General features: G+C 41.0%; 11 protein-coding genes across 21 annotated transcripts in view; 6 read left to right on the top strand and 5 right to left on the bottom strand.

The window, feature by feature from the left end:
• dchs2 (dachsous cadherin-related 2) overlaps positions 1 to 4,611 on the bottom strand; it is a 26,811-nt gene extending 22,200 nt beyond the window's left edge. The window contains exons 1-2 of the mRNA XM_020101281.2: positions 2,567 to 4,611; positions 1 to 125 (exon numbers count right to left, since the gene is read on the bottom strand). The exon at positions 1 to 125 is cut by the window's left edge and continues 67 nt beyond it. Coding sequence (XP_019956840.2) covers positions 1 to 125; positions 2,567 to 4,312 — 1,871 coding nt within the window. The 5' untranslated portion in view covers positions 4,313 to 4,611. The remainder of the gene's footprint in view (positions 126 to 2,566) is intronic.
• A 126-nt stretch (positions 4,612 to 4,737) lies between these two features.
• On the top strand, positions 4,738 to 7,605 carry LOC109641906 (uncharacterized). 2 transcript variants are annotated; one of them, XM_069530194.1, is made up of 5 exons: positions 4,738 to 4,868; positions 6,034 to 6,140; positions 6,221 to 6,421; positions 6,613 to 6,815; positions 7,351 to 7,605. In XM_069530194.1, the coding sequence occupies exons 2-5, from the start codon at positions 6,100 to 6,102 to the stop codon at positions 7,497 to 7,499; spliced, it is 594 nt and encodes a 197-aa protein (XP_069386295.1). In that variant the 5' UTR covers positions 4,738 to 4,868; positions 6,034 to 6,099; the 3' UTR covers positions 7,500 to 7,605. The 2 variants fall into 2 exon arrangements, with proteins under 2 accessions (XP_069386295.1, XP_019962048.2); XM_020106489.2 differs by lacking the exon at positions 4,738 to 4,868 and having other exon boundaries at positions 5,870 to 6,140; positions 7,351 to 7,603.
• Positions 7,538 to 12,499, bottom strand: plrg1 (pleiotropic regulator 1). Its single transcript, XM_020106488.2, has 15 exons — positions 12,341 to 12,499; positions 12,027 to 12,133; positions 11,232 to 11,365; positions 10,888 to 10,938; positions 10,693 to 10,786; positions 10,484 to 10,571; positions 10,280 to 10,378; positions 10,065 to 10,157; positions 9,667 to 9,816; positions 9,471 to 9,572; positions 9,164 to 9,266; positions 8,925 to 9,033; positions 8,483 to 8,622; positions 8,207 to 8,400; positions 7,538 to 8,120 (listed from the first exon to the last, which is right to left on the bottom strand). The coding sequence occupies exons 1-15, from the start codon at positions 12,347 to 12,349 to the stop codon at positions 8,061 to 8,063; spliced, it is 1,533 nt and encodes a 510-aa protein (XP_019962047.1). The 5' UTR covers positions 12,350 to 12,499; the 3' UTR covers positions 7,538 to 8,060.
• Positions 12,500 to 14,495: 1,996 nt separating this feature from the next.
• Positions 14,496 to 18,278, bottom strand: fgg (fibrinogen gamma chain). Its single transcript, XM_020106476.2, has 9 exons — positions 18,122 to 18,278; positions 17,989 to 18,036; positions 17,684 to 17,870; positions 17,479 to 17,563; positions 16,656 to 16,786; positions 16,191 to 16,324; positions 15,527 to 15,711; positions 15,068 to 15,345; positions 14,496 to 14,890 (listed from the first exon to the last, which is right to left on the bottom strand). The coding sequence occupies exons 1-9, from the start codon at positions 18,182 to 18,184 to the stop codon at positions 14,712 to 14,714; spliced, it is 1,290 nt and encodes a 429-aa protein (XP_019962035.1). The 5' UTR covers positions 18,185 to 18,278; the 3' UTR covers positions 14,496 to 14,711.
• A 5,784-nt stretch (positions 18,279 to 24,062) lies between these two features.
• lrata (lecithin retinol acyltransferase a) lies at positions 24,063 to 25,904 on the top strand. The gene is made up of 2 exons (XM_020106480.2): positions 24,063 to 24,669; positions 25,350 to 25,904. Exons 1-2 carry the CDS (start codon positions 24,121 to 24,123, stop codon positions 25,500 to 25,502), a joined length of 702 nt encoding a protein of 233 aa, XP_019962039.1. The 5' UTR covers positions 24,063 to 24,120; the 3' UTR covers positions 25,503 to 25,904.
• A 1,249-nt stretch (positions 25,905 to 27,153) lies between these two features.
• On the top strand, positions 27,154 to 30,082 carry LOC109641901 (lecithin retinol acyltransferase). Its single transcript, XM_020106481.2, has 2 exons — positions 27,154 to 27,674; positions 29,354 to 30,082. Exons 1-2 carry the CDS (start codon positions 27,156 to 27,158, stop codon positions 29,507 to 29,509), a joined length of 675 nt encoding a protein of 224 aa, XP_019962040.2. The 5' UTR covers positions 27,154 to 27,155; the 3' UTR covers positions 29,510 to 30,082.
• Positions 30,083 to 34,012: 3,930 nt separating this feature from the next.
• Positions 34,013 to 39,114, top strand: npy2r (neuropeptide Y receptor Y2). 2 transcript variants are annotated; one of them, XM_069529913.1, is made up of 3 exons: positions 34,013 to 34,231; positions 34,707 to 35,904; positions 37,583 to 38,660. In XM_069529913.1, the coding sequence occupies exon 2, from the start codon at positions 34,730 to 34,732 to the stop codon at positions 35,828 to 35,830; it is 1,101 nt and encodes a 366-aa protein (XP_069386014.1). In that variant the 5' UTR covers positions 34,013 to 34,231; positions 34,707 to 34,729; the 3' UTR covers positions 35,831 to 35,904; positions 37,583 to 38,660. The 2 variants fall into 2 exon arrangements, with proteins under 2 accessions (XP_069386014.1, XP_069386013.1); XM_069529912.1 differs by lacking the exon at positions 37,583 to 38,660 and adding an exon at positions 38,667 to 39,114 and having other exon boundaries at positions 34,014 to 34,231.
• Positions 39,115 to 39,476: 362 nt separating this feature from the next.
• LOC109641899 (PDZ and LIM domain protein 3) lies at positions 39,477 to 49,153 on the bottom strand. 3 transcript variants are annotated; one of them, XR_011243768.1, is made up of 8 exons: positions 48,950 to 49,140; positions 44,837 to 44,988; positions 43,621 to 43,705; positions 43,339 to 43,526; positions 42,176 to 42,303; positions 40,976 to 41,087; positions 39,679 to 40,021; positions 39,477 to 39,638 (listed from the first exon to the last, which is right to left on the bottom strand). XR_011243768.1 is itself a non-coding variant. In XM_069529914.1 (8 exons), exons 1-7 carry the CDS (start codon positions 49,040 to 49,042, stop codon positions 39,832 to 39,834), a joined length of 948 nt encoding a protein of 315 aa, XP_069386015.1. In that variant the 5' UTR covers positions 49,043 to 49,140; the 3' UTR covers positions 39,477 to 39,798; positions 39,829 to 39,831. The 3 variants fall into 3 exon arrangements, 2 of the variants coding, with proteins under 2 accessions (XP_069386015.1, XP_019962036.1); XM_069529914.1 differs by having other exon boundaries at positions 39,477 to 39,798; positions 39,829 to 40,021; XM_020106477.2 differs by having other exon boundaries at positions 39,477 to 40,021; positions 48,950 to 49,153.
• Positions 49,154 to 51,431: 2,278 nt separating this feature from the next.
• On the bottom strand, positions 51,432 to 97,586 carry sorbs2a (sorbin and SH3 domain containing 2a). Of its 4 annotated transcripts, XM_069529907.1 has the most exons (29): positions 96,995 to 97,585; positions 91,060 to 91,210; positions 80,467 to 80,522; positions 78,828 to 78,917; positions 77,067 to 77,093; positions 76,833 to 76,957; positions 74,894 to 75,280; positions 73,113 to 73,239; positions 72,242 to 72,417; positions 70,857 to 70,923; positions 69,396 to 69,446; positions 69,063 to 69,279; positions 68,773 to 68,887; positions 65,374 to 65,445; positions 63,819 to 63,875; positions 63,024 to 63,073; positions 62,232 to 62,407; positions 60,130 to 61,965; positions 58,942 to 59,021; positions 58,576 to 58,673; positions 58,069 to 58,183; positions 57,801 to 57,929; positions 57,301 to 57,495; positions 55,967 to 57,013; positions 55,057 to 55,524; positions 54,519 to 54,602; positions 54,251 to 54,288; positions 53,971 to 54,077; positions 51,432 to 53,495 (listed from the first exon to the last, which is right to left on the bottom strand). In XM_069529907.1, exons 3-29 carry the CDS (start codon positions 80,474 to 80,476, stop codon positions 53,434 to 53,436), a joined length of 6,006 nt encoding a protein of 2,001 aa, XP_069386008.1. In that variant the 5' UTR covers positions 80,477 to 80,522; positions 91,060 to 91,210; positions 96,995 to 97,585; the 3' UTR covers positions 51,432 to 53,433. The 4 variants fall into 4 exon arrangements, with proteins under 4 accessions (XP_069386008.1, XP_069386010.1, XP_069386011.1 ...); XM_069529909.1 differs by lacking the exon at positions 74,894 to 75,280 and having other exon boundaries at positions 96,995 to 97,586; XM_069529910.1 differs by lacking the exons at positions 74,894 to 75,280; positions 78,828 to 78,917 and having other exon boundaries at positions 96,995 to 97,586.
• A 14,445-nt stretch (positions 97,587 to 112,031) lies between these two features.
• Positions 112,032 to 116,977, top strand: tlr3 (toll-like receptor 3). Of its 4 annotated transcripts, none has more exons than XM_069530634.1 (6): positions 112,219 to 112,372; positions 112,529 to 112,634; positions 112,954 to 113,421; positions 113,505 to 113,696; positions 113,851 to 115,706; positions 115,819 to 116,977. In XM_069530634.1, exons 3-6 carry the CDS (start codon positions 112,966 to 112,968, stop codon positions 116,048 to 116,050), a joined length of 2,736 nt encoding a protein of 911 aa, XP_069386735.1. In that variant the 5' UTR covers positions 112,219 to 112,372; positions 112,529 to 112,634; positions 112,954 to 112,965; the 3' UTR covers positions 116,051 to 116,977. The 4 variants fall into 4 exon arrangements, with proteins under 4 accessions (XP_019962050.2, XP_069386735.1, XP_069386736.1 ...); XM_069530635.1 differs by having other exon boundaries at positions 112,219 to 112,387; XM_020106491.2 differs by lacking the exon at positions 112,529 to 112,634 and having other exon boundaries at positions 112,032 to 112,372.
• A 667-nt stretch (positions 116,978 to 117,644) lies between these two features.
• On the top strand, positions 117,645 to 123,830 carry cyp4v2a (cytochrome P450, family 4, subfamily V, member 2a). Its single transcript, XM_020106490.2, has 11 exons — positions 117,645 to 118,112; positions 118,224 to 118,336; positions 118,978 to 119,063; positions 119,364 to 119,554; positions 119,708 to 119,777; positions 119,864 to 119,990; positions 120,081 to 120,254; positions 120,932 to 121,034; positions 121,864 to 121,998; positions 122,498 to 122,677; positions 123,309 to 123,830. The coding sequence occupies exons 1-11, from the start codon at positions 117,944 to 117,946 to the stop codon at positions 123,485 to 123,487; spliced, it is 1,527 nt and encodes a 508-aa protein (XP_019962049.2). The 5' UTR covers positions 117,645 to 117,943; the 3' UTR covers positions 123,488 to 123,830.
• The last annotated feature ends 18,269 nt before the right edge of the window (positions 123,831 to 142,099 follow it).

The raw sequence follows: 142,099 nt of genomic DNA, 5'->3' as shown, positions 1-142,099 counted from the left end.
ACACACAGCTCTCCAGTCTGAGGGTGGATTTGGAAGAGCGGGTGTTCGTCCTGTGTGTCGAAACCATCGCACAAAGAGTAGAGCACGGTGCCGAAGTCAGGGCTGTCTGCATCTGTGGCCACAACCTAATGAGAAAAAAAGACACAAATAAAACTACAGCTACAGATTCTACACAACAAAAACACCAGATATTTGAGAAAACATCATCTTTTAAATCTCTTCTCAAAACACATATTTTTAGGAAAAAGCTTTTTATTGATTCCAGTTCACCGTTGATCTTTTACTTTATCCTTTCTGTTTTATTTTACTATCAATCTTAAATTATTGTTGGGGCTCCTTATTGTTTTTCTTGTATTATTTGCCTCTGTCCTGTCATATTTCATCTTGTTTTAACTTTATAAAGCACTTTGTGTTGAAAAAGTGCTTTATAAGTAAAGTTTATTATTCATATCATTATTATAAAACAGCTCACCTTTTTTGAAAATGTTCATTAGAATGAATAAACATTTGTCATATATTCTTGTTGGAGGTGGTTTTTAGTTGTTTTAAACAAACAATTAAGTTGAAGAAGAAAATCTTAGTATGAATATTAGTGTTTAAGCCCTCTGATCTAAGATGCGACCATCAGATAGAAGACACAACTTTTACACTGTCTAGTTTTGTATAAGTGTATTCATTGATTATCTATAATAAACTCATTAGGTTTTGGTATTTTCCCAGTAAACCATGTTTCATATTTAAATAACTTTAGTTGTGTATCCCTTTTAGGTGTAAATCTTTTATTAACAATAGTGAAACACTGGTAACACCGGTGTGATCTGTCAGTGCTGAGATGTGTTTTATCCTTGGTAGTAACTGAGTCATGTTCAACATAATAAAATAAAAAAAATCCCAAACTGAATCACTGGTGGCAAACATGAGACACAGAGCTGCTTTCATGTTTCCGTGTGTCCGTGACAAGAGAAACACTTCCAGCCATAAAGATGATATCACCTCAGACTCTATGAAGTTGTAGATCCAGGTCAAGGTCCGATCGACGCGTAAACACATATACAGTACTTTCAGGTAACAACATTTCAGGGACGCTCCAGTGTGTTCTCATACATGGTTACTTGATTTATACATATCTAATACATGTTTGAATAGCCGTGAGTCGTCAGTTTATGAGTATTGTTTGTAATCCTGATCATATCCTGTGACTTGTTAATGATGGTTTTCATGTTCATTTGAAGATAAAAGGTGGATGAATCAATTCTAGGTTTTAATGTCAGCCAAGAGAAGCATCTTAAAATCCTGGATATCTTTTTATATCTGAATAAAATCCTCTAGAGCTGAGAACATAAAAGCAGAATTAGGAACAGCTTCTTCCCACAGACCGTAAGACTACTTAACTCACTTTGAATTTACACAGGGATGATAAACTACCTTGGCTTTTAAACTATTATTTATTATGCCAACGTTTATGTTTTTTCAGATGGAAGCCTCCTGCTTTTTACAGACATCATTGTGTTGCCTGCTGTTTTCAAATCCAGATTTGTGCATTATTCTGTTAACCTGTGTTACACTCTTAAAGAAAGTGAAACAAAAACATTCCTCTGCATCTGAATCCAAATGTAATCGTGTTAACAAATAAACCAAAGCAACAAGCAGAATGTAGCCCTTATTCAAATTCTATATATCATTATGTTTACAATAAGCTCATTGACAAACACAACTTCTTTTGTAATGTGCTTCAGCCTGTACCAGGCAGGAGGAGCGTGGTGCCAGGCATCACAACAGCCACAGCGCTGAACTGGACAGTGTGTGTGTGTGAGTGTGTGTGTGTGTGTATTCAATAGAACACTGTTGTCTTTTGTGTAAACACACTGAGGGCGACTTTTGTCTTATGAGACAACAGAAATGAGACAGTATGAGATGTTGAGTGTCCACAGCAGAGACTTGCACCTGAATATTCAGGGTCTATGATGAGCAGGTCAGTTGATTTACTGAAATAACTGACAGCAGGAACAAGTCGAAAAGCAAAACCTTCCAATGGACTGTGTGGAGCAGCAGTTCTCAGCCTCTCTGACATGTGACCCATGGCACAGGGCAAAGCCCGGGCCCTGAGCAGAGAGGGGCCCTGAGCAGAGAGGGGCCCTGAGCAGAGAAGGGCCCTGAGAATGGATGATAATTTAGTTTGTTTCAATGTAGGGCCCCCAGGTTATTTTCTACGAGTTTTTATGGTGACAGATATTAAGGCCTCTTCTTTGTCTGACCAGTTCTCACCTCCTCTGAATAACCTGTGTTATAGAGGATCCTCTAATTCACAGCCCAGATGAATAACCAGAAAACTTAAAGGGTCACTTCATCCAAAATTTGAGAAAATATTAACTTTAACACTTATTGTTCTAGTTTTGACAATGAATTGCCGTCTACACAAATGCTTTAAACAAATGTATTGTGGTGAAGGCAGAACTTTCTGATACCGATTTCTCAAAACATAGACAGACCAAAACTAACCTGACTTGGTGATGTGAGGTAATATGTTTTTTGTAATCTATGTGCACTGATGTTTCAAACAACATACTTGTAAGAAGCAGCTTCCGATGGCACCGTGCTCTGGTATGGACACGTTGTACAGCTGCTGCTGGAACACCGGCTCGTTGTCGTTGACGTCCTCCACCAGCACAGTGACCGTGGCCGTGGACGACAGAGCCGGCTCCCCTCCGTCCACTGCCACCACCAGGAACCACACCTCCATCTGTGTCTCCCTGTCCAGAGCTGCAGCCGTGGTGACCAGGCCTGACTCCGGGTGGACGCTGACCACACTGTCCTGGTTGGACTTGAGGATGGAGTATCTGACGTCCGAGTTGAGGCCTTCATCTGCATCTCGGGCCTGCATCTGGATCAGGGAGCTCCCCGGAGGAGCGTCCTCTGAGATGCTGATGACGTACACCTCCTTATCAAACGTCGGGGGGCTGTCGTTGGTGTCGGCCACCTTCAGGAGAAACACCCTCTCACTGCTCAGAGGTGGGCTCCCGAAATCTGATGCCTGAACTTTCAACTCATACAGGTCACGTTCCTCCCTGTCCAACTCTGCATTGACACACAAAGCATACAGGAAGTCATCTGTCTGCTTCAGGTCAAAGTTCCCATCACCTCCCTCCAGTGTGACAGTGACCCCCTCCTCCTCCAGGTCGGGGTCTGACACTGAAATCCGGGCGACGTAGTCCCCGACCACTGCTGCCTCTGACACCACAGCTTCCCCCGTCTCACTGAGGAACAAGATGCTGATGGTGGGACTGTTGTCGTTGATGTTGACCACTTTCACACCCACGAACGCGCTGCTGTACTCAGGCTGAGCCCCGTTGTCTGTGGCGCTGACGATCAACTCGTGGAACGCTTGAGTCTCAAAGTCGAGCGGCCTGTTGAGGTAAATCACCCCCGTCGTTTCGTTGATGGAGAAAACCTCACTCGGGTCACTCTGACGCCTGTTGATCTCGTAGGTGATCCTGCCATTGTCGCCCAGGTCGAGGTCAGTGGCGTGCACTTGACAAAGAGCCGACGTGACCTCAGCGTCCTCACGCACTGAGGCGTGGTATTCAGTCTGGTTGAACACGGGTGGGTTGTCGTTCTCATCCAGGACGTGGATGTTCACCTGCAGCGTCCCCGTCCTGGCTGGGATGCCTCCATCGAAGGCCTCGATGCTCAGGGAGTAGAAGTCCTGTGTTTCTCTGTCGAGTTTGCTGTTGAGGATGAGATCCAGGCTCATGTGCTTCACAGATCCGCTGCGATAATCCAGGTGGAACAACTCCCCCATCTCGCTCTCTGTGATCCGGTACCCCTGGGTGCCAAACTCACCCTCATCCCTGTCTGCGGCTCCCTCAAGATGAAACCGACTCCCCGGGGGGCTCAACTCTGATATCTCCAAGTCAACCTCCTCTTTGGGAAACACGGGTGTGTGGTCGTTCACATCTTTCACCTCAATCTTCACTCTTATCATCTCACCTGTGAGGGTGGCTGCAACAAAGTCATACCTGTCCCTGCTCTCTCTGTCCAGCACCACAGCCGTGGAGATGATCCCGGTGTCTGCGTCTATCTCCAAGTCTCGGAACACGTACGAGTCTCTGCTCTCTGAGATGAAGAACCCGGTGCTCGGCCTGGTTAATCCCGCTCCCAGATCTCCAACGATAGTTTTAGCGGGCAGGCCCTCTTTGACGGAGAGCGTCAGGTTGAACACCTGCCCGAGCGTCTGCGCGCAAAGCAGCCACAGGACGAGCGCACGGAGGAGCGACGTTGTGGCATTTTTGCGACCCATTCCCGCTTTGCACATGACTGAGACCTCTTCTTTAATGAGTCGAACCCCCCGCTACATGTTTTCGTATCAAACACACACCGATCACTCACGTTTTAGAGGACTTCTCCGAGCAGAAGCAGCTGAACGCACGGTGCATTTTTTGCGCGCAGGGAAGCGGCCAGCGGTCATGTCTCCATCGAGGAATTTCACCAGCTTGTTGCGTGATTTTTGGGAGATTTAACAATTCACACATGCAGGCGCGTAAATCCCTTTGGCTCCTTCTCACACCACGGAACAGAGTGGCCACAGAGCCAGGACCGTGCGCACTGGACACCCCTCCCTGCGGGCGGTGCGTCCCACGCTGATCAGCTCCATCTGTGGCACTGATTGCTTAAGTTTTTTTTTTTTTTTTTCTTAGGCCATGAGATTAGGTTCAGTGCCACGTGCTGTCAGGTGGCACAGTGAGTGTGACCTGTGCTGGATCATAAAGTGAAGAGGAGGGTACAGGAAGTAAAGATACGACTCATCAAACACGATTCTCTGAGGACTCAGAGGATTCAGTCTGTGGTTTCATTCGCCAGCTTGTGATGAAGTGAGAAATTAAATGACTGAACGTTTTAATTATGTTTTGCAAAAGCCCATATAATATTGCAGTGGCTCCCTCTACTGTTAGAGAGGAGAACTGTATCTCAAATGAACGTTAGAAAGATTTTGAGCTTCTGCAGTGAAACTCAGAAATCATTTAAAATCGTGTTCTTTGCAAAAATTGATCATGAATAAAACATTTGTTGTAAAATGAAAACTTAAACTCAAAACATTTTGGAAAAAAATGAGAGGTTACACAAAGGCAGAAAAATGCCTGATTTAAAAGTTAGTGAAGTTATACAGAACATTTACCTATTTCATTTCTCTGCCTAAAACCTAAAAACATTTCTAACTTTCTATTTTAATTCTTCTATTTTAACTTAATGCGTTTATTTTTGAAAGATGGGAATCTATCAATCAACCTTTTAATCAACATGACAAGACACAAGACTGTATGTTAAACAGAAAACTGTGATTGCTTTCTTACAATATATTTTACATTATTGCTGTTAAAAATGAATTCACAACAAAATCGAGAAACATAGTCTTGAATTTGATTTGATTTTTATTGAGAATATTCCATTTGTCTTACAAGTAAAATGAGCATCTGATTCACAAATTACAAACATTTCTTTAATATAAATCGATTGATCTGACTGATCTGGCTTTGGTACACTTTGCTATCAATGTAGTTTTATTTTATTTTGTGAAGCACCTTGTCACTCTGGTTTTAAAAAGTGCTGTAAAAGTAAAGTTTGTTATTTTTATCTTTACATATTTAGCTAAAAATAACACCAAACATTGAAAGTGTTCATTTCTTTATCAGTGAACTTTTCCCGGGGTAAAACATCAGACCTTTATGTCTCTGCAGTATAACTTCATTCTGTGGTAACAACACTCGATAATCGTTGTGAAGTCGTTGTTGCTGCTGCAGGTCACTGTAGCCATCCTGCGTCCTCCCTGTGGCGCTGTAACCTAGCAACAGATGTAACCTGAGCAGCAAGCCAGAGTAAACAAGCAGCATAACTACTGACGCTCCTTTTGTTTGGTCTTTTTCAGGAGACTGAAAACGTTTGCCTCAGCTGCTTTCACGCAGGATTGTTTTCAGATTGATTTGAATTAAAAGCAGTAAAAGAGATAAAATGCCGTCTCATATCATGCTCTCTTACCAGTGGGACGACCAGGCTCTGGTGAAGAAGATCTACAACCGCCTCAGAGATGATGGGCTGCCGGTGTGGATGGACATACAGGGAGGGGTGACAGGGAACATCAATGATGCGTAAGATTATATATCTTCTTATATCTTTGGGAGTGACATGGGTTAGGACGTACATGTATTCATTCTGTGAGTGTTTTCAGGATGGCTGCAGGAGTGGAGGAGGCCGTAGTGATTTGTCCCTTCATGACCCCGGAGTACCAGGCGTCCCGCAGCTGCAAGAAGGAGCTCAACTACGCAGAAACCAGGGAGGTCATCATGGTGCCCGTCATGCTCGCCAAGAACTGGGAGGCCAGTGAGTGGCTGGGGCTGATCACTGCAGGTCTGCTGTGGGTGGACTTCAGGTGAGGAGGCCTCTGAACGGAGCAGGTGGAACATTTTAAACCACTTCACAAGCTTGAGAGGATGAAAAGTGACATTTAAGTGAAGATCCTGCTGCAAAATTATATATAACCACAAATAAAACGTGTTTAATTATCATTCACCTCGATCAATATTCCACCCATACATCACTGTGAATGCTGTCATGTTGTAGAAATGCAGATAAGGATGAGGAGCACTTTGAGATGTGTCTCAGATCTCTGGAGGAGGAGATCATGTTTAACGCCGGTCACCTCCTGGCCGTGGAGGAAGCTCTTAGAGAGGAGGATGAACCAGAGTCGTTGAAACCCTGTCTGAAAAAGAAACCAGGCCGAGGCTTCCGTCACGCCCTCTCCAAGCTCTACATCCACGACTCAGGTACATAAAACAACGAACAACAGTCAACATCTACTAAAGGTCGGTTCAGTCAAAGAACAGATTAAGAAGGATAAAATGAAGCAACATTCTGTTCCAATGAAATCTGTGGATTATCAAGATTAATTGGAACAGAAACTAGAATTATCTGTTGGAACAATCGCTCCTGAAGAATAAGTTTTCCTGACTGGATGTTTCCAAAGCTTGTTTTTGGGCTTTTAAGTCATTGTTATTTATTTATGTCTGTTTTACAGATATATTATTTCAGAATACATTTTATTTATTTATTCTATTATTTAATTTGTTGGAACTGTTTTTACATTAATTAAAATGGAAAGTTTTTACTTTTGTCCTTTAAAGCACTTTGTGTTACCTTGTTTGTATGAAGTGTCTTTTATTGATTGATTAACACTAAAAGGAGGTGGGAATACATTTCTGTAATATCTGTAAACTCTTTAATCTTGGTGTCTCTCCTGAGATCTGACCATTAAAACTAAACAATAATACAAACCTACAAAAAGTCACGACTTGTTTTCAGGCGAGCAGATGATCCACCCGACCGCTGAGAGCAGAAACACAGTGGAGCTGAGTGAGACTGCAGGAGATCACTGCTACTGGGAGGAGAAGAAGGGTAACGGCTGTAAATACTACAGGAATGTCGTCACCAACAGATTCCTCGGTGAGTAGAGAAATTCATCTGCACCCAACAAAACAAACAACAAGAGTGTGAAAAATGTGATTTTTTTTATTAAATGAAGTTAAAGAAATGTGACAACGCAATCCAGAAAAAAGGGCAAGGTTATTTTTTCCACACGTCTGTACAACTGGTAATTCTTTCGAGTCAGGACAAAATGTTTCTACCATTTCTCAACAGTCTTTTCCCTCTGCAGGATTTGACTCCAGCAGGAACCAGGTCCACTCTGAGGTCAGTCCCTCTACGTCTGAGGAGTGGCTGCTGTTGGTTGACGAGACAGACCAGAGCCACAAGAGAGCCGTCATCATCAAGAACAAACGCTCAGGGAGTTTCCTGGCGGTTCGAGACGGCCACTTCATTGGACTGACGTCGTACGACGAAGACTGCAAGTGGTTTTTGGAGTAAAGCAGATATATCGCTTTCTTGAGGGGGATGTGATGAACAAATCTGCCTGACGATAAACTAGCAAAACTTGATGGGTGTATCTACAACAGGAGGTTTGGTAGAAATACATTTTAAGATTGTTACTGTGAGAAGAACAAATAAAAAAATCATTAGAATCTTTTCCTCTTGAGGATTTCTGGCTTCCAGTTGATCGGATGACTTTCTTCTGTCTGTAAGAGAGAAAACAGATTCCTCAAATTATGTGGAGACGAGCACAGAAATATAAAGCGACTGTGAATTTAGAGGTAAAACTTACAGCGGTGTCATCCTCTCTGTAAACTTTGATGGTCTTGTCGGCCTCTGCGGTGATCAGTCTGCTTTCTGAGTGGTCGAACATGCAGGCGAAGATGCCCGACTCGCTGTCCAGAGATCCAGGCTGCACAGCTGCGTGGATCCTCTGGAAGTTATAGCCTGTTCTCCAGTCCCACATGTGGATGGTTCCATTATCGGCTTGAGAGAAAAAACACAACGTGTTAAGACTCAAAACATATTCTACAGATGAAACAAGTACTTTAAGGGGGATAATAAATACCTCCAGACACCAAAACACCATCTGAGTTCACAGCCAGAGTGTTGATGATAGCGTTGTGTCCTGACAGGTTCTGGATGAAGTTGCCGTCTGGGAACATCCACTGCTTGATGTTGTCAGCAGAACCAGAAGCAAACGTGTATCTGTAACGAACAACAAATGAACACCTCTTTAGTTGCAGTTACCGTAATATCGACTGTAACCTGGAAACCATGTCCTTCACGTAGGACTTAAAACTAGTGACCACATTTCATTATTTGTTTGGATCAACATTGTTCACTGTAAGAGCTCATTGTGTCTAAACCTAAATCTCAAGTTTATTCTATTAAGAATAAGTCTGAGAACAGCAAACATTTAGTATTTGACAAATAAATTATAGCAATAAATCAAATGTCTGAAAAGACTGAAAGTTAATAGTCAGTGCTACACTCAACATCACACTTACTGTCTCGGGTGCATCACCAGAGTTCGGACAGACTTCTTGTGGTTGGTCAGGGTGGCTCTGGTTTTTCCAGCGATCAAATCCCACAGCCTGATCGTTGAATCGTGGCTGCCTGTAAGAAGTTACACAGTCTGGGATTAACAGTACAAACCGTCTGACCTACAGAGTTCACACAGCAGCGATAAAGACTTAAAATGAAGGTTATGGTTCAATATTCCTTGAGTTTGTAAAATGTAATTTACCAGTGATGATTTGCGGCTCCGCAGCTTGACATCTCACTGTGGCCACGGTGTTGGTGTGGCCGGTTAGCGTGTGCACGTTAGCTTTCGTCCTGATGTCCCACACCTGCGTGGACAGAGGGGAAATCCAATTAGTGAAGTTAATTAATCCTGCAGGGGCCGAATTTACTTGAACATCATATTGACTACAGATGGATTAACTACAGTGTTGTGATGGAAGTTTGATCGCTACAAGACTGTTTGAGACACTTGAACAAACGATGTCCCCATCTCATCACTTCATCCATTAAACACAGGACATGTAGTTTACCCTCGCTGTGGCATCTCTGCTGCACGTCACCAACACGTCAATGGTCGGATGCAGATCTACGTCATAGACAGCACTCAGGTGTCCGTGGTAGTGTCTGATGACCTAGAACAGATTTATATTGTCATGAGACGTCAACAAAAAAAAAAATCTCAGTTTTACAGTGACTCTCTCTGAGTGACTCATCACAGCAACATACTTTGTTGTACTCCAGATCCCAACATTTGACTTGCTTGTCTTCACCGCAGGAGAACAGGTAGGGGCTGCGGGTGCTCACGGCTACACCACGCACCGTGCTGATGTGTCCGGTCAGAGAGAGTTTCAGTTTCCCACTGGCCAGGTCCCAAATCTGTAATGACAAACAGCATTCCAGTCATATTAAGTTCCTATAAGAACATATCCAGACATAGTGTCTCCAGACTGTCTCCTGGGGCGACAGGAGGAAATAACAAGGTTAGCTTGATGTTGTATTTACTTTTTCCCAACTTATACGTCAAGATCATCACCTACCTTTCTGCAGAATATCAACATTTTATACACAGCATAGTTATTCAAAGACTACTGATACATAATGTTATTATTTCCCACTATATTCACCTTAATGGTTCTATCAGCAGACCCTGTGACAAACCACTGATTCCCAGGTTCCACAGCGATGGACCTCACCCAGCCAAGGTGACCACTGATGACCTATCAGATAAAACACACGGCTGTTACAAACACAGAATATAATTCAGAGCTGACTTAAACGTGTGTGAGTATAAACAAATGAAAGAAAATATTGCATTAAGTTAAAAATGATCTGCAGTTACCCGAAACAGTTTCCACGGTGGGTGCCACTGGGGCTTGGGCATGGTCGGTCCTTTTCTCATGAGCGCAGAAGTTCTGGTGCCACCTCCTTCCATGAGCGACTAAAATAAATACATTCTTCACATCAACTCTGAACTTCTTCTCACACCAAGGATAAACAATCCATCTTCCATATGAAGCGAACGCTGAGTTACAGTGTGACCTACCACAGCAGTGGAGTGAGGGTGAGATCTCTCTGCTCCTGCGTGTCGATGGATGTCACCGACACTGGCTGCAGTGCGGCTCAAGTCCTGCCTGAAACACAACAACAACCAAAATAAGTACTATTGGTGTTGTTGTGAAGTATTTATGATGAATTACTACCATCAACCTCCTCAACTTCTTCATTGTGGTCTGGGAAAAAAAAGGTGTGTACCTGGCTTGTGAGGGTGGCAACGCCAACGCCATGGAAAGGACTCCTCCCTCACTGGGATTCCTGTGCATCTTTGTGTCAGCGGTCAAAGCCACTCCTGTGGAGTGAAACACTGGTGTGATACTGGAAACACTGGAGCAGTTCAGTGAATTGATGTAGGAACAGTCGAGGTATGAAGCTTGCTTGTATTGTACTTACCAGGTCCAGAGGGGTAAGCATGTGTCCCGGTGATCAGGTATTCTGGGTCATCTATTGAAACACAATAAAAGAAAATATGTCAGTGTTCAAAAGAAGAACTGTGTTTTAGACGAGGAACTTACTTTAAAATTAATACAAAACAAAGTAGAACCGCATCGTTTCCTCAGACAGTACAGGATATACATAAATGGGATTTATTGACATTTTGTGCTGGTCGGCAAAAGAAGGCATCTGACGGGATCAACGTCCTCTCCTAACCTTAAATGAAACTGTTACTATCACTAGTTTTTAATCAATAGTATGATTATATCAAAGTTAGCGTGCAGTGTTGAATTCCTCCTCACCTGGCGTGTAGCTCTGGAGGCCTTGCATGCTGCCTGGAAGATGTGGGACTCTGTCTTTGCCTTCCTTCAGGACGGGCATGTGTAGAACTGCTCCATAGTCTGCTTTGAGTTTCACACCCAGCTTCACCTTCTGGCTACAAATGCGAGAAACCCAAATTACTTTGACAAGGAACGAGATAGATGCGTATTTATGTATGTACTTCCACATATCTGTCATACGATGATGCATAAATCAAAAGTATCCTAAATATTACAGTGATAATGAGCACTGGGGATACTGCAAGTCTTTACAAGCAGCTTTACAAACTGTTATCATTTGGTATTAAGATGTTCACAAGTAAATTAACTTAACACAGAAGGAGGTCTGATATTTTAAATCTTCCATCTGTTATTAAACAACATTTAAGATCCTAAAAATCGGTGAAACTTTCTTATAGATTAGAGAATTAAATCTCTGTACTGAACAAAAACGAGCAGATCGCCATCACACTAAGTAACCAGATCTCTTACTTCAGGAAAAGTGGAGAAATACTCATTACTGCGTTCAAAACTTGTATTAGAATAACAAAATATTACAAGAACCAAAAATAACACTATGAGCAGAATTTTCAGTACCATGTATTAGCTTGTGATTACTAAAAGCATTGACGTGATATATAACTTTAATGTCGCATCTGGTCAATCTCATTGTGTAAAATAAAAACAGTGGAGTTTTACATTCATCTAGAAACTCAATTCAAGATGTGAGACACTTTTAAGGGACGAGGACAAACAGGACATTTGTATTTCTGGTACCTCTCGTCGTCCTGTGCGATGGACTTCGCGTGGTCGGACACAAACATGTCGTGGGTCCTCTTGAGGGACCTGAAGACCAGAGTGTGGACCGAGTGCTTCTGGACGTCCTGCGGAACCAGACACGACTTTTAACGAAACACAGTTCAACTTCACTTCACTTCGCTTGAGACCGAATCGTTCGTGACCCGCACCAAGACAAGAAAACGTAACGCTGCCGCAACGAGCTCCAGCAATTAGCCGGGCCCGACTCTGCGGGGTTTAAAGCGGGAGCACAGACGACAACAGACACAGGATAACTCCAGACGCGGACTCACCTCCGTCATTGTTGCTGCTGAATAAACCGATGTGACGCCGAAGCTGCTTGAAACCGTGAATAAAGTCTGTTCACGTCGCTCCGCGGGTCTGAAAACCCGGAAACCACCGACACAGAGCGCACACGATGACCCGCTGCACCGGAAGTACACGGCACAAAGAAACTGTGGATGCGCGTGAAGCGCCCTCTACCGGCGAGGAGGGTAACATCTACACTATTTTTTTTAGATTTAAACCTTTTTTTCCCACTTCATTAGAATCAAAATGTACAGAGAGCTGAACATTTAAGAACTAATACATAATTAATAATTGCTCATTCTTATATTATAAATACCAAAGATAAATGTGGTTATTTATGTATACATTTACTTATTTTGTCAATAATTAAAAGGCTGAAACAGACAAGATATGTCCCTAATATCGTGATAGAATGCACATCTTGTCCTATGTTCTGAAATAGTGGCCACATGCAGCTTTCATGGTGCTGCCATACAAGCCAGTAGCCAGTCACATTTACCTTCAGCCTCAGTGTAGCCTCAGGTTCAGCCTGTGTTGTTGATCCCTCACATCTGCTGGTGGCTGCCAACACCTGCTGAACACTGTGAGACCTTTAAAGGATAATCACCTTCTGGTCCTTTATTCCAAAAATACTTATTTTGTCGAGATGTTGGTTAACATTTTTGCCACATTATGTTTTTCTTGTGTTGTGTTCTCATCGAGGTTATGGTCTTTCAGTGTTTGTTGTATAGACGTGTATATTGATGTGTATTTTAAAATGATGTATGTAAAGAAAAACTCATTTCCACCTTTGCACAAGAAAAATCAAAATGTCCTCATTATAAATTTTCCCTGTCAATAAACAGTAAATGTGGTTTGAATGAGTGTAATGTGCAGTGAGCTCGGGCCAAAGTTTGCTTTTCCAGTCTTTGTGTACTGGGCCATGTTTGCCTAACAAAGTACATGGATTTAAGGTTTTCCAATACTACCAACCCCCAATAGTTTACCTAGTAAGAGACATAGTATGATTTACCATGTCTAGACATAATAAGACCAGAAACAAACAATCACATATAGCAGTACAACTATCCTTGCAAATTTTATTTCAGTTGAATCTGATCTTCAGACTTCAGGCAGTGGTGAACTGCATAATATAACCAGGGTTAGACCTCAGCTATTTTGGCACAACCATCTGCAATGAGCGAGATGGAATTTGAACTTCACAGGTAGTGAGTAATACCATGCATGTGTACAAGTACAACCAAGGTAAATAAACTGTTCTTATGTGGATCAAAATACACAAGATAACATGTTCAAATAAGAAGTCACTACAACATGAGCACAGAGTGGCTTCTGTTTCCTGCATTACTAAAAAGATAACTGTGATTCCTTCTGTCGGATATACAAAGTTGTATTCCAGCTGAAATCATTATTAAACAAAACAGGACAATTTTATTAAAGTAAATAATTAGTATAGGCTGAGACATAATGTTTAACATTGGTCTTTTAGAGAGGAAAATAAATACCAATCCACTTCATGTGACTTTTCTTTAGTCAAATCTCTTCAGTTAAATTCATTTTATTATACACTTGCTGAATTTGTACTGGGACCTTTTTTAAGTACCCTTTAAGAAGTACTTTTGAGGTATTACTGTCCTGGCCAATATCTTTTATTTATTCATTTTGTGTAGACAAATCTGTATTCATGGATTGTGTTTTGCTGCTTCTAAAGCAAAAGGCCAGACTCTGTTCAAACCCTTTTTCAAAAGTTCCACGTGGAGCCTATTTTTATCTTTCCATTATAATTCCTATGCATGTTTGTGTGTTGTCTATAAGAACATGAGCCCTGAAACCTGCAGTAAAAACTACTTGTTGTTGATGGTATTATGCACAAGTGAAGAGGAAAAAATATTTACAGGTAATATGATTTTTATTTCAGTGCTGTTAAACTGCATCAAACAGTTTTCTGCACACACTTTGTGTAAAAATCATTTGGATCGCTCAGGATCGGTTCTAACACAGATCTTGTTGGTTTCATGTTCTCTTTCTCGGTTTGCACCTGATGTTTCCGTCTAAAATCTCCTGTTGTTTTATAAAACAGCTGTCACAGACTTTACCGGTTTGTGTTTAAAGTGTTTGGTGAATTAAGAACAAAACAGGTTTGGTAAAGAAACACATTTATTTCAAGCTCTAAACAACACTGAAGGTAGAAAGGAGAGTGTAAGCATCAGTGTCCGGCTGCATCAGATCACCACAACACGCACACATCACATGGAGAAACACCATGAAGTCAGACATTTCCCATGGAAACATTTTATTTGGGATGATTTCAGGGTTGTTGTGCTGAATATACTGAGTATGGAACACAATTATTTATTAAAGTCCTCCAAACTGTTTCACACCTGCCTGCTGTCCGTCGCCTGCTGCCAGGCGGCTCATGGGAATGATCTTCATGGTCGTCTCTTTCAGGGAGTACCAGCGGTTGTGCCATGTGACCCAAATGATGCCGTTGTCGAAGCCAAATTCACCTGCATCCTTTTCTGAGTATCTGCCACCTGGATGAAGGGAACACAGACAGTTTAGAGGAGACAACACATGATTTTGCTCTGTCTTATGTGCTTGGATGACATGTTTGTCTGTGTGTTTGTGGCAGGAAGTTGTAAATATATTCATGGTGCTTTAAACCCCTGCAGTTAAAGGGTTTAGCCCTGGTTGTAGCCACGTGCTCTTACCCTCGTAGTATTTGCCGTTCAAATGTGCAGCATGGCATCTGTTCATCCACCACCCGGAGCCGTCCTGTTGAGCACAGTTGCCGTCGTACTTGTCGTTGTCCTTGTCGAAGGTGCTGAACTGCATGCCGTTGTGTAACGTGTAGACCTTGTCACTGGGGTCGTCTCCAAAGTCGAAGCCATCGAAAGCATCTCCGGCGTCACCGCCCAAGTAGTAACCGTAGGTCAGACGATACATGTCGACCTCTGGCCCCACTCTGAACATGTTGTAGTCTGCATACCTGGAGAAAGAGGAGGCCGCGGGGAGGAGTGCAGGGTTTAGTATTTTTGGTCATTTCCATGGAGTCATATTTGTGTTCTTCAAAGCGAACCTCGTCAATCGGGGACATGTTTGCCTTGTGAGAGTGTCCCTTTGGTCGCCTCTTACATAATCTGTTATCGTGTGTGTGTGTGTGCACATACTTTTTGTTTCCCTCCCAGTCAACAAGCTCTATCCTCAGCACAGTGGGGACGGGGCTGGCGGTGGTCAGCAGATGCATCTTCTCGTTGCCGAGCCAGAACTCGGTGGTGTCGTCTGGGGAGAGGTAACCGAAGCCCTGCTTGTACTGGATCCAGTCCTTCTTGAAGTCCACTTTGCCGTTACGTCTCTGTGGACACGGGAAAAAATGTGATCAGTCAATATTTTTGTTATTGTTTCTATATTTGTTGAATTAAATAGTTTTCACATGAAATATCAAAGCGTAGTTCACTAAAGGACTGCGTAAAAATGATTATTTATCTCTAACTATAAGATAATCCTTTATTGATTCCCATTGGAGAAATTCAGGTATTAATATTATTATTATTATTATTATCATCATATATTGTAAATTTCTCTCATAATCAGTTTAATTGTGAAAAACAGCGAAATCTCTTCTGTCAAACATTCTTTTATTTATTACTTATGTTTTTTTTAATGGTTTCCAAGTTTTTACTTTATTTGTGAAGACCTTTGTAACTTTGTTTTTAGGAAGTGCTATTAAATAAATTTTATTATTGTTATTGGTAGTAGTAGTAGTAGAATACTACAACTTATTTTACAAAAATACATCTGAGTAGTTTTCTTTGTGGTTGAAGTGACACATACCCTCTGAATGACTGTGAAGCCGCGTCCATAGCTGTCAATCTCGCAATAGACCAGGAACTGCTCAGTGGCTTTCTCGGGCTTCACAAAGTAAAGACCGCTGGTGGTCCCACCCCTGTTTGCAATGTCCTGGCAATCTGCAGAAGAAGAAGAAGAAAAGCACGAGTCAATTTTACAGAATGACAAAAATATCGTTCTTAAACTTCCTTATTTCAGTTTATGATCAAATTAATTTACAGTTGTTGGTTCTGAATTATGTTTAAAAAGTTCTCTGAAATGAGGTCAAAACAAATGACATGTGGAATAAATCTGTTTACTCTGCGTTGATGCACCATATTGATTTTCTGACTAAACACTGAACAAGGACAAATGTTGTTCAGATGAGGAACGATTGAGAAACATCTTGTGAAATGGGAACGGCCTGAGGGTCAGAAAGGTTTGGTTAGATTTCTTTTTTTTTTTTTTTACCTTTTCCTGTGGTGGGTTGGATTTCAACCGTGTCTGTGCAAGGCTCATAGCATTTCTGCTGCAGCTGGATGGAGAGCTGCTTCAGGTCCACCATTCTCCTCTCGTTAGATGAGATCAGATTCTGAATTTCACTGAGGGGATAGAAACAAATATGAGAAGAATGAGGCGTTTTCAGAATCATGCCCGTGTTTCTTATTAGATAACAAGACATAAAATAGATCAAATAAGGAAATGAGAAGTAATTAGAAAAAGGCAAATCAAACTTGGGAATAGATGTAATTGAAGTGCATTTGTCATGAGTCTGAGTTCCGTTGTCTGGACGAGTCGTGTGGTGGAAAATCACCATCTAATCTGTTTTCACTTCAAACTGTGGACAAGCAGGTTGGCGTGCATTGACCCTGAGCAGAGGTTGTACTTTGTGAAAATACTCCATTACAAGGACAAAGTATAACATGATTTCTTTTAAAGTGTTATTCTTCAGTCTATATTTGACATATATCTAATAGTATTAAATCAGATAATTATCACTGCTTTTTTATTTTATTCATTTATTTCAAATAAAATGTTGGTGTTAATTTAAATACTATTTCTTGGCATCATAATTTATAAAATCAGATTTTGTAGGTCTGCCAAGTACTAATGTAGTAGAGTGAAAAGTATTTCATATCAGTACTAAATTACTTATAATAAATTGTATTGAGCTAAAAATTATACTAAATACAGTACTTGAGTAATTTAACTTTGTTACTGTTGTCTGTATAAAACATAACATCGTTGCTAACGAGCCATTAAAGGTTTTATTTGAGTTCTCATGGTAACTTACAATATTTGTTGTTCTTGTGCGATGATGGTCTTTTCAAAGTGAAGCACATCATCCAGCATACTCGACGACTTTTTTAAGTAAGTGTCTGAAAAGAAAAATCGAATCATTTGACCCAGTTTGATAAAACATCCAATATATTTACACCAAGTCAAATAAATCGCTATAACAGAGTGCAATGATCTTGTCATAGTTTGGTTTCAGGCACCTTGTGGGGAACTCTTTTGAGCAGCAGCAGTAGAATCTTTCATGTGGGTGATTTGTTCTTCGGCCCCCTGGGTCAGATTGGTGATGGTTTCCAGCTCTCTTTGCAAACTGCTCAAATCCCTGTCGACCCCTGGCCTGTAGCGCAGCAGGTAGTCAGCCACGCCGCATGTGGTGGGACAGTATTTTCCCTGAGTGCAGAGAGAGAAAGTGAGAAATGACAATCATGGTGTGACTCAGTGATAACAACAATCATGCAAGTCACACAGCAAAAACATGAAAGTTTAGTGTTCACTTCCGTTTACTCACAAAGCCGTCATTTAGGGTGCACGTCGGGGAGCTGTCTCCTCTGAGTTGCTGCAGAAAAAGAGCCAAAACGATTCAGATTGTTCTGCTGACGAAAACTGCAACATAGAAAATATCATTTGATTTGGTGGCTTACTGCAGAAGAGAAGGAGAAGAGTAACAGAAGAGCTCCTGCTGTTGTGAGAAGTGATGGCACCATGTTGCTCCAGCCACCAGTTGTGGTCTCGTCCTCTCGGAGAATGAGGAGCAGTTCGACTCAGTGGGATATTTATCTCAAACACGGTCGTCGGGTCAGTGTTTGATTAGAAGTTCATATGCAAACATTCCACTCACTGAGCTGGGACAAAGCTATGACTCAAACTTCTGACTGCGGTCATTTTCCAGAATTAACAGAGACAGTTACTGACAAATCAACCACATGTGATTTATCTGCATGTTTGTGTTCTAAAGATGACAAACAAGTCCAAAAACTGATGACTCAGCTTTCTATGTCCAGGTTAGTGTAATCCATATGTTACAGATATCTTATCTTATTCCTGCATATTCCGGTTGAGCTTGTAACTGAGTTTACTTACTTTTTACTCATATTTGTCTTGTGATAAAGATCAGCAACAACACAGAAAGAGTCATGTAATAAAAAAAACAAAAAAACATTATTATACTGGTGCGTTGTATTCAAATATATTTATGTTTGTGAGGAAAATATTAAATTTAGATCAGCCACTGTCACTTATGAACTTTTAATGGGAACAACATTCTCCTATACAAAAGCTTATTTCTGTCCTGTATAGAGATAATAAAATAAAGGATGGAATAAAAAAGAAAAGTTTTTCCTCATCACTGTTTTCCACTGAGCTTGTTCGTGTGGGTAATCACTATAAATCTCTGTAAATAATATTGTCATACTTATACCTAGATCCTCCATTTGACTGTTACAGCAAACTGTCACTGTTGAAACAAGCAACTTGTCGAACATTCTGTTGTTGATGTTTGAACTCTGCAGAAAAAGGTTAAATGGAACTGATGTCCTGAACTGGCTGCACTGGTCATTTAAACCACCAGTGGGAGTGGAACCCCAATAAACCAAACAATCTGTGAACTCACTTGTGTTAGAACACAGAGTCATGCAGTGAATTCAGTAGCTCGGAGTTCGATGGCATTTTCCAAAAAACAGTAAACTGGATACATCAGTGAGTCTCTGCCTGAGCCGACACACAAAGTAAAGACGCATAAATCAGGTTTCTCTTTTAACACGAACATTTGCTTCTAGAGGTGTAACGTAAAATCCTGGTGAATAATCTGATCATTCAACGTCAGGCAGTCAAAAGATTCAGACACAATCAAGGCTGGAAACTAAATGAACAATTAGTTTGAGTTCTTGCAGCGTGTCGTGCAACAAGTGTGACAAAGGTAAACAGGACGATCATATGACCACACACGCTGGTGGTCGCTGCTGTGCTGCAGAGGACAGAAATTTAAACTTACTAACGACCTGATGTATTTTATGTTCAAAGACATCGAACTTTATCGTATTTTCACATCTAACTTCACAACTCCAGGAAAATAAAATCAACCAATCACCTCACGACCTCCTTCCCACATGTCTCTGGTTTCATGCCTCTGTGTTTGTCTTGAGTCACAGTAAATGCAAATACTCGTCGTTGTCCTGTAACAGATGAGTTTGAAGCTTCTGCGTGTGTATGACAGCTCTTTTCCTTCTGAGATATTTCTGTTGTTCCAGTTCTGTCTCCGTCTCGCGCCATGAATCTTCCTGCTGTATTTTTTACAAGAGTTCAATTAAAGGTCAAGTGTGTATGATTTAGGTGAAAGGGAACTATTGGCAGAAATTTAATGTAGAATAAACCTCATGATGTTTTCACTAGTTTGTTTCATCTAAATTGTATGAATTGTAGTTTTCTTCACCCCAGAAAAGGCCGTATATATTTAAATACTTTATATTTACATTGAGGGGACCCTCTCTACAGAGGCCGCCATGTTTTTGACATTAGTCCAGACTGAACAAACTAAACACCTTTTGAGTTTTTATCACAATTAAAGGCTACCACAGGTTCTTTTTCATGTTTGGAAGGGGAGGGTGAGGTGAGGGGTGTTCAGCTGCAACATGCAATTTCAACACTATCACAAAATTCTACACACATAAATATGAAAACGGTTATACGGTTTATATTCTCCAGGTTGCAGGAGGCGAACACAAAACAAACAGTGAAGACACATGTGAGCAAACAGAGCAAACTAACGATTTATCCGTCCGCCCCATGTTGACGTTAGATGATAAATCTTACCTTAACCACCTCCCGGTGACCTGGATTTTATTATGTGGGAGAAACTGGCTCATGATGGATATAAAACCTCGCTGACCTGAGAGTGAACTGCCAGGGACATGAACCTAAACAGTGCTGAACTTTTGCTGAACTGGCCTCTTTGTGCAGAAACACCAGATGGAAAGTTTCTCTTTCTCTCTCTAAGTGCCATGAAGATGTGGAAACTCTCTCTGACCGCTGTGCTCTGGGTTTCTGTTCTTGTTCATGCTGGCAGAATACTCATTTTCAGCCGTCTTTTCATCAGAATACAAAAAAAAAACATATAATCTGTGCAATTTAATTAATCTGCAGTTGCAATCCCCCTCAATGTACCCTGTAAATCAAGTCATAGGAATATGCTGCTGAGTCATTGTTTTTCTTTGAAACCATCAGGCTTTAGGAAATGGCTCCACCGGTAATCAACTTAGGTTTTAAGAAATAAAGTCGACATAGTTCACAGGTTGTCTGACCAGGAATTAAATTTAAAGAGCCTTGTTCTGGTCCCGCATTCACCACAGCGATAAGTCTGGAGCCAGTTGACCATGGTGTAAATCTCCCCCTAACACAGGGCAAAGGTTTGTTGTGATGCCAACTTGGGGTTCAACCTCAGGTCAGCAACGGTAAGTCGACTCAGCTGAAGGTGGTGTGATCCCGGCTGGAACAGGCAACGAGGCTGACGCTCTGTTGTCCACACAACACACAGGATTTACGTTAATAAGTGATTCATATCACAGGAAACACGTTTTGTATGATGCAGTTTTCTAAAGTTTTCAATGAGTTGACCACAGCGTGTTACTGGTAATACTACAGCACCGTTGTATCAATTATACTTCGGTTTATAATTTGGTCTTTCAGCTGCTCTTCGATAAAAGACAGACACATAAACATTAGTACTGGCTCCAATAACCAATCAAACTTTATTGGTCTTGCCTCGTTCATGCATCTGTTGGCTCATTGCTCATTTTTCTATTTATTACTCAGACTGATTTATATGTATTGGTTTTGTCTTCTCTCCAAATCACATCATGTTGCATGTTACAGCTAAAGTCCTTGTTACCCTGACACTCACAGTGATGTCTATTTTTCTGACAACATATTGGTTAGTTGTCAGCTCGTTTTCTGATTTCAGATACTGTACATCAGACTTCTCTATGGTCATCTTCAGATATGAGCTTTGCCTTTCACGTGTGAAGAACGCAGCAGGAGATTGTCCAAGTCAGACACGTTCACAACAACAGGAGAATGTCTGTAACATTCAGGCCAAAGCAGAAATTCCAAAGCAGAAATCATGTGTTTTTGTTTTCAGCACATTGCTTTTTTTTTTTTTTTTCACCAAAAGCTCTGGAATCTCGTCGCCTTTCCAAGTTTAAATCTTCATCAGGTTCTTCTGTGTTTAACCCGCCTCTTTATCATCCTGAAATATTTGTGTTCATTTTGTTTTTATTCAGTTTTGAGTCCGTCTCGTGTTAGAAAAGTCAGCAACACTCCTACTTGCCTGCTGTGAATTCTCCGGACAATATCCTGCTGTATTCTCACACTCAGGTACTTTCTGGACATTTTACTTGGGCCTGGCAGGAAAAGTTATTTGGGGTGAATAACTCACCAATTATTCTTTTACAATTAGACAATTAGTTATAATTGATAACTTTACTTTGAAAAAAACTCAATTCATTGGTGTTTTACCAATTGAAGCAGTTGGTTAACATAAAGTACCAAAGTGCCAATCTATCAGAATATTTATTGATTATTAAAAATAAGCTCTGAACATAAAAGATTAAGCTCAAAATGTTGTTAATTTTTAGTTTACTATCATGAAGACAACATTATTAACCAAACATTTACAGATTGGAGCGGTGTAGGATTGTGTTGGCTGATGCACTTTGCAAACAGTGATAACCTGCTTTTGCTTATCATTAAGCTTATCCTCTTTCCAGGTTAAAATAATTTCAAATCTGAGTGGTATAGTGCTGCAGGCTCATTAATCACACTCACACACTTCCTCCAAATTATTAAAAGTAGGGTATATGTACACTTTGTGGGTCAAACTGGGTTTTCCACAGTTTGAAACACCAGCAAATATGTTCCTCTTAAAAGGATTTTACAGATCTGGGTCATGAAACAAAAACCGGCTGAAGTGTTTCTCAAGATATTTTGGGTTTAAAGATGAGAGTGAAACCGAAGCCAACGGGATTATGGTAATTGGGTCAGAGGAATGTTTTATCTCATCATAAAGTTCCTCTGAGATCCTGGATTGATGATGGGACAGAACAGAGCGGACTCTGTGAGTCAGTGAAGACTATTACTGACCGAAGTCAGTGTCTGGAGGTTAATACGTGAATAGTAAAAAGAATAACAACAAAACTAAGAGAATCAACTTTGAGTGAACTGAGATACACTATATGAGATACACTATATGAGATACACTATATGAGATACACTATATGAGATACACTATATGAGATACACTATATGAGATACACTATACACATACAAGAGCTTTTATGATGTGCCATGTTTTCTACAAGATTTTGGAAAGTGTCTGTTAGTGCCCATTCATCCAGAGGAGCATTGTGATGTCAGACACTGATGTTGGACGAGAAGGTCTGGCTCGAAATCTCTGTTCTAGTTCTTTCCAAAGGTGTTTGATGGGATTGGGGTCAGTGCTGTGTACGGGCAAGCCAAGTTCTTCCACACCACCTCACCCAACTATGTCTTTATGGACCTTTCTTTGTGGGCCTTCACCAAAACTGTTTCAACAAAGTTGGAAACATAGGATTGTCCTGGTAACCTAAGGTATATAGATTCCCTTCACTTGAACTAAGGGATTAGTCCAACCAATGGCAATGGAACTGAATGAAACACACAGTGTATATTTCTACTTTTATCTTCATTTCAGTTTGTTTCTCGTTTGGTAAAGCTGAACTAGAGAATGTTTTTTTCTGTTGTCGTGATGAACAAAGTCTCTTACATTGATGAATGTTGTTTATTTGTTTGTTTACCAAATTCAACAATGGACGTCCTTTGACCCTTAACAATACATGCTAAGTTTGAAGCCATTAAGATGAATGGTTCTCGAGATATGCATTCCACATACAGACAGACAGACAGACAGACAGACAGACAGAGAGTTTTAAATTTGTAAATAAGCTATATGATTAAATGACGTGTAATTCAAAATGCTCTATTTACGCGAGACTGGAGATGGTACATGTTATTATCAATATGACTTTCTTCTGTTTTAAATGACATGAGGACTGAACAATGGAGCCTCTTACCTCCAGTGGTTAATCTCTTTACAGCCTCCAGTGAGTTAATGAAGTGTTGTTGCTATAGAGTAAATCCTACAGGAAACGTGACTGAAAATATAAATACAAGTAGAAACACATGTGGAGGAAACAACCGGTGGAGACAGTGCTCCTCTTATACTTCACTAACTTTTCCAACAAACCTAACTTTTGAAAATAATGTTGGTTCCATGAGACCCCCTTTACAGATGTGTCATCGTGAGCTAGAAGAAGTCTCTTTTGGGTTGCCAGGTTGTGAGGAGGGTAGACACCATCAGAGGGGAGTTTTCTCTCATGAATGATTTATAATTATAAGGAATAAAAATGAATCTCCTGCTTCACAGCTAATTCTCCTCTCTGCTGCGTTAGGACAAAAAAAGATTAATGGAAAGCTGCTGCACATGTGTTGAAAAAACCCTCAAGAATGGAGTAATGCGCACGTGCAAGAGGTCACTCGTGTCCTCGTGCCACAGTGGATAAAAAGCCCGCTCCACTCACGCTCTTGCAGACATCCCCGTTACACGCTCACGATGCTGCAGCTGCTGACCTTCCTGGTGGAGAAGCTCTCCCTCCTCTCCAACTTCAAACTGTTTGAGGGCAGCTGGTTGGACGCAGAGGAGCAGCAGGAGCAGCAGGAGGAGCAGGAGCGTCCTGCGCAGCGCGGTGCGCCCCCGCGCCGAGGAGACCTGCTCGAGGTGCCGAGAACCATTTTTACGCACTTCGGTATTTACCTGGGTGACAACAAAGTGGCTCACCTGATCCCAGACATCCTCCCCGCGCTGACAAACGACCGGAAGCTCATCGACTCCGTCATCTCGAACAAGAGGCTCATCCTCGGCTGCATGTACAAGCGTGCCACGGTGCGCGTCGACACCCTGGAGGATTTTGCGTATGGCTGCAACATCCTGGTGAACCGCATGGATAAGACGATGAAGGCGCAGGCGTTCCACAACGAAGAGGTGGCCAAGAGGGCTGAGAAACACATCGGAGCGATCCCCTACAGTCTGCTGTGGAATAACTGTGAACACTTTGTGACATTCTGCAGATATGGACATGCAGCGAGCAGGCAGACAGAGAAGGTATGATCCACAGCAGAATCAAACAGCTATGAATAAACGCATGAATACAGTAAAAACCTAATAATCTTTAGGTGAGGCTCAGTGATTTCATAGGAAAAGCATAGAAACACAATGCCTCATTTAAACAACACATTAACTTGTTAGGCTCTTTTTGTAAACAGTGCCGGATTAACATCTTTGACGGCACATGGGCAAAATGTGTGGTTGCCCCCCCCCCCCCCCCCCCCATATTAGGTGTTCAAACCAGACACAGGATATCTCTGATAACACAGATCCTGCCTCTCTAGCTTGGTCGGTTGAAACATGACACCAACTTCAATTAATCTATCATCTGATGCTCCTTTTTCCCCCAAACAGCTCGATGCATAGTTTAAAAATGTGTCATTATTTTATGGTCAGCAGATACAGACTTAATCACCACTTCTGCTACAAACCCAGTCAACCCAGAGTTCACGTTGTCGTCCATTTAACTGGTGCACATTCCAAAACAAAGGTGAAAATCTAATTAAGCAACCGAGTGAACTGGCTGTAACCTCACAAACTGATTTACAGCAGCAGTTAAACAGTTGGAAGCACGTTTGAAGATTTTTTTTACACTTTCCAGGTGACGACTGAGCGGAAACAAATCCAATAATCCATCAAACATGTGAAGTTACTGAATTTCTTTCTTCTCCCTGTAGTTCTGCCAGTGTCTGAAATCAATCATCAGAGACCAGCGCAGCGTCATCATCTCGGGGCTGCTGGGAATTATCTCCATTGTGTGTTTTGGCATGGCGGCTTCAACTACATTACCCACAATTCTCATCCCCTTCACGCTGTGGATGGCTGGGTAAAGGGGCCCAGCACAAGGGGAAGAACTGAACTGAACTTTTGGCGAAGAAGGACTGGACACCTCTTCCAGACTCTTGTCATGTGACGCCTTTAAAGTCTGCCTCACAACAATATCTTCATTTTACTGAGTAGACTGTGTTGGATGTGATCTGCATTGATTTTGTCCCTTATGCCTTATACTTAAAAAGTGTGGTGAAATACATGAAATCTATGGTATAAGATTAAATTTAGTGATTCATTTTTAACATTTGCGTCACCACAGAAGTGAATATAAAGAGATACATGTAGCAATCTCAGAGTATCGTAATGTACTGTGTATATATATATATAGCTGCTTTTTTATCGTATTGTTCTTAATATAAACCTGTAAATATCACAAATGTTTAATAAACCATTTATTTTTATGTGTGTGTCTTGAGCCTTCATACATCTGCACTAACATGACCGTGGAAGCAGAGCTCTAAATTAACGATAACTAGCAGAGAGCTCGGAGAGTGTGCCAAAGCTAACGCTCTTATTTTGCCATGTTAAAGAAAGTGCAAAAAAGAATTGGTTACTACCCGGGGCCTCGGCAGCATCTCTTCCTCCGCTCTCTCCCCCCATTTCATGCGTATTATTTAATTTAGATTAAGATAAATAAAGATGCACAGAGATGACTACGTTACAGCCTACATTAATCCATCATTCAGTGGAAAAAATAAAGCTTTTGTTTGTATCGTAAGGGCGTTGATGTTTTTTTTCGGTCCGTGTGATGAAAGTTAAATATATATATATATAAAAAGATAAATAAAGATGAAATAAATTAGAATAACTAAAATAGACAATAGGCAATTTACGGTGTAGAAAAAAAAGCAGCATAAAAGAAATTACGATAGATTTACATAGAAATATCTGAATAATAATGATAATATAACAACAACAACAATAATAACAAGAAGAAGATCATCTATGAAATCCTGGATCTGCCCATCTATCTGCATGCCCCCCCCCCCCCTTATCAAACTGCTTCTGTAATTTCAGAGGACTCAAACAAACAGACAAACAAACAGAAATGAAAACATAACCATCATGCTGGAGGTAAAAAACAATCGCAGGTGGTCTGTTAGGTTGAGCTATAAAACTGGTTTGGGTTCAAATCACCTAAAACACAGTGTCGATATCACACACTGTAAAAAATGCTGAGGAATAAGTTGATGCCTGAAGCAGCGTCATCAAACATGAATTATATTTCTATATGACATTTATAAATCCTGGGTTTAGCCTGATGTGTGAAATATGACTCCCGAGTTTTGCTGTGGGTAAAATTACATCTTTCCCTTCTCGCATTCTTCAAATTTCTTTTATTTCCAGGAAAGTGCTGAATAATGATGAGTCAAATTGCAGACCCGTCTAATCCATGAATAAAAGGCTGTTTTATTTGTGATGGCTCAATATCTGTGACCTTTTTAAATGAGGATTTAACTTTCAGCCTTCTTAACGAGGACCCTCGACCTTAATACGCCACGAACAAGGGCCGGGTTTCAGAATCCCACCACACAGCAGAGTGATTAGCGAAAGCTCCTTTATTTCTGTCAAAATCAAACTGAAGCATTGACCAATATTTAATCCTACTAACCACGACGGCTCCTCCTTGTTCTGAAGTGAATAAAATGCTCATGTGTGACCCGTTGCCACACACTGCCACCATGTTTCTCTACCAGCTACTCAACTTCTTCTTCGTGGCGTCTGAAAAGGAGGAGGACGACTCTAAATATGACTTGTCCCTCTACAAGCGCGGTGACCTCTTACAGGTCCCCAGGACGTTATTCACACATTTCGGTATCTACCTGGGCGACAACCGCGTGGCTCATCTCATCCCGGACATCCTGCCCGTTATTTCCAGGAATAAATCAGCCATAGCCAAGACGGTGTCGAACAACCGGCTGCTGCTCGGGGTTATCACCAAGGTTGCCAGCGTCAGAGTGGACTCGGTGCTGGATTTCGCCTATGGTTCGGAGATTTTCATCAACCACATGGACAAAGTGTGCAGCCAGCCGCCACTAGATGGGGATGAGGTGGCCCGGAGGGCGGAGAAACTCTTGGGCTCGGTCACCTACAGTTTACTGTGGTACAACTGTGAGCACTACGTCATGTACTGCAGATATGGGATGGCCATCAGCTACCAGACGTACCAGGTACAGGCTCCAGCTTCCAGTCACCTTTTGCCATTCACCCATTCACACACATTCATATTGTGCATCAGCATTTCTCTATCATATCTCACTCACACACGCTCAGTACCTTGTCCGAGGACACTTGGGCACGTGGAGGGAGACAGGGATTGGACCGCGAACCTTCTGGTTGGTGGACGACCCGCTGTACCTCCTCTTGAGCCACAGCTGACCCCAGGAATGTCTGAAATAAGAGGAACGATTACAACTGCAACTATTTTAATGCATAGAAATGCCTTGCGGTGGGTTTTACTGAGGAACCTGGTTGAAGCTGCTGAAAATGAAAGTTTGTAAAATGCATTCAGAACTGGTTGGTGGACTTGAATTCTGCAGTTTTCTCAGTAGGAAGATGTTAATCTATCTTTTGAAGTAATCTCTATCAGCTTTGTTACACAGAGACGACCTGTTCTGGCTTTGATTTCATTTGTGTACTCTTGCTCAACATTTGCTGGGATTGTGTTAGAGTTAGTGGTTCGAGTTAATAAATAAAAGAATAAATAGTATATCTTAAAATACCACAAATGGGATTTGAAATATTACTTGAAAAGCTGATTTTCTTTTTTTTAATTCACGGTAATCTTTAATTCCTCCCAGAGTTTCTATTTGTATCCTGGAGAATGTTTCATTACAAAGGTCCTGGGCACACAAAGTCACAGCTGATCACACAAGCAGCATTTGAAATAGCTCTAGTTATTTCAAAGGGCTTGAGACAGAGACAGATTACTGGACAGTTTGTGCGTAAAGAAGGTGTGTGACTGAAGAAAAACACCTTCATGCTGATGTTTGGACTCATGAGGATATTTTCACAGCGGACGTCAGTTTGCTTCAGTCCACTGGAGTGAAACTTTATTCACCAGGCGAGTGGCTCCACCTAGAGTTTCACTGTCTTCGTGCCGGTAATGAGGACTGAGATTTCTCTCTCAGAGCAACACTGATGACTGACAAGACTCATGTCAGCTTTTTGAAACAGCAGATTTAAAACTTCTGGTCTCACGCGATCAATTTAGTTCAAGTTTCACAGTTATTTTAAAATCTTTACACTGATGTTATTTAAAAATTTAGTTAAAATGTAGGTAAAAATTTTGGACTTCAGCTCAGAGTCACAGAACTTCCAGAGCTGAACATTTAGATGTTAAAATAAAGACCCATCTATTTGGTCTGTCTTTGTAATGATATGGATAATTACTCAAGTTATTGTAAGTGCGTAAAAACGTAATGATATAGTTTCTTATAATTTTAAAGTTTTATTATTTATATTTATTTTTATTGTTATTATTTGGACTATATTATTCTACTGTTAAGGATTTTCTGGTGTTTATAATACTAATACTTATACTACTGCTACTACTACTACTACTACTACTAATAATAATATTAATACAAGGTAAACTAAGTGCTTTACAAAATACATGGAAATAAAACAACACAGAACAAAACAAGACAAAACAAGAATAGGAAACGTAACATGAAAAATACCAAATAGAAATATTATCAGTGTGCGAGTTAAAATCATTAACATTAAAAGTCTTTCCTATAAAAATCTGTTTAAGAAATGGATTAAAAACAGATCCAGTGCCGACAAGGCTAACCTCTAACTGCCTGGTCACCTGCCTCAACTCTCTGTCTCTTATCATTTCCCCCAGTTCTGCACAACAGTGAGGAAGATCGTGTGCAGCAGGATGAGCGCCTACCTGACTGCACTGTGTGGAGCGGGACTCGTGCTGTATCTGGGCTGTGTGACGCCGCTGACTGTTTTACCGACCGTGCTCGTCTCGTTCACCATCTGGATGGCGGCCTGAAGGCCTCACGAGTACAGACTCTATCCTAACTCACCAGTGGATGTTGAAATGAGGTCCTGTGGTTTGAATGTGTGATTCAAGGTAAAAGGTGCAGGGAAAGAAACTTGTTCACAGTAAAACAACATCTTTATTTCATGTTTTACATTATTTGGCCAGTTGTAGATTATTTTATATATATATTTTATCTTTGTCTAGACAGAATTAGCTTTTTATTTTTTTGTCGAATGTGTCTGTGATTCTTCAGCTCTGATATTCCACATTAATCTCATTTAGCAGCAGCAGCACAGGAAATCATGAGATGAGTCTGAGACATTAAAAAATAAGAAACTGACTCATGTTATAAACTTAAGTGAACATATATACACGATGTATGTTGCAAGAGCTTGCAGGAATATCACAGTGGATATTTTTCTATATAATTAACGATCATTAAAAACAAATTCCTCAATGTGATACGTTCCCATCATGCTCTATCTTAAAGGTTGGCTTGGACAAAGTGCAATAACCTTCTTATGTAATAGTACTTTGATAGATTCCATATGTTTTCCTCTGTCTATTAAACATGTATTTCTACCTGTGTCTAGTTTTTTCACATTTTCTCTGCTGCCATCAAAGTTAACTACATCCTGTGAGATGTCCAATGGAAAAACAGCATAGCTTCAGGGGAACACTGTGACCAACACAGGCGTGGGAAAAAACAAAATACTACTAAATGTAATACAGAGTTAAATGTTTTGCTCTTTGCTGCTGAGAATGTGATCATCTGTCCGTCATTTTACCAGAATAAGAATTGTGCAATCGGCAGCATTCCTGAATCTTCTTTTAGCTTTTTCCCAGAGAATTTCCAGGCAGGCAAATACAAGAAGAAACGACTGACTGGGGAGATACTCAGTGGCACAATGAGAAAACATATTATTCAAACTTCAGATTAATGATTTATTTCAAGAATTAGAGTAAATAAATAAATTATTGATGCTTCTGAATGGCTTCTTGACCCAGAGGAGACACTTAGTGTGCATGGACTATTTTTATAACAACTTAATAAACATTTATCATAGTTTAATGGTGGATCTACGATCAGGTGGATCCGCCTGCTAAGATTTTATCTTTATGTATCTCCATAATCATAATGAAAAATAAGAATGATTCATGGGCAAACAAGTGTAAATAAGTGAAAAAGGTGAGCAACAACTAGAATTTCTGCACTGCAGTTGTGTGCCTCCACCAACTAGTGCAGTTTCTATGTACATATTTCTATATATATATATATACGGTCACTGAAACCTTTATCTTTGAGTCCAAGTGAGAACTGATCAAATCTCCCTCATGCAGTCTAGAGATAAAACATCCAAGAGGCAAAAAAACACCTCAGTTCTGATATATCACATTCACGGTAACATGAGGTCGCTGTGATCTTGACCTTTGACCTCCAGGCACCAAAAGAATATCTCCGCCCTCAACGTTGTGTGTGTGTGTGTGTGTGTGTGTGTGTGTGTGTGTGTGTGTGTGTACCCAGGGCTTTTTCATAAAACACTCACAGCTGTAGCCTCTGATGACACCTATGATGAACAAACCATCAATGGCAGCAAAAGCACTTTGCACAAGATGTAGGTGGTTCGGATTCAAATTTAATTATCAGTTGTGTCTGAAGTCGCTTTTTTCAGTCATTAACGAAACACGATTTTAACTTTTAACTTTCACCAAGAGCTGTGAGTGCCTAAAGCTGTAATTAAGTAAGTTTAATGACGCTGGAGTCAGTAGATAAATATGTTGTCTATTCAGCCTCAACACTACTTGGACCAACACAATTAAAAGACATGTAATATGTTTCATACAAAACATATTTGCTGTTGCAGTTTAGTTGCAAAATCATTTCTCCTACATGAGCTATTTGGAGTTTATGTTGGAGAAATGGCTGCATATTGCTGAAAGAGTTGCTGTTGCTGTGCTCCACGTCTTTATTAAACACTAACTGGGTAAATATGGCAGAGCAGCAACTGTAGTAATTATGATGAATAGCAGAGGTAGAGGAGTAGGTAGAAAGACTATTTGCCGCATTGTGAGAGACCAGTGTGGTAATACTGGTCTAAATTAACTCTATACACACACTGGAATCTCAGAGCATGTGGAAAGGAAGGATGAGACATTTTTGTTATTTGACAGCAAATTTGCAGCAGCCGTGACTGAGGGCAGATCATGATCAACTCATTCTGATTCATAAAAGACGCTGGTGTGGCTGCAGATGAAGGGAGAAGGAAACAAGAGGTGAAACCTGCGCGGTCGTATGTGAGAAGAAAACACTTTAATTTTCACATTGCATCTGCATAAGTAAGATTACTATAACTATATATATATATATATATATATATATATATATATATATATACACACATATACATGATCGTCCACATTTGCATAAAGCATAACTAAAGCCTATACCTAGAGCTTTTCAGCCTCTGTCTGACTGTTTCAGACAGAGGCTGAAAAGAGGAGCTGCAGCAATGGACAGTACGAGTGAAGTGATGTGTTTACTGAACATTAGAATTCGTAAATACTTTCAAATAATAATCAAATTCAAAATGATGAACCTGAATATGAGTATAATATGTCCCCATTAAGTAGTTCACCTTCATGTATTTGGAGTATGGATCATGACTTAAAGCAGCGGTCCTGCAGCATTGTAAAGAACAGGTGACATTTGGTCAATAATCTCATTTAATAGGCCATGATGAAGTGTCCCTGACATCAGCGCCTGTGTAGCTTTGAATCTTAATGTTTCTGCTGCTCAGGATGATAAATGTGCCGCTGTCCTCCACAGACACAGTGTGAGCGCCATGAAGACTCCCGCAGGTATTTCGGTGGACTTCAGTCACGTCACATATCTCTGAAGCATGATTCTGTTCAGAGGGAGCTTATCATTAATGTGTCACTGTTCTCTGCTGTCATGTTCAGTTACCAGCTCAGCAACAAGATGTGGTTTAGTGCAGTGGAGAGTTCATACGTAATGAGCTGAGACAATGATCTCTGTAAATCTGCACTGAACAGGATCAATAAAGCATCAAAGACAAGGAAATGGATTCAGCCTCATTTACATTTCATCTTTCCAAAGATCCTGCTTTCATTAACCAGATTTTTAAATTTTTTTGACAGGCAGCTGTTATTTTCCTTAAAACGTTTTTTGCAACCCTTGCCACTGTGCTTTAGAATTCTTAAATGTGCTTATATTATTCTTGGCATCAACCCGATATCCATATATGCACTGATTGGATGAAGATATATTAGCAGACTCTTGTTAGTGTCTTGAGTTGTGCAGCCTGATCCATCACAGAGACATTAAGTAACTCTACTGTGGTGTGGTCCTGAATTAAAAAATAGTTGGAAGGGAAACAAGCAAAGTAAATAAATTCAAAAGAAAATGTTTAAATTGCGCAGAGAAGAGACGCTGCTCGACACTAACTCCATTTCTAATGGCCACATGGTGTCTTGTTTTACAGCAGTGGAAACCAACAGTCACATTTATCTGTAAACTCTCACTGTCATTGAACACAACATGAAAAGTCTGTCATTAAAGAAAACGAGGTCTCTGACGTTATAACATGTTGTGAAGTTTAGCTTTCGAGTTTTACCCATAGAACGTTTGGTTTTAATTACTTGACTGAAATGACAAAGCTTGGGTGAAATGTCATGATTGACAGCTTGGACTGACTTGTGATTGGTTTTGTGTGTGTATCGGCGGGACCTTGATATTGTGGCTCCATCCTTCATTCGCTTCTGCACAGGCTCTGGCTCCAAATGACGTCATCATGGTGGCATTCACGTGGCTTCATTTCTGGATAGTGGGAGAAAATGAAGAGATGTTAATTTACAGTTTTGACCATCTCAGTAAAGTGGTAGTTTGCTTTAAATGCTTAAAGTAATAAGATCATTACTGAAGGATGGATGGATGATGGAAGGCACTGCAGCCAAATCCATTTATGTTTGTATTGTCCACTGTTGAATGCTTTAAATATTATAAACTTGTATGAGAACAGTTCGGTGAACGACAGTGTCTTCAAATCGCTTCTGATTCCATTTCTAGAAATCTTGGTAGATTGGTTTAGTTTGTTTTTACTAGAAAGAGTCTTGATCCTTTTCAGATGTTCTGTAAACCTTAAATAAAGCTTGTGTCTCTCCTTACTGCGGGATTCTTCTGCAGAGGCTCATTATAAAACATCCATTAACATTAAGCTTAATATGATGACTTGTATTAATGTTCTGATCGTGGTTCTCACGCTCTCTGTTGGTTATTTACCAATATCTTAATAGAAAAAGCTGCATCTGCACTGCATTAGCTTCTCATTCTGTTTTTCATAAATTGGAGGAAATATGACATTTGCCATTCGAGCAGGAGAAGACTCGCTAAAACGACCCAGTGCAAAGCAATCATGCAGCAGACATGACCTCTGTGATTCCCGTCCGTGGAGGGTGGAGGACGTGTTTCCTCCCTGTGTATACTTCAGCCCGCCTCATGTGTGAGTCTCTCACAGTCTCTCAGGGCCGGTGACGCGCGCTCTGTGCCAAACTGGCTGCAACGCGCACTGGCTGATGATGCGCGCTTTTGCTGTTGCGCTTTCGATGGGAGAAGGTTGTTCCATCGGTGTTGGGAGGATTTCCATCGGTTTATTTATCTGGATGTCACAGAAACATGGAGGCATAAACATTTAAAAGAATCCGCAGGTTGAGGTGAGTGGAACAAAAATGCTTGTTGATCAGTTCTTTTTTTGGCTGGAAACAGAGAATCATGACTGGAGTTCATCAAGTGACACTTTGAGGAGCTTCTGATAGTGAGAGCTGTCAGTAAAGACTTCATTCTCCTGGGTCGGTGTCCTGAAGGCATCATATGCAGCCTGTGTCTGTGATGCTCACTCTTTACATTTACAACTAAAACTTGTCTGGGCAATGATTGTGCAATATAGTGGGAGACGTTGTTTATGGTGCATCTTTGAGTCTTATCTTGTGAATGGCTTGTGCGTCATCTGTAATGCCAGATACTGAAATTACCAGGCACCAGTGGAGTCCTAATTTAAATATCTGCATTTAAAATCCCTTTAAATTGATCCATATATTAAAGAAAATACTTCATGTGTCATTTTATAATTCAATTTCATTTTCTTTTTTTTAAATTTATTGCCTGTTAACTCGTTGAATCTTTCCACAGACAGACTAAAGGGACTGTCAGCCATGGATGCATCAGATCAACTGAACACGACTCAAGTGGAAGATTCACCACTTGAAGTAAAATCTTCCAACTGCTGCTCGACCGCAGTGAATGATATAAACTTCTTGCAGCTGGATGACAGCACAAAGCTGGTGGGAGTCCAAGTTATTCTCATCCTCGCTTACAGCACGATCATACTGTTTGGAGTCATTGGAAACTCCTTGGTGATTTACGTTGTCTACAAGTTCAAAAATCTCCGGACCGTGACCAATTTCTTCATCGTGAACTTGGCGGTGGCGGACCTGCTGGTCAACACGCTGTGCTTGCCTTTCACCCTCGTCTACACGTTGTTTGAGGAATGGAAGTTCGGCCAAGTGTTGTGCTTCATGCTGCCCTGCGCCCAAGGCATGGCCGTGCACGTGTCCACCATCACCTTGAACATCATCGCCCTGGACCGCCACAGGAGCATCGTCTACCACACGGAGACCAAGATGTCCAGAGACATGTGCACGTTGGTGATTGTCATGACGTGGACTGTCAGCGCCCTGTTGGCTAGTCCGCTTGCCATATTCAGGGAGTACGGGACATTGGATCTGATGCCGAACAAATCTATTTCGGTGTGTACGGAGAATTGGCCGGGAAGCAGCATGAACGGAACCATCTACAGTATATCAATGCTCCTGGTTCAATATGGCCTCCCTCTGGCCATTAACTCTGTGGCTTACATCCGCATCTGGAACAAACTGAAGAAAAGCCTGACCCACGGGGCCCGGAATGACCGCCATCAGCGCAGGAAGAAGACCACCAAGATGCTGCTAATCATGGTGGTTGTCTTTGCCGTCAGCTGGCTGCCCCTCAATGCGTTCCAGTTGGCGGTCGACATCGACAGCACTGTGCTGTACATGGAGGACTTCAAGCTGCTGTTCACCGTGTTCCATATCCTGGCCATGTGCTCCACGTTCGTCAATCCCATCCTGTACGGGTGGATGAACAGCAATTACAGGACGGCCTTCTTGTCAGTGTGCTACTGGCCCTTCACTTCGAGGTCGAGACGCTCCAAACGCAGAGACGCACGAAGAGAGGACGTCAGGGTTTGTGCACATAGCAAATCAACCAACCTGTGAAAGAAGTTCAGGTTTGCTAAACAGAGATGGGTCATAGCAGCTCTGATCCCAAACATCAGTGCTCGTCTACTCAGGTATTTGTGTGTCAGATTTTGATGGACGTTCCTGTTTGTTGATGCAGTTTGTCAGTGGGTTTTTTTTGTTGTTGTTGATGTGCTAAATGATTCGAATCTGAAATTTGAGCAGAGATGACGCAGCATTGGAAGCGTGGTCATTTACGCTCATGTAGATGCTTTTTTAGAGTTGTTATAATTATTTAGATGACGACTAATCAACGTATAAATAAGATTTGAGGCATATTGTGAAAATACATCTAGGAGGTTATGTTTTCACCTCTGTCCATTTGTTTGTCAGCAGGATTATGCAGAAATGACTGAAACCAAACCAAATCTAAAAGCTGTACAAAAAAACTTGGTGGATGTAAAATCGGCTGGAAAAAATTCCCATTGAAGTGTAGATCTGCACAAATTGGCAGATCCAGGATTTTTTTAAAACTTCCTTTAACCTCTTACCTATTTCCCACGGAATAACTGAATAAATGTTGGTATTTTTAGGGAACTGATATCTATGATATATTGTTTGCAAATTTCTTTCTTGGCCCAAGTTCCAATAAGTCCAACATGTTTTTGTGCAATGCTGCAGAAACAAACAAACAAATGGACACGAGTGAAAACATATTGGCTGAAGTAAATTTATCTGCTGATAAAATATACAAACAAGTGAAAAAAATCAATGTGAATTCATGTGAAAATGGGGGAAATTGCCCCCTTTGCCGCAGCCTTGATGTTTAATTGTGTCTTTGTTGTGTACATGTGTAGATTCTTGATTCTGTGTGTTTTCATTATTCTTATTTATGTATCAGACAGTTCCTTCCCCTCCCCCTCATGGCTTTGTATGCAGCGAGCGTCCTAATTACCACTGTTTGCTTTTACAATGATCACACCGGTGCTGCATGGGGTTCTGAAGAGCCCTTCCTGTTGACCGGGTCCTCTGCGTGTGCGTGAGGAGCCGGGGGACCGGGATATTAGCTCCACATCTCCATTTTTAGTAAAGCCATTCATGGGGTAAATCAATAACTGCTTCTTTAACCGTCCGACATTATCGAGCAGCTTCTGCTGTCACAAACTGTGCTCTCAGGAGGACACTTGCTAATCAAGTAAAATGAACAATAGTTTGGAAACTAATTGAATTCATCCTGGTTTACTGATGGTCCTGTCTTTTGGTTTTTAATAAGAGAAATACTTTCCCTGGACTCTCATTCTATTCAGCATGAAGTCATATTTGATCTCCTCCTTGGAGTAAATATCGATTTTGGCAATTACTTGTATCTCGATTGTGAAACAATTAAGTGCTGGAAGTGAAACAGTGAGGCAGCATATTCAGTCGGTGGTTCACATGCAGAACACTGAGCCTCTTCAATCGATGGTGCCTCGTGGTTTCTGTTTTCATTTAGTCACTGTGGTCCATTTAATGTGGATGTGGTTTTTATAAATTATATTTATTAGGATGCACTTACTCTGATAGAATAAAGACTCTGAAATATTAATGGACTTCAAACTCAAAGCTGCATTAATAAAAGGCCCAGTGTGTAAGATTTAGGTGAAAGGAACTATTGGCAGAAATTTAATGTAGAATAATCCTCATGTTTTCTTCACTAGTTTGTTTCATCTGAATTATATAAATTGTAGATTTCTTTACCCCAGAAAAGGTTCTTTATATTTAAATACTTTATATTTACAGCTTTTTCCACAGGTTCTTCTTCATGTTTGGACGGGGAGGTGAAGGGTGTTCGGCTGCAACATGACATTTCAACACTAGATATCACTACATTCTACACACTGTACCTTTAACTCCAGACACAAAGCACTGCAATAATAATGCTTTAGCATCTGTAGCTAACATGACAGCAGACAGTTGTTCTCGTCTCGTACATCCAGCAGACATGGAGCGACATGAGGATTCATTCATTGTCATTTGATGAAGCAAGAAAATGACCTTTGTCCTTTTCTGATTTTGTTTGTTTGGATAAATTGCTCCTAAATGTTTGTTGACTCAGAGAGCGTCTGTATGGAGTGTGTCTATAAAGATGGAGGACAAGACTGCTCCTTAAAAGTGAAGCCAAAATCAGCTGGATTTCCCCCTGGTGGCTGGCTGCAGCATAGGTCATAAATCCTGCTGCATCCATGTTAGCAGATTGGACAACCAACCCAAAATGTCAAAGTAAAGGACAGACGTTAAATAAAATGTTCCCATAGATGTTTCTGGGCCTTTTACTGTGTATGATGATCTGTTATATATGATGCATGTTTTCCAGTGAGGTAAAAGAATGAATACTGCGTACAACTGAGTCGACCATGTTTGAACCATTAAATCAAACGTTGTGCTAAAAACAACAGAAGCTTGATAAACTGTGCTGGTCGTTGATGTTTGTCAATATTAGCAGCTTGACTTGATTTTATGTTATTACTATTATTATATTTCATAAATGCCGTTCACGTTGGGTTCAGTTCTCCACTTATGGGACTGTGGGGAGTTTTTCTGTTTCCATGTTAAAGGCAGTAAAACAATATTTAAAATAACCTTTGTATTCAACACTGCAGTGATCAGATTAACATAGAACATATATAAACATAAACCTGGTAATATAAAATTCTTTCTGTTGTCATGGGAGCTGAAGAATGACACTACAGCGCCCCCCAGTGTCTCAGAGTCTCCACTCTTGTGTCAGTATAACACTGAACTGACTGAAGTTTTGTATTGATGCCTTAGAATCTAGTTATTTAAAATCAAACATAAAATAATTTTTTGTTTTCTCTGTTTCAATTCTTCATTGCAGAAACTTATTTATGAGCCTGATGCTGTAGTTTCAACTCAACACACTGAAAACTGGACTTGGATCTTGGAACTTGAATTTAAAATAATGTAATAAATTCTAAATGTATAATCTGAATAAAGTTGAATAAGTTGTGCAATTTTAAATGAGACAAGTGAGGAATGAAGGATCCATCAGCTTGTTTCAGTGTATGCTTCGCTCCACAGTGGTATCACAGACATTTTTATCCTTTCAGTTTATGACTTAATAAACGGAAATGATCTAATGGTGGATAATGACAAATAACAGGTAATTATTCTGCGACTGTACAGTTTATTATGAGCTGATTTATTTAACAGGGACAGTTCACATTAATAGAAATTGATTTAAATGCAGCAGAGTTTGCTAAGATGCTATTTTTTATCCTTAGTCCCGAGACAGATGTAGAACAGTCGTCCTGCTCCACCTGCCGCCATCTTCCTCTGTCATCAAGTTTAAATCTTATTTGATGCTGATCGATATGTTTTTAACAAGGAAAACACACGTCTGTCAGAGCCTAATATCAGCCCAACTGTTGTTCAGAATTTGTGCTGAGAAACTTTGATTGTTGATCACTCGTTGATTATCGAAGATGGTGAATATGTATCTGTCAGATATCTGAGGAGGAGCCTTGTGCTGGAAACGTCACGGCGACAAATCAATCCTTTGACAGGAGCTTGTAGGTGTGAAGATGTTCTACTCTTTTCTGATGAAGGACAAACGTGTGGACTGATGAATTATATACACACCTGCAGTTTGTGCTCTTCATGTCAGGACTCCACACACACACACATGTGTAGGAACAGTAGGAACAGAGGGTCTTTATTGAAAAGACATCAGACCTTGAGAAACCAGCAGGAAATACAAAGACAAGTTCTTTTGTCTCCTCGCGTGCGACCTTTACAAACCTGTGAAATGCTCCTACATATGGGAGTTACTTACAAGGACGTGTGTCTCCTCGCTGAAATGTGATTGCACACAGACAACTTCAAAGTGCAGAGGGCCACTTCGACGTATGACTGAGGAGTGTGTGTTGAAGTGTGTGTTGAAGTGTGTGTCTGCATGTGTAAGTGCTTGTGTCTGTGCTGACAGGAGGAGGAGGAGGAGGAGGAGGAGGAGGAGGAGGAGGAGGAGGAGGAGGAGGAGGGATCTAAGCAGATGGATAAGTCGTGACGAGGTCGTGTCCCTCTGGTGGTCTCATTCTGGCTCGAGCGTGGGTCTCACAGTACAACTGGCCCTCCACGAAGAAGTAGCCCTTCTGTTTGAGGTTGACGTCACAGTCGGAGCACACAAAGCAACCGGGGTGGCGATACTTGTCCCGCGCTTTCACCACTGTCCCCCTGCACCATCAGAAACACACAGAGGGACGTGTTTAATGCAAAGAACAGAATATGAATAATTACAGCATCATCATACAGAATGACACAGTAAACAATATTTTTGCTGCACTTTGTGTTACTGATACACCCCCGGAGCAGAAATCTTTTACTGCAGCAAAGTGAGAAAGTAATACTAAGGGACAATAAAACTAAAGTTGAAATGTCAATTTAAACTTGACTCCTCTGGTCCATCAGGTCCAGGAGCGACTGACAGCTGTGTGGGTGTTACATGCTTGGAGTGTGCGGTGGAACCATCGCTTGAACCGTCCGTATCCAATTGTTTAATACCCAGTTTTTCATTTTGCACAATTGCAACAACCCCCTCTAAGCAACAATGCTAATGCTGATTGTAACGCTGTGTTTATTCTGACAAATGGATAAATTGGAGAAATTCACGTGTCACATGTGCTTAGACTTAATATGAAATGTAAACAATCAATGTTTGAATGTTGAAAAAATTGTCTTACTTTTGGTAAGAATATTGTTCTATAGCTCACAGTATATATTCTGTATGCAATTTGAAAAAATATTAAAAGATCAATATGGCAACTGCATTTTATTATTATAACAAAAGTTGCTCAAATCACAAAAAGACCGAGAGATAGAAATGAACAGTAATAATATATATACATATTTAACAGTGAATTTCATGAATTATTTTATAAGGGTATTTGATGTAAAATGTGCTAACAATAGAAAAAGTAAATACTAACTAACCATGTATTGAAGGTCATAATGTACAGTTCACATTCTGAACAGTTTGTTCAGACAGAGCGGTGTGTTTACTCATCTGTCCAAGCTTCACATAGTTTGTGGTACTGTGTGGTTCCTGTACTTTTCTCTCAGCCTTTGTTCGGATTGATTCCTGGAGCAGCTGAATGCGAATCACAGATGATTCGTTCTATATTTACTCACACGATCCCATTCCCACACTTGTCGCAGACGGGCAGTTTCTGCAGGTTTCCTGTGGGAGGCGTCGGTTTGGTCATCGGGGCTTTTACTGTCCTGGTCACAATGGGACGAGTGCCTGCCCGAGTGCAAGAGAGAGAGACAGAGAGAGAGAGAGAGAGAGAGAGAGAGAGAGCACTCAACAAAACAACACTGGACATGATATGAACAACAATGAAAAACAAAACACTTGAGAGATGAGAGACAGGGACGCTCACGACCACTCGAATCACTTCAGTGACTCTTCTCATAATAAGGGGAACACATGGATTATGTCATGGTGACATATTGTGTAACTTTAATTGTGGATGTTACTGGTGACTCACTCATGAATCTAAATAAACCATCAGTGATTCAAGTTCTCATGTTGTACAGTTTATATCTGTCCCCTGTGTCATAATCACAGACTGTTCATAAAGATGGACGACATGACAGCTCCTCAAAAGTGAAGCCAAATCACCTCGATCGTCCCCCACCTCCTCCGTGTTAGTGGATGGGATGTGGACGAAACTAAAACTGTTTTCTAAAGTGTCGTTCTTCTCACACTGATGGTTGTTCACATGTTCATTATTTCTGTGAGGCTGAAACGTCATGGTTGACAGCTGAGACCGAGTCACGATTGGTCGAGTGCATGTATCTGAGGGACCTGGATCCACACCACAAGGTGGCAGCATCCAATTCTGCACAACGGGAGGAGGTGGAGATGTGTTGTCCATCTTTATACAAAGTTTATTGTCATAATGAACAGAATTTACTGAAACCATTGTTCATCCCACAGCTGGTAAGACATTAAATGAGCGAATTCAGCTGTGAGATAGAAGAAACTAGAGATTGCTCGTAAGGAATTTGGTGCAAATAGAGAAAAAATTGAAAACTTGGTATTATTTGTTAAGTTAATTATCAGTGACGGTGATTCTGTTTCATCCACAGTGTGAAGGTGGTCCTGCATTTTAAAGCTTGTATTGATGGCGCTAATTTGAAATACTTTATTAAATTCAGAGAAGCTTAAAGGTAAAGGAGTCAAACTGTGTCGAATCTGTAAGATGGAACAACCAAAACTCTTAACTGTTACTGTCACATAGGCCTCAGCTGATGATTGAGAAAATATCTCCGCAGGGCCTTTAAAACATCTGCATCGTTTGTCTGGAAGTGAGAGGAGGAGCTCACCATCACTGTCAATAAAATCCTGCAGCGCTCTGAAGGAGCCAGACTGTCGAGGCTCCTGAGGATCCTCCTGGTCCTTCTGCAACATCCGGTAAACGTCAGAATCCTCGATGCTGCTCAGAGTCCTGGGACTGAGCACACACACACACACACATGCACACACGCACACACACACACACACACACACACACACACACACACACACACACACACACACACACACACACACACACACACACACACACACACTTGAGTCATTTGACAGTGATAGATTCAACTTTTCGTCAGACCACCTAAAGTCCACTTCATGAAGATGGATGGTTTCATGCTCACAATGTTTTATAATCTTAACTTCGTTGCCCCTGTGTTTTTTTTTTATCAGGTGAGAAGCAGCTGGTCGACTTCACAGAGCTACAGCGTCGTGTTTCGTCCTTATAAGGAGAAAAAGAGGATGAGTAGAAAATAAATTTATGGACTCGACCTCAGAGAGCAGGACATGATGTCAAAGCTGCCGTCGTCCTGCACAGTGTGACAGTTTCTATCATTATATGAAATAATGCTTCCTCTCTTATGACAGCACTTATGAATACATCACGACGTCCGAATACATGAATCTAAACCATCAGAGCCAGTTGTATCAGCTGTCGTGACATACGTTTGCTGTGAGTCATGTTTCGCTCATAAATTGTGTGAAAGCGATGGAAAGATTCACTCCGGCGTGCCGTGGTCATATATCCTCATATATCGGGTGGCGTCCTGAAATCCACATGGCTGGATGTGAGGACTGAGGCGCTGACAAGCTGTGACACCTTCAGAACAACTGTCACACTGAGGCACATTGATTTAACTGGTGAGTCATGTAAAGAGCAGGTGGATTCAAGTGAATGGAACATTACTGCAGAAACGTACTGAGGAGAAATCACAGCAGGAGCTGCAGAGATTCTGTCCCAGGCTTTTATCGTTTTTACCCAATGAGGGAAAATGAAGAGTGATGCAATCATGGATGGATGGATAGAAAAATAGATGGATGGATTTTTTAAATTCCCCTTGCTGTCCACACTTGTGTAAATTGTTTTTCTTAATTACTTATTATCATGTTTTTACATTATTCTGAATTTAATTTGCATATTGTAAAATATAAGCTCAGAACTATGATTATCTGTCACCTCTCAGGCTTCGTGGGGACAATCCCTCGGATCTGACCCTCCATGGCGTCCTGGATGTTACCCGAGGAGTAAAGGCCTATGGGGGTGTTGTAGGCCGTACTGACCACCTGACGCTTGTCATCGATGTTTGCCGCCGCAACAAACGGCTGAGCTTTCCGGTTGTGAGCGGCGCCAATCGGTTTGTACTCCTGAGCGGAGGAGAAGGAAACAGGAAGAGGCGATATGAGAGGGAGATGTAGATGCAGGCTGTCGTGAATGAGCTTTTCTGGCAAGTTTACAAACCTGCTGCTCTGCTTCGAGGTTGATTTTATATGGATGAGCTCTGCCCTCCTCCATGACTCGAGGTGTCCACAGTCTGGATTCATTCCTGGGTATCAAACACAGATCCTTGTCAGTGTGTGTGTGTGTGTGTCCAAACCCAAATCATAAAACTGAAGTTTAAATTTCTGCTCATTCATTGGTGTTTTCGGTCAGGCCATTGTTTCTGTTTGTGTTTCAGTTTAGATTGTTTGGTTCAGTACCATTATAAAACCGTTGTCTCATAAAATTAAATTCACAAATGAACAGTAAGAGCCCGCTCACAGCTGAGGATGAAACTAAGTGCAGCTGGTTGAAGGAAAGCTCCAGGAAGCAGTTTGATAAAACAATAAAGTCTTTTTTTTTTTTTTGTATTAATGTAAAACAGATGAAACTCTGGACTGTTAATGTCAATATGTGGTTCACATTAGAAAGGAGCAGTGATTTCCAAACTTTTAAGAATTTGATTTTATCTGATTCGCTGGATGATTAAAGGCTTTTAAGAATGATTTACATAGATCAGTGTGTAGAGAAGCTGTTTTCAGACATGCACTAATGTTGCTGCAAACATTTTCTGGAACTTTTCCAGTCCGCCCATCAGAGCAGGGAAATGTGTAGAAAATGACCATGGAGCAAAGGGGCGTGTTGATGACGGCATCATGATGCTTCAAACATGATGCCGGATGCTGTGGCCCCCGATTTCCAGTTTCTCTGTGGGCCACTTGAAAGAAACTGAATGTGCTGCACTTGCTTTGCTTGTTGTAGAAATGACAAAAAGTTTAATGCCATTACGAGCAGAAAGTCCAGCCCCAGTCTGTCCACGTCTCAGGATGAAAACCGGGCGTCATGAGATACAGACTGAGATGTCAACTAGGAAAAATGAGATTCTAGAGTTGTTGGCGATAAGGACACATCATGTGATGATCTTAAATTATGAAAAGCAAACTCTCTTTTTCCACAGTTTGTCTTATGTGTGTGTGAAAACAGAGGATGGAGACGGTGAAAGGAGCAACTGTACAATCCGTAATTCAATACAGCTTCATAACAATGGCCTTCAAACGTTATTTGGAATTAAATCAACAGCTGCTGGACACAGGAATGGAAAAATATAAGCTACACAAACACCGTGTTTCCTGCACAGCTGTTGTATTGAATTTCATGATATTGTACAGGTGTGTTTTGTAGCTCGTGCACACGCGACCTTTCCACAGTGAGGCTGAGCTGACTGGTGGACTCCTTAATCTTGTTCTGGGCTTCACAGTGCAGCAGGTCCGAGGCGGGGACTCCCTCGATGGCCAGGATGACGTCGCCGGCGCACAAGTTGGCGACGGAGGCTTTGCTGCCCGGGGTGATCTGAAAGAGAGAGAGAGAGAGAGAGAGAGAGAGAGGGTCAAAGTGAGAAGGAAGAAGAGCAAATAAAGACTGGATTGAAATAGGTGATTTGTTTGCTTTTATTTTTCTCAATAATAATTTATAACAAATCCATACATTAAAACAATTGTGTATATTTTTCAGTTTCTGACCAAAAACCAAAATAAGCCTTTTCTAAAATCATCGTATCACCGGAGGTCACGAGAAGCTCGGGACACAAACACCAGGTCACCAGAGAAGGTGAAAATTTAGAATTCAAATTTAATTTTCTTACTAAACATGAACGTGAAGACGTGTAACTCTTCTTTCCTTGTTCTTCCATGTGATTCTCAGGTTCTATACGATATGAACAAACTCTAAAATTGTCTTTCACCTTCTGTTCCTTTATAAAAACCCGTTCAAACAGCCCAGATGCTGCAGCCTGGTGAAAACGTATATTCTGTTCTCCATCACTGGCACCTCATCTCTTAATACATTCCTCAATGACCAGGCCTCCTGCTCACGATCCCCTGCTGGGATCACAGCTCTAACACGACTCGTTCTCTCTCACCTGGTCTCAATAGGAAGAAACAGCCTCCACTAAGAATCCAAACTATTCACACTAATACCAGCAGAGAGTCTGAATCTGTCTCTCTGTTCACCACGTGTAAACTGTGCAAAACGCTGGCTGCTCTCTGAGCTTCCTGTTCCACACAGAAAGACACTGCCCTGGTTGGTATGCGTGGATCTACTGTCCGTCCCCCGTCATGGACATAAAATAGTTTCTCGGTAAGTGATCGCATTCAGATGGAATATGATAATCTGTCGGCCAGGACGTGATCTCGATGAATAAGAACTCCCAGGAAAAGCTATGAAGGTCAGGGAGGACTCAAACAGAACCGAACATTCACGCTCCGCAGGTCGTGACCTATGATCAGACATATTGAATTACAGGGTGTAGGAAACTCGGCTACATTGGGACGTTACAGTGAAACTTCTGTGAGATCATCTGCCTATAAATAACAGTTGATGAAAGCGCTGAGGGACGTCTCATGCTGCCGAAGAGGGAGCAGCCATTTACAGTGGAGCGTTTGTTGGACTGCTGCTGTCGGACTGTATGTTTTACTGCTCTGGAGTCTGTTACCTGAATCTGAATCAGTTTTATTGGACCCTTTTCTTTCAGGGCCGCTCACTTATCTTGTCGAAACATTCGTCTTTGTTGAAATCACAAGCATTTCTTCTTTCTGTCAGTTTTCTCTCTCGCTTGCTTCTTTAAATCTTCCCGACTTCTCCTCGTTTCAACTCCGCAGGAAAAAATGTTTCCCTCAAAATAAAACTTAATTCTATTTTCACTTTAGATACTTGTGTACGGTTTCCCAGTGATTAAACTATTATAAAAACTGGATTTAAAAGGAGAACAGAAATTGCAGATACAGCAATAAACTATCCAAGAAGTACTCCAACTATTTATTAATGGACTTGATGCTGCATTCATTGTTATTTTATATTAACGTATAACGTCATGGGGCTACGTGAAAAGTCAAATAATGATTATTGGACCCACATTCACTGATTCCTACTTTATGAGATCATATTTTGATAATAATAATAACATTGTGTTCATCATTTGTTGTGCTGCCCCCAATGGGCCAACAAATAATCTGCTGATGAAGTTTGGAAAGTTGAAAGAAACAGATTTTCGGTGTTTCTGAGTTTACTCCACGAATGAATCAAGCTCCGATAATTCCACAAGTGAATCCCACACTTCCCATAATGCAACTCAGTTGTAAATCAGGTTTCCATCAACCCACCCTGTGACACCAACTAAGATTTTCTTAAAGTCCGATTAGAATTTGGATAGAAATCTCGGTTGAATCCTTCATCAGATCCGTCCCTCCTGATAAATGTGTATAAATCTTTACTGAAACTAAAATGACTGTGATCATCTCAGACTTTAAAAAGCTGCTCCAGAGTCTCAGGAGAAACGATCCAGCTGTTTCCAGTGGCTCAGCGTGACATGAGGGTGGAGTGAGCTGGTCTCCGTGTGGACACGTGACAGAGTCAGTGGCTCTTTAAGGCCGCTCTGTGCTGCGCAGAGAAAAAGATGATAATCACTTGTGTTTACTTTCCTCGACCGGCTGGGAACTTCTGAGGCTCGTGAGGATGTTCCTGACCAAACATGGCAGTGGAGAGAAACACTGGACTCACGAGTGCTTGAATGAAGTCTGTGGGTTCAGTGCAGCGGCGAACACACACAGTGAATTCAACAGAAGGTGTTGAACACAGCTCTCAGAGTCTTTTTTAATACACGTCCCTATCCACCGTCTAACAGATTTCCTTCTTGCATTACATCTCACATGTAGTTGACGCTCCCAGTCTTCTCTCACCACTGTTCTCATATGAGCCACTAACACAGCAGGTGTGAGGAAACTGTGCGGAGCCGCTGGTCTGAGGTCTGAACTCTTTTGGTCAGTAGCTCCTGAGGTCTTTCCCTAAATATAGAATCACAACAGAGCAGGATTACTGGATCTCCTCACACCGGCTCCTGTGAGGCTCTGGGGATTCAGCCCACAAATGATTCCAAATACTGATGAAGACGCCACTGTTCATAATCAGACTGTTCACTGTTCAGTGAATTTTCACCCAATGGGTATGAAAAAAACTAAATATAATATCTGTATGCATCACATTTATGCATTTTTTATTTTATTCTCCTAAATTAGTGCAACACTCTGGAGCTATCTCAGATTAGTGAGTCCACCTTAAACAGTTCTGAACAAAATATTTAAAATATTCTATTCGATAGGGACAATGCTTATTGGTCAATGCAGAAAATACTGTAAATGAGCCAAAATTAGCCCCAATGGCTAATTTTCAACTGTAATCTAATGATTACTAGATTTTAGCAGTTATAAGTGGGTTGGGTTTGTTAGCTTGGACATGACCTTTGTCTGTTTCCAGCCAAGTTAAGCAAAGTGGTTGTTAAATTCAATCCTCTCATCTAAGTTTAAAATGGAATAAGCTAGTTTCAGTGACTTTTCTTTCTTTTTCGTTCTGGTTTGATACCGACACATGATTTAGTTGTTTGGCTTCACTTCGTCACAACAGGAAATGCCACATCAGTTCCAGGAAATGATCATTGTCTAGATAAATTGTGAATTCAACAGTTTCAGTCCAGATCCACGACCTCCTCCTCTTTTTAAGATGTCAGTCTCTAATAAATCATGTGCTGATATAAAATAATAGTTTCTGTGAGTTTTCTTTAATGGACTGAAACGTGTGTGTCTGTTTTCTGTCAGCTCCACCTGTGCTGGAGACAAGATGCATGATGATGTGATGAAATAAAGCTTCACTGTCTCCTGAACAGCTGCATTATTATAATATAAATAACCGTGGAGCATATCACACTGTGTTTATCACTACAAATTCATTCTTCTCTGTTGATCCAGCTACAAACGTCAACTAAAGCACATAAAAAATCTGATTCTCCCTCTGGAAAATTCCATATTTATGTTTCTTTGTTTGGCCCAGAGTCGAGATCGAGTTTATTTTTCCATCAGATTTTTAGTGTGACGCGATTCACATGCTCTGATTCTGCAGGACTGGAGTTCATTTTTAAGATTTTCCTAGATTCCTCAGTTTGTAATCCACTCGCTGCAACACGCACGTGTGTGTGCACATGCCAGAGGAATAATGTAAGCTGCTATTTGTGACTAAGCCCCTTGTATTTACTGTAGCACAGGTGCAGACCCCATACCACACGCCAGACACACTCATTCTCCAACGAAGCCCCCTGGACACACAATGTTGATGATAAACCAGAGACTGACTCATCTGGACTGTAGCACAAAAGTTTTAAAAAAAAGGATCAAATACTATGCTCAGAAAACCCCAGAAAATTGCCAGAAAGGGAAATTAAATAACAGAAGAATTTTTTTTTATCATCATTCTTTCTGTCACTCACCCTGGAGATGGTCAGGGGCTGGTTGAAGTCCTTCCCCCCCGTCAGGCGAAACCCCCAGGGTGCCGGACCGTCCAGCACGACATTGAGTGGCATGACCCTTTAATGCCCCGCTGCTGTCAGATAACAGCAGCACACACACAGTCGACTGCAGGCTGCGGGGGAACACAGTTAAAGAGCACCGCACCATGGGAGTGATGGAGATTTTGTACCATGTTGGGGGTGGGAGGAGGAGGAGGAGAATGGACAGACCCCTCCCCAGCAGTGAAGCAACTTGTCACATTTTGGGAGCTGACTCTCACAGTCTGTGTTCCACTGTCACAGGCACTTTCTCGCCTGTTCTCCAGTTTCTATTGAACATTTGTTTTCTCATTTCTTCTTTTCTCCTCAAACTCTTTTCTCAGTGTTTTAAATCAGGTGCAACTACAGCATCAACACTCGGCCCAGTTCTGGACCACACACTATAAATAAGTATGTGGACACTTGAGGATGTAAACCAGCCCCTGTTGTTTCTCATCCCCAGGAGGTTCGGAGAGACGGCCTGGCCTCCTCTCGCTCTGGTTGACGGCTCTTGCTGCTCCTGTCCTTATTTGGTCTGGAGACGCAGCTCCACTCCGAGGCCTCCGAGGTCCCGCTCACACATTCCAGCCACTATTGATCTGGACTGGACCCAGGACTCTCACTCCTCAACTTGTTAACAGTCGTGATTTGGACGTTTGACCACATCATCCCCTCTCTTTGTTTATTACACAAAATTGATGTGTCACATTTCTCACGAGATGTTTTTCATCCCTCGAAGATTTTTTCCAGCCTGTAAAGAATTTACTCTGCAGTTTATTTTCAGAGTTTATTTCGGGGTATTTTCTCAGTTTTCTGTCTTTCATGTCTGCATAATAAATTATAAATACACTTGGACTTTACGAGGCTGCTTTAGGTCACTGTCAACAAACTGTGAGAGAGGCATGTTATGTTTATGTGTACGTCAGCACTGACCTGCATCAAGATAAGTTTCCATCAAGCAAATTAAACAAAGGGCCAGTTCTAACCGGTGTAGGAATAAAAAACTAAATCCATCATCTGCGTACAGCTTTGAAAATCTTATCCTGTGCAGGTTTTTCACAGCGGTGAGTTGATGATGAAGCACTCACCTGCCGGAACAAAAGCATTGAAGCATATTAAGCAAAAATAAACTCTGTTTAATTGATAAATCTGAAATGTAGACATGTCGGTATCTTGTAGTGATTCTTGGAAAGTGTTGAGGGGGTGTCGCACCTTTGACCACACCCATAAGTGATGTCACATGTATCCAACATGGACTTAAAGGTGGCACGTCTGGTGAAAGACCAAAACTAAGAATAAATCAATCCTGTTGTCTTACTGAATAATAACCTGTAGCTTATGTCTCCATCTTTAACAGAAGCATTGCACTGGCTGACATGTTCTTTCATGACTATGACTATGACTATCAATTTCAGTCAGTCCCACATTAACAATGAATAATCACTAATTGTATTGTTCGCAAATCTGTTTGCGTTGTTATTGTGAATAATTTCCAAATGTCTTTGAAAACCACTTTTTTTTGAATGAAAGAAATTACCTGTTTTCAGAGATTTGTGTCATCAGTGGGATGAAATGGACTTTGAGCAAAGTGAAACTTCATTTCATTCCTCACCAAACATTTCTCATTGAGACCTGCATTGGTATGTATCAGCTTCAACTGGCACAATACCGCCACCACCTGTGAACATGTGGAACTGTGTGCAACAGGCACGTGAATGTGTGACACCGACCCTCAGTGCTTTGGGAGCAGAACAGAAGTAAAGGGTTAAAAACTGTGCAGGTACCTTCACACTTCATGATATTTCCTTCTCAGTCATCAGCAAAAAGAGTTTTCTCATCTGTTAAACTGACAGGAGAAAAAAGCTGGAAATATTTCATCTACCAGCTGGATTTTATTAGCAATACAGCCCCATAAAATCATCCAATAACTGCTAAGATATTGTAGAAATACTTAGGTCCAAGTGTGTGCACTGAATCTGATATTAACATGAACAACATATAAGATTTACACTTTTGTTATATGTATAAACATCTCAGGAGTCAGAATCTCAGTCAGAATCTGTCCCCGTTGTTGTATGAGAGGCAGATTAGATGCTTACTGAAAGTTTCATCACTGTTGAGTTCATGTGCACATGGTCAAACACTGTCCTGATGTTCTCTACACTACATTATGCATAAATGATTCTTTTTTTTGCATCACAGAAGAGGCTTACATATACATGGCTATTAAACTTGTGAGTTGGATGTAAGGCAGCAATCACCAACTCAGTCTACCTACAGTAACTTCAGTTTAAATACGTCACTGACTGTGAAAACAACAGATAACCCGGGGGAGGGGGAAATCAAGGCCTAACGCCTGGCTACAAAAAGAGGAAATTAGCACCACCGGTGACGAACACGTGAAGAAAGCAGAGGAAACCGAATATGATGGTGGGTGAGAAAAAGCTGAGTTTATAAAGCAAAGTGGATGTTGGCCATTTTACAGCTCTCATACAAAAAAGGCTTACAAAAACACCACAGACACACACGCAACACACCAAGTGTTCTCACACCATCGGAAACAGTGGATGACAGTGAGGTGTGTGGGGGAGGGGGTGACATGGTGGACGACGGATGATGAAACAAAATATACTTTAAGGTGCTTTAACATTTGATTTGTTGTCAGTGTCCGTCTCTCATGAAAACACAAACATGAGAAGAAAAAAAATGACAATAAAAACTGATTCACTGTGCTTGACAAGCCAAGATGGAGATTTGCCAATGATTCCAAATGGTTTCTAAACACATGAACAGTGACGTGCTACCTATTCACTCTGATTTGAAAAGAAGCCACCAACCAACGTCTAGTGGGGAAAAAAAAAAAAATGCAGTTTACGCGACTGGAGTTTTCCATAAAATTCTATCTCACATGGTAACAGACTTAAATAAATTCAACATAACATCAGTCTCTTTCTGAACCATAGACTGTACCGATGGACGACATGACAGCTCCCCAAAAGTAAAGCCAAAGCGTCTCAATCGCCCCCTGGTGGCTTCCTGCAGTACAGGTCATTAACCCTGCCTCCTCCATGTTAGTTGATGGGACATGAGGACATTTTTGATTATATTCTGTAGATCGTTTTGTGGACTGTGAGGTTTATGATGGGTTTTATGATTTGTAAACATATTTTATCTATCTACAAATTTGTCTACTGTGCAGACGATGGCTCCAAAAAGCTGCGTTAATTCCCGGGATAGTTTGGCTTCATTTCTGGATAGTGGCGGGGGGGTGAAGACATGTCATCCCTCTTCATATACAGTCTATGATCTGGACAATGACACTTGACAATAAAATAACATTCCTTCAAACGTGGGTCTCGCTGCTGTTAGAATATGTTAAAAAGAGCAACATGTTCTAAAATCATCTCATTACATAGTTTGACCACCGTTCGTCCTCTAATAAATATAATACCTAAAAAAGGTCAGTAACCTTTTTGCATACACTTTCCACACACGGCTGATATTCCCCCATGAGCCACAAAGTCATAACAACCTCTGGTGTATGAAATCTGAAGTGAAATTTGAAACAAGACAAAAACACAACGTTGTGTTAAAATTGCGTTAAAGTGCATCAATCCTAGTGTGGAGACGAAAATATTTGCTTTCAAATCTCATACTTGAAATCTAATGTATTATTTTTGGACAGACAGTAGAACAGTTTCAATAATATTACTTCTACTTCCTCGTTTGCAATATTCAAATATTTGCACAATCATGAAACACAATATCCCCAATTTATCAATACATGGGGTAACACACACGTCTGCTCCACATGTTACTCCTTCTACCTTTTGATGCACCATGTTGGCTACAGGCCCCACGACAGTCCATGAAACGGACGTGTGGACCGTTTGTGCAACACGCTCTGTACTCAACGTCTCTGTAGATTTTTGTGATTGAACACTGAAATGAAATGTGACAAGTGTTTTTGAGTTAAATATACTGTACACCAAAAAATTAGATAAAAAAGGTGACAGTGGTGATCTTACTGCCCTTAAACAGCTGAAACAGAAAGAAAAGCATCACTGCCTCGTGCTGCTCACTGTCGACGAGTGATCGCAATCATTCCCTCGCTGTGGAAAGTTAAAGGTCACTGACCGGAGCACAAAGGTTTGGGTTCTCCGTGATAGAAAAATAAGGATAAAAGATAGGTTTAAAAAAACAACATCATCTCATAGAAGTCTTCTGTTAAAGATGGCGAGTTAGAGCTAAACGTTCTGTTCGTGTGAAGCCAACGAGCCGCACGTACAAGCGAACGCGATGTGCGACAGGTCTCTGCTGAGCGCTGTGGGGAGGCGGCGTCCTGCAGGTGCTGTGCTGAGGGCGATGAATGTGTCACAGAAGGGGGCGAGGCAAAGAGGAGGATGAGGAGGGGTCTGGAATCATCATTATAGCTGCTTCACGTAGTTTCCTGGGAAGGTTCCAAACAACTTGCTCCTTCGAGACGTCCCTTCAGAGACAAAGAGCAGTAAAGTGACATTGGCAGAGTTTGAAACGCTCGATGAAACTTGGCAGTAGCTGTAATTGACACACTGCAGACTGGAGATCAGCCAACTGTGGAGATTAAACTCAAACCAGAACACTTTAAACATTTTTAGAGGACAAAGTTTACTGTAGACCAACATAAAAGTTAAAATGGTCAAGGCTCTTGAGGTTTATAAAAATGTAATCATGCTCAGCCTTCAGAAGGAGATGTGTTTAAAACATGTGATGTGACCACACTGCTATCTACCGCACTGTACATGTAGTTTAATCTGTGACAATACATCATATTCAAAATATTCTAATACATTAATTATGAATTTATGTTTTGATGTTCAAACATCTCATCACAGTGAATGTTTTAATATTTCGAATAATTGAATTTTTTTCTGGTAGATGTGATCAACTGTTAAAGTACAAACTGAAATATTCCGTCCTCTTACCGACAAACCAGCCATCGTCACACTTCTCCATCACATCAACGATGTCGCCCTCCCTCAGCTCCAGCTCATCTTCGTTACGAGGCATGTAGTTGTACACGGCCTGGTATCTGTGTTTGAAAAACTGACTGTGACTTTGGCATCACCAACATTTTGTACATTGCATATAAAGCACATATAATTATAGAGAACATGCTGTATCCCAGCTGAGTCAATCAACATATTATGAAAAAAGAGCCATTTCAGAATAATCATGATCTCAATGATAAGAAATCTCACTTACGGGTCTCCTCCCCCATGGAGTGCATCCTGAACTAATCGCTGAGTCAGACAGAGAGAGAAACAGACAGACAGCAAATTAAAATGTGGTATTTGATACACTTACGTTTACAGTTTGAACAAGACCAAGAATTAATTTCTCAGTCAATCAGTCAGGAAAACTACACTGTACATAGACAGTTTTACATGTATGTGTTTGGCGTGATGTGTGATGATCCGTCATGTTACTTTTACAGTAATTGCGTGGTTGAATGAAGACATGCCCCCCCTACCCTTCGACCTCTAACGGGTGACAGATAGGACCTCCGGTACAAGATGGGGCTACGGGGAGGTTTACCACCGACAACAGGATCCTGCTTAACAGGCAGAAAGACCAGAGGCAACACACCTATAATCTCCGACTGTAACCAACTCAGCAGCCTTCACCATCAGCAGAACACACTGCAGGCTAATGACATGCTCCCTCTAAAATACCATCATCACCATCAACATGCCGAGACATCACTGCAACCAACACGAGCAGAACACACCCTAACTCAAGAAGGTTCTCCAACAGCCATACATCGTCCCTTTAGAACAGTTCATGTCCATTACATGTTAGTGCACAAAACACTAATTAGTCAGTTGCAACTAACGATTACTTCAATATTGAGAATTCTTTCAGTGTATTTTGATTAATTGTTTAGTCTATGCGAACGCAAAAATAAAAAAAATCGCAGATCAAAATTTCTCAGGTAGGAAAGCGTATTATCATTTGTCACCGCACACGCGATCAAAATCAAAGCACTTGTCTCCACATTCCAGCTTTACCTTCACCTTGGGACACCTATGTCCTGGATGGGGTACGATGGGGGGAGTTCGGGGAGGAGAGGTGGGTTTAGGGAGAGACCGGGGGGGAAGGGGTAATGGTGACTCTGATTCGGGGAAGGACGTGACCGGATGAGATGAACATGGAACGATTTGAGAGGGATGAGTGGAGTGGAGGGGAGGTGGCGAGACAGGTGTAGAGAGGGGAGGCAGGGGCGATGTTGAGAGGCGAGGAAGGGATGGGGGCCGAGGAGAGCAAGGGGGGGATGGGGGCCGAGGGGAACAAGAGGGAGATGTGGGGGGGGTGATAAGATCACGCTGGTGCAGACGCAAGGGAGAAGACGAAGGAGGAGCAAATAAAGAGGGAGAAGAAGAAGGAGGAGGTGATAAGGAAGTCAGAGGTGGTAGTACAGAGGGTGAGGAGACGCCGGGGTGAGAGAGTCGTGTCAGGGTGGGTGGTGAGACATCAGCCTATGGAGGCAATGACAAACACATCAATGCTGAGGCTAAAAAAAGCTAACTTTAGAAATCCTTAAATTCCATAGAGGCTGTATTTTACTAAAGCCCAGAAGGGACAGGGAGGAAAAGACTTGAGATGGGATATTTAAAAAAACTCCTGATTTCTCTTTTATTCTGGGGAAACATTTGCATCAACACACTATCCTCACACTATAATTAAATTTGTAACCGGGTAAGAAAAAAAACCAACATAATTTTTGTGTGATATATAATTTTAATAGATTATTAGCTGTTTGCCAGTAAATGAATGAGCTTTAAACGCTGTGTAACCCAGATACACTCATATTTTGTCTAAACATTTGTAAGCGAGCGCAACACTAGGTCTATTTTTCTCTACAATCAAAATAATTTTCCTCTATGTCCCTCAACAGAGGCAGCTCACACCATGCTCTACCTGTGGACTGAGTCTTTCATTTAAAACTCTAACGTCCTCCTCTTTCTCCTCTAAAGCTTCATCCTCTTCCTCAATGAACAACTCAGTGAATCCTTTCCCCTTGACCGACAGCGGTCTTTGAGACTCCACTGGTTCATCCTCATTCAAACTTTTCGGTTGCCCTCCCCAGGCGACTGACAGTGGCTCCATAGTCACAGGCTTGAGAAACTGCACCTCTAAACGAACGCTGCCTGCTGGTTTGCTGGCTGGAGTGACCGATGGGGGTTTCCCCACCAGGTGATGGGATTCTGCGTTTAACTTAAGCCTATTCTGGGATTCATTGGTTGGCGTAGCTGGTGGGGAATCTATCGGAGACAATCTTGAAACGCCAACGTCATCTGTGCTGGTAGAATCATCCAGGATCATGGATAACAGCTCGTCATAAGGATCTTTTACTTGCAGCTCAATGTCAGGTTGTTTGGTGCTTTTGGTTGCTGGTGCAGTTGACTTGTACCACTGTGGAATTTGTGTGAGTGACTTTTCTGGCTCTGGTGATGCGCAGAACAAAACCTCTGGCGTAGCAATGTGGAACATTTGGGCTGTTTCAGTGCACCCCCTGCTGCTGTTGTGTTGGAGAAAAGAGTCAGTCTGTGGAGAGATGAGTGAGGGATGAGGGGCGGCAGGAGGAGGAGGAGGAGGAGGAGGAGGAGGTTGGGGAAAAGGCTGAACAGCTGGGGTGAGTCTCATTTCTCTAAAAGGAGAATTTCTGGGAAATGTCTGGGGCGGGAGAGCAAAGCCTCTCTGTGTCGGTGCAGGTGAGGGCGAGGGTGAGGACAAGGGTGTCTTAAGTTCGTGAGCTGCTTGAAAAGGTGCAAAGTCAACTGGAAGAGGGGGAGGTGTGGGTGGTGCAGGGGTGGTCGTGCGGGAGTGAGCTGGTGTGGATGCTGTTGTGTCCAGAGTAAGGGACAGCCACTCGTTGGTGACAGCTTGTAGGTCAAGCCTTCTCAACGAGGGGTGAGGGGAGGGGAGGTCACGGGTGGTGGAGGATGGAGGTAGATGGTAGAAAGGCTCCATGAAGATAAAGTGAAGGAAAAGGAACAGAGTGTGATTTGTAAACGAAACGATGAAAAGTACAGTTTATCTATTTCTACAATATATTGACACAAACTGCTCTCCTCGAATGGAGACGTTTTGAAAACATTGCATAGGATATAAAATGTTTGCATTTGAAAAAATGCTTTTTACAATAAATACTATAAAGAAGATTTACGTGATTTATCATCATTCTAAAACAAATTGGAAAATAGAAATTCAATTGGTTTATTCTACTTTTACAATACTGTAGTAAAACCTACCTTGCTGGATGAACTGCTTGGCGTCCTGTGGCCAAGGTGACCACGCAGATCTGTGTGGTGGTCGGAGCTCTTGGACGGGGAGCGCTTGATGATGTCAACGTAGGCCACGGGGAAGATGCCCTGTTTGGTCGAGTCTGGGATCTTGCCCTCGTACCAGTTCTGATCCACCTGCCTTATCACAATCACTCTCTCACCCTAAACACACACACACAGACAGACACACAGACAGACATACAAGCACACATAACATACACATGTTGTTAAACACCAGTTTTGAAACAACAGGCGGACAATGTGTTCATCTATGACCTTTATGACCTCAGAAAACCGTTAATACAACTTCAACAATCAGAATCAGAAATACTTTATTAATCCCAGGAGGGAAATTCAAAAGTCACAGCAACACTGAATAAAAGATTTTCATTTTGCTATGCTGACAGCATGTAGGTATAAAGTTGCGTTGCATGCAGCTCTTTACATAAATGCATGAGGGAGGCTACCTTTCTGAGAGACAGCTCCACATTGGTGTCTGCATTGAAGTTATAGCGAGCCACTGCCTCTCCAATCTCTCTGACATGTGCCGGCGGAGGAGGACGGATCGGCTGCTGCTTCTCTGTGGATGGCATCTTCTGCGTGTGTGTGTGTGAGCATTGTGTAAACAGACGTGCATATTGAGTTCGAGTAGATATATTAAATGCTTTTAAACTACACAAATGTTATACAACCACAGGACCAACATATAGATTGATGTATCAGTTGCACATTTACCTCTACATATGATATGGGGAATATCCCCACCCGTCCTCGGTGCTCTCCCTCATACCAGTTGTTGTCTATCTGCCTGATGATGTTTACTGCATCACCCTTTTTAAATGTCAGCTCCCTGTAACACAGTCATATCATTTTTGATCCACTGCATAGGAAGAAAGCTATGAACTGAACAAGACACAAACACTTCTCCCAGCAGAGCTCATGTCAAGTAAACAGAATCAACTAGAGAAGGTCGGCCACCAAAGCACAACAAGAGATGCGGCGTCAGATTAACTCATGCAAACATTTAAAAAAGGCAAAAGATTAAAAGTTAAAGTTAGCCGGATGTCATTGTAAGATTTGACGATTAAGTTGTTTTAAGAAGCAAAAGAAACTTTATGCAGGAAACGATAAAAAATTTGATATAGCAACATGTAGAGCAGCAAGTCCAGATGTGCAGTTACATATTCATGCATTAGAGCCTCACTCCGTTGCCCCCGTGCCCCGTGAAATGACTGTACTCACTTAGCTGTTTGTGCCTTAAAATCATAAATGGCTTTTGCAGGCTGTTTCTGATGGAGGAGAGAGAACAGAATAAGTTGTGTCATCTGTTTATGGGAGACCTAAGAGATGAGAGTGAGAGAAAGAGAACCGGCAAGCAGCTATAACATAAAATACAGATTGTAAGAGTAAATGTGACCTAAACACAAAAAAAATTGCTTGTAATTGATTAAATATTACTTAATATGTTTATTGTAAGTGCCAGCTAATATGCTTTAATATAAATTATGTAAAAGAAATTAAGCTTATTAGTGCTGCACAATCACACACTGTATATATATATACGACTTCTGTTAATGTTGCTGAGACTATTAAACATCAATGCTGTACCTCTCTGTCAGGAGTAGCTCTTCTACTCTGGGGTGTGTGGCGTCCATCCATTGTGGAATAACTCCTGGAGACATCCTGGTCTATGATTGGTAGAGACACATGCCAAAAGGTCACAGGGGTATAATCACTATAATCATGCCCAAAATACAACAATGTGTTTCGGGAAAGTGCAAAATGGAACAGTGATGATGTCATTCCAACAGGTAAATGAGGGAATGAAAGCTCGGGTCAAACAACGGCTGAGTTTTATTTCCATTCCAAAGAAAAACAAAGTGATTCGACTTTTCCCACAATCTGACACAAAGTGACACGTGCAATCCTTCAAAAGAGATGACAACAAAATGACACAAGGAGAATACAGCCCAACAAAATATGATGCAAACCATTTACAAATGCAAATGGCTTGAGGGAGAGACGATGATTGTGGGGCAATAAAATGATTCCACAAATTGATTTTTAAGACAAATAATACAGGCAAAAAACAATATTGAAATTATAAACAAACAGAGCAATATTCACATGGATTTACTCGACCCAGAGAAATAAACCATAAATTCTCAAATAGTTCTGTGTTATTATATTTTAAAGTATTTCACAACTATATGAGGACTCGTGGTTTTCTGATCTGTCAGACATATAGTTCTCACTAATAATTCCAATTTTAAGTACTTTGTTGTTTGTTAACATTTAAGTACTGTCACTTAAACTCAACATTTCCTGAAAATGCTTCAAATTAAAAGCCTTCAAAGAACTCAAGTCTATAATATTGTTTAATGTATGCTGTGATTTGGCGCTACACATAAATAACTAAATTGAATCAAATAATCCTCCGAATTTTCCTAGAATACCATTAATGTGAAACATCAGCAGGAAGTGTTAAGTTTCCACTGACATTAGCTTTACACTGAATTTAAGAATCAGCTTTTACTTGAGAATTCTTGGTCAACAGGTCTTCATATAAATACATAGAGATGCATAGTAATGTGTATTGGCTGAACAACAAGGGAACGATGGGGCAACGAGCGCAGGCAATACTCAAAACAATGAAAGAGACATTACTATGAATGTATGTGTATGTATATTTTTAAAATATGTATGTTTGAGTGGAATAAAACTATGTGTAGGTATGACTGGTTTTATGACAAAGTGTACATGTACAAAGTTGTGTAATATGTGTATCATCTCCACCTGAATAACAGAGACCATTTCCATTTCCCTGCTCCTCTCCATATTCATTATTGTTTGAGGTGTCCAAGAGGCGTCCGTAACAGGCACTGATTGGTGACTGTAACCGTGGTGACTGTAACCGTGGTGTGGATGGATCCTCTCGGTATGAGGCATTCTCAGTGGGGCTGCCGTCTGGGTACAATGATGCGGAAGAGTGACCGCCCTGCCAACACCCCCTCCTCCCCCGCAACGAGGAGCTTCGTTCAGGCACGTTTGGCAGCAGTTCAGCCAGTATTCTCCTCAGGATGCTGTCATCAGGTGCCCTAGTGCCTCTGTGGCCTCTTTCTGATTGAATGTGCTCATATATGTCTCTCAACGCAGCATCTAGCGCTTCATAAATGTCCTGTTTTGACTTGGGCCTGCTGCCTCGACCTCCGCCACCACTGATTCTTTTAGAGGTAGGTGGTGAGCCCTTTTTCCTGCGGAAAGGCACTGGGCTGACCAGGAAGGCCAGCTTGGACATCGCTTGCTGGGACTGCGAGCTCTGGATTTGGGAATGGCTGCTGCTGCTCTGCTGTGAAGGTCTCTGGAGCTCCTGACGCGCTCGTTCTCTCTCATGGCGAAGCATCGTTGTGAAACGGGTATAAGAAGCTGGGCAGCGGCCTTTGCAGGTGCTTATGAGGTGGCGGTGTTGGTACCCCTGACTCTGCCCCACATTTTGGTGGCCAGCTTGGTGGCGGTGGTGATGGTGGTGGAGATGACGGAGGTGGTGGTGGTGGTGAAGGGTAGAAGAACCGTACAAGCTCTCAGAGGAGGTTAGTGAGCAATGGTCAAAGTCACTCTCACTGCAAAAAGAGGAGCCCTCCACCTGGATGAAGTCACTGAGGTCTGACGCAATGGCGTCTTGTTCACTGTCAGAGTAGTCTGGGTTGGCTTGTGGGATTTGGGGGATCGGAGGAGCAGGAAAGGACCGAGCATGGCTTGGCTCTGGTCCACGGGGCTGGCCCTCAGGTGGGCTACGAGGTCGATGCAAGTGATCCATGGCATGAGGTGCTGCTCCAGTGTTGCTCTTGATGTCTTCTTCTAGTAAAGATTCTATGGAAAAACGACGTTTTGGAAAACTGGGTGTGGCACCACCAACACTGCTGGCTCGAGATGATGAGCCACCTGGTGTAGTAGTGCCTGAAGGCCCCTCACTATCACCCAAGTTGGGCATGGATTTGGATTTCTGAATAAGGCGCTCATATTCAGAAATGCGGTTTGGCACCATATCCTGAGGCACCTCCACACCCCATGAGGGTGTCCAGGGAGAGAGGTGATGCCTAAGCAGGTGAGGTTGACGCTCTAGATCCAGGATACGAGCCCGGACTGAGCGGATGACTTCGGATGGGATGAGCTGAGCTCGATCAATCTGGTGCATTTTACGATAGAGCTGCAGAAAGCCTGGTGAGTCATGCGCCCGTCGCCGGTGGAGTCGAGGTAATGAGCGAGTGGAAGTGGATCCAGTCGAACCTGAGGGATTGCCATCACACACCAGTGACCCAGCACTTTCTGAGCGGGTGGCATTGCGCCCACCTGAGCCAGAATGCCCGTCACTGAGTAAGTCATCACAGCTGCGTGACCTGATTTTGCCAGAGGAGGGCGGCACCTCCTCCACACCGGTCCATGCCTCAGATTCTGGGCGTTTTGTTGGACAGCTGTTCTTACAGCAGACAGACTGCTTGGAGGAGGAGCTGCCATCCGGGCTCCCATCCTCTTGGCAATGAAATGGGTCAGAAGGGACAGGGGGCACATAGGGGCCCGGATATGGACCTGGGGAGGTCAAACTGTTTGAATACATGTTGCATGCGTCCCCACCTTTCAGATGTCCAATAGAGAGCAGCGTGGTGAGAGAGAAGAAGGAGGAAAGCAGGTTAAGCAAAAATACCTAATAAAAAGGTGGAAGAGGTGGGGAGAGGGAGAAGAAATAGGTGGAAAAAAGATGATTTGAAGTTTTTTCTTCACCTTCCACCAACAAAGGCAAAATGTTTATGACAGTTTTAGGGAAAACGAGCTCGGGAAAAGAAAAAGAAAGAGAAAAAATATCAAGTGAAAAGTAGATGTTTGTGTGTATGTGTGTGTACCTTTGGCTCTGGAGGGCGAGGATGGTGAGGAACGAATGACGGGCTTCTTTAAGCTGCTGCTGGGTCTGTAGGCATCCACTGGTTTAGGGGAATTTGCAGCTCTGCTCTGAGACTGAGCGTTCACTTGGGAACTTGACGGCTCCGACTTCCTTCTCTTCCTGTAGTCGCTGGCAGCACTAGAAGACAACCAGCACACATGCTTTCAGGTATTTACTTTATTTCCCGTGTCATCAATCCTTGGCATTATAAAAGCCCAGAACACATTTTAAATATATATACACAAATTCTACCTACCGATAGTTATTCTTATCCAAAAAGATGAGACTGAGTCACTGTAACTTTCCTTATGCAAAAAAGTAGGCTTCCTATTCAGTGGCCTATTCATCACATCCTATTTCTGCCCTTTCTGTTCACCGAGGAAAATGCGACTGAATAAGCAGGCCACTGGTGAAAGGGAGTAGGAGGAGAGGAGGAGGAAGAGGAGGGGGGTTGAGGGACGGGTAGGAGGTGAAGGGCAGAATCAATGGATTTGCTGGGTTAATTTATTCTAGCTCAGTTAGAGAGAGTTAGCTGCAAAGCACAAAGCCTTTAGTGACAAAAGCAAATAAAGACGAACACCAATCTTTGCAAATCATCAGTGATAGCAGCCACAGAGGCTATCTGCACCAGAGACGAGGCAAGAAAGCGAGTTTTGATTCTGCTGCTGAATCACAACATGGGCCACTGCTGTGAAGAGGATGGGGGAGGGGGATGGAGGATGATGCAGAGGAAAATAAAAGAAGCAGAGGTTACCTCGCAGGTCTCTCCAGAGCCTTGTCAGCAGGAGCGATGTACAGGGATGTCTGAAATAGGGCAGACAACAAAAGAGAAAAGTGAGCTCCGCAGGAACAAAGACTTGAGGCAGAGCAGCTCACAATGCACAGCCTGCATGCGGTTGATGCTGTGCCACACTCAAAACACTCCCCCAGCGTAAGGTGCGATGGATGCTGGTTCCACATGGCACACCTGAACGCAAAGAGGCCTACCGGCATAAATGGTGAGGGTAAATTTCTGCTCTCTCTTGGGCTGCTCTGGAGGATGATGGTAAAGGTGATAAGGAAAGGATGTAATAAACTCAGCTCAGGGGGCAAATGCTGCCCTGCAAAACCTGGCATGGATCAGCTGGAGTGGGTCTTAGTAATAAAGATTGATCAATGCAATTTAACTGCAAGGGGCTGTTGGAGGAAGTCGTAAGCATAAAATACAATCACACGATATTGTTTTGAGCTAAAAAAAAAATGTAGAGCTTCATAAATTCCAAAGAGATGATAAGAGACGAGGAGTAAAATCATTCTGTACACAACACAACCTGCTGATCTTCATGCAGTTCCACACAAAGAAGCATTTGAAAGCTATACATCTAACAGTCTTCACAAAGCACAGTCATATTGCTATGAATGGCTGACATGTTGAAACTAGATCGAACTGCGTTGATGCTACACACATTAAAACTCACTTTAGACAAGTGTATCTAACATAAGTATTGTTTCTTATCATTGGTTAGAAACTGTGAGATTAAAACTATAACACTCATAAATGTGAGATTACCTCAATGTGCTGGCGAGCGGAGATGTCTGGATTATAATCCAGTCGTTTTTTAGGAGGCTTGAGCCCCAAGCAGCAGCAGTGAGCAAGAGGAGGAGGAAGAGGAGGGTGAAGATGAGGTGAAGGAGGAGAAGCAGTGGTGACATCATGGGGGGGAGAAACCCAAAAAAAACAAAACAAGAAACATGGTGAGAGAGTGACATCTGTTAGAAAATCTGAGTAAACAGAGATGGGCTAGTTCACAAGTGTTGCACATGTGCTTTTGCATGTACAACGCACACATGTGCATACACGCTACACATACTAACACACTTACACATATAAACACAAGCACACACCTGTGCATAACACACACTCGTTCATATGCACAGTCTACTGCTGATCTCAATATATTAACACTTTATCAATGCCAAAATAAAATAATAACACTACCTACGATATTTATACCACACACACACACACAAACACACAGAAATGTGCCCATGTACCACACACACATGCAGAGTGTGACAGCAAGCTGTGAAGCGGAAAGCCAAGTGAAGCACAAGCTGCAGTGTTGTGTTTATTTGACGGTGCAGTGAATCGCACAATCGAATGCTGTGACTTAGTGTCGGTTTACTAGTGCAAACAACCTATTATTCACTTAGAACACAACTCCAAAACACTAAACACACTGTGAGGTTCTGTCCCTGCTGGACCAGTCAGTGCACGGAGGGAAACCAGCTACACTCTAAAGGCTTATTCTGTGGTTTGTGAAACATTCAGAACGTTGCAGGTAGAAATGTCAATGCAAAGCTCAACATGACTTTAGGAGACACAAAGTCATGTTGGTTCCATGTGTGACATTTTCACCTGAACGTTGTGAATAAGCCCAATGACTCGATCACCTGATGTCATGCTCTGGCATGGACAGAGGCGTCTCCTCATGACGCTTTGTAAATCAGTCAGGTTGGGGGTAATTTGATCCCAGATCTGTGGCGAGAGGCAACCCCTGCCCTTAGCCACTAGGGTGGTGTTACCACTTACATCCAGCAGAGGGTACTGAAGCCCTTTGGCATGAAGGTATACAGAGTAATTCTCCACTAACAGAAAGGAAGATAAACAAAGTACTAGTGGAAATGAATAGTGATAAAATGATTAACTGAATAAAAGATACACTAGCATATGTAAGATATGCAGAATAAAGTTAGGAAACTTATATTCATTAATGTTCTGCATATTTATTTAAGTTAATTACTGACTGTCCTTTGATTTTCCTGATAATTTGGGCGCACATTTTAATACTATAGTGAACCAACTAAAATAAACATGTCTTTTCAGTGCCCATGAGCCACCAGACCAAAAACCCCAGCAACGCAAAGACATAACACAGCCTGTCATAAGGGTGGGGGGAGGGGGAGTCACAGCACCCAACAAGTACCACATGCCCAAACAACTAGCCACACCCAGACTACTGGTGGAGACATGTATTCAGAAATCCTGGGTGGGGTGGGACGAAGTGGGTGTGTGCCTTTACGGCAGGATTGTGGTTGAGGGAGTAGCTATGGCCCTGACTTACCGGCCGCCCAAACTCCAGCTCGGAAAAGAACTTATACCAAGGCTCGTTCTCTAAATCTATGTCATCATAGGTCTGGGAAAGCACGACAGTGACAGAGAGAGGAGGGAGAAGAAGAGACAGAAGAAAAGCAAGTGTGGAAAAGAAGGCACACACAAAAGAGAGACATGGACCTCATGGTTAGGAAGTGATACAGGGAGATGGGCACAGGATGAACCAGGACTAAGATTTAGCTTGAGGAGAAAATGTGATGAAGCGAAAACCATTTATCTAATGTAGATTTTTGTGTGTGTGTTGTTTCACTGGATGATAATCCTAAAACTTACTTATTGTATATTACATAGTGTATTCAGCAGTGTTCAATAGTGCCATATTATCACAGTAATTAGACTCACATGGAAGAATCTAATATGCACAGTCTGAAGAGACAATTAAAACACCTCGGCCCTTCTGATTTGATAATAATTAATTTCATGTGCATTTAAATTTTAATGAGGCTGCAAATTCCAGGACAGAATCCCATTACTGCAGTCTCATGATAATCCACAGTACAGGTGACAGCTCATGAAAATCAGCACGTTACTTTGAGAATTACATATTTAAGACGAACCTCGTTATTAACATTCACAGCAGGAGAACTCATTACATTTAATAAGAGGAGGAAGGTGCATGTATTACACAACAGTTTTATAAAAGATGTGATTAGACTCTTCTACATTGGCAGACATCCAGTTGACCCATGCTACATTCACAGCCACACAACTGATGGTGTTGAGTATTTTTTTAATCATAATAGGAAATACTTGATCGCAGTAGTATTATATGATCAAACTACTAATGGTTGTTTAACTGTTGTGTGCACTGTTACTTATGAACCAGTGAAAATCATTTAAATCTTATTTTAATTGGCTTAACCCTAACCCTTAAATTAATTTCTGTCAATTAATGCTTTTTGTGCCTGCAATGCTATTAATTTGTTTTCCACTAATTTTAGATTGCATGTCATCATTTGTATTTATTTATTTGTTGTCACTTTCTGTGCTTGGTGGATGTGTGACTACTACTGATTGCACAATAACTTATCTCTCGGAAATAATAAAGATATCCTTGATCCTTGGTCCATTAAATAAATACAGTAAACCACCGACCTGGCCCAATTGTTCATATATGTAGGTAAAAGGTCACTCAGAGTGCACGTACTGTACCTCTGATTTTTTTTTTCAGACATAAATTATTACCGCTGCCAAAGGGGGGTTATGTTTCCATCTTTGCTTGTGTGCATGTTAGCAGGATTAAGCAAAAACCCCTGGATGGTTAACCACAAAACATGTTGAAGGGATGTTGAATGGCTTGGGGAGGAACCATGTTTTTGTTGTGGATCTGGATCAGGAGGCGGATTCAGGAGTTTTTCCACATAAAAATCTGGATGTAGCATATTTAAAGAGGGTTTCATCTGTTGGGCCTTGGCAGAGGTACAGAACGTGCTCTCGAGTGCCCTTTTACCTGGATATGTGAACAATTAGGCCAGGTCGTTGGTTCATGGTACTGTCTTCATTTAATGGATCAAGGATCAAATATTTATGATTAACTAGTGCCGTTCAAGTTCTCTGACCCATATATCATCGCTCCATTGAGTTTAAAGGTAATCCGTCCAGAGGTTTTTGCATAATCCTGCTTACTAACTAATAAATGTATGAATGCAATTCAAACAAGCGATGCATAACTTAGCAGAGGTAATAAGGAGAAGGCTGAACTTTCGTTTGGTTATTTGAATCCCTATCACATCTCATAAGGGCAAATTCCTTTAGCGTTAAGGACTGAAATGATAAGTTATCTATCTACACATGCCTTGTTATATATTAAATGATATTGGCTGATAAAATTCTTCACCCCCCAGGTTGCATGTCTGGTATGTAAATTGCAGACTCATTGCTTTAGGTGAGCCAAAGTTTATCTCTGTTGATGAATGATGAAGTGTTCACATCGCTAATGATTTCATAACAAATCAACCTGTAATAAGATGAGGCAGCTGAGATGATAAGTATTTACATGCAGCAAAATAGGCAGGTATGCCAAAAACAATGGGAACTGCTGTGCACCAAGTTATTTATCAATTCTCTTATGTTGCATGGTTTAACTTCGACAAGCACAGTTTAAAAAATGTTTTTGCATTTACAGACTTTGGCATCCAGACAAGAGGTTTACTATTATTTGAACTGCAGAGATGATGTAGTGCTTTACTCCCCTGTCTGCTCTTTCTAACCCCAGCCCCAGAAGAAAAAAGAATTTCATGCCAAATGAAACGCTGCCAGGAAATGTTATGTAGGTGTTGTTGTGTTACATCTCTCGAGCTAAAATAGAAAATTCAGGTTTGAGACAAATGTGTCAGCCTGTGAAAAAAAGTGAGGCCTGGAGCAAACACTGTCAACTGCACAATACTGTAGACAGAGAAACAGAAATGTCAGAAAAATGCTTTTGCTTCCTACGAATAAAAATTACCCAGATGGACAGCACAGAAAATAATATTTTTTTGGTGCCATTTCTGACCTCAGAGAAGGGAGGGAAAAGGTGGTGAACAGACAACATACATAAAGAGTCTCAGACAGCAGATTAGCCCGCGTGGGTTCACTTCTACTTTCAATGGCTTTCTCCTTTTATTACCTCCGTCTATCAGGGGCTGACTCATGCAGTATTGTCCCCGTAGCGCACTCTGCAGTCATCACTTCCAACATCTGGTAATTCTTCACAAAAAGCTTTTCTTTTCACTCTTTTCCTTCATAACTCCTCATCTTGAACAGGTTCTCCATTATCCTGTCCTCATCACAGATCACCTCATGGCTATTATTTTATTTTGCCCTCCCTCTACAAAGTAATTATCTCTGTCACCTGCTATTCACCCCACACAGACTGAGCTGGCTTAACAGAACAGTCACTGCAGGATGCATCACTGAAAGCCTGTGCTTTTTACCGCCCACGTTGTGTCTGAAGCAAAGTCCACGCAAAAGACCATTATATAAAAATATATTAACGGCACAGTAAAGTCGACAAAAATAATGTTAATTCATTTCACGTCTATATATTTAGTTGTATCGCTCCAACTTTTAATGGAGCGTAACAAGATAATTTAAGTTTTACATTTGAACAAATACAGGATCATTAAAAAAATAGCAACCGAATCAATTCACTATCACTGAAATATTTCACAAAGACATTAACTGTAAAACCAGTTAGGGAAGAAAGTCACCTGAATGTTACATAAAATAATCCTTAAAGCCTGAGCTGACTCCAGATGAATGCCTACAGACCTCACAGGTGAATGAAACCTAAAGAAAAGCAGTAAAATGATAATGGCTAAAAACCATTCACAGGATTTTGATAAGAAAAGTATTAGAATTCACTCACTGGTCTTTCACGCTCCAAAATAGAGGACTTCCCGGGCTCATACTCAAAAATACTCTTGGGCTCCGCACGGTACTTTCGTGTGTCCACTTTCCTGTCGGGGGGACCCCATTCATTCCTGGTACAAGAAAAAAACATTTTTTAAATAGATAATTCACAAAATAACATGGAATACAAAATAGATACATGGAAGTACTTTGATTAGTTAATAATAATAATCATATGTATAAGGCCTAGGGGAGGGGAGAGCCCTTTAAATTTTGTATCAATTCACTAGTGAAAGTTCCTCTTACATGTCTGGGGAATCTTTTTCACGGTCGCTATCTCTGGCCCTCAGTTGCAGGAGGGACGGCATGGGTGGAGGCGGTGGGGGTACAGGGGATGGGGAGGGTTCTCGAGGCCCCAGATGCCCTCCATTGTCTGAGGGGCTTTTGGACAGCGGCCTGTATGTGTGTGTCCGGGGAGCCGGGTGTGCCATGGTGGTGGCAGAGGATGAAAGGCTGTGGTCATCTGTTAAGGACGGCATTAAGGAGACATCAGGCAGGAGAAGTAATAAGGCAGAGTAAGCCAGAGAGGAGACTTATGATGTGAAATTCAACTTTGGTTACACATTAATTAGGTCTCACCGTTGTTAATGACAGCATAAGTTGCATTGTATGTGTCAGAGTAGTCATCGTCTGGAGGAGAAAAGAATAAAACCTGATTGGAATACATGTACAACATTATGATACAAGTTTGAAGTTTCCTCCTGAAGGAGAGCGGGGCCTGCATTTCGATTAAAGTGAGTTACAAATTATTAGGGACACATTTTCACACTGGAAAGCATCAAAAAACAACCCGAGCAGCAAAATCCACTTTTCCTCTGTCTGCTTATTCGAAACCACTGCTTTTGTAAAATGTATAATTTAGCTTTAATTTAAAGTAACACTATGTAGCATTTACTGAGCAACAGCGCCCTCTGCAGCCACATGTGGTGATTCATTCTACTGGGCTCCCTGTCCAGGGATTCAGTGATTTTCTTGTAGAAAAGAAACAAAGTCTATCAATCTGTGGATAGTACCCATTATCCCTGGCTTCCTGAACCAGAAGAGCTGCCGCCTTATCAAATCCACCAAACTTTGTGTAGAATTCTTCATATATCAAAAGTTTCCTCCTTCTGTTTGAAAGACATCAAAGTCTCTTTAACTGATCTAAAGAGTAGTGGTTCTCAAATTGCGGTCCATGGCACACGACCAGGGGGTCTGTGAAAACTGTCCTGATTCATCCATTCAAAAGATCATGATATATGGGTATTCTGTGTTGACAAATATTCTTAAAACATGTTTCTAAGTGTAAAACTATTATTCCGATGGACATAAGGGAGTTCTACTCTATAGAGTTCCTTGGCTGAGAGTCAGTATTGAGAATTTCTGACAGAGCTGGTGTTCAGGGTGAAGAAGGGGAATGAGAGAGAATTAAAGAGGCTCCATTCTCAGAGTACCATCATAATTATTTTGAAGCTACTGCTTGTAGAATATCTGACCCAAAAATGCTGTTCCTGCAAAGAGAGAAGGGGCTGCGCACATTTTCAAAGACACTTGAATACTACAAGAGGTGATACTGAAAAGACAGAGAATTTGTGTGAGACTGGAGTATTGCTTTATAAATCCACTGGAAGATTTGAATTTTCAGCGAGGGAATTCAGAGATGCATCAAAGAGACCATCGCAAGCCTGTAGATGTAGCCTGCAGAAATCTCTGTGTCTGTGTGTTTGTGCTGCGGTAGAAGAAGCCCGAGCTGTTTAGAACAAACAAGCCTTGTACTGACTGTGTGCTTCTGTCAGGCCCACAAAATTAGAGCAGATTTCCCAGGACAGCTCTGTTCCTATTAGAGAGCTTCTCTCAATAACCTCCTCCTCTTCAGACTTCCTCCCTCGCTCGCATTTAATGAGTTCTGGCTCTGAGGTTCTCTGGGTCTTTCAGTTTAACAAGAACCGGTATACTAAGACACACACACACACATGCACATGCATACAAGCAGCATGCATGCACAACATATTTTCCCACAATGGGTAATTTCAAAATCTTACCGATTATGTGTAGACTTACCTGCTTTGTGAACCTTGTGGATCTGTTTGAACATAGTTTTATACCAATCCTTAGGCCTATCCACCGTCTGTGGAGAGAGAAATAATCGTTAAGATTTATGTGCCGTGAAATGCAGCAACTGGGAAACTGTAGGAGTCCCACTGTTTCAGGGGACATTACTGAGCTGAGAAAAACATACTCAGCCTTTTAGACATCCATATTTCACATAAGAGAATTTAACTTTTGTTGAGACATAGAGAAATCGTCTATAAAAGATTGATTTACACTCTGTAGTGTTTTTAGCAAATGCTGACCTCATTATTTTTTACATTCTCCGCCTTTCTGAAGTGAAACATGAAATTGGAAGAATTATCTCAAACTCTGGGACTAATAAATTGACCCAATCAAATGTGATTCGGGGCAAACCAAAATCCTATTATGTGTTTCAATTAGTGCGTATTGCAGCTTTTACACATACCCGGCGTACATCAGTCACAATGTTCAACCTACACAGCTGTGTAAAAACACAACAGTTGCGTACATCAGCCACTTAATGAATTACTGCGGCAGTCTGTTTTTATATGAATGTGCATGTTGTGATTGTGCATGCTTTCAGAAATCAATGTCAGCAGGTTTGGTTTCATGGCATAGACGGAGCTACAAAAAAAATAAAATCAGAGCTGTGGTTCTGTGCCAGGAGAAACCCTGGTATGTGTCTTTGTTTATACTGTATAGATCTAATGGCCACTTCAAAAAGGACCCATCAAATGGCAGAGAGACTTAATCCGCTCTTTATTCAGTAGCAGAAAAACAGTGTCTGAACTCCGGTCACAGTGAGTGTGTGTTACTGTGCGTGTACCAGAGACAGTCCAATTACCACTTCCCTCTCCACGGTTACCAAACAGAGTGGCCACAAAAATGTTTGTCTGCTCACAATGAGGAGCATCTGTTTTTCGGTTTTCTTCTTTCAGGACGCCCCCTCCCTTTTCACCTTTTCTTTTACTTTTATTGCCCATCTCTCGCTCTTCTCATTTCTCTTTCTCTCACTCTGTGGTCTGCCTTTAAACACGAGTAACAGAAATGGATAACTGAGGGAAGTGTTAATACGTGAAAAGCCTAAACAGAGATAACACACACTCTGACAAGTTGGAAGGAAGGACCTTGAGGTGCTAAAGCAAAGACCTTGTCTGAGCTCATCTTTGAAACTAGCGCACAGAGACTGATACTGCGAGTGGGAGAGAAAAAAGGCCTTTAACAAGGGTTCAAAAGCTGCTGACAGCTGAGAGTAATCCCCTCTCATGAGCCTGACCACATATCAAGACAACAGAAATGGGTCTGAAGACGCCCCTGTGCTGCTATACACTGCCAAACTGAGTGCATTTCATTCTGTGCATGTTTGACCTCACCGTGCGGATGGCGATAGGAATGCCGGACTCATCCACAGGGCCGATGCCTTCATAATGAGGGGCTTTAATGATGGAGACCTTCTTTTCTTCTTCTGAGAAGGAGGCAATGGGCACAGTGCTGCTGACACTGGTGTGGCCCGACACCACAGACTCTCTGGTGACAGACTCGCTGCCCTCTGGAAACAACAGGGAAGAGGAGAGAGAGGAAAGAGACGTCTTAGTCATTCCCAAAGATCAGAGCAGAAAAATTCTTTTAAAATCTTACAGTCCTGTCATTTGGAGATATACAAATCACAACTTGTAAACCATATGACCCCTCAACTCTGCAATGAGATTTGACAAAATCATTTCTATCCAGACACTGTGTGCGAGATTCATTAACAAAAGTCCCTTGAGTAGTGCTTAAAATGGCAATAGACAAGTCTTGAGCTTTAACTTATCAGTATGAAGTAGATGTTGATTGCAAAGCGTGATGGCTAATGAATGATGACACCATTGGCACTCAGATTTGTTAAGCCTAGGATTTACAAAGCAATTCTGTTTGAGGGAACCCACTCCAGGAACACACTCCAAACAAATTCTCACACTTTTAGAACAAAGTGGGGTATTTATCATAATAAAGATTTGTTTATTTTCACTGTAGGTTGTGGTCTACACCCAGAGTCAGCTCTGCCATTTCAGAAAGGTAAAATGTGGCTGATGATGTTCTGTTTTTGTGTTTGTCTGTAGTTGAATTCTATTTGTACTGTATTTGAAATGCAGTGCAGCAACTTCCTCAATCATGTCTTTTGTGTGAGCAGAGAAATCACCAAAGAATTACTGGATGTATCCTCGGCTGAAATGAGTGGGGGACAAAAGAAGAGTGACTCACCCGAACTCCGGCTCTGTCTCTGGAGCCCAGTGTGGAGTGAGGTGGGGGGAGGAGGATAGGATGGGGGAGAGAGGGGTCTCTGTGGATGGCTTGTGCTTCCATTCATAGCGTGAGAGAGGACCTGGCCCTAAGAGTGACCCACAAACCAGAAACGGAGCCAGTAAGTCTGCCATTCACAAATATCAATAGAATGTACAATAGTGAACTTGATCTTGTAGATCTACTATAAAGAATGAGTTTTTTAATGTGTTTAAATCAAAGAAAACTTGTCATCTTATTGCAAGAACAAAGTCTGGTATAGGAATATATGTTACATATCGACAGATATTGGATCTAATAGGATTCGTGGAAGTGGTGAATCTGAAGTGAGAATGTAAGAACAGTTAGTCAGGGAAAGGGGCTCTTATTCAAATACTTCACTCTAAAACAGAACAGAGATTAAAAACAGCGACAGTCAACATGGACAACTCTTTCACATTCAGATACATTTCAGAATAAATTAGTAGCGACATAAACAAGACAACAATCCTAATGGTTATAATGCTCTTCCATTTAAAACATGACACAAAGACATGATTCCATCTGACAAAAGGATAAAAACACAGGATTTCAGTCTTAAGGCCTCAAAGTTCTGATCAAAGATTCAAGAAACCTCAAAAACACAAGTTTAAAACTGATCAATGAGCAGTAAAGCAAAAAACTAAATCAATTTAATGTTTGAACTGACAAGGGCCATGAGTAGATTACTTACTGTGATTACAAACTCAGGCTAAGCATTTGCCGCCGGTCGTTACAACATATCCTAGTTTCAGATATCTGTATCACCACATGACAAATCCTGCTGAATATTTCCGAGTCGTGTGAATGGATATTTCACTGTTTGGAAAAATCAATAAAGCCATTCACTAAAACCTCATTTATGCTCAACATTCAATACGTTATATATATTATATATATATATATATAAACATTATATATATTGCTTAACAACCTTGCCAACTTAAGGAAGCATGGAGGTATGTGGGCACTGACTGTTACATCGTTGGAAGTGGACGCATCTCTTTTCGTACGTAAAGGCAGCAAAAATGAGCCTTAAGGCTGAGAGCAGGAATTGTGGCGAGGAGAGAACAGTGACAATGCAATTAAACTCTGATGGACTTGACAGACAACAAGTTAATGACTTGGCGACGAAGAAGTGAATACCAGAACAAATAGTGCAGCTCTAACAAAATTACCATTCAGGTTCAATCAGTCTTGTCTAACTGGGAAAACAAAGTGCAATGCAAAACTATGCCATAATCTAGTTCTCCGACAAGGTCTCATGCATCTATTCTCAGGTCAATATATATACATATATATAATATATACTATGATCTGACAGTAAATATAACTGTTAGTCCTGACACACATTAACTTTCAGCAGACAAGTTCAGTCTTTAAACCTGCACCCAACAGGCTGCTTCACCCTAATGCAATTTCTCTGAACAATGGAAGTGTCTTTGCACTGGATTGCAAAAAAGTTACAACAAAGAGAAATGCAGACAAGCACATAGAGACATGACGTTCTAATGAACACAGAGACATTAACATAATAAGGGAAAAGAGGGGGCAGAATTTAAACAGGTAGGCTGCAGTTGATGGTTAGTGGAAGGTAAAACTTGGTAGTAATCACGCTTTCTGTGGAGGTTTGGTTCAGCCATCCGAATAAGTTGGGAGGAGAGAAGGAACCATTTGGTTTTGGTAATGATGTGTGTTACAGCAGTGACTGTTGGGATAATTACGTTAGTGACAGTGGCTGTTGCAGCAGTGGAGGCCACAGAGGTTGTTAGCGCATCATCAGGGCCAGCAGTGGATGTGTAGGTAGAGACATGGCTGAGGGTGGGCGATGGCGTGGGTGAGGCATCGGGTGAGTCCAGGCTACAGATCTGCAGCTCGTCCAGCAGACCCGCCGTGGAGGACGAGTAGTGGCTGAGAGCTGACACAGGGGAAGCCGAGGGTGACACGAAGCCACCGGTGCTCACAGTGACCACACCGGCTGTGCCACTAGCTCCGCTAGGAACATAGGGGGTGGGCGATAGGGTCTTGGGCATGAGGCCTGGCAGGTAGTTGAGTGATTCTGAGCTGTGGTAGGGGGAGTGCGGAGAGGTGGGGTTGGGGGATGGTGGCCCCTGGTGTTGGAGGATGAGGGAGTTGATTGGAAAAGGAGGAAAGGAGAAGAGTGCTTAGTGATATCACTCATTAGCCACATTGTCACAAAGGATGAGTGGAAGTAACACGTGAGCCTGGCAGAAGGTGAAATGCTGTTGGGAAGCCACACTGAGGTGTCATGGGGCAGCAGCATCATCTTCTCAAGCATGATAATTGCTGTGAATTGAAGATGCTGTGTTAGTTCAAACTCTGTGAAAGGCAGCAAAGGATACTGACAGTAACACTGGTGCATGATAAATGAAACACTTTGTTATGACACAAACAAGTTGACACATATGTAGAATTACAGTTAGTTTGCTTGACTGACAACAAAATGAAGGTCAACACACACAAAAAGTATACGCATCAAAAACACCTGCATCTGTTTTCACACCTGGATCAGACTTTCCAGTGTTCATATGCATCAAACCTCCAGGGAAACGTTTCTCTGGTAACGTCACAATGACTACCTCTTCTGTTTGTATGGTGGATCAAATGATTTGCTGCAGACACCGTGTTACTCTTAAATCGCTCTCAATGTCATCAGGAGAAAGCCCCAGCCATCTTGTCTTATTGTGACCCCGCTCGCAATATGTAGTTAGTTATATACCAACAGTTTTGCAGGAGAAGGTCTCGGTGGAACTGCAGGAGGAGGTTTCGTCATCTCCACCTGCGATGCGGCCGGACTTGAGGCTTGATATAGTTCTTGATCTGGGACCAGGGGTTCTGCTGTGGGATTTGGAGGTTGACGCTCTGGATTTTTCAGATTCTCAGGGCCCAAGTGGACAGAGAGCGAGGCTGTCCTTGTCGGGGGCTGAGGGAGAGTGGGACCCCTTGGGATAGGTGGGGAAGCTGCGGTCTGGGTCTTAGTTTGGGGATCAAGGTAAGAGTTGAGGTGAGCAGGAGGGTCAGGGATGGTGACCGGAGTTAGTTTGAGTGAAGCCACTTTACGCTCCCGGACCTGTTTATTATTAGAGGTGGCAGATTCAATACAATCTTTTGGGACCTGGTGTTCCTGCTGGACTAAGTTTGCACTGGTCTCTGAATAGGCGTAAGAGGATGTGCTATTAATCGTGTAGGACTCTTTCAATACCGCTTTCTCATTGTGAGTGAATGTTAGCATTCCAGGGCCAGAATCATTAGCCAAGGCAATGAGGGAGCTATAGTCTGGTGGATTAGTGCCAGTGGGCGAGAAGTGGAAACTCTCTCTCCTGGGGGGTGGCAACGGCAAGTGACCAATGTCCTTGTTTGTCAATTAGAAGCAGCAGCCAAAATAAGTCCAAACAACAACAACAACAAAAGAACCATCAGTGAAAAGCTTGATACAAATCATCAAGTTACAAACTTCAAATACATAATAGCTCTCTGAAAATTATTCGTAATTCTGTTGGTTTGTGGCGTCATTAAGAGTAACCTCTTCCACAGAGCCAATAACATTACAACATAATTATTTTAGATTAAAGTAAACAGCAGTTATCAAGAAAAAATGCAAACTGTCAACACGTATCAAATATAGTGTGCGAGATCTGTTACCTGTGTCGGTGACTTTTTGTCCTGCAGGTTGGGTCTGACGCTTCGGAAGCCTTTGGCAGCGAGAGATGAGCTGCCGGCGTCTCCGTTCTTAAGGCCATCTGTTACGCTCCGTGACCGCCAAGAATCTAAAAAAATTAAAAAATTGATCACCACAATAGGTTTGATCAATCTTCTGGTCTCTCCACAGCCTCTTATGTCAAGATTCTCCATCAGAATTCCCAAAAAGATACTTACCCAAGTCTGATGAGTGAGAATCACTCCCTGTGGGGACAGAGAAGACACAGCAGAAATCAATGTGTGGTCACATTTATCCCTGAATTACAACACAACCACATCTTAAGTCCTGGGAGAAGAATTCTTCAATTGAAAGGAATAGTACATGGATCTTAATGACAAAGGTTTACTTTAGTGACTGATATCTATAAGTGTGTGCACTCTGGTACTGCTTGATTGAATTTAAGGGGATGGTTGAGCCTTAGTGGAGATATGTGCTCAACTGAGTGCCATTCTAGATAACAACTACACACGATGCTTATGTCAAATCAACAAATTTTAGTTTCCTGATGACGGCAGATTATAAAAAAACTCACATATCACCAGTATAAAAGAAATACAAAAAAAATCTGGATTAGAGAGGCTTTCCATGTACATCCATGAATTCACAACACAAAGAAGGAGACCAATCTGAACAACGTAATTCAACATAAAGTTTGATGTCTGCATGGCACAATGGTCACTGTGCATTCTTAAGGGCTTTTACACATTCATGGTTAACTGTACCATCCTTTTTTTTTATATCGAAAAACCCACTCATTGAATCCACATGCCTGGCTATGCTAGCTATCCCAGAACATAACAGACAACTGGTTGTCCCTGTAGAGATGCTCATGGTTGTGGTGGTTTTCTCTGAGCACTATGAACATGCCCCTAAACCTCAAGTCTTTATTCCACAGTGCTGTGCTATCTGAGCCGTGGTTTGATAAGACCCACTATGCACCTAAGGCTGCTGTATTTGACAGCTGCTTATCAGCTTTCAGACAATGCCCTGCTATTGTCAAAAAAGGAAGCGGACTGCCAGAATGGCTACAGGGGTGTGGCAGTTAACCTGGGTGCTGATAAGATGTACGCACAGTCACTGCTTTTTCAGGAGAGAGAAAGAAAAAGCTGTTGGGGACAAATTCACTTTCCTCTGAAAACCCAAGAATTAAGTATAGATGTAACTGTCCTGCATGTAAAACGCCTGCTTAATCACCTTGACTTGACCCTGTTATTTCAAACTATTTGAGAAAAGAATAAAGCAACAGTTTTAGGCTGAAGAGGCTTTTACATACAACAGATCAACTATGATTTTGCTCGGATAAAACCGAAGCACAGATCAGGAAGAATTAAGCAGAGCTGGGCCATTTTATTCACCACACAACCCCCGTCCAAATACATTTCCACATGTCTCCAAGAGCTTAGGGTCAGGGGAGCGATGGCATGTCTAACCAATCAATGCTGACAGAGGAGAAAAACAAGGAAACAGAGCCAGGAAAGAAAAAAACGTTTTTGTACACAAGAGGAACAGAGGAACAAACTACACACAAGGAGAGAGAGATGGTAAGGAGAGTGAGAACATGACGCATGAAATCTGTCTAAAGGAAGAAAGAATGAAATCAATAACTGGCCAGTAAGACATATGACCAATTTCGGAAACAAAATGGAGCAAACTAAACTAGATGAAATGATAAGGTAAAAACAGCATCTCACAGTTCAAACATTGCTGAAGCATACCGAGGCAGCCACAGACCTTTTAAAAGTATTTCAAATATGCTCAAGCCATATCAGTGAGATGAAGCTCAAACATGATTTTGAAAATCAAAAACTTACCTCATGTAGCTCATACCAACTGCTCAGCCCAGTCAATACCACAGACTGGATTGTATTTCAGGTATTGAGTTCACTTTGCTTGTGTGATTGTGTGTTAATATGTTGTGTGTTTGTGAGTGTTAGTACCTGTGGCTAGATTTGGTGAGCTCTGGACCCTCTTCATGGGAGAGAGTATGAGTGACAAGGCCACGCTTTTGGTAACGCATCCTCCGCTATCTGAGGAATCACAGCCAGGCAGGTTGGATCATAGAGGCGGAAGCAGCAGCGCACATGCACATGCACAAATGCACAGCAACACAAAAACACATGCATTCAGCCAGAGTCATAACCCGAAGAAGAGGAGGCAAACACATGCAGTAAAGGACACTTATGATGCTTTTTCAGTTTTTCTTTCCTGAAGTGTGTTAGATAGGGTTTTTGTGAATGTAAAGGTTCTTGCAAAGTTCATTAGAATGCATTTGTATGCCTCCGCCAACCAGTGCAGTTTCCATGTACATATTTTTGCATATACCCTTTTCCCAGATTCATATAAACATTATCAAGGCATTCTTGAGATTTATATAGTTTTCACAGGAATCAAACCAAAAAACAAGAAACAATGCCTCCGGCCGCTGGCTCTCTCCATCGCAGAGGCATATAAAGTCCAAAGAAGTTAGTAAAGGTAACAAGCCAAAAACCAAGGGTTTCAGACAGAGGCTGAAGAGAGGAGCTGCAGCAATAGACAGTGAGGGACTCCAGAGTTTGTAAACCTTTATAAGTAATAACACAAATCAAAATTAAGAACCTGCAGAATATGTCTCCTTGAAAAGAGCCAGAGTTTTACTGTGGTAGATTTGGCGACAGCTCATAGAAAATGAATTTGGTCTTTAACCCCATTATAACTCTGAATTTCGAAGCAGAAGCAGTTTGATTATGAAGAGACAGCACTTAGAACATTGTATAATGGATGACCCTGGATGCTTAGGTCGTAATAAAAGAGTAATAAATAATGGTGAAGAAGTTAAATGTTGATTTGGATTAAAATCATAAAATCTCAGTTTTCTGACCTGCAGTCACTTCAGTGAAAAACGTTCAGTACTTTACAACAAGCTGATGATCTTCATAAAGGCTTTACCACATCTTTTTTTAAATTTTGTATGTAGCACTTACACAAATAATGGTGAGGTCACTGAAATCCCTTCTTTAGAATTTAAACCACCCGTGTTATTCTATATTCTGAATACAGACAAACAAGCCAGATGAGTAAAGCTAACGCTGGCAGGCACTCAGAGTGGTGGTGTGTGGTGTATGGACAAGGCTTGGAGATGGATTACTCATCATTGATTCACCAGCCGAAATACACACATCAGCTCGGGATGACTGCCAGTTTTGGGACACAGCTTTGGAAATGTATTTAAGGTGGAATATGTCACCGGTAGTTAAAAGCAACAACCTTACGATACCTAATGATGCTTTTAGTCACAATAACTGAGGCCAAAAATGGATCAACACCAAAGTGGTGAAAGAGGGTCAGGGCTAGAGTTACAGACTCATGCCTGTGGCAGAGGAAAAGTAACACACATGGCAGCTTTTAAAATAGCGAGGTGACCTGAAATGTGGTAACATGTTGACTTTTTATTTCAAAGCAATGAATATAAAAAAATCTTTTCTCTGTTTAGAAAATAAATAAATAAATGCTGAAATTAAAACTCTTCAACTTTGCCGAACTAAAATAATAGACATAATAAGGAAATAATCCCCTAAAATCTCATATGTGTGTCCATACCTGTATTCATATTGAAGAGCACTTCTTACTGATCTACTGCAGGGGGACACACTTTCCTGCAAAACAGAAACAAAGTATGAATCACAAAAATTGTTCACAATAAATGTTTTTAATAGCTGAATAACGCATTAAAGTGAAACAATAGTCTTTTCCAGTCATTTACATTCACATAATTATCTTCCTGAGGGTAAAACAATAACTAATTGGGTTATTGTAATAATAAGAAATGACCTCTTTTTAATTGTAAAATCTTTAGTACTGAATCTTAAACATATTTAAATATTTGGGAAATCTGCCAGTTTCCTGTTGCCCACTGGGTCATCAGTTGTTTTGACTCAAGCTGCACTTTCTTTATGAGCCAACGTCTCTGTGCAGGAAGAGGCTGTAGAGATTTATGTTGTGTAGGAGTGGGGCTGCTGTATGTGCTGACATGGTGAAAGTGACTGCAAGTCAGCTCAACATCACCTCCTAAGACACATTTCATTTCCCCCCCCCCCCCCCCATCTTGAGAAAAAACCTAATGGGCTGGGGAGCAGACTTCCTGGACATTATCTGTTAAATGAACTGAACCATTATCTGCACATCTGAACACGGCAGAAAAGTAAAGAGTCAAGGACCTGGTTACAGACGATCAACACACCAATTTGTTCAGTGATCCATGTAAAGTGAAATTTGGCATTTCTGTTTGATTGTTAAAGTGAAAAAGGCATAGACCCGTGATAGATATTGATAATCACATCTTCAGAATCTTTACTAGTTTTTGCAGTGTATTGAAACTCTTTACCCCCAAATATCAGTATCAGCACAAAACAAAATGGCTCTAGTCAATTTGTTGTCTCTTATCTAATCCTGATTCAAACCTTAGATATAAACATAGCTGTGAGCCATGAGCCCTAACTTCAACAACGGAGCAGCATCATTGTAATGTGAGGGAAACAATATTCAAAAAGGGGTTAAAGTCCTAGACAGATACAGGGGTTTAGAGAATGATTCAATATGATGGAATACACATGAATGATAAAGAGATACTGGTCAAAATGTGTAGGAAAGATTGTAAGAAACACAACTAAAGTGTAAAAATTTATCTTGAGCAGAAAAGTATAAGTGTTGAAAAGGATTAAAAAAAGTGAAGTTCTAAACCATAGGACTAAGCTGTGTCACTAACACACTTACTCTTTTCCTTAAATTAAAATGTAGCATGAAAACGAAGTATGTTAAATTTAATTCCACACATGTTGCCTGTCGTGTTGAAAAGGGTGTTTACGCCAAAGCCTAAACCCCAGGAATCCAAATGAGGGAAGGTAATTTCTTCTGGCTGAGTGGATGATTTAATGACCTTAGCAAATTCTTTACAGCACATAGATGAAACATGAATAGCTCTGATAAATGATACAGAACGCTGTGTTTACTTAACTGTACCCGTCCGTGGTGTTTGCCTCTTGCTATAAGGAGACATTTTCTTGGAACTGTTGCAGGAGTGATTTATATGAACAGGGCACACAAAAACCAAAGGCACAGCACAGACCATGCATCACTGTTTGAATGTGTGCACACGTATGTCATCATGGGACTTAGTGTGTATGACAGATACTATGAGCGACAGCCTACAGTGGCTATGGTTGGGATCACACATGTCTGGTATGTAAATGACTGTGACACACGCAACTCTGATACAGTGATATAAGTGTTTTTGGGCAGTAATGAACAGTAAAATGTGTAGATGCCTCCAGAGCTTTTTAAATAATCTAAATCTAACTTATTTGAAAGAATGACTTAATTGAATGAAATGATATCGATAAATACTACAATCTTACAAAAAAGTCACAAATATCAGTATTCACTGTCACAAATCAAACAGTGACAATATGACTCAAGCCCCATTCTGCCATGATTTATTTAGTTATTAAAATTCGTGCCAGACACAATACTAATCTGGCAATTGTTAATACTTTATTTGTTCACAGAGAACAGGGACAAAAACCTTATTACAAATCTACGCCTGCGATTTTAATCATGTAACACAATGTGCAGTTAAACGTTCTGTTGTAAGATGTTGGATTCAGAACATTTTCTTTTAATTATTATTGCTCATTTTCTACATTCAGCACAGGGGGTAAAAAAAGAATCAATCTTTGAGAATTGCCTTTTTCTATGTGTCAGGTAACTCATTGTGTACAAAGGGGGAGTTATACGTCACATATATGTCTGCATATCACTGAGTAAGGATTGTCATTAGATATAGAAGTTCTGTAAGACCTGGGTAGTTTATATTTGAGTATTGGATAGGGTTAATATTCTAATGCATTTAGCATTATATAGCTACTGATCTAAACAAACTTAAATCAAACATTTACTTCAACAGTCTGACAACAACTTGAGCCTCATTGACAAGTAAAGTCCTGATAATTGTGGTTATCTTTAACTGGGGCTTTTTTTGGAAAAGGTATGCAGCCATATTCTAACATGAATGTGTAAACTACCTCAGCAGCTGGCTTCAGTGATGAGTGGCAGAAGAAGCATTAACATGTAGTGGACCATGCTGACAATTTTACAGGCAAGATGATGGTAAACATTCATAGATGTAGAAAGAGATGGAGAACAGTCGTTTCTGAGATTCCTCTAACTCTCACTCCTCAAAACAAGAAATTGTCAATGTGACAATGTATGGACCTTATTTATAACAAACACTTTTCTTTAATAATGAAATATTGTAAAAATGATCTATTCTCACCTTTGCAGTTGTGCATTTCAATACAGCATAAAATCTGCTCAATTATTTATTTTCTCTGTGCTCAGGTAAAGCCAAATGGTAAAGCCAAATGTATTGGCTAAAAAAATAGGTGTGATTGATTATTTTACACTTATTTACCAAGATATACTGCACAACTACTTTGTTATCACATAAGTGCAGTTGTTTGACTATAAAATATCAAGCCTTAATTTAATTGATAACATCATTGCCAAATATCTTTTAAACAAACTGTATACAGTATATCAGCTTATATATCTTTATTGGAACGTTTTTACTTTTAATATCTGTTTTGCATCAGCCTCCAAAAATCCTTATTGGTCGGCTCCAGTTGCCACCATTTTATTTGAATACATGTGTATATCGTTTCAGAACACAGTTAAAGCTGGTGAGGAGGAAGCACTTTTACTTGTAGTCATGCATCATGGGATACTTCCAGTCCCTCAAGACCTGATCCTTGCCCTCATGCAGTGTGCCCTCGTAAATCTATCTGTGAGAAACACACACACCCAGTGAGGTAAATCATGGCTCTGGCGTCGCAGGCTGTCGGCGTCCAAATGATGGTCAGATTATAAACAGGATCATGTTTCTTGGGGACAGATCAGCGGCGACACAGCAGCTGTGGCCATGGTGTAATGTTATGGCTGCACACTGGAAGAAAACGCTCCGGGCTTTACACCTCTGAAGAACCCTGACTATTTCTCCAGATAGGAACCTTTCAAGCCTTTAAATACAGAATCTGCAGCACTGTCCTAAGGTGACAGATTATAGAAGTACATGTATGTTAACGTGCATAACACCATATATAGCAGAGAGGCACCAAATGTTTCCATTAATAATCAGTAAATGCTTGTATGTAAGACTAAATGTAAGACTCAATGGAATGTTAGGGCGGTGGTGAAAATAAATGTTGTCAGATTAATACTCAATGTCCTATATAAGAATGATTTAACTTCAATGTCAATTCACAGAAAATGACTTTACAATGAATTCTAAATTTGTTGTTTTCTATTCATGCCCTACTTTCTCCGTCCAAAGCATTTTCTTTCGAGTGATTTTATTTTCTAACTTTCCTGTGGTTTATCCGCAGACTGTAATTTAGGCATCGGTAGGCCACTCTGGAGACTTGTGTGTGTATAATTACTGAGTGTAATAGCTGTGTGACTGCGAACACACAAGTCAGAGCTATAAGCCGCAGAAAGCCGCGATGTCCAACACCGCAAGCTCATCAAGTCTCATTACTCTGTTGAGAGACCCACTGAGACCCATTTGGCTTGTATCAGTGGATTAAAAGGGTTTCAGCTTTGAATCCTTAGAAAAATAAGACACTGAAGCGATAAATGATGGGACATTTATCCTTCTATATTTATTCATTGGGACATTAAGTAGATCTCAGTTCATCATCAGAAACTGTTCTTACTTTTATAATGGCATTGCCATGACATGAAGTTTTACCACTCAGAGTCCTTGTTGGAATGCTTTTAATTTTGCCTTAACATGCAAAAAATGTTTACTATGCTAATATTTAGCAAAACATTACCGATATATGATCAGACAATTCATGTTTTCCTAGCAATCCTGTGCTTTGATCAAGCCCTTGTCCCCTAAGTTAATTTTGTTGAATTGTCTTTTGCCACATTTTACTGTTGCACTGCTTTAGACTCTACTTTATTTTATTAATAACTGTAATGGTTGTAATGGTTTTAAAGCTCTCTGGCTCAACTCCAGTTTTTTTATGAGTTAAATAAACAAATCTGACTTGACTTGACCTGTAAACACAAATTCAACTCTGAAGACAAAATAAATCAAAGTATGTACATGGGATCTTTCATGTGTAATCTGTGTCTAAATATACTATTTAAATTATCTGATAAAATCAGTGCAGAGACAGTGATTCGATGATGAAGCTGGTCCTAATCAATGCCACTTGAGACTGAGGTTTAAGCATATGAGTCTGGAATGAACCACTATCCTTGAGATTATTGAAAAAAATTATTCATTTCGCTGTGTTTTTATACTAAAAGACAAAAAACAAGAACATGAAGAAAGCATAGCCCAGACAGTGTGACTGTCAAATGAAAGGAAACAAACAAAGGGAAGGAAAGAAAAACACAAACATGTCTTCAAAGAGTGCTGGCCTTGATGCCATTACTCACTGCCGTCTGCCTCGGCAAAGACAAAACAACGGACTAAAAACAAATTTGTCAACATTCTTCCATGAGAAAAATTATAGCAATGACACAAACAAACCTACTTCAATCTGGATACAAGAATTTCACATAACCTTTTCACATACGGCACAAGACTGAATTATATTTCATGATGTTTTCAAGCTCAAACCTTCCTCTTACTGAGCAGACAAGAACAATAATGATACAAGAAACACTAATGCTGGGAACAACTTATGTTGTTTTCCTTTTAATCAAGTTATTTCCATTATTTTGAGTTATACAAGCTCCATGTTTCCTTACAAATTAGCTTCATGTATTGTTTATTCCATTTACAAGAAAAGGAGAGATAGAGTATCCAATGAACCATTACAAAAATAAATCATCCATGAATGAACACAGCAGAACATCAATGATGACATAAATAATTTCATTAATTATAAAATTAATGGTGTAAATTATCTAAAGTTAAAAGTTTTCCAGGTTAAGTTTTTTGACTATACTATTTCGATTCCATAGAGTGCATGTACACAACCTACTTGTCTCATGCAATCTATGTGTAAAAATGGCAGGAGAGAGTGACCAGTCAATGGAGATAAGCCGACTTTATGGCCTCAAGGGTCCCAACCCTGGAGTGGTCGCTCAGACTGAGACGTACCACAGGATGTCAACAGATTAGGCTCCTTAGACAATCTATTTAAAGACCCAACTAAAAGTCATCGGATAGATTATTTTCAGCCATTCCTGTAGAGAAAAGCTCGTCAGCTGTTGTTTATAAGAAAAAACATTCTAGCAGAAATATTAAAGGACACCATGTGCAGTGATCTGTGTAAATTAATAAGAAACTGTATGATGCAGTGTAGTCAACATTATTTACAAGCCTGGATTCAGGACTCTGATGGGGATGAAACTGAAGCACAGGCAGAGCAATCAGTAAAATCTCACTGTAGGAATCAAAGAGAACAAATTCCTTTTCAACAAGGCAACAGAGTGTCCCTGGAGATAAATCTCAGTTGAGCTATGGCCAGCCGAAACCCAACTGACAGAGACAGACCCCTCCAAAAAAGGCAGAATTTAGAATTGGCTCGCTCCCTAATTACTGAAGGGGAGCCAAGTTATTTCAGTGGTGCATTTTTGTGGTTAATAAAAAAAAGAAATGGAGCGTGCAGGGTTGTGATGAGAATAAAAAGAAAGGCTTGGGAATCAAAATAACAGTCAAGCTATAAGGCAATTCACATTGTGCTTCAAGTGGACACTATTTTACAGTTTCAAGTATTTCTAGGGCTTCAAGCCGTCATGTCGGACATGAAACATGTTGACATCGTATAAACCAGTGATATAACAGGAGCAGGACAACTGCAACACCTCAGGTTTCACAGAATAGATTTCTGTAATTCTACATTCTATATGTTGAATCACAGCAAGTCATGAAACACTGACAGTCTTGTTACAAATAATACTTAATACTTAACGCCATTACAAGCAGAAGAAACTCGATACCTCTTGGTAAATCCTGAGAGTCCCTGGGCAGTGGAGCATTACATCAGCTGTTGCAAGACAACCCGTCCCTTGTCTCCTATTTTCAAACTTTGTTCTTGGATAGGTTAATCAACTAATGGGGGTTGACAGCCAGTCGAGTCAAGTAGCAATATAGTACAGTTGACCTATTCATCTTAATTATACATTAGACATAAGGAAGTGACTTTGATTTTTTAAGTAACTATAGACTGAAGGTTCACAACCAAGTTCTTGCACCCAATCAATGCTTAAGAAAGTGAAAAATAAAATCCTGGATCTGCCCCTTTGTTCTGATCTACCTCATATTTTAGGGAGTTCTTTCAGAGGTAATCCATTCAGTACTTTTTGCAAAGTTTTGCTGACAAACAAACAAAACAAACCAACACACAGAGGTAAAACATAACCTTGTTGGAAGCAGAAAAAAGTGAGAAACAAGTCTAAATGTAAAGCTCAGTTTTAAACCCTTCTTTCACACAAGTACAATGTTCCTGCTTGTTAAACACAAGTCATTTTTTTATCAGTACCCTGTAACTGTTTCACCACCACGTTACTGCCACAGGTTGAACAACAGCCATTTCCAACAAAGTCTCTTGTTATCAGCCTTGTTTGTTCAACCTTGCCACTCATTAGCAGACCCCCCTCTGGCTGTATGAATGGATAGGACTGGTCAATACACTTACCCTGCGTGCCCACTCACTGTCCATACTGCAAACAACAGAGGCCCGTGTGTTCTACAGATTGCATCACAACCCCACTAACGAGCAGAGCCACTAGCCTGAGCGCACTAATGCAATTATGCAACACAAGCCCCGCTACTGTGAGTCGGGGCTATCGGAGGAGAGGAGTGAATTGGATGTGACAATTTGTGAGTTTGTTATCTTACCATTTCTATACAGAACTGGAGCTGCGCTCACTTTGACATTTGCGAGGAGAAGATACAGAGAAAGAAGGAGCAAGGACAGGAACTGGATAAAAATGCGAATCAAATAACAATTTATAGATCACAGAAAAGAGGGAGATTATCAAAAGGAATATGTTTGATGAAACAAACACAAAAGAATTACACACTATTGAAAATAGAAAGGGGCCGATATTGGCATGTAGTGTTATGTAAACTGTCTGGCTAAAGCTCTCTGGGGACACTGAGCATCAGCAGCAAACAACACCTCAGATCTGCTTCATCTCCTCTTCGCCAAGATTAGTGCACTACACGTAGAGCTCGGTATTAAAGGCTGGTGATTACAACCCTGTAGAACCACAGGCTACACAAGACAAACACAACAAGCTAATACAGGCACAGTTACAATGAGATGATTGGACAAGAGAGTGGAGAGACAGTGTTACATGGAGCTGAACGCCAAAGCAATTTCAAAGATGAAGCATGAGCTTTTCCTGACGAGACAGTTTGGCTTTGGGTTATAGCTGAGATTCAATGATGACTTCATCTTTTTCAAATGGGAAAGTCAAAGGAGAATAAGTACTTTCAGTTGAAAATAGAATATTTGTAGTCAACATCTAACTAAATGACATCTATTTTACACATTCTTATGTGTAACTTTCTCCACCAAGTAGGTTATGATTTCATCCGCTTGCTCGTTTGTTGGTTAGTAGGTTTACGCAAAACTACTCCATGGATTACCATGAAACTTGGTGGAAGGATGCAGTATGGAACAAAAAAAATACTGCAACATTTTCATTTGTAATTCATGGATCTTGATGAAAAAAATCAGGCATGTTAAGGGACTGATATTTTTCAGTGTGTGCAATTTGGTGCAGATGGAAATAAAAACCCAGACCAAGTGGGTTGAAATATGGTTTCATAAGGGGACTGTCCGACCTTGGCGGAGGTACGTTCTCTGAGTACAATTCTAGTTCAGTTCTATATTCTCATTACTTTTACTCTAATTTGAACCCAGTCTAGAAAGCAACAGTAAATCATATGTGGGATTTTATGGCCCTGTCTGATCATTAAGAGAAGTTGTTAGTCGGCTAATGAAGGAGTCTTTTAGGAGAATGGAAAGATTAGGATTTTTTTTTTTCCAAACAATGCTATTGTAAACACCTGTCTAAAGGATGAGGATGGTGAAACAATAAATCCATACATCCATACACTTCAACAACTTATTGATATCCTGTTGAAGATTATCATGTAGAATGATTTGATATCTTGGAGAGGAACTTGGACTTGGAAATAAACAAAAAATAAAACTTGTCTGCACATTTTAGGTAAGAGGTGCACTCAAGCTGAATAGCTATCAGCTGCTACTAAGATTGCATTCCCCATGCATAGTTTGGATTCCCCAGGTACCAGTGTTAAGTGTCTAGGTTGAAGATAAGAGGAGTTTGATTAGCAGGGGTGCTATATTTACTGCCATTAGACAGGACCCCTTACCCTCTAAGGTCGTCCAGACTATCAGGAAAATGTATCCGTGGAATCTCCGTAGGTCAGGCATGAGGAAATATTATCACATTTGTTACTCATAAAAATTCAACGTAGAAATGGTGAACTTCAGAGTCCAAACAGTAAATGTTTCAGTTTCATCTATTTCCATGAGGGTCACTGGACATTACAACACGAACCTCTTTCCACTTTGAGAGTTCACAGTAACCGTGAATCAACATATCTTTCCCTTTTTGTATCTGAAAATAAATCTTTAAAGGGTATTATGCATGTCAGAGTGAGAAAGATGTTGGTTTACTGAGAGTATCGTACGTCAGGCTGAAATTCAAGGGCCTGAAGGCAGCTGCTGAATGTCTTTGTCCTTTCGTACATTAGCTTTTAAACAAATAGCACATATCAGGGAGGAATGAGGAGGAGAGGGTCACAACCGAGTGACAGAAATAAGGGATTACAAGTTTTCAAGTTGCTGAAAAGTCTTTCTGTAGAGCCCTGGTAAACTCCTGGCTTTGCAGGGCACACATATCTGAACACCGCAAATAAATCTGTTCTCAAACATGACTTACTTTAAACTCTCTCCAGCAGAGTAACTACTTCCTAGACACATATAATGAATCTTACAGATCCAGCCAAGCCATCAAGCCAAATCTGTCCCAAATAATTTTAAAACATTTTACATTAGCACCACAGACCTCAGCAAACTAATTCAGTTTTGCTAGTACTGGATTTATTTATTTTTATGTATCAATAATATCAAATTGCGATTAAAAAAAACTTTGTTTACAGCAACAGACAAATGTTTCTCTGCATGTCAGATCCGGGTAAAAGCAAACCAAGCACACCGTGCAATGAACCGAAAGGCTGGGAACCACCCCTGTCTGTGTACCCAAGGGGTCAAGGTGACATTCCAAAACACCTCTGAGACTGGCCTTAATGGAGGGATTGGTACATGGCTTTTGTTGAGTGCGAAAGAGGAGACCATGAAAAAGGGTGTAACAAGAGATGGAAGTATGTAAAAGAGACAGAGGGAGGGAAATGAGATTCTGGGGCAAAATTATGGGATAAGATAAGAGGTGGGTTTTGGGGGAGTGAACTTAAACATTTCTACACATTTAGTCCATAAAGATACAAGAATATGGGGGGGGGGGGAATGCTGTATACATGAAGTTTTGATTAATAGTGCCCAGACATATTTTCACATAATTCTTATAGACACATTTTTAAATCCTCAAGACTATAATCCAAGTTGTTTCTGAGGTGAATGGTACAAACCATTGTTTTTATTTGACAATATTTCCAATGTCAAATCGTACTCTGGCTATATAATTGTGGGTTTTGGTGGAACAGTTAAGTATAATTTACTGTTAGTGTTTGGGTTGTAAAAACTATTTAGGTCTCTTTTAATTTGCATTCTCCTTTAAGCATCAATGTCTCCACAGCAAGTAAATATACACACATGAGCAGCACTATTACATCTGTGTTTGTGTGTTGTCTTAAACATGACTTTCAAGCAAATCTTCAAAACAAATAAAACTGAGATAGATTTTTATAAAGATTTTTGTTGGATTAGTCAATAATGAGCTCCTAATCAACTTTTAAAAACTTGAATTTAATGATAAAGTTGTGCTCAATTAGGTCATGAAAAAAAACTCATATAACTTAGTTCCAAATCCTCTGAGCCATTTAAACCTAACCTAATGTGACCTCCCATCCAGCAGAGTGCAGGTGCAACAGTCAAGCTGTGAAAATTTAACTCTTACCGTCATAAAATCAACAGACTGGAGACTTGCTAAGTAGAGTCAGGTATAGGTGAGCAAGGAGGTGAAAGCCCTGTCTCTTCTGCTCTCTGCTCAGGGTTAAGTCTCTCCTCCGGGTCAAGCTTTATTCCCAGATCTTTCTCCCGTTTAATGCCTGGGAAGCACAGAGACAACAGAATGAGGAGAAAGTTAGAGAGCCAGAGAGAGGGAGTGACAGGGAAAGAGTAGTTCCCTGTTTGGGTGAAGCCGTGATCAGATACAGCTATTTTCAGACTCAGGCATGCTCGTCTATGAGACTGGAAAGTTACCCCCCAGTGTAGATGGGTGGGGGCTAAGTGACATGGCTGACTATCTCTATTTTACCACACGCACACGTTTGCATGCATGCATACCACAGCTCACAGTATATACACACACTCATGCACGCAAAGTCAGGCTATTTCTATACGCACACATTCCCTCACTGTAAAACAACAACGCTGTCAGATACATTTTGTGATTCTATTGAAAGGTTACACCAGGTAAGATCACCTTTGACAGGTTATGCATGCATACATGGACTGTGGTTGTGGATAGCAGTGGCTGTGAGCAGACAGAGAGGGGGTGTTAGAGAGCCTCCGCACTTCCATCTTTCCTCCTGGGCTTTAATGTCACACAGTAGCCAGTGCCGTCACTGTGGTGCTATGTAAAGTAGCCTACTCCACACGGAAACTGACAAGAGTGTCAAATTCTTCTCACGTGAGATTTTCATTCACTTTCTGTTGCTGATGCTTTGATTGTCTGTCAAAAAGGGTCCCTCTGAGACTGGCCAATATACATGACTACACACAGACAAGCCCAAACAGTCCATTCTACCTTTTTATTTATTTCATTTTTATTACAAATGAGCCATGTGCACGTGCAGGCTGTAAAAATATACAGACTTATTTTATTCCCACTCACCTGTGTCATTAATAATCTTACTGCTGTGTAATCCATATGGGAATGTATATTTGGAAATGACCACACACATACACACACAGGGCTGAATATACACAGGAGAGAGGTCACCCAGAAGCACCTCTAGACCCCAGACTCCCTGCTATTCCCAGAATGATGATGTAACGCCTGCTATTAGTACTCCTATTTAGAGACTGGATACCTAAAACCAGCCAGGCAGCTACTGTGCAATATGCTATTTGGACGACTTCCACCTCCTGATTTCACACCTGCACTTGACAATAAACAAACAGGCACAAAAATCAGCAACTCACTAATAACTGTGGAAAGTGTTGCGCATTCTCTACAAAAGGAAACTCATGGAAATGCAGCTTCATTAGAGGCAAGGAGAGGGCTGATAAGATTTTTGAGTAGTGACCCAACGAAAGCGGATAGCCAAAACAACTGATTCAAACTATGACCATTACAGTTCATGATGTTGCCTCTTTTCTTGTTGCCGTACATAATTTTAGTTTCATTCGATGTAACACAGAATGAACATTAATAACTTTATCATCTTTGGCCACCGCCTTTCTTTGGATTGCAAAGAAAACAAAATAGTCTGTAGTCTACGACATAAGGCTAATTCATGCTGCCTTTATGTGCCAAAAGTAATACGTTCATTTCAACCAGTGTAACCACCACTACCCACATACTTCCATCCTTTATGTTGTTGAATTACATCCACTAGAAGGCAGTAAAGAGGCAAGAGTTTCATCTAACAACATCCGGCTATTTTTCCCTGTGACGATACCAAAATTACCAATTACCAAAAGCATCCACACCAAAACATTTCTTGGCCCAGGTCCCATTCTTCAACCAAGTTTCATGGAAATCCGTTTAATAGATTTTGTCTAGTCCTGCTAACAAATAAACCAACCAACCACCTTTGCAGGGGGAATAAGAGTAACTGGGTAGGCAGCATGTTTCTTTAAATGTATGAAGCCACAAGAGTCAAACACTAAACTTGTGTGCGGTCAACCTGCAGTCAACCTTTAAATCACGTACTAATGGACTTAGTTGAGTTGTCCCAGATCAACACTGACTGTGTCTGCTTTCATCGTGCAAATGATGAAGTGGTAATGTAAAAATCCCATCTTCACAGGCACTACAGTGATCAGTGTGTCAACAGACACGATCGAATGGCAGCTGGCCCCGAGAATTTTCTGGTCTCGTGCCAGGGATCAGCGAGCTATGGTGAAAAGCTGACAAGTGACAGGTGCCAATGATGCAGCCTTGGGGCCAGAATCAGAAGAGTATCAGGGGACCAATAAAGTATTTGAGTTTAGTTATGAAATATTATATTTTTACTGAAGACATGATCCTTTAACCTACTCTGACCTTTCAAACGATGATCAACGAAAGCCCCATCAACATCTGAAGAAACATTACCCAAAATTTTACGACATTTTACAAATCTAGATCACATCCCTCTTTCATCTGAACTATGATGTGACTTTGATCATCTCCTCCTGATTTATAAAAACAATTAAAAACCATCATGACACAGCAGCAGCATAGGAATGATCTCATTAAAGTACCAGAGCAAACTATTTTTATAGCAAGTGACACACACTCACACTCAAACACACCGACACTTTGACCTATGAGCCACTCTGGACTACAGCGGCCGCGTCGACATGGTCTCACTCATACAGTTTCAGCACCTAATTCATTATCAGCTTCTGCAAGGCCCTGCCATTTCCACTCAAGTAAGTGGCAGGATATAAAAAGCATGGAGAGGGGTGCATGTACACATTAGTAAGTGTCACTTACTGGAAAACACTCAAACCTGAGAGCAGATCAAAAAAGGAAAAAATAAATCTGCAAATATTGTGCAGCAGGCACAGCGCCAAAATTTTGTTCACTTGGAACGACACTCAGTGCCGAAGAATATGAGCTGGGAACTCCAATGTGACATGTGATCTCATGGTTAACAGATTTATTACATGTAATTTAAGAAAACAAAAGTAAGTAAACCATGATCTCAAAAGGTTGAACAGAACTGTTAGTCCTTTCAGAGCTCTCTAATAGACATTGTAAAGAGTCACTTCTTCAGTTATTATAGCTACAGGATGAACCATGGCATTTAGCTTCACCCCCAACCTTTGAGAATTGTGGGTTTTGCTCTGCGATGGGTTGAATACTACAGTTGTGTCAAAATCAAGTGGTGTACATGCAGTTGTTTTTGTTTGAAAGAACAGAAATATCATTCTGCACATGTTCCTCCAAACATTCTTCTAACGTCATCTGAAGTGTAGGAGACTGCATTTGTTAATTCTGACCTACACAGGTGCTAAAGGTAGTCTTTGTCCTGGCTTAGCAGGATAGACTAATTAATCCCTCTGTGTTGTGTTGCTAATCAGTTTAAAGTATATCCCAATCCTCTACTACTTAGAGACTTTTTTAAGTTCGACCTTTCTGTAGTGCTCTGGTAAACTAGTATTTGTTCTTATAAAATTGATGTAAGGGATACATTCAAAGAGAAGGGACAGAAATTATATTTAGGTTCAAGAATAGACCTGAAAATCATAGGACCCTGGTTGGAAGGATGTGCCAGTAAATACAGGAATGTAAAAAAGCTAACTAAACGTTGGTCACTTGGCTCAAGTTATGCTGGAGATAGCTTTTAACTACACATAGTCATCATGGCTGCCTCGGAAATCCTACGTCTGTTTTGGTGCATCAGTTTTCACCATTATCATGACATGTCGCTTTTCCTGCTATAAACTCAGAGGTAACCACAGGCTAACCTGTCACCATGTTTTCATATATAGAATGCAAATTCATAAATTCTCTAATCTCTGTTGTGGGCCCTTTAGTGGAATACTCCAGTAAGAGACATAATACATAACAAGTATGTTTACAGTTCACAGCTCACAACACATCTGATTATCCACGGCTTTGAGAAGTTTTAAAGTTCAAAGTATTTACTTCTAATTCTTTTAACCGCAACAATTAAAAGCACAAAAAGAACATGCAACGATTACAGCAGTAACAACAAAATCCAATATCGAACCTATTTCAGCAAGATAGGATGTTGGTAGCCAGTTTTTAGTTTTTCATAATTATCTCATTGAGAATTGTGTCCAACACCCAAATCTTGTCCATTAGCCAAGAATCACTGATCATCCTGAAAATATTTCCTCTGTCAAAAACAAATTAATATCTTCAGAAAAGAGACCTGGTTCAGCAGTTCAGCAAAGTTGAGCAGTTTAGGTAACAATCACCTAACGGCTCAGGAAGCTCTTAAGGATTTGGTCACTAAGAAAGCTTAGGAAGCAGGCATGTCCTGCAGGCGGTATCAGTAAAACTGAGAATTAGTTTTTCACACAACACTTGAGCCACGACTTCAGCCTCTGAAGAAGGGCAGAGAGACAGATAGATAAAGGAGGCAGCCAAGGGACAATGAGAAAAGAGGGGACACCAAAACAAGGAAATAAAGGACAAAAGGAAATGAGAAGGAATGTGTGTGAGACCGAGAGAAAGAAAGAAAGTGAACTAACAGAGTAAACCTCTATTATGGTCTTTACTTTCAAAAAGAATCACATTCTCCTATTCCCTGATGACCTGCCTTGGCACTTTCTACCAGAAACTCTAAACTGGCAGGTGCAACTGAGTTAACGCTAACAGAGACACACTCTCTGGCCATCAGTCAAGTCAAAATGCAATGATCGCACACTGAGTGTGTATATTTAAGCCTCTATGGGAAGCTGTTTATTGGTGCAGCAGCCCCTCATGAGACAGATAGCGTCCAACTGTTGCTTGCCATGATGGATCCTGCTGTGTGGCTTCCTGCCCCCCCCACACACACACAAAAGCATGCAGATGTATAAATAAATAAAATGCTAACATCACAGAGCTGTAAAATGATGTCTACACACACAGAGATATACCACATACTCACAGGACAGGTAGGCTGCCCTGGGAGTGGTATGAGGTTCCCGGAGTGATAGTGTTACACTTTGTGCATCCTGGACACCTCCCAGCTCTCCCAGCATTCAAATGGGTTTTGCAGACACCGTCCATCGCTGCTGGGCATTTATTTAGTTTTTCATGATTGCATCATTCTTCCAAACCTGATAGTTGGTAGCACCACATGCAGAAACATAAGGGACAACTCTATCTTACTAAATGTGAAGCTGGAGAAGACAAAGGCTGCACTGCAACAAATGTGAATGAAAATCTGCTGCTGTTGCACAAAACCCATGGATTTTCTCTCTAGCTCCTTATAAATGAGAGACTGATTTGAAGGCAACAAGCATCAGCAGGAATGAGGAAAAACTCAACCTCAATATTGACTTTACAGTTTCCCCCCTTGAGGAACTGGCCTGCACACACACCTGACTCATGTGTAGGTGTGTTGTAGGGTTATTTAAAAAAAAGCAGACACACAAAAATGACTCACAACAAACCCCAAGGGGTCCTGTTTTCTCAAATTGCGAAAATGTACATTAATGGTAGAGCAGTAATGAGCTTACTGTAGAGTTGTGTTGTCAGAAAACCCTGTGGGAGCACTTCCACTGTACAACAATAGGGATTATCCGGAGCATTTAGGATGTAGGTTAAACATGGATCTCTCAATTCCTGTTTATTGCAATCAAACCGGCTCTTTGTTAATGGACACATGCGTGTTTTATTCTCTCTCTCTCTAGTGTTAAGCAATATCCTTCTTTCCCACACAGCTTCATTTAAAAGCTCGGTGGTTTCAGCAGCCCTGCCTGCCCGCATCTTCCAGTAAAGCCCCGCACACAGCAGCCAGCCCACTGGAATGCACTGTAAGGGGGAAACAGACTCGACTTCGCCGCATCCAGGATGAGCTGGTTCACTGAGATCAACCACACGATGGTTGTAAAACACCAAAGCTAGCTGAGGGTCACATCCGCGGAGGGAAAGGTGGATCCGTAGCCCCCCCCCCCCCCCCCCCCCCATCTTTAACAACAGCAGTGCGGGTACCTACCTTGTTTTTTAAAAAACGACTGCGGTTTCGCTCCTTTAATCCCGCAACATGTCAGCAGGTGTCCGGTCTCTTCCGTGTGAAGCCTCCGGGGGTCCTCACTCGGAGAAACAGCCGAAGAAGCAGCGGCGGTGGCGGTTCGTTAGCTAGCGCCGCGTCCCGGTGATGAAACCGTACACCTGTTTGTCAGCGCGCATGGATGTTGACTCCCTCCTCCTCCTCCTCCTCCTCCTCTTCCTCCTCCTCGCCGGGGGTCAGAGGAGAGCCAAGGGTCGGGTAGCAATGCGGTGAAGCCCCCCCTCTTCCCTCCCTTTCACACCTCCCTGTTCCTCCTCAGACACAAACCCTCCAGGGAGCAGGAAGAAGTGGCGACGCGGCGGCGGCAGAGGAGGAGGAGGAGGCTCGGTCACCGCATGGCACCAACCGCGTCCTCTCCCGAAAATGTCGCGAGCCTGCCCCTCGAGTCCGTCGTTATTATTAATTATTATTATTATTTCTGGATGATGTCCGTGGCCCCGAGCGCAAAATGGCCTCTTGTTAGTTCCATTCAGCAACAGTTCACCGCGAGCTCCTCATTGGGTCCTCGTGTCGCCATGGCAACGCCCGCGGTTCAGCCAGTGCGGGACAGAGAGGACACACCGGAAGTGAGTGCACAGCTCAGGGGCCCGCAGCTGAGTGACTCTGTAAAGGTCCAGTGTGTGAGATTCAGTGTGAAAGGGATTTTTAATTTGATATGAAATAAACCTAGTGAAGTTTTCACTCGTCTGTGCGATCGTCTGAATTTTACGAAATGTAGTTTTCTTAACCGTAGAACTTTATGCCGCTTTCCATTACACCTCAGAGCTCGGGCAAGGCGCTGCAGCCGGATAACCTCAGTTGATAGCGTTCCAGTTGCACAGGAACAACGTTTAAGTTCACGATAAAGCAATACGCTGCATTTCACACAAACTAGCACTGTAGTAACCCAACCACAGACAGTAATTGGACAGTACTACTTGTTCAACACATTTAAGATAGAAGTGCTAAATAGCAATACAAACTACAACTTTCACTAGTGCTGATACACGGCGCAGCCACTTTGAATTTCAAAGTCGAGGGTGGTTGGGTTCTCTTCACAACTGAAGCTACCACAGGTTCTCTTTCATAGTTGGAAGGGGAGGGTGAGGTGAGGGGTATTTAGCTGCAACACGCAACTTCAACACTAGATGTCAGTAAATTCTACACACTGAACCTTTAATGTCTGGAGATGGAATCTGAGGCAGAACAACGTGGCTGGTTTGCAATAGTTTGCCCTGTGGAGCTTGGCTGTGGGGGTTTTATTGCAACATCCACCATGAGGTAGCTCAAAGATCAAGGAATCCCAGCCCTGCACCAAAGTGTAAACAAAACATCTCAGAATACAGAACGCTTCAGCCAGTTCTGGATCAGGAGGAAAGATCCTGACTGGACCCCAAGATGTTATCCTGGTCTGAGACACACCACAGGGTGCGTTTTGACTTTTGATGGCTTAATTAGCTGGGGAATTAAATCAACCTCCCCCCCATGTTTGTCTGACTCCCTCACACATACCAGCGTTTAAATTATTTACAGACTGTATCATTGTCCATAACAGTCAATGCTAAATACCCGGCGACCATGGGAGAAAACACATTTGAACATTTAGCACATTGTATTGTTTTTTGCATTTGGCATCTTGTCTTAAAGATAAACCAACAGGTTCCGGACAGAATCAATCTATCCATCTCTCCTTTGCAATAATTACATATGTGATGTCTCAGTGCAGCATCACAAACAATGGGAGAAAAAGCCCCACTACTCATGAATTTTTGAAACCTTTCAAGGGCACTTACAAACGGTCTTGTGACCTAATATGAAAATAGACAAGAAGCCAAAATGTGATTCTGTTGTATGTTGAAAATTATACTTCAGTAGTTTTTGGCTACAGTAATGGCTATAGTACTGTTTCACCTGTTCAGATCTGTGATAGATTTCACTGTCTTGTTAAATTGAAAAGCCAATATGATCAGTAACACAGCCACAGAACCTGCATTCTAAATACAATCACCGCTTGCATAAAATAAAGTACGTTGTTTACAAATGATAAAAGAAGAATAAACTGATTTTAATATGTGGATTACCTGGTTTAATAGATTTCCTTGTCAGCTTATTTAATGTAAGTGCATATTGCGCATCATGTTTTACTGTTTAATGCTGCAAGAAACTCACTATGAAATGCCATCTTAGATATCCATATAATCTTGAGTTATATTCAAATCAAATATTTTATCATTTTTAAATCCACAGAGTAATTTTGTTGTTCACACATGCATAAAAAAGCCCCTCTCTTCTGCCAACATAAAAGGGATACAGATTTAGACTGTTATTGATAGCTGACCTTTGTGGGGTGTCAACAAGACAACATCTGTGCGTGTGGAGCTTATTTATGTGTGTGTGATTTTGTGGGTGTGTACTCGTGCATGCATGTGTTGTGGTCTTTTATCACTGCCTCTTATGTGCAGTATAGGCCACCCTTAATGAATCTTACTGTTGTCAAGTACCTTGCCTTTTTATAGCCCCTGCGCTATCCACAGACATGTTCTCAGCAATCCACTCTGACGGGGGCAGGGAAGACGATGACAATACGTTATATCTGGTAGGCAGTGGCCCACTGGTGAAACAGGTCCAGACACAGTGAAGATGGATGTGTAACTACATATACAGGAATCTGTACCTTAAAGCCTGATATGGCTTTAAGCATTTCTTGTAGAGTTGGCTATCGCTGCAGTGTTAATTTAATGTATATATCATGTAATGACTGGAGAGCAATCAAAAAGTTAGCCTTGGATGCAAAATATACCGAGGTTGCCTGAAGTTAAGGGTTCCTCACAAGTATTTTCTGGATATGTACCAGACTAAATTAAATCCACATTTGGAAGGGGAGGGTGAGGTGAGGGGTATTCAGCTGCAACATGAAAGTTCACCACTAGATGCCACTAAATTTTAAACACTGAACCTTTAATGCTTGACCATGGGCGGGCCTGACAATTGGTGCTGGTGCGATCGTTATGACAACAACAACCACAGACAGGACACGTAACATAGCTGACTTTCATGCTAACCTGTCATGCTAGCAGTCCATGCAAAGGGAAGTACATGGAATAGTACACTACAATGGTACTCAGTCAAGCGCATTCCTACACCAAAATTTACTGGGTTCTTCCTGTACTCATACTGCATCCTTCCAACAAGTATCATGGAAATCCGTTCAGTTGTTTTTCAGTAATCTTGCCTCCAAACAAACATACATAAAGGGTGAAAATCTCCTTGGCCGAGGTACTAAACTCCAACCCTCCATCCAAACCTATATAATGTTCAGCTCCAGGTTCTTCCTCCTTCTACCACCTGAGATGCAACTAAAGCAAAGCAAGGGCAGCACAATGCAGATTGACAATGCATGACGTCACTCTATTCAAAGTGAATGAGCGGCCTTTCCATTGAAGCCACCAACACATACAAGTGAGTGCTCCATTATAGTATTTCCCTTTTAGGATGACAACATGAGCCTTATCTTAGAGTGCATTAAATCATCAAGCATGTGTTGTGTTTTTATGGCGACAACAACTATTCTAATTCCACATCACGGCTGCAATTATCTAAAGTCCAAGCCCGAACATACACTACCACCACACCCCCACAGCCTCTCCTAGAATAGACCACAATAAAGCAGAGCAGGCTGGCACAGTGATCTTGTGAGAAAATAACTCTTTTATCTGAGCCGTGGCACTGTCTCACATCTTTCCACCGTTGCTCTCCAAAGAGGTTCCACATTTGGAACAGCTGATACTGAGGTCCACTTGTCTGGCTAATGTTAAAGTAATACAGTGGTGCTGAGCGAGACGACATGGGCAAATGAGTGCATGGGGACATTGTCTGGCCGTGACATCAGGACACGTCTACTTATATTCCAGAATGCTTTGATGTCTAAGAGCTGACCAGGTGAACTGCCAATTGGCTGTTCTGTGACAGATCAAGGCTGCTGACGTCACAGTCAGGCATCACCACTCTGTCACTTAGGAAGGTGCTTGCCGACCTACTACCTTCTGTTTATTGCTGCAGGCTTTTAATTTCATGTTCGCTGTATTGTTTAATTTCCTTATTAGTCTGGTTTTCCCCTCATCAGTTGCAGTTAGTCAGACATCTGTCTTAATTAGGATCAGTTGGCTGCCTGCCATTTTGACATAGATACACCTTTTACGGAGAGTGAAGGATAAATCCTGAATCCAACCAACCAACATCACTCCACCACCCAAATAAAAAAAATAAATAAAAAAATACAATTAGTACATCCAGCTCAACACTCACCCCTGGCTTTTGTGCTATACCAATCAAAAACTGTGAAAAGGCCAATGTCACTGCTGGCACAGCATCGTTATTCATTGTCGAGATGAATCGTGAAGAGAAGATTAAGAATAACAAAATAACGAATTACACTGCGAAGGACACATGAATAAAATCCACAAGAATCAGGCTCAATTTCAGCTCACACAAGTTGACATCATTATTGGTGTTCCTGTCTAGACCATCGGATGTATACAAAGATGGATGATACATCTCCTCTTCCTCCCGTTTATCCAGAAATGAAGCCAAAATATTCTGGATGTGAACGGTTCAATCTTCTGCATTTGTAGTCTGCATTAGGAATCAAGGAGATGGAGCCACACCAGCGAGGCCCTGCTGATACATACACTTGACCAATCTCGAGTCAGTTTCAGCTGTACATCATACATCATTGTGATTACAACAATTTTAAATGACAGGCCTTCTTAATCGAAAATGTATTTGATGTGTTCTTTGACTTTATTACCTATACTGCAGCCAGCTGATAGATGATTTGGCTTCACTTTTGGGGAGCAAACATGCTGTCTATCTTTACATATGATAATGTAATGGTAATCTAAACGTCAAGATTGTGCGTGTTATGATAGACAGAAAAATACTTGAGCTGTGTGGCAGGGGTGATCTGCAAAACTATTAAATAACTCCATAAACTTATATTTGTTTTCAAGTAAATTGTCTCCACAATATTTGAATTACATTCGGCACAGCTATGGTGCCTAGAGGATAGATCCCCTGACTTTTCCTGCAGCTCCATCAACAGCTCAAATTTTTTCAAAATGATTTTTCCAAACCCCTGACCTGAGATGTTGTGTAAAATATCTGCAGAGATATTGATTGAATTGAATTGAAAGTTATCTCACTACTGTAATTGGGATATTCTTACATTTGATCTGTTCATCCCTCTGCACAGTGATATTGAAATTCCTAATCTGACTCCTTGAGCTCACAACCTCATCCACTTCTCTCCCTTCTCCTTATCAGGTCATGAAGGGGGGATTATCTTACGACGGTTATGCAACATACCTCTTCATGTGTCCCACGTGCGTCTTTCAAACACAATTACTTCTCTGGAACGCATTTCTAATATTACTCTGCACTTCATCCACCTCTGTGCCCTCTACCGTGGGTAAGCATGTCCTCTCCTGTGCGGCTGCTAAGTGGATTGATAAGAGCTGTTGTGGCTGATGAAATGTTACTTAGCTGGATGCTGATGGGATGGCTGCCAGACATTCCTGTATTAACAACTGTTCCAACTGATGCACCTGAATTTATGGGCCGGCCAGACCATGTTGTAAGGCACCATTAAGCACACGCTGTGAATGAAATGTAATTCTGCTGTTCAAAGGTTGCATTTAAAAGGTCTGAAATCGCACATACTACACTTAAGCTTTATTTTGTTTTATCTAAGGGACGACTGGGATCGGAATTAAACCCCAATTTTACTTTGCATTCAGCTTACGCAAACAACACACCCTTTAGTGACACCGCCAAACAAACAAAAACATGTGCAAGCATGTGAGACTAACACCATAATAACTGTGTCCTGCTGGATGGCATGCTTGTTTATATTGGAGAGAACTTACTGGTCCTGACTGGTTGTCAGACTGTGCTTTAAGTCATACATTAGCTGCTCCGGTGTTTTAACATCTACAGCTATTCTAGCTAAGTTTGTATCGAAAAAAATTTGGGTTTCACAGGTTTCCATGAAATTTTGTGGAGTGGTGGGGCATAATCGAAGGAAGAAACGTTGGAATTTGGAGAAGATGGGGATAAAAGGGTGGATTCAGGATTTTTTCACTATCGGAGACATAGTGGGGTTGGGCCGTTAGCCTTGGTCGAGTTAATCACACTCAGTTCGCCCTTTGTGTTTGTTTGATTTTTTTTTGTCAGCAGGATTATGTAGAAACTACTAAACTAATTTCCGCTAAATCTGGTGGAGGCCTGGGCCTTGGAAGAATCCATTATATGTGGGGATGCAGGTTAAAGGGCAGATCCAGGATTTCTCTTTCACTTTCTTTAAACTTTATTTACAATATCCTTACCTCCTTTTCTCTTTTTCTACTAAAAGAACCAGAAAATCATTTGTAGAATTATTCAGCCTTAATGAAGGTATTTGCTCTATACTGAGGATCATTCCAGCTCTTTATCTGTATCACTTGATTAAACACATTCACAAACCCCAGTAATTAGACAGCTATATTGTCTAATTTAAAAAAAATGGCCTGCAATTCACAGCAGCACATTTTTTTCTGCAGAAAAACATGAAACATATTGAAAAACCGACACAAAGAATTGAATGTGATGTAGCATATCTACAGTGGAGAAACCAGCTGGGTCTTTGCTTATAGAGCCGACAGAATCACAGCATTAGTCCCAGCTCCTTCCTTCATCTACTTGCTAATGAGCCTGTTAGTGGAGGTTATTTATGAAAAAAAAAAAATCAGCTTCAAAATCTCTGTGTGATATATTGGCAGTGCTGTAAATCCTCCTCAAAGATTTTCAGCTTCTTCTTGTGGCCGGTAATTAAGTAATGGCTCAATTAATCCTATCAGACCCGCAGTGCCAGAGGGGAGAGCATGACAGTCCTTTCATTAGGAGCCCGTAGGAGGAGGTTAATACGACTAAATATGCAACGGTGCTGGGACACAAGTTTGTGGATGACAGTGGATGATTCTAATCGGTTCAGACTCATGAATGCACAAGCTCCTCTGTTGAGAGGAAACATGGAAAAATCCTGTAAATTTTGAATGGAGAGATGGAGTCAAATATTATTGATAATTATTTTTTTGCTTCCTCTAAATAGAACAAACAACACAGGAAGCTAACGCGATGCGGCTGTCACAGTCATCGAGCTATCAAAATACTTTCCATTTTAAAGCTTAAGTAGCACAGTAAGCATAACGTTAGCACAAACACTTAACAGGAAATTGAAAATAATGGTAATGGACAGTAGAAAATTGTTCTGCTTTCGTTGGGGCCAAAGCAGATCTGTTCAGCCTCAGAGTTTTTCAGGAAGAGGAATGTGACCCGAGAGTCTCCCTCTTCCTTCTTTGGTAACAGTGCTGCACCATCAAACGAGACTTAAATCGCTAAATCAGTTTTAACCACATGACTCGGGGAAATATTTGTGTATTTAGCCAAAGAGGATGAACTTATTAAAGAGGGTGAACAAAGGAACATGTCATGAGTGTAAATTTATTTATTTATCAGCTGAAACACTGTTGCGGGTACAATTAACTATATTCTATCAAAATTTGAAATGTTTATTTTGCATTAGACACATAACATACTTGTGCTTTTGGTCTCCATTAGACAACACTAATATTCCACCAGCACATTCCTCTCAGAAAACATCTGACCTTTCCCAGACAAGTAATTTCACATACATTTTCATTGTTACACTGTACTGTATATATGGGTGCAAGCTCTATATTTGAGTTATCGAGCACCCTGTATTCAGTCGTTTGCAGCAGCCACAGGTTCAATTCCAGTTTGCAGCTTGCTGGGTGTCTTACCCCCCTTCAATCCCTCTTTCATACTTAGTCTGTCCTTTCAATTAGAGGCTATAATTAGAGTCTCCCCCTCCCCAAAAGGTGTACGTTTATTATTTTACAGGTATTTTTTCTAAATCAGTTGTTGATGTGCAGTAAATAAGATGTATTATATTATTAAATGAAAGCCACAAAATAAAATAATATTACATAAATAAATAAATAAATAAATAAAATAAGTTGTAAGGATAGATTTTTTTTACAGCATTGTTTAATTGCTAAATAGTCTTGAATGTTAAATTACTTTGAATTTAATAAATGTAGGAATTTGCCTTTTAAATAAATCTCTGTCATGGTCTAGTTTCTGTAACTTGAAGTTAACCACCTCTTTTTTTATTTTATTTTTAGAACCTTATATGCTTAAAGAAGCTATTACACAGCGATTCCTCCATCCACGTGGCTTCTGTTTAAATCAAGAAGGCATTAAGTCCTGTCTGCTAACTATCACTGACAGGCCTGGATTGTTGGCACAGCCAGACTGTCGTAGCCAAAGCTTAAGGTGCTGGCACACAGTGCTGCCTGCCCTCCACTGTCTGCTGTTAGAAAGGTGTAATCTGCCTCTGACAAGGCCAACTTGTCTCCCAGCATTTTCACAGCACACGGTCAAATCCCCGCTGTCTCAGCTCAGACCACTGTCTGAGAACTGCAAACACAAATTACACCAGATCTCCTTCTGTGAATAGCATCTGAGAAACTAAAACAATATTATAACAACATTCGTGATGATGTCGGATTGGAAATAAATACAAACTCTCCAAACACTTTTCCTTGGTTTTACAGTATATTAACGTTTACAATCAACTGTGTCTTGATCACCCCCTAGTGGCTGGCTGCAGTAATGATCATAAGCAGATGAGCCATGGACCAAACAAAAAGTTCAAGTACAATATTTTTTGTTAAAGAGTTATGGTAGTTCTTATCACTCTGATGTATGTTCAAGTGTTCCTGATGAGCTAAGAATTCGTTATTTGACGCTATAAAAACTGAGTGAAATGTCATGATTGACAGCTGAGAGTGACTCGCGTGTGCATCTGCGAGACTTCAACATGACAGCGTTTTTATTTCTGGATAGTGGGAGGAAGTACAGACATGTTGTCCATCTATATAAAGTCCTTGTGCAGAAACCAATTGATGATTAGCATTTGAATGCAGATCCCCTGAGCTCCGTGACCCTTTTTTAGTCTCTATCAAATTGTTGTTTTTTGCATTACAGCCCACAACTTCAATGTTTTGTTTCGCTCTTGTTGCGAAAGTGTCATAATTTTATCCATTTTCAGAAACTATTATTAGTTTCAGCTACAGAAAAAAATATTTTTCTCTGCAGTTGATGCTGCCCAAAACTAAGCTAAAAGTAGAATGAATATTCAACTTTACAGTTCAGAAAAGGCAATTTAAAAACTCTCATCAGTAATAATGTAATAGGAACTAAAATTGCTGTTGCAGCTCCCAGACACACTGGGTTGTCTCTTTGCATTATAGCGAGCTGCACTGCAGAGAGGTAACAGCATAGTAGTAGATCCATGCTGCTGATTCCAGTCGAGTATTGACGTCCTGTCACCCCTGAGGATCACTAATAGTGAGAGGAGACCTAAGTCAGCACTTGGCGAGTACTAGTCTGTGATGAGAAGCACGTACCAACAAGAAACACTGAAGAAAAAAGAATAATAACATGTATACATAATTAATCTGTTGATAATTGCACAGCAGTTGCAGCTGACTACGTGTTTTCCTTTGCAATAACTTTCAGAATGACAGCAAGTCTGGTTGATTTTCTATCACGTGGGTTCAAGTAATCACACTCAGGGATAAAAGCTTCCATGTGGGTGCAAAACTGAATTCTCAAGGATGCTACATCTCAGTCATCTGACACCAACTGCTCACTCTGCTGTGTCTAGTACAACGTTCGTCTTCAGTGCACATACACGGTGGAGTCATCCTTACTGTGAGGACAAACCCTGATGAGGAACACTGAGCGTAACACATGCATGTTCTGCTCTGTGTTCTCTCCTGCGTGTGATGCACTGGTTTTAATCAGTCGTCCCCTCCCCTTCCTGTGAGGTGTTATCACTGACGAGCTACGTGTCGGTGGCTGACACTGGTGGCAGAGCCGGTGGAGTCTGACCTCCAAACATCATTGGTCAGCAAACTGGGGAGGGGGAGATATACTGCAGTGGTTTTTATTTTCTGCAGAGGGCAGAGAGAACATGCTTTAACATTACTGCTGCTGCCTGCACCTCTCCTTGTACGTACATCACCCTTCCTCTCCTCCACATCTCTCCCTGCCCTTTATCTATCTCTCATCGCAGGCAGCCAGCGTAGTTTTCCTGCCTCTCCATCACGCGCCTCGTGTGAAGATGAAATAAGGTTTCTTCCCCCTGCTCTTAGAATATCAATGCAAAAGTAAAGCAAACCAAGACAGTAAGATGCATCACATTACACCAGACAATTGTGAGAGAAATTCATTCACTCATCTTAGCTACACTCAATAATCTTTAGAGGGAAACATTTGTAGTGTAAATTTGAATGCATTGATTATGAATTGACAGAGTGAGCTAATGTGCATCATTACATAACACATTATGTGTAGCAGTGAAGAGCCATGTGGGCGAACTCACCTTTTGTTTCGGGGCATTCCGGCACTCCAGCGATTTGCAAATGAGGGAGAGGAGATTTACCCCCGAGCCGATACGATGAAGAATGTGTCACACACACACAAACACACACACACTCACACTGATGGAGCTGCTGCTGCTGCGGCCCCCCCGACCAGTTATCCCTTTTGCATGAGTGCATTCAATCACATGTACGCTTGACATGCACCATGACTAGTGAGTCAAACATGTACAGCAATGCCAGCCACTCCTGTCCACAACAGTTCAGCAGGAGGGTTTCCTCCTTCTTAATCCTTCACTCCGATGCCAAGCTGTGTCTCCAGCGAGAATCTGATCTTCACCTGATTCCTGTCAGCTTTCACGTCTCTGTTCCCCTCCTGAGCTCCTCGCAGTGCATCTCATGGTTTATCCAGTGTTACAGCAGAACTGATGATTCCCTGCAGCATCATTAGCTCTGGTTCTCATTACGGCCCTTTCTGCTCCACGTCCCTTTTACTCCCTTGTTTATATTTATGGCTGTTTTTCCTGCAACCCCCCCCCCCCCTCCCTTGAGTCTTATCTGCCCTCTTTTCATTACATTACTAACTTGACCAGCACGGTGCTGATCATTCTAGCTCTCGACACTTTTCCATACAGGTCTTCAGCAGTTCCAGCCATTGGCACAAAGCCCCGTAAGCTTCCCCGGCTTAACACTGGACTAAACCAATCAGGCGGCCTGAGGTCTATCTCAGGACGGGCCTGTTTTATTAATCTGAGGGAGGGATAAAGGGGACAACAGAGGGGATGGAAAGGTGCACGTGGACAGTATGTGTGTCTCTATGGAGAATGCAACACAAAAATCAAGTTATTGGAGAGATAAATACATGCTGTGATGAAATGTCATCAATGTCCTCCTCTTCATGAATCTCTACATAATCAGTTTGCAAAGAAAACAGTATCAGCGAATTAACATTTGTTATTTAACCTAAAGCTAATGATAAAGGGAATGTCATTCGTTTTGTGGTTAGGTGCCAATCTAGTTGCACCGGGGGTCCAGGAATGTCCATATACAATTTTGTGTCACCCCAACAAAAAGATGAGGAGATATTTAAAGGTCCAGTGTGTAAGATTCAGGTGAAAAGGATCTATTGGCACAAATTGAATATAAAATAATTCTTGTGATGTTTTCACTAGTGTGTTTCATCAAAATTGTATGAATTGTTGTTTTCTTTACCCTAGAATGAGCCCTTTATATTGAAATACTTTATATTTACATTGAGGGGGTCCTCTCTACGGAGGCGGCCATGTTTTACTAACTAAACTAAACCTTTTGAGTTTTTCTGACAAGTGAAGTCTACCACAGGTTCTCTTTCATGTTTAGAAGGGGAAGGTGAGTTGAGGGGTTTTCAGCGGCAACATGCAACTTCACCACTAGTTGTCATTGAATTCTACAAACTGTACCTTTAAGTGAAAATTTGTATTATCAATTACGAGTGTCTGTAACCAATTTCAAATAGCAGTCCTTCCAAATGTAAAGCTATTTGACTCTCAAACAAAGTGGCATACCAACCAACAGACTGATATCATGATCCCTGTGTTACTAGCATGGCTAAAATATAGATATAATTATTCTGTGGAAATAGATAATTATACTTTGCGCAAAAAGATTTCTGATCAAAGCTCCTTTTGGATTTCTCTGAGATGACTCATTCATTTCAGTGCAGCTTTTAAACCGTGTCAGTGTCGGTTTGGATTAATGACATCGTTGGGAATGATGGAGGACATGTGCTCGCTCCCATGACAGCTAATGTCAGGCTAATTATCACATTGTGGTTCACTGTCATTGCTGGTGTAATATGAAGTAAGATTCAAAGTGACACAGAGAACATTCCAATCACTGACATGCTCTGTGAGTGAACTGTTAACAGGACATTAAAGAAACTCTTTACAAAGAAAGACAACTTCCTGTTTAAAGTGACGGTTGGTCAACAATCGTCAATCTGTAATGAAATGATACACCTCTTAACAATATTCCACAACGAGGCATTAATTGCTTTTGGTTAATTTTGTTGATCTACTGCTTTAAATCTATATGACTCTCTCAGCAGCAGCAGCAGCAGCAGCAGCAGCAGCAGGTCATTTCAGCTTTTACATTACTGCTGACCTTTGAAGACGCATTTAGCCGTGTGGTTATCCTCAGATTTATTGGTGTTTAGGCTGTTGTAATGCAACGCCTTGCAGCCTGGAATGGCACTGACACTGACACACACATATATATATATATATATATATATATATATATATATATATATATGCAGTCCAATAAATTAGCCTCACTCCATTTACTTGCAATGCATATCTTGAGGGAGATCCATTTCATTTAACAAGATGTATGCTTTTTAAGAAGAAATTAATCATTGAAAACAAACAAAGGGAAAGAAAAATAAATTTATCTTTTTGCAACAAATACCAGTCTTGGATGGCCCCAATCAATTTGCACAAATTTAAATCAACAGTCTGTTTAACATGATTTACAGCTGTCGACTGTGGGTGATGTTATTCATTGCTGTTTTTTAGTAGGTATAGCTGCATACAAAGGAAGAGCGACATTCAACCAAAGAAACCTGAATCACCAGGAGAGACAACCCGGACACCCATCATTTCATGCAATGAAATTATTATTATTATTAATAATAATAATAAAGTACCTTTTAAAACAGCTGGTACATGATCGGTAGATAAACTTTTTGTCATAAGTCATAATGTATCAGACCCGATGATAAAGTACCTAATGAAAACAATGATATGTCTTGTGTGACTTATTAATCATTGAGTATGAGTGATACATACCAAAGGAATCATGTTATATATGCTGTATGTACCTTGTTGTACATGAATCAAGCTGAACCTACAAAGACAGCGAGAATCAACTTTACACTGCGGTCTGCAGTAACAGTATTATACTGCCCTCTAGTGTTTATTTCAATTTTTTCAATCGTTTCATTCACTTGGTATTGGGAGGATGTCAAGTTCTTAAATACAGTTTATGATCCAGTCAATGTAATAAAACTATGTTGAAATAACATAACATGATAAGTTTTTTGGGTTATTGACTTAAATGAGTAAGTGAATCAACAACGCCCACTCATGTCATATATCTCTTAAAGTGCAATTGAGCAAAGGCACGAAAAGTGGAAAGAAGTCTACGTTGGTGGATCTGTGTGTGTTTAAAGGTCATACATTATCGTTACTGCAGTAAAAGTAGCCTGTAAAGCATATTGATCCTGTTATCATGTAGTGTTTAAGTACAGTGTGATAGAAACAATCCACACACACACACACACACACACACACACACACACACACACACACACACACACACACACACACACACACACGCCAATTGTTTAAAAATGGATCATTGCAGATGTGATCCATAACTCACCTACACTTTGGGCATGATAATTTCTGCCTTTGAATTGTATCAGTCTATAAAACCTTGAGCATATAATCTTTGGATGGGAGGACTTGTTATTTCAGCTCATTGTAAAGTACGTACAGCTTGTTTTACAAAATGTATGAAACGTTATGACCTGAAGACAAGTTCAACCACAGCAGCACAAATAACACATGGCCTATAAGAAGATACATGTGGTCAAGAGACATGAACAGTCCTGACAGGGATGCAGGAGACAAATAAAAATGTATAGGTATAGTAAAGTAATAGGCCTGTATTACTTATAGTTATTACCTCCGCCAAGTTAAGTTTTTGTCTGCGTATGTTTGTTTATCTTAGTTCGCAGGATTAAGAACCAATAGACTGAAGAACAGCTTCTATCCATGGGCTGTCAGAACACTGAACTTAAAAATTTTTTTTTTTTTACTATCCAACCACAACTACCTCCTTTTGCACCTCTTTTTGCACTATTTTGTATAGTTTTTAACTGATTGTTTTATTGCATTTCTTTTTTACTAAATACACCTTTCAGTGGTAGCTGCTGTAATTTCGCCACCTCCTATACCATGGTGAGCTTTAATATGATTTTCGTTGATTTAACTGACTTGTTCAGTGGACTGATGTTTATGAACTATTTTTTGCAGATGCAAATAAAAATCAGGATCTAGTGACTTTAGATTTGGTTTCATATGTAGACAGCTGTGCTCTGTACCGAGTTTCTCTTTCCTCATTAAATACATTGCAGCTCTATTTTTATAATTACGGTATTTGTCCCACAGGCTTCACTATGATTTTAACACACACGTATCCAATATTTGGATTTATTAAAAATCTTTATCAGCCATTGTTGTGATGCGATGTTTAAACTGATCATTGAAATGAACACTTTGACAACAGATATATGCGATGATTTTAATTGAATAGATATCAACCTTCTCTTATATAACATATATTACGGTACAAGTCCCTCTGAGACACCAGTCTGATCAAAGTCTGAATGTGCCACAACCTGTTTACATTCCGGGTTCACACCTCTTTATGTCTGGAGCCATTTTGATCACAGGTATGAATGTTATACCTAAACATTAAATAACAACTTCATCACACTGCTTCCTGTCAAGTAGGACTTTTATTCTGACATCCCAAAATGCTTCTGAGCCTCTTTCATGAAACAGTTAATGAATCTCCATTTTTCCCCTGACGTGGAAGTGAAACCAGATAGTTCACTGCCCCATTTCCTTAAATTCATGTTGTGCTGCCGTCTGCCTCACAAGCAGCTAAGACTCTTCCACAATAAACAGCACCAGAGTTTTTGAAGCTGGAAATGCATTCGTTTTTATTTGAAATCTACAATTATTGATGCAGTGTGCAGGGGCAACATTTGGTAAGGAATCTGCAGGTATTTTTATATTAAATATCTATGAGCCAGTCGTAGAGTGTGTAAAATGATGTGACTATGTGCTGTATTTTTTATGCTATCATATAGTAATCATATCAATAATAATAATAATAAGTCTTTGGAACATATTTCTGTTGTCAGAACAACACGTAGATTGTACATTGCTGCATATATCAACAATCGATGAAGTGAGTGTGTGAAGTGTCAGACTTCATTAACAGACCATCAGCAAACAGCAGGCAAGCAGGTGAGCGGAGAATTACGTTGCTAAAAAGCCAAATATTCCTCTGTGGGTTAGAGTTGGTTGAGAGTACAATCACTCATGTTCATGTAATTGGGGAAAACATCAGATCGGATTCAAACACAGAATACCTGTCTCTCTCTCTCTACTCTAATACATGACACATACATGACACTTAATACAGTTTGTTGAAGCAAATATTTAGATTACAAAGCCAGTCAATATTCTTTATTCACTAGAAATCAGACTAAGAGTAATTTCAAGTTCTACAATATACAATTTCTTGGTTGTTCTGTCTCAAGATTTTACTCTATTCTTTCCATAGGTTTTTGAAGCAATGTGTTCCCCTCGTTCTCTTCACTTCACATGGATCATCATCGTATGTTATTTTCTGACATGGCCTCACCATTGCTTGGCCTCCCACAAGAAGACGTCCTGCAACGTGCAAGACGGCAGAGCGGACTGCAGCCACCTCAGCCTCAGTGCCATCCCTCCGAACCTGCCGGGGAACATCTCCAGCCTGGACATGTCCCACAACCGACTGGTGGGGATTCCCCCTGCGTCACTCAACCCCTACCCAGGGCTCCTCCACCTCGATGTCAGCTACAACAGTGTCACGAAGCTGGACGAGCATTTGTGCCAGACGCTGCCGCTGCTGCAGACGCTGAACACCCAACATAATGAAGTGCACTTGCTGAAGGAGGAGGATCTGAGTCACTGTACGAGCCTAACATGGTTGAATATGGCGAGTAATAGGCTAAAGCTACATGGGGAGCCCTTCTCTGCACTAAAGGTACAGGCTCCATAACACCAATGTGTCACTTTTGGGGGTTCAATTTAATTCAGTAACTGATTATATGTTTATTCACCTTTCAGAATCTGAAATCTCTCGATGTTTCCATGAACAAAATGGTGTCAGCCAAGCTCAGCTCTCGGCCTCAGCTGCCCAAACTGGTGTCCCTCAATCTGGCATTGAACGATTTCACCACACTGAAGAAAGAAGACTTCTATTTCCTTGAAAATTCAGCACTCCAAGTCCTTGATCTCTCATCCGTGCCTCTAAAAACAGTAAGAAAACTAACCTGGAAATAGGAAATGAAATTGAGCTGTCCAAACTAGAACCAGAAGCAGAGTTGGTGTACTGTAGTGCCTCAGTTTCAGTTGTCTGTTTTGTTTCCCTTTTTTTGTCTCACCACAAAATCTCTGTTGGGTTTTCTTGCAGTTGGAGCCTGGTTGCCTTAAGCCCATTTCAGGCCTGCGTACTTTAATCATGGATGGGAGCAATATGGGTGCTCAGGTTCTTTCCAAACTCTGCTCTGAGCTGTCGGAGACATCTATCGATGCCTTGTCTCTACGAAAAAATAACCTGGTCACACTCACAAACTTGACCTTTGCAGGGCTGCAGAAAGGAAATCTAACCTTTCTGGATCTGTCCCATAACAGCATGGGGAAAATACTGGAAGGCTCATTTCAGTGGCTCACCAGACTTCAGACTCTAATTTTGGCTGACAACAATATCAAGCACCTGACCAAGGCCACGTTTCAGGGGCTCAAAAGTTTGACAAAACTCACACTGACAAAAGCCCTGGTGAAAGGTCGAACCTCCGCCACCCCAATAATAGATGATTTCTCTTTTCAACCATTAAGCACCCTGGAGAGTTTAATGTTACAGCAAACTGCAATTCGGGAAATCACAGCACAAACATTTACAGGCTTGACAAGTCTTAAAGAGCTTGATATGAGCTGGTGTAGTTGCATATCACTCCGAGATATCACCAACAAAACTTTATTGTCACTTGCAGGATCGCCTCTCAGAAAACTAAATCTGACAGCAACAGCTATGACAAACATAAATCCTGGAAGCTTCTCCTTTTTGACAAACCTCACCAATCTTCTTCTAGATTTAAATTACTTACAGCAAACTCTCACTGGAAAAGAGTTTGAAGGCCTGGGTCAGATTCAGGAGATTCACATGACCTACAACCACTGGAAAATCCAGCTGAGCTCCACCTCATTCATCAATGTGCCCAACCTTAGGGTCCTGACATTGGGAAAAAGTCTGAACAGCAATGCTTTGAATCTGGATCCATCACCATTCCAGCCCCTGTCCAACCTCACCTACCTGGATCTCAGTAACAACAACATCGCAAACATCAGACAGGATATGTTGGAAGGGCTTGAGAACCTGAAGGTGCTGAAGCTCCAACACAACAATTTGGCGCGGTTGTGGAAGCACGCCAACCCAGGTGGGCCGGTGATGTTTCTGAAAGGGGCAGCAAAGTTGATGACCTTATGGTTGGATAACAACGGGCTGGATGAGATCCCAGAGGAGGCTCTGAAAGGTTTGAGCAACCTCAGGGAGCTAAGCCTCTCAAACAATCTCCTCAACAGTCTGAAGGACTCTGTGTTTGATGATCTGAAGTCCTTGCGGGTTTTGCGTTTACAGAAGAACCTGATCACAACTGTGAAGCCCGAAGTGTTCAGCACTCCCATGAGCAACCTCAGCCTACTGGTCATGGACAAAAATCCATTTGACTGCACATGTGAGAGCATCCTGTGGTTTGTGACGTGGTTGAACAACACAAACATGACCAGTGTGCCAGACCTCAGCGACCAGTATATGTGCAACACTCCCCTTACCTACTTTAATCACTCAATCCTGATGTTTGACACCCTCTCCTGCAAAGATATGACCCCATTTCAGGCTCTCTACATACTGAGCAGCACCGCAGTCTTGATGCTGATGGTATCGGCGCTGTTTGTGAGGTTCCACGGCTGGAGGATTCAGTTCTACTGGAACATACTGGTCAGTCGCACGTTAGGATTTAGTGATGCCAGTGTTGAAGAGGGCAGGGAATTTCAGTATGACGCTTACATCATACATGCAGAGAGGGACAGCAGATGGGTGGAGAGAGTGATGGTCCCCTTAGAGAATGAAAAGTGCAGGTTCTATTTGGAGGATCGAGATGCAGTCCCTGGGGTGTCGATGATCGAATCCATCATGGAGAACATGAGAAGGTCCAGGAAAATCTTGTTTGTCGTCACTGAAAGTCTTCTCAGGGATCCCTGGTGTAGACGGTAAGTCATACATTGATGGAATATATTTTCTTTCATTTTGTATTTGTGCTGTATATTTGCAGTAGAGGAAGCTCTCATACTTGTCTCTCTACCCACTTCTTTCCTCACCCAGATTCAAAGCCCACCATGCACTGCACCAGGTCATTGAGGCCAGCAGGGACTCTGTGGTTCTGGTCTTCCTGCAGAATGTGCACGACTACAAGTTATCTCGCACGCTCTTCCTCCGCAGGGGCATGTTGCGGCCATGTTGTATCTTGGAATGGCCCGAAGATAAGGATAGGGTGCTGGCCTTTCACCAGAAACTCCTCATTGCACTTGGTATGACCAATAGATTCAAGGAGTGAACGTCTTTCTTTAAAGGTCCAGTGTGTAAGATTTAGGTGAAAGGGAACTATTGGCAGAAACTGAATGTAGAATAATCCTCATGATGTTTTCACTCGTTCATTTAATCTAAATTGTATGAATTGTATGAAAAGAAAAAAGGCTCTTTATATTTAAATACTTTATATTTACATCAAGAGGACCCTCTCTACGGAGACTGGACAAACTAAACACCTTTTGAGTTTATGACAATTTAAGTCAACCATAGGTTCTTTTTCATGTTTGGAAGGAGAGGGTGAGGTGAGGGGTGTTCAGCTGCAACATGCAACTTCAACACTAGATGTCACAAGATTCTACACACTGAACCTTCAATAGTAATGGAAAAATTCCACTTGTAATAATAGGTTTGTCCAGTTTTACCCAATTGCTTGAAGTTGCTCATTATTTTGTCCTTTGTAAGAATGCATGAAACATCATACATGATATATATACACACAATGTATATACTGTATATGAAAACATTTGGTTTCTGTTGTTTGTTTTGTGTTTGTTCTTTTTTCCTTGTTAAAGGAAAATATTTGAAGAAAAATAAAATGTATTCCAGAATTGTTTTAAAATGAGCTCAATGTAATATAAAGTGTGAAATAACTAATTAACTAAAATATCTCCACCAGGGGGAGGTCCACCTGCTCCACAACCTACACTAAATTAAGTGTTTTCTTTGACAAATAAAAGTCAATGAAACCTAAATAATTTCAGATAGTCGTTGAATGTTATATAATCTGACCTGTAGTTTCTGCTCAGATGAAATATTGTTTCATTCTGACATCTAGTGGTTGTAGTGAGAAACTACATTTCTGTACAAATTCTACAAAAAACATGAAATGAAATTTACTATGAATTTTTATTGTTATGTAATTATATAATAATAAACATCATTTTATAAACTTCTCAGGCACATTTTGGTTGTTTTGACATAAACAGAATCTGCAAGTTACAAGACGTAGTGAGATGGAGCAGAATGTCTTGAGTAGAACCTTTGCAAATATAACTGTATAATATTCCTATTATATATATATATATATATATATATATATTTATACACATATATATTAGGGTTGAGGTCATTCAGAGTACAAACCACTGCCCAAGGCTCAACAGTCTCCCTGTGAAACCACATCTAAATTTACTATATCCACATTTTTATAAGAATCTACAGCGTCCACTAGTTTTGCGTAATATTGTTTACAAACAAAAAAACAGAACAGGGGTAAACACATAAGACATTGGGGGGGGGGGGGGGGGGGGGGTCATAATTGAGTATACATGTGAAAGTATAATCATAAATAGTAAAACGTAACTAAAACTAAGATAAAAATATTGTTCTTTTAAAAAACTGTTGTGAAACCTGTACAAAGTATAAAATATATTTGATCGGCAAATAGCTGAGATAAGGCTGCTATTCATTAACTAATCAGGTTAGTGGAGACTTGAATGGATGTTGACGTGGGGGGAAAAACACAAGCAGACGTAGTCGGATAAAGGGCAGTCCGCTAACATGTGGTGAATAATTAACGTCTTCATTCTATAATTAGTGAGAAAATGTACTTTCCACTCTTTGTTTGCACATGTGAGGAGCATCTTGGTGTTTATCTCGCTCCTAGCGCTGATGTAAAGTGTCTCCTATGTCCATCTTCAACATTCTGTGACATTGTCTGAACTATGTTAGTGCTCTGAAGGGCAGCCCCTTCAGTGACCCTGACCCTGCTGAGTTTTCAATGAGTTTGCATCAGAGGGGAGGAGGAGTAAAGGCAGCACACGTTGCACAGCTTGGATAGGAAGGCGCAGCGCAACAAGACCCTCAGCTAACACACACACACACACACACACAATCTCTTCACATGCCCTGCTGAAACATGACACCTTTCCTCGGTGTCAGCGTCTTCCTTGCTGCTCTCACCTACATCACCTACAAGCTGCTCAGCGATTACTTGCACAAATGGTTCCAGATGAAGCCAATCCCCGAGTTGGAGGCAACGTACCTCTTCGTCGGAAACGCACTGGAGTTCAAAACCAGCTCGGGAGGTAAGAAAACACTGAGCACGCTGCAACAGGAGGCTGGCTACACCTATCCCTGTGCAGATTGTTATATAATGCAGCATTTCTGCAGGTTTATAATAGTTTCTTTTATTTCAGATTTCTTTCGCCAAATTGAGGATATGACCCGCGAGTTCTACAACAAACCTCTGTTTAAGCTCTGGATTGGAACGGTGCCATTTGTGATCCTGTTTCACGCTGACACTGTTGAGGTATGCTGATCCACCGTGTTCATACAGTAGTCCACATGACTTATCTCATACTTCTATAAATATGTCACATTTTCTTTTGTGTAAAAGCTTCAAACATTGAAACAGCTCTCCATTTATGCCAGATGCTGTCTTTTCTCATGAATGTTTTAAGTATTGTTATTTCTGTCCGTCCTGAAACAGGATCCCTCGCTCTCTCTGAGGTCACTGTGCAGGTTTTTTTTTGGTCCCCTTTTCTTCTCTGGTCGAGTATTGGGAACAGAAGATGTCGGACCTTGTTACACCCTTTGAGGCTAATTTAGATTTGTGAATATGAGCCATACAAATGAAACTTACAGTTACAGATGTAAATATATAAAACATCCACATATACATTTAAAACAACTCACACATTAAATGACAACGTGTTACCTTGATGACGATGGTCAGACTGAAGCCACTGTATCGTACGTAACTTATAATAAAACCCAACCTCCACCTGAATCTACAGCCTGCACTTAAAGTGGTTACACTCTAAGATATGGTTGATACGTAATTGTGAATACATCTGTTGAGTGGCCCAACTGTAATAACAGCATTAAAATACATTCTCTTGATCTTGTGCTATATATTTTCAATAGTACTGTTCATGATGTTTTTTGTAGGTATTTCTGAATAACTCTACTCATTTGGACAAAGCTTATTCATACAGCTTCCTCCACCCTTGGCTTGGAACTGGTCTTCTTACTAGGTATGTACCTCACAGTATTGAAGAAGACATATTCTGCTCATATTGAGGTCCATCATTTTAATTTGTGTTATCAATTGAAAATGTTCCCTTTACTGTGGTCGCTAAGAATTTATAATTTATTCTCTGTAATGCCCACCTTTCTTTTCATTAAATTAATTTTCTGGATATCTAATTTTGGAGCAAAATGATATCGAATTCAATTTAGAAACAATGACTTTGATTGGATTTAAATGAAATAAAGGTTCCTTTCTGTTATTATGAAGAATTTGTCCATTTTAAATTGTTTCCTCCTACTTTCAGCACCGGGCAGAAGTGGCGTCAGCGGCGGAAGATGTTGACACCCACCTTCCACTTCTCCATCCTGACGGACTTCTTGGAGGTGATGAACGAGCAGGCGGAGATCCTGGTGAAGAAGCTGGAGAAACAGGCAGGGAAAGGTTCCTTCAACTGCTTCAGTCACGTCACTCTCTGCGCTCTGGACATCATCTGTGGTGGGTGTACGGAAAATGTGTAAATGTCAGAATTATCCTTTTCCCTCATATAAAGCACATTAACAAGAAAGAACACCGAACATCTTACGCTGAATTCTAGATTCACTGACTCGTGGACAGGATTGAATAAAACCTTCAACAATGTAATTTCAGAAACTGCAATGGGAAAGAAAATCTATGCCCAGAGTGACTCAAATTCAGAATATGTTGAAAGTGTGTACAAGTGAGTGATTTTCATTTATTTTTATTGATCTGATGCTTGGATTTAATATCCGTCTGCTTTAACTCAATGTTTCTGGCTACTCTCAGAATGAGTGACATTATCAGCCGCAGACAGAGGAAACCTTGGTTTTGGTCTGACATCGTGTACAACTACTTTGGTGAGGGTCGGGAGCACGACAAGACACTCAAGGTTCTGCACTCTTTTACATACAACGTGAGTCACCGGTGGAAAAAAATGTGTCTCACAGTTAATTTCTGTCGATGAAACAACATCACAACAACGCTTCACTTGATTTCTTCTCAGGTGATCCATGAAAGAGCGGGGGAAATTTCCTCGACTGTATCAAACAGCAAATCTGAGAATGGCAAAAAGAAACGACAGGCATTCTTGGACATGCTCTTGGAGACTACAGATGAGGACGGCAACAAGATGAGCCACCAGGACATTCAAGAGGAAGTGGACACCTTTATGTTCAGGGTTAGTGGTCACAAATAAAACTGAAGAAAAGGTTTTTAAGGTGAACTAATCAATATTTTTCTTTCCAATAAGAATTTGATTTGTAAGTATTGGTGAACGTCCATCTAAAAGCTATACAATCTGTTGTGGTGTTCCTCAAAGCTCAATTTATCATCCAGTCATAACAAAAATGCAGAGTGAGGAATCTTTTCATTGCTGCGGTACATGTCTCTGGAACAGCCTCTCTAAAGAAAACTAGCAACAGTTGATGTTGAGGTTTTAAAACACTAATTCAAGACCTAGGTTATAGTCTAACTTTTAATTTAATTTTATGTGTTTTACCATTATATTGATTTATTGTATTTTATTGTATAAATATTTTTCTGAAATTGTTTTCTGTTTAATACACATTTTATCTCTTGTTTTACTTAAAATGAATCCATCTTGTAGCATTTCATTTTGGTCATTTGGTCTACATTATGGTTTTTTTGTAATCTCCTTTAGTATTTTTTTTGCATCTTTTTAAATATTTTATTGGGAAAATAAGAATGAATGCAGGATTTACTGTGGGATTGGAAAAGCAACTTCAGATGAATGACTAATGTGTTTGACGTGTGAAGTAGTTTTCTAATATGACCATGACAACTTAATAATGTGATAATATGACAATGTGACCTGAAATATCTTTATTTTTGCAGGGTCATGACACCACAGCCGCCTCTATGAACTGGTGCCTACATCTGCTGGGCTCCCACCCTGAGGTGCTCAGCAAAGTTCAACAAGAGCTTCAGGAGGTGTTCGGTAACATGTCCTCTCTCCTTCAACAGCACATCATCTTAATTTCATGACACCACACTTGTTTTTCCTGCCCCGAGGCCTTTTCTCTCCTTTGTTCCATTCAAGTGAAGGGAAGCTTACACTGGGATAAGAGCTGTGAAAAATATGTCAAGAATAATTGAATTACTTCCACTCATGTGTGGATTTATCAGAACATTTTCCACGATGGCAAGCTACATGTTGCCATGGAAGATATGAGATGTGCACTCGCTTGAGGTTTTTCTATGAACATCTATAAATTGATGCAAGTGTCTTTGGTAGTTTCAGACTGATGCAGTTATTTTTCCATCCAGGTTTGCTTTAACGTACGAATATAACATTTATTGAATGTACGTAACATATATTTATTATATGCATATAGTTGGTTACATGTCGTGTTCACTCTAGCCATCCGTGAAGCAGGCCTGCATGGGTTTTAAAGGGAATGGGATAAGGCGCTCTGATTGGTTTATTGCATGTTATGTCCAAAACACACCCTCGACTTTTCAACCACTTGGCGCAGCAGACTCTTGTTAAACTGGCAAAAGTGGGTTTGATTCCCTTGCACCGTGTGTACATAAATCATTAGATTACTGCCCATGAACTTGTGTGCGTTATCACCTCAACACAATATATGCAAGGGTGTAGTACTACATGACTCTTATCTATGTTGGAGGCAGGTAAACATACAAGTAGGAGAAAGGTCAAGAGCAGGAAACTGGAGCTCATTGTAAATAACAGCTGTCTGACCTAAGAACTACACTCTGCTTTGTTTATATATATTTTAACAGTATTACCTGATCAATGTGCAAAGGTACATCTGACCGGCCCGCTAACACCGAGGACCTGAAGAAGCTGAAATACCTGGAGTGTGTGATCAAGGAGACCCTGCGACTGTTTCCCTCTGTGCCTTTCTTTGCCCGCCGCATCTGTGAGGACTGCCACATCAGTGAGTAGCACATGAAATGTTCGTTTGTTGCGTGGAAATCAACCCGAGGCAGTGGTGTGTATGTTGCAAGACACCAAGCCCTGTTGAAATTCTTTGGCGAAAAAAGTAATTTGAGAAATTAGTCTGAAAAGAGACGGTGAGTGAGTGATCTCAGAATCTCAGGTGAAATTATTACAAAAAAACCAATCTGTATTATCATGTTCCTTTCTTAAAAAAAAAGAATCCTACACAGTTCAGTTGCTGTAAAGCTCTGAAGTTACAGCTCAGTTTTGATGAAATCATATGACGTCATTACTGAACAACTTTTCTCCCAACACAGCAACTAATTTGGGGATTACAATGTTATTATAGCCAAAAACTATGGTGAAGTTATAAAAATAGGATTTAAAAATGTCCGCGTGCTGTATTTTTTAATTCGGCCTTCCTTCCTCTCCCATTTGGACATCTTTCACCTCAACTATGAAACTCATAATAAAAACAGTTGTGTTTTGACCTTTAGATGGTTTCAAGATTCCCAAAGGGGCCAACACAGTCATCGTCACGTACGCTCTTCACCGAGACCCACGATACTTCCCTGAACCCGAAGAGTTCAGGCCCGAACGTTTTTTCCCTGAGAATTCGGTCGGAAGGCCTCCATATGCGTACATCCCCTTCTCCGCTGGACTCCGCAACTGTATAGGTAAGAAGATGAGAGACTTCATTTTATAATTTACTGGATCTGTTTTTTCTGTCTTTATCAAGAGGATGGACTTTAAGTTTGAGAGCTGGACTTCTTGATTTCACGTTTAGATTTTGTAGTGCTTTCACTCACACTCAAATAGCCCCTGCTTGTGCTTAGATTCGCTTCTGCTTGTGCTCCAACTTTTTCTCCTCTGCCCTTGGATCTATTCTTCTGCGTTTGGATGTTTTTGTTCAACAAAATCCTTCAACAAATATTAATATTAATAGTACATTTTATTTGTGTAGCTCTTTTCAAGAAACTCAGAGACACTTTACCTAGAATTTAAAAGAAAGCTATGCTAAAGATAAAAACAATGTCTGGTGTTGACAGAAGAGGACAAGAGCTGAAGCTGGAACACTGAAAATCCAGAAAACAAAATATCTGAGAGCAAGCGCACAGTCTGAGCACAAGCACAGTTTATCCAAGCACAAGCTGGGGCTGTTTGAGTGAGATTGCTGGGTTTTGCTCTCAAACTGAAAGACCACGCTTTTGAATAAAGATAAGACAGAAAAGATGATACATACTTTGATCTTTTTCGAGCGAGGCTCTTTAATGTGTTTATCCTGTGTCGGGCATTGTTGCTCCTCAGGTCAGCGTTTTGCACTGATGGAGGAGAAGGTGGTTATGTCGTCCATTCTGCGCCACTTCAGTGTGGAAGCTTGCCAGAAACGAGAAGAGCTGCGGCCGGTGGGCGAGCTGATCCTCCGACCAGAGAACGGCATCTGGATCAAACTGGAGAAGAGGACGAGTCCGACCTCATCAAACTAGAGCCTCAGCCTCAGTTTATTTACAGTTCATCCTCTCAGACTCTAATGGTGGTGGTGTTTTTTTTCTCATCATTGTCATTACAATCACAAAAACTAAGCCTTATAAAAATATACAGAGATGTGTCTGTTTATTTCTTTATATTCTGATTAGATCATTCATCCACAGGGACCTTCTCACTGTGTATTTTTATTTCCCTGTTTTTGTGCGAGTCTGATTGTTTGGAACAGTTTGTGTAACTGAAGAAATGGGCACATTGAAGAAATTGTTTTTTCACCAATGTAAACCTGCTCCACACAATAAAATGTTGGAGACACTTTAATTAAAAACTTTAACAGAGGGGTAATCTTGTTATTAGTAAAACCTGCGCTTTTCCTATCATGACAAATCATAACGCTATAAACAAGCGTTACATACTGATGCATAACTAACTTGGGTCTTAACAGATGTTTAACTGCTTCTCTTTACCATTGTATATGGGGCAGGTACTGGTTTGTCCGAGTTTGCAGTTGTTTATTATAAGAACTGCAGTGACATCAAGGGGCAGAATCATTTTCCCTTTCAAATTTACAGATAATCACATTTAATGTTAAAACGTGAATGAGTTTCTCTTATAATTTAATATTACACTAATATTACACAGCACGGGTACTAGTCAGGAGCCAAATGAACGTACCTTACTACATTTCCCATAATGCATTGCATTTCTCATTCTACCCTGCTGGTCCTTTGAACATGCAAAGCTTTAATACTGCACAACCCGAGTTTGTAACAGCGACTCAGTGACAATTACTCCAACCTAACTCTAAAACATACATCTTTCTTTGTCAAAACGTGACCTCTTGTCTCCCTGATACCCGAGAGAACGTTCACCCTCACAATGAACAAACGCTATTTATTCACTGAATCACATTGAGGTCAGAGGGATCCATTGTAACAAAGTAATCATCGCATGACACAGATACAAATGACCTCATCCATAATGTCACAGGATGATTTAGCTGGGGGGGGGGGGGGGGGGGGGTCATTGCTTCAAACCAAAAATTACATAACTGATGATGAATCGCTGATTTTTTCCAGTGCTATTTTTTGAATTATTGAGCACATCTCTTATCGATGGCAGGATGGTGATGAGGGGCCAGAGCTCAGAGTGAAGCGTGAAGAATTCATTCATCATTAGGATACAGATGGGAGGAAAAATTAAAAAGGAAAAACCTGAATAAATGAGATGGGAAGCGCAGCGAAGGCAGATGCTGCAACACAAGTGCACCGCATGGTACGATGATGAAGCAGTAAACTTCCAGCGATGTTCTGTGGCATGTTTGAAAACGCTGAGCAGACTGAGTTGATTCTGAGGAAAAGATCTAAGTGGCTTTGAAAGAGGGGTCATTGTTGGGGCACAGGCAGCAGGGGTTTCAGTCACAGACTGTTTTTTCAGCAGGAGACCCAGACTATAAATAACGATGTAAGATGCATTTCTCCCTCCTCTCACTCTGCAGAAATGGAGCCAAAGGGCCAAAACATTACAGATATACGAATGCTGGCATCTTGAGGCAAAGACGTAGGGTGGAGCCAGAGTCCGTCAGGGATCCAGGTCCCACCGACACGAGCCTGACCAATCACCCACTGGTTTCATAGCTTATAACTTACCGAAAAAAATGAACACTTGAAGATACATATGCGTGATATAAACTTCCTAAAATGATGAAACCACCTTTGAAATAAATTTTATTCATTTGCATTTAGATTTTTCTAGTTCGATCCATGTCCCGTCCGCTAACATGGGGGAGGATATAAGACCTCTTCTGCTGCCAGCTACTAGGGGGCGACTGAGACAATGGCCTCACTTTTAAGGAACTGTCATGTCTTCCATCTTTATATACAGGCTTTAGTTTGACCCATGTCCCATCAACTAACATGAAGGAGGCAGGGTTTATGACCTATACTGCAGCCAGCCACCAGGGGGTGATTGAGACACAAGGATTTCACTTTCCATCCTCTGGTGGTTGAGAAACTCAGTGCAGGACATGATACATTCATGAATAGAGACACTGTACAATCCCTCGTTACCAAAATAACTTGAGAGGTCGGAGTTTAAAAACCGTCATCTGCAGAGACGTAGGAAAAAGTCAGCTGGTCTGATGAGTCGTCATATTCTTGGCATGCAAGTGAGTGTTCATGTGGGAGGAATGGTTGACCCCCCACAGTGAGGGCATCTGGTGGCTCTGGTTCTGTAGGGGACAGTTTGTTGGCATGAGTTGGGTCCACTTGTCCTCTCAGAGGGAGGAGACACTGAAAATCAGTACAGGTTTTTCTGAGTGATCCCCTTCCGTCCCGTGATCACAAAGTTCTGTCCTGATGGAAACGGCGTCTGCCAGGAGGAACCAGCCTCCATCAGTTGGCCACACGGGGTCACTGAGGGGCTCCAGCAGAGGGAAAGTGATGTGAATCTGTGCTGTGGCCTTCACAGTCACCAGGTTTCAACCCAACTCAACAGACAGCGCTTTCCACCACATCATCGAGACACCGAATGAGGGGATTTCTGTAGGAAGAATGTTGTTCCATCCCTCCACTCCAGTTCCACATGCCAGGGAGCATGTCGTCTGTTCTGGTGGCTAAGACACTTTATTTGTTTTTTCCCCTCTAGTGTGTCAACTGTCAATATTGATTTAATCAAAAATATATTTTACTTTGCTGGAAAAATCCAAACAAGCAAGTACCACAGTTCAAAGTATGTAGATGATGCTCGATGATAAGAATTTATTTAGGTCCCAGTATCTTCAAATAAATAGAAAACTTTATATCAAATACAAGCAGGGACAAAAATTACACAAAAAACCAATCACAGACAAAAGCACAGAGACATATGGGACTCAATGGAAAACACATGAAGAATCGTGAGAACACGTTAAAAGCAACAAGAATCTGCCATGAAAACTGGTTTTAAAAGATTTCTAAGCACAGAGAGCAACACTTCCAAGTCTGCTCAGCGTGTACACAATGTGTGACAGAGGGTTACAACACACTAGTGTGTGTGTGTTTTGTGTAAGTGTTTGTGCTTTTCCTTGATGCGCCTGTGTCTTTATATTGTTTTAATCATTATTTGTACTAAATTGCCTTTAATTACTCTCTGTCCATGTTTTCATATGACAATCAGGCCATTGGTTTATTAATCATTTGTGCTAAAGCATCTGTGTGTGTACTTTTGTGTTTTAATTGGTTTGTGTCTTTTGTAGGATTTTATTTTTCAAAAATACTAACTGTGCTGAGAAGCAGCATCTCTTGTACTGCTTTCTTTTGTACAATGTCAATGAAAGGCTTTCTATTCTATTCAAAACTTTTTTTACCATCACATGTATTGGGACAGATGAAACTAGTCTGCACGGCTAAATCTGGCTGATGTTAATTAATGTGCAAATAAATATAATCATTTTTTAGGAGCGTCAAGCCAAAAAGTCAGGGGACGACCGCACAAGGGAGAGAAACAACAGCAGGTCACAAGTGCCTCAGTGTTGACAAGGACTCATTTCAGTCCCCGTCGTCTGACACGGCTGCTTTTCAGTGTGTCACTTCATTACGACAGTCCACCAGACGCATGTGAAACGCTGTGAAATAACAATAAAAACAACATGAAAGACTTCTGTCACACTTTAACGTCAGCGAGTGTTATCTGAGACCCTCGCTCCCCGGGGATCCGTGATGAAATTAACTGAAACCACTTTGAGAAACAAAACGACTATGGATTTTCTTTTTCCCCCCATTTCAGCTTGAAAATTGAAAATATTGTGACTCGCCCCCACAGGGAAAATAAGAGGTCCTGTGGTCTAATGCCACAGTCAGGACCTAAAATATGAGGCTCATTAAACTGCACTGCTTTTTAAATGATGATAGATGTTGTACAGGCTGGTGACCAGAGAAGGGCAGCAGTGTCTGTGTTTCTGGAAATATACAAGCACAAGCTCACTGTGTGTTGTACAGTGTGTGTATGTGTGTGTGTGTGTGTAAGGGGAATGGAAGGACGACTGTGTTGCTGCCCGTCACTCTCCTGTTTGTTAATGTAAGTGACAGCTGTGTTCAGTGTGTGTCCAGTTTACAGCTCGTGAGTTGGGGTTTTTAAGTTTTCTCTAATTTGCAGATACGACGAGATTAATTAAGACGGAGGGTGAGCGGAGGAGCGGCCCACTTGCTGTCAAGTAACACGAGGTTAATTAAAGTCTTAATATACTTCTGTGGTTCACTGGAGTTTCTAGTTTAGTTTAGTTTCAAATAAACTCATCCTGATAAAAAAAAGGGTTTTATTTTATCTCAGACTATGACTCCCACTGAGAAAAATGATGATAATACGATCAGTAGAAGTTTGGTTTCAATTCTGTTGTATTTGCACTAAAATGTCAAATTGAACTGTAAGGATTAAGTCTGTGATATTCTCCATTCTAATTATTGGATTTAAACATTTTAAACTAAATAATTAAGCTGATCTCTACAGAAGGAGAACACAGAAGGTTATGGGTTCCGTACCTGATGATTGCGGAGTTTGCTTGTTCTTCCCATGTCTGTGTGGGTCATTAGCGGATACTCTGGCTTCCTCCCACACTGCAACGACATGCATGTTAGACATAGAGTGTGTAGGTGTAAATATGAGAGTGAAGGGTGATTTGTCTCTATCGCTGAAGTATGGACATCTTCCTGAAATCATGCGGAAGGGTTGTATATGATAACAAAAATGTGCGTTGAAATTTCACAGTAAATACAATCACGTGATTTCCGGATTTATACGTAATGTTCTGGCCCCTGCTGCTCTGTCCAGGCCCCACCCTCCACCTGAATGTCCTCGACATTTTCCTGTTGTTGTGAACGTGTCTGACTTGAGCAATATCCTGCTGCGTTCTTCACATATGAAAGACAAGCTGTCCGGACTCAGTTTTCCAGTGCATGTCTGAAAACTGCTCATGACAGCCGTGTCCCAGGCGTCGCCCGGCTCTTGCCTAATGTCAGCTGGGATCGTCTCCGTAATTAATGTATTTCATACTCACGTTTAAATCAAGCTTGATTAAAACAACACAGTGTCCTCTGTGTAGTTTAGAAAATTTCCGTGCCAATTTCTTTAAATTGAAACAATAAACACATGGAGCCCTTTCCACTAGATGTTGGAAACATTTGAAGTTATCCGTCACCTTGCGTTGGTGTCGGGTTGAAGCAGACGGGCTGTTCTCCTCTGATCTAACGTGTCCATCACAGAATGCTTGTTTTTATTTTCTTTCACACCGTTCTGACAAAACTCAGGAGATCAGCAGTTTCACCAATACCACAGACAAAGTCACTGAGAAACACTTTTTTTTCTGAAGCTCCTGTAAATCATGTAAACTACTACTATTACTGATTTAATTGAATTTAATAAATTGGATTTTGAAGACACAAGTGGATGTATGCAATCAAAACATTGTTTGTACACTGAGTGATTTCTATTGTGCCACAAGTGCATTTATATAAGTACAGACACAACTAAGCTTATTTTTAAAACAATCTGTTCATTTGAGCAACAAACTGAATTTATTCCTCAGATCATTTATGAAAATGGTCAAATCCTTTTTTTACGACCTATAATAAACACATTTAACATTGATGGAGTGGTATCGGTGGGAGCTGCATGGAGGTGTAGCTAAGAAGGTGTAGTATTTATTTGTATCTCTTACAGGCAACGCTGGTCCACAGAGAACAGAGACCAGTGTTGAGGAGGATAGGATGTGACAGTATCACTGGATCTGACTGAGCATCATGCTGGAGCTTCACGACACACTGCTTTCTCTATTGGTTCCTTTTAGTCCCTCACACACACACACACACACACACACACACACACACACACACACACACACACACAGTTAGACCACCAACTAATTTCCAGCCCATCTCCCTTTACCTCCGCCAGCCTAGATCCGGTGCATTTTCTAATGAATGACCCTATTAGAAGCCAAACCCAGATCAGGATCGTGTCGCCCAATATCGAAGGAGGCAGCAAAGATAGGGACGGAGAGAGTGATGGAGAGAGAGAAAGAGAAAGGAGGCGAACCGGAAGGGACTGGGATTAGAATAAAAAGTAAAAAGCAAGTGAGACGTCAGGCTGAGTGAACGTGTGAGAGCAGAGGTCTGAAGGAAAAGACAAACCACGAGTGAGGATCAGCGAGAAGCAATGATCGCACAAACCAGATAATCTGTCTTCCACAAGCGTTAGCTGAGGAAACTGCAGCCGCAGCAAAGGAGGGATTTCTCTGGGTTAAAATAAAGTCATATGCGTGCCATCTTTACTGTTCCCATAGAAACATGTGATCCGGTGAGCCACAGACTAACTGGACGCGTGCGCATGGCTCCAGGCGCCAAGGCCACACATTCTTCACTTCCTTTGAAGAACACAAATAACTAATCTCACAGCTAAATTGTTTGAAATGTAGGTCATGGCTCCAATTTCACTACAGTGGGGTAAGATATAAAAAAAATATACCAGTGCTTAGTATAAACTAGATGTTAGATTGCAGCTGCACTTGCTACTTCTCCACAAATGAGGGTCGGTCAAATGTCGAATTCACCATTTTCAGCACTTCTTGGTGATTAAAAAGAAAGAAAGAAAGAAAATACTTGGGCCATTTAAGCATGTTTAGATATGTCTCCGGTCAGTTTCAATGGACGATCATTAAGTTTCACCTTTTTTGCCCCACCCATTAACATGGAGGAGGCAAGGTTTACGGCCTGTAGTGCCCCAGCCACCAGAAGGGCGATCTTGGCGATTTGGCTTCACTTTTGTTAACATTCATGTCTTAAACGTTTTAGATGGTGGTAAAAAATAATGTTCAGTCAGCTGTAGCTAGTTATTTGGTAAGTGAAGAAGTTGATTATAATCAATTATCAAAGTCTTCTAATGACGTGTTTTGAAAATGGCTCCTAAATATGTACTTGACGTCTAATGCTTTTCAGCTTATGCTAACTTTCCATTGAAGATGGAATATAAAGCGTTGTTTTCGTATAGCAGGAGATATGGAAAAATGTGCGGCTTGTTTTGACGCTTGAATGATTTAATTTATTGTAAAAGTATTTTTAAATATTCTGATGTAACACGAAAGCCGAACGTTTAACGTGCGTTCTACATGGGCGCATACTTCTTGAGTAGTAGAAGTTACTCTCTCTCCCTTTCACCTGTTTATTCTGCTGCGAAGGCAAATAAATCCTTTAAACAACCTGAATCTAAAACCTAAAACAACAGTGCTGTCTAGGTCATAATCCACAATCTGCTACTGAGATGAGATGCGGTCAAAGTGAATCCCTCATTCTATAAATCATAGTATTCTCATAATTATTAAACCAATCAATGACCCTCTTGTGCCCTGAATGGAGGATTTTTAATTCATCATGTTTCTGCACTAATTTATTCTGGGCTTCCCTCTAATTTGTCAAGTGCCTGTACAGCTAGTGCAAGAGAAAACGTTTGTCATGCAGCTACACTCAATGTGGGTGCATCATGGAGAACTGTGCTGGGATATCAAGGTCTTTTTTTAATCACAATTAAAGAATCATCCAATTCAGAAAAGAAGCTCTCCGCAGAAATGTTCTCCCAGTGCTGATACAACATCTCCGTCAGTATCAGTCAAACTAAACCAAGCAGCTGGAGTTGAATACAAAATAGAACAAATACAGAGGGACATCTGATAAGTGGCCTCTGTGCAAGTTCTCCCTACTGTAGAGGGAGAGAGAAACAGATAGACAGAGAGAGAGAGAGAAGGTTTTTTGCATGCCTCTCAAAGTCTGCACCTTATCAGGCTCTCCATGACCGGCTTCTCCAAAATCCCCCGGGGTCCCCAGTGAGCACAAAGGAAGAGGGAAAGAAAGAGATGAACTTCATGCTGAATGGAATGGTGCTGCATCCAAAATTGCCCCCAACTATAGAGAGCAGTGTGTCATTAGCATTTTGAGGGCAGAGGAGCTTGTAAAGTAGCATAATCAGGAGTGGGGCCTGACATGCACAAGAGGCCAAGGTTAAAGTGTCACCGTGGTTAAAGGACGACTGAATCCTGCCGCTCAGTATTCGCTGAAGACTTTAAGTGACTGAGCATCACAAAGGGAATCTTCGCTCCTCTTCTCCTCTCCACTCCGCCCTTCTGTCCAGCTACTTTCTTTTCCTGCCAAGCAATTTGTTTTTCTTTCATCACAGAGCTGGAATCGGGGAAAAAAACAAAAAATCTGGTCCCACTGCTCGTCCACCGTCTGTTGCCTTTCCATTTCTACAGTCTGTGCTGCTTGTGTGAACACAAATGAAAGGTTCTTCTTGCTTGTAACTGTTGGTTGTTTGAAATCTCACAGAAAATAGAGGGCAGATGCGTGATGACATGTGACGAGGTTAAAAACTGCCTGACCAAACAACCCAATCTGCCATGGAATATTTAATCTGGCAGCCATGTTTGTCCAAATATTAACTGTGCATGATGGGAAAAGCAAGTGTGCCCAGTTCATTTGGATGGAAGAAGACTTGTGTATATTTGTTAAGCTCTAACCATCCTAATCCTGCGTATATGCAATCAGCCAACCTTGACGGAGCCAGTTTGACTGAGGCAGCGCTGTTCATGGGTCGTTTCAAATTACCTCCATTGGCAAATATCTTTATCTGGACATAGATGATAAAAAGAATTCCGCTCATCTCAACGTGACACAGTACACTGACTAAATATGTGGAAATATGCAGGTACCCCATTCCATCCTCACGCCCAGCTCTCCAGTGCTCCTGACTGTAAAAGGCAAACAAAAAAAAGTATATTTTGCTGAGTTCAGGGTTTGGACAGACTGAAAATTACTTTTATTTTTATGAAAAATATAGTCCATCAGATTTTATATAAAAACAACATCCAGAAAATTCAGAGTTCCACGTATAGTCTTATTTAATATTCATTTGAGGTGACCATCCACAAAGAGAGAGCAGCAGGGAATTCACTCAAACTTGAATGTGGTGCCACTCGTGTGTGAAAAAGTGACAGAAGAGCGACAATCTGTGTAAAGGATGTAAAAGCCTGCTTGATCAAAAATGATGAGGAGGGCGCCATGACTGTTTTATTAATACTGGAACAGGATCAGAGAGCTCAACATTCACCACATAGGATAAAATAGTTTCTTTATACGCCTCAAATATTCTGTTATCATCACAGGCTGGCCTCCTACTGACCTGGATATTATCAAAAAAATAATTACTACTAATTTTACAGTGGTTAATGCACAGATTAACTGCTGTAAAAGTCCAACAGGAAAGATGTCAGCATCACGTGTAACTCATTTGAGATTTCTCATAGAATTAAAAGCGGAAGGTTTCTGGCTCTGGAGCTACATAACATGCAGTTATAAATTGTTGAATCAACAAGGTTTGTCAATATTACTTTCCTAACTAATGTCGAGTGTGCACATGTGGCACACACACACACACACACACACACACACACGTTATGTTTTCAAGTTGTGTTCCTTCTGGCGTCAGAACTTCTGATCTCGCAGGAAGTCACACGATTCAGCGTGATAGCGATCAAAGCATCAGGGGAGACAGACAGCCACACTCAGTTTATCACCCCGACTGACAAACGGCTCACACTGTCGGACTGCGTGCTTGTAAAACACACCCCAGGGCTTCAGTGAATCACATGAGTCACACATTTTACACCTACCACTGCTTGTTGTGGTACTTTAACATGTGTTTAAACCTGTAATACCGTCATACTGTACCTTTTAATTTTGTTCGACTCATCGTGTTCAATGTATAAAATAATATCAGCTGAAAGTTTTATACAGATGTAAATAGTCTGTGTTTTATATGTATGTCACGTGAAGAGGACGATATAAATAGCTCCGAGTCAGTTTTCCAAAGAAAAAGAAAATGGGCCAGGACACAGGCTATTGCCAGTTTTCTCAACACATCGTCCTCTCACAAGTAACAGGGTAACAGCTTTGTCGTAAAGCAGCTACCCCAGGGAGAAATAAAGAGACTTGTTACAGGATAAATGTTAATTATAGCCCATGTCACTTGTTCTGAACCTGGAGGTCCCACGATCCATTTCCAGGGTTGTGAGACATTTGAGACAAAATGGGAAATGAAAGAAATAAAAGAACAAACTGCCTCACTACTCATTTATTACATCCCTCTAATCATTACTTGATGAATTTCCTGGGAGATCTTGCTTAGTCACACGTCTTCAGTAACAAGAAAGAAATATTCACATACTATTTCCACCATTTAAAAGGGAAAATCAACCTTTAACAGCAGGTCACATCTGGCCACTGGTTAATTTTGCCTCTGTATTTGGGAAACAAAGGAAGCTGGATGACCTTCACTCTGTTTCCATTTTTTGTATTTGTGCTCGTGCCATGTACGCTAACAGTACGCTTATCCTCTTTATTGGAGCGGTTTTAAATAAAAATGTGTTGTTACATGTTACATCTTAAACAACATGATGTCGCCATTACTCGAGCTTCTACAATCTGGGGACGAGAGTATGACTTGGAGGTCCTCAGATAACGTACACTACTGTTTGCCACTGGAAATGCAAACACCACTCTCTCACTGGATGTTATATCCACAACAAAAGACTGAAATCAGTAGTGGAGAGACCTCGAGGAGATGACTCTGGACCACACACTGATCTGCCGGCTCTTCAACGCACAGATGGATGATGGAATCTCCTTCAATGGTCACTTGACCTCAACCTGAGTGAGAATGCTTTTCACACACTAAATATAGAACTGAGGGTAAAGAGACCAACAAACAAGCAGCAACTGTCTGATTCTTCAAGAGCAGATAGACGCTCACTGTCAGGGCTGCTTCTGGTGGTCTAATACAGAGGGTGTATGTTTTCTACAGTTGATGCAAATGTGGTGGCTAATTACGACTTTTTAAGAGATCAGTGGTGCACCGCTTGACAATGTGAGCGCATCAGTGAGGGGGGGGTGGAGCTTCTTCTACATTTGAAACACCGTTCGTCCAGTTCCCATCCGTCTTTCTCTCACTATTTCCTGTCATATGTTCTACAGACTTATTTTTAGACACACACACACAAACTTCACCAATAAATCGCTGCAAACCAATGTTGCTTTAGAATGACACTGGAGGAAGAGAGATTGTGTTAGACAGCCTAAAGAAAAAACTGTGTGGCAAAGCCTCCTGCATTTGCATTGAGATTGAATGAATTATTGAAAGCTTTGATTTTTTTTATATGATTTCACATTTTCACCTCAAATTAAAATGCATTCATTTGTACATAATGTCCTGTGCTGTTCGAATGTGACGAACAGTTTTGGGGAGAGGTGAGGCACAAGCCCACGCATGACTCACATTGATCAGGGTTGAAAGCATGAGCCCATATCTGATTTACCGCATGAGAACTCAGGCCTAAAGTTATGATGAGGCAGAGACTCTTTAGTGAGGATGATCTCCCATTCCAATAAGACTGCAGGGCCTCACAGAAATCCATATGTGATACGCATCTTCGCAGTCAGTCAGGTTTGCTCACAGAGTGTTAGCGCTTCAAGGTCAGTCCCTCATCCCGAGGACACGTTTATATTTTCTTTAATAGACAGAATTAAAGTCAAGAATAAACTGAAGACAGATGTTCAAACTCAACAACAATCAATACTAATGAGACACTCGATTTAAGAAAGTCTGTATATGAAATTATTGAACTGCTGTTATTCAGCACTTACTTTGTCGTGTCAACAATCTCTGAGGTGAATGTGCTTTGATGAAGTGAGACAAAAAATTCGTAACACAAATGATTCACCCTCCAGTTCTCCTGCACACACTAAACAAATAAACACATTACAGGATCATAGTGTCCTGACGTACATGCATTGAAGTGATTCCATTTGTAGTTTTCATGTAAGGTTGAGCACTTTATGAAGCGATTGAAGATTAAACAAGGACAAGGAAGACAAGAGTTATGGGATTTCAAAAGTAAATTATCTAACAGCTCCATGTTATAATTGTTTTATAACAAGAAAGAATTATGAGTAGAGGAACTGAAGATTGAAATAACTGCTATATGAAATAACTATAATGATTTAATTATTATATCCTGGGTTTTATTGTGGTAAAGTTTTCATCTTAAGCAAAAGATTTTCAGTCTCGCATTGACTGATGTTCAACGAACGAACGGCTCAAACTGTGTCTGTAGGATTTAAAATATCATTTCTTCAACAAAACTGACTCTAGTAGCTGCCACACAACAGAGGAAATATGTTTAATAATTTAATAAAATAGTTGCATCAGACTTATACAGCCTATTTTTGAAGTCAGGGTGATGACCTTACATTGTGTGAGTGTGTGTCTGTGTGTGTATGTGTGTGTGTGTGTGTGTGTGTGTGTGTGTGTGTGTGGAACTAAGTGCTATTTTCCCTCAGACTCTTTTCCTTTTGTTTTTTACACATGCATGAGGTGGAGTCTCATTTGATGTACATGGGTTCCATGTGTGGGGGATGGATTACTCTTGATGGCAACGTTTCCTTGTAAAACTATCCAGTCACAAGTAAGAGTTACTGCGATAAATGTGGGGAACCACACTGGGAAAACCCAACAGATTATTGTAAATGTTCTGAATATGCTGATATATTGTCTGTGTCTAAACATGAAAACATGAATATTTAACGATGTTAACATCCTAACAATATCTTTAATTCATGGACTCAAATAAAAGAATCATGTTAGCCTCTAAATATCGCACACACATTTACTCAAATGCACACATCTTCACTTTTAGAGAAAATTCTTGCCTATCCTTCCTCTCTAGTGAGCTGACATCGATTGTTCGTAAGGATCGTCTAGGACAGAATGTGTGATCCTGAAGAGCTTTCTCACCTTCTTAGTTATGATGTGTTATGGCAACTTGATCACCCAGAGGCGAGAGCAGTTGGACAGAGGTGAGTGAACAACATCTAAGAACAGAGGCCACCACTGTCTCTTCATTACGCTTGATCAGAACAGAAGGTGCACAAAGTGATCAGCGATCCATCACATTCCTATCACTCCCTTTTCAAATCCCTCGGGTGCAGAAACACCAACCTCCAAACATTCAAACTTCATGAGCGTAACTCAGCCATAAGACCCCAGACTCTGAATGTTTAAGTACCAAACTTACAAAATGTGTCGCATAATCCAGTTTATGCTGGGAGAAGTTAGAAACATGTGAGTTTGTCATCCACCTAATGAATAATAACCACGATCAATATGGAAATTGGTATGAGCACAATTCATTGTTCAACATGAGCAGAAAAGCTGCTCGCTCTCAAATATACGCATAATTGCGTTCCTTAGTCCTATCAAACTGATGAGGACAAATTAAGCATGAATTTAGAATGAGTTGCATATATATAAATATCGCCCAGCATTTCATTAACAGTTCATATGGTGTCATGTATTTAAAGTAAAAGAAAAGCAGCACTGACTGAGACTGAGCCTGTGGTAATAAACTCATATCGAATTATTGTACAACTTCAATAATAATGGTAATATCATTTTTCCATCAGTTTTCATCGATATAGTTCTGACAAACCCACTGTCTGAACACAACCTTCCATCAAACTGAGGATAGCCTGAGTTGGCACATTTCAAAGAAAGACACCTCCACATAAATGTTGTGGGATGTTCAAATACGAAGGTGTGAGCGACATTTGTCATGACAAATCAATTAATACAGATTATAGTTAGGATGGTCATTTGATTGTTCTCTGAATGATCATTGCCAGAGTTTGATCAATTTGAATGTTTTTCTTGCAGAGCTACAATGGACACATCATTTTCGGTATCGAGTCAGACTTAAGTGGCCCGTGACCCTGTTCACTGTATTTCTGTGAAAGAATTCCAGCTCCTGTCCACACGGACTAAACCATTATTAAAATGTTTTTCTAATTAGAAAGAGAAATATTCTGTCACCAGCAGCTGGCTGAACATTCTGTTGCTATAGGAACAGAGGATGAAAAACAGAACTCGACAGAAACAGCTGAAGTTGCTGTTGAGTTCTACTTTGATTCCGAGGCTGAGCGAACACACACCCTTCAGAGGCTGCATTTAAAGACTGATGCATCGCGGGGGCTCGATCATCCCCATTTTAAATGTGGCCAACAAACTGAGGAACGAAGGCTACGATAAGTGGATCCTCCTCAGGCCAACCAATCCCAGGTGTCATTGCACTTTGGCAAACGATTTCTCAAGGAGGTAAAGGTGCCAGCAAGTGACAAGACAAAGAGATGCTTGAGTGCTTGTCGACTCAACCTAATAGCTGACGCTAGACCTATATGTTCAAAAACCAAGGGGCATTAAGACTTTCATTTTGTGTCCAGCTGCAGCAACAGTAATTCGGGACAAGCTGTTGATGTCGGTAAAGGAAATCATCTGTAGACTAAACCATGCAGAGGTAAATTGCATCACAAAGCTACAGTGTCTTGTTCATTGCAAACTCTCAAATAAACGTGGCACATAAAGACAACAGTTCAAAAGTTAGTTTGACTCGAACAACGTTAAAGTTTCGGAATGGTGTTTAGCTTTAGCAGGGGCTTAATTTACGTTTTTGCTTCGTAGCCAGAGTTAGCATTACCACTGTTTAGGGTAACTATAGTTTCCATTTGTAAATTAAATTAGCTAAAGGGCAAGCGGCCATCACCACCACCCCCTTCTCACCTAGAAACCATGTTCGGCAGCAGAGAAAACCTGACTGAGATAATCTTTAACTCTTTAGACTTAGATCTTTAGCTTTTGGGAAACAGAGACCGTGTCGTTATCTCCTCTTCCACCAGCGTATCCTGAAAATGTTGCACTTTTATTGATTTATAGTACACACACTTAAACAAGGGTGAGTTGACATCCATTGAGTTTCTTTATGAGTCAAGTGGAGAAGATGAGCTCATGACATTTTCTGATATGAGCTCTGATCCAGGTTATTAAGAGGGGAATAGAGCCTTAAAAATAAACTGCCCGCTCATCTCTCCATCTTTTCAGCTGTACGGCAGCTAACGCAGGCATGTGACCGTTCATGTATTGTGTTGTTGCAGAGGTCTGTTCGAGGGCTGATTAGATTTATTTTTATAGAGTGAGTGAGTGAGTGCAGATTTGATTTGATATTCTCCTCCTCATTGTTTCTGTGATCAAATAAGTACACTGTAATATGAAAAATAAACACATAAAATATTCTCATTTTAGCGGACAGCAAAAGATAAACCATTATCTGTGTGAATGCAGTTTTGATTCAATAAAACTACCCAAAATAGCAACATGTAGTAGATAAGCTATATTGCACTGTAGCTGATTCACTTGCACCAAGGTCAAAATGTCACATGCCGCTACAGCCTCCATCTAGCAGCTGGAGATATGATGATGAACCAGCCACCAATAGCAATTAATAACTGTGATATTGCTTCAGAACGACCGGCCATTATCTGATGATTGTCTGAAACTGATAGATGGAACATTTTTATAGATGGATTTAAGCACATCCATCAATTTTAGTCTCAAAAGCAATACATGAAATCGGATTGAAATAAATATAAAAATGATAAATAATGAAATGAACTGATGTTTTTTTAATGATTGTTGTAAAAGATTATTATTATATGGTCGATGCCACTGTATGTTTGTGAGAGCTCCTCAATACTCACTCATTTTCCCAAGAGGACACCGCTTTCATTCAGACGTTATTTATTCACTGGACATGGACCCAAACGTTTTCGATCCCCCTTTTCATCGCTTGAGCTCATAGAATATGTTTCTATCCTCTCAGCTTTCTGCACAAATGAACATCATAAAAAATAATTTACTGGAACTAATTTTATTGACATAATGGCTCAAACTCTCATGACACAAAGAGTCATTATGTTTTTCTTGCTCACAGCCATTCATTTTGTAGATCTCACTGTAAATCCCTGCACAGATCTCTTAAACTTCAGGTAACCATAGCACCAGTGCCTCTGCTCGGTGCTACAGACGGGTTCACGGTGACTTGAGGACATGAGAAGGTTTCAGACAGCATAGCTTCTTTTTTCCTCTGGTTCGTTAGTACAGAAGACAAAAAAAATACTCACAACATGTTTTGAAATAGACATGAAAGAAACTCTTCCCCCTCACTTTCTTATTTTGGTACATGCAACCTTATGCTGTGTTATGATTTATTTAACTGTCACATTTATTGCTCATTTCACAGCTTCTGTTTAAACAAGGAACATTTTTTTAATCGTCATCCTAATTACTTGTAAAGTCAATAATTAACACTTTTGCCGTCACAACTTCGGCTTGCCATCATTAGTAAAATAGATTGTTTTGTTATTTTAGAGTCGATGAGAGCTTGGAGCAATAAACCAATAATAATAGATTCTAACACATTTTACACCATTCCTGTAGAATTAGTGCGTCACATATTAATACATCACAGAGCAGCGCAAATGATGCGCACATACATGTCATTAACACTAATGAGACCGACAGCAGATGTGCAGGACCATATGTGACAATCTCTCCGCCACATCTATTCAGTCCACGGTTACATCATGTGAATGTCTCTGCTCGCTGCCGTGCCGCCTGCGGTCCAGAGGAAACACGCTCATCCTCAGCCTTCACAGCTTCAGACCCCTCCGACTGGGTACCACAGTAATTGCAAGTCATAGCTGTTGTCACGTTTTCCCCAGTGACTCGCTGTCTGCCATCGGTAAATCCGCTATCTCCCTGCTCTTGTCCGCTCGCTCTGCCTAAACTGGTCATCTAAGCTCCACCCAGGGATGCGCCGCGAGGCCTGATCAATAGGTCGCACTTGAGAGAGGCTCCCCGTTTCTCTGCTGTCTTCTTGATGCTGCTAGTTTTCAAATATTTCCCTTTTTTTAGTGGCATATCTGTCTTGATCTGTTCTCTCTTGTGACCCTGTTCCACTTTCTCCTTCCTCCTCACATGTCCTTCCTCGGCACGTTTCTGAGACGAGCTTACAAGCATTATGTTGAAAATGTTCTATATAAAGGGGCTTTCTATTTTCTTTGTTGAAATAACATTTCAAAGGTAAATGAAAGCCAGTGTGAGTAATTGAGGCACCGGTGCAAAAAATCAATGTCAAAGCCAAAGAAAAGGAGAAACAGAAAATTGCTGGTGCTACGGTACTGGACTTTTAAAAGGCTTGTCAAAATATTTTCAATGGAGATATAGGTTGTTGTGTTATGCCAGTGTTTCAAGAAAACATGTTTAGATTGGTCAACCGCTTCCAGCACATGGCAATGTCGGCCTCTGTGGGGTATCTTACATCAAATGTGTGGGAGTATCGGTCCGACTACTGACAAGGTGTTTCAGGATCAGTGTTTTCTGTGGTTGAACGGAGCTCTGTTTACCACAAACTGGGCTTTTAAACTTTAGACCTTTTACATACGCTAAAACCTACGTCACACACTAGAGGAAAGAAAACCTTTCACTCTACTCTGATCTGATAATAATGCCTTCTGCTTGGCAACAAGCAGGGAGCAGTGGGAGCATCACAGAAGCCTTTTTGAGGAGCAGGGAGGCCGGAGAGAACACAGTGAGAGCATGCTGGGGGAAATTAGCACACAGTATTTTATTTTGTCTATTTTTTCAAACTGTGGCTAGTGAGTGACACGTTAGGTCAAAGCCTGCCGGGTTAAAGGAGGAGATTTTGTGCAGTTATAGCTGAGAACATGGCCTTGAATACCTTCTTCTCAAAGTAGGTCACAAAATCCTCAGGAGGAAGGGAGAGAACGGAGAAGCAGGTGAGGCGAGCTGAGGAATATAGACACAGAATGTTGTCTTGTGTTTCAAAGCAGAAGATTGGATTTAGAAAAAGGCGAGTTGGTTTAACAGCTGATGGATAAGAGGATGAAGGAGACCAGGGGGGTTATGGGGAAGATTAATCTGACTGTCTTGCTCAGCTACCTAGAACTTTGTGCAGCTGGATCGCAAACATCTAGTTAAAGGAAAAGTCAGAGGGTTTAGGAAGATATGCTTGTTTGTTAAGTTTCCCACTCAGTCACTCACTTCATTTGAAGAGATCAATATCCATCTCCATTCTGTAAACCCAGTCGATACAGAGAGAAGTCCCGGACATGACAAGCCATGCCAGCGGTTTCATTTAAGACAAACCAAATACCATTGACAATCCAAACACTATGTAGTTTATCCAGTTTGTACTTGCTTTGATGGATGGCTTTCATGCCACCAGGTGGTGATGGAGACACTTTGGCTTCATTTTGTTGAGCCATCATGTCTTCCATCTTTATATACAGTCTATAGCACTCAAACATGGTGTGTACATGCAGACGTACACCCCCCCCCCCTCCAGTCTCTACAAAGTTTGACTCATTAATAACTAACCAGCACTGCCCCCCCCCAACCAGTGTAACTTTTGTCAGTGATCAGGATTAGTACACCTACACACTCTAACATTTGAAGCTCTTTGAAACTCATCAGTGATGACTTGTTCACCTCCCGCCTGCAGAACTTTAGAAAACGATCTGCTGCAAATCCCCAGCCGGGAGTCCTTTGTTAAAAACCTGATCATTCTTTGAACTGCACTGATGTCATTTCCATCCAGAGACCTGATTTCAATGTGAAAAAAACTGAGG

This window comes from Paralichthys olivaceus, chromosome 8 (assembly GCF_024713975.1).
Source record: "Paralichthys olivaceus isolate ysfri-2021 chromosome 8, ASM2471397v2, whole genome shotgun sequence".
Classification (NCBI taxonomy): domain Eukaryota; kingdom Metazoa; phylum Chordata; class Actinopteri; order Pleuronectiformes; family Paralichthyidae; genus Paralichthys; species Paralichthys olivaceus.
Note: the sequence above shows the minus strand (reverse complement) of the source record. Positions and strands in the feature narration are given on the sequence as shown.

Coding starts and splice junctions, on each gene's coding strand:
- LOC109641906 (XM_020106489.2), top strand. CDS start 6,004: ATGCCGTCTCATATCATGCTCTCTTACCAGTGGGACGACCAGGCTCTG. Junction 6,141..6,220: donor ACAGGGAACATCAATGATGC/GTAAGATTATAT, acceptor GAGTGTTTTCAG/GATGGCTGCAGGAGTGGAGG. Junction 6,816..7,350: donor GCTCTACATCCACGACTCAG/GTACATAAAACA, acceptor ACTTGTTTTCAG/GCGAGCAGATGATCCACCCG.
- plrg1 (XM_020106488.2), bottom strand. Junction 10,158..10,279: donor CACCGTGGAAACTGTTTCGG/GTAACTGCAGAT, acceptor TTTATCTGATAG/GTCATCAGTGGTCACCTTGG. Junction 9,573..9,666: donor GGGATCTGGAGTACAACAAA/GTATGTTGCTGT, acceptor AATCTGTTCTAG/GTCATCAGACACTACCACGG.
- fgg (XM_020106476.2), bottom strand. CDS start 18,184: ATGGTGCCATCACTTCTCACAACAGCAGGAGCTCTTCTGTTACTCTTC. Junction 16,787..17,478: donor GCACAAGAACAACAAATATT/GTAAGTTACCAT, acceptor CTATCCCCTCAG/TGAAATTCAGAATCTGATCT. Junction 15,712..16,190: donor GCTTCACAGTCATTCAGAGG/GTATGTGTCACT, acceptor CCGTGTCCACAG/AGACGTAACGGCAAAGTGGA.
- lrata (XM_020106480.2), top strand. CDS start 24,121: ATGCTGCAGCTGCTGACCTTCCTGGTGGAGAAGCTCTCCCTCCTCTCC. Junction 24,670..25,349: donor CGAGCAGGCAGACAGAGAAG/GTATGATCCACA, acceptor TTCTCCCTGTAG/TTCTGCCAGTGTCTGAAATC.
- LOC109641901 (XM_020106481.2), top strand. CDS start 27,156: ATGTGTGACCCGTTGCCACACACTGCCACCATGTTTCTCTACCAGCTA. Junction 27,675..29,353: donor TCAGCTACCAGACGTACCAG/GTACAGGCTCCA, acceptor CATTTCCCCCAG/TTCTGCACAACAGTGAGGAA.
- npy2r (XM_069529912.1), top strand. CDS start 34,730: ATGGATGCATCAGATCAACTGAACACGACTCAAGTGGAAGATTCACCA.
- LOC109641899 (XM_020106477.2), bottom strand. CDS start 49,042: ATGCCACTCAATGTCGTGCTGGACGGTCCGGCACCCTGGGGGTTTCGC. Junction 44,989..48,949: donor AGCCCCTGACCATCTCCAGG/GTGAGTGACAGA, acceptor TCTCTCTTTCAG/ATCACCCCGGGCAGCAAAGC. Junction 43,706..44,836: donor CTCAGCCTCACTGTGGAAAG/GTCGCGTGTGCA, acceptor TTTGATACCCAG/GAATGAATCCAGACTGTGGA.
- sorbs2a (XM_069529907.1), bottom strand. Junction 61,966..62,231: donor CTCGCCCTCCAGAGCCAAAG/GTACACACACAT, acceptor GACATCTGAAAG/GTGGGGACGCATGCAACATG. Junction 55,525..55,966: donor ATGAAAGACTCAGTCCACAG/GTAGAGCATGGT, acceptor TTGCCTCCATAG/GCTGATGTCTCACCACCCAC.
- tlr3 (XM_020106491.2), top strand. CDS start 112,966: ATGTGTTCCCCTCGTTCTCTTCACTTCACATGGATCATCATCGTATGT. Junction 113,422..113,504: donor AGCCCTTCTCTGCACTAAAG/GTACAGGCTCCA, acceptor TTCACCTTTCAG/AATCTGAAATCTCTCGATGT. Junction 115,707..115,818: donor AGGGATCCCTGGTGTAGACG/GTAAGTCATACA, acceptor TTCCTCACCCAG/ATTCAAAGCCCACCATGCAC.
- cyp4v2a (XM_020106490.2), top strand. CDS start 117,944: ATGACACCTTTCCTCGGTGTCAGCGTCTTCCTTGCTGCTCTCACCTAC. Junction 118,113..118,223: donor GTTCAAAACCAGCTCGGGAG/GTAAGAAAACAC, acceptor CTTTTATTTCAG/ATTTCTTTCGCCAAATTGAG. Junction 119,064..119,363: donor GGAACTGGTCTTCTTACTAG/GTATGTACCTCA, acceptor TCCTACTTTCAG/CACCGGGCAGAAGTGGCGTC.